Below are 144,179 nucleotides of genomic sequence, written 5' to 3'. Positions count from 1 at the left end.
CTCACTTGCACATTAAAAATTTGCACCTCACCTGCTGCTTAAGCGGGATTCGAACCCCCTGGAGGCTCCAGAGTGATAACCAGCGCCATCTTGGGTGTGGGGTTGAGCTGTCCACCAGTGAGCGCCATTTTCTTTTACGCTCTAGTGGTTGGCTGGCTGCTTTCGCCCGCCTATTTAGACAAGGCAATACAAGCGCGCCAAGCACGCACAAGCCGGAGGCGCGCCAGAGGCAAGCCCGTCTGCGCCCGTCCGCGCCCCGGACGCGCCTAGCACTAGCCATGCTGCCCGACCTCTTAGAGAACAAGGAAGGACAGCATACTCAAGGGAACAGCTGCTGGAAATAGGTAATAGGGAAGTTAGGAGGCAAAATCACATTTACCTAAAATAGGTCAGGCCAACAAGCCCCTGAACTGTGGGATGATTAATTGTAGATCCCTTGTTAAGCACCATCTGGAAGTTTGCTGTATGATTGAAGATATGGATCTGGATATTCTCTTTCTAACGGAGACCTGGACCAGCCTTGATTCCTCCGTAGAAATAGGATTTGCCTGCCCGGGGGATATAAAGTCTTTCATAAACCCAGGCTTGTGGGGAGGGGAGGAGGGGTAGGGGTTATTTTTAAGGAGGACTGGAATTTTGCGCCGCTAGAGATTGACGAAGTAAAAGGAATTGAAAAAGGTGGGCTTCTCGGTGCAAGAGGCCAAAGGTAGGCTGCTTACTGGAATGATTTGTTACAGACCCCCTGGGCAGGATACGCACTTCCCGGCACTTTTGGATACCATCACTAACCTGAGCCTTACTCACTCTAGATTGGTGAGAATGGGTGATTTCAATTTATGGGATAATGGCAGCCTGGACAGCCACCTGAGAGACTTGAGGAACTCTTGTCTGAACCTCAACTTACATCAATTGGTTCAGCAACCCACTCATCAAGGGGGGCACGTGTTGGATCTCCTGTTAGCCTTAGAGACCGAGACAGAGGTGATAGAAGTATTGCCACAAATCTGAACGGATCACTATCTGGTCCATTTTAGGATCAGGGTCCCCAGCTCTAGGAACAATGATATCTGCCCAGTAGCATAGAGAAGAGGAAGAGAATGGGCTAAACTGGGAAGGAACAACTCACAGCCTTTCACAAATGTAAATCTCTTCTCCCCTTCCACGGCTGTAGAGGAGAACTATGACACTTTCTGTAATCACATAGCCAGTACCCTGGACCCAGTAATCCCTGTAAAAAGCCTGAAAAATAGGAAAAAAGCTGCAGCTCCCTGGTACAATGAGGAATTAAAACTACTACGCTCGACATGTAAGAAAGCTGAGAGGAAATAGAGGAAGACCTATTCGGTACGAGATAGGAAAGCCCTGAAATCTGTATTAGCCATGTATAAAAAGGCCATTATTCAGTCCAGATCAAATTTTTATGCTAACTCCATCCTACTAGCTTCTAACAGCACTAAAGCTCTGTTTCAAATTGTCAAGGAACTTTCTTGCCCAACAGACGCAAGCAAGAAGGTAGCTGCCTCCAAAGAACTGTGCGAGGAGATTGCTGCTCACTTTAAAGATAAACTTGTTAAAATTGTTGGAGATCTTCACCCTAATAATACTAGTGATCTGGACAACTCTGCCCGGAGGCCATATGAAGTGGTCCGGGCGAACACCTCCTTGGACAAATTTCCCGCCCTCACGGCCGATTCTTTTAACAACTTGGCCAACAGTGTATCCTCTGTCTCCCCACTTGATCCTCATCCACACAAAATCTGGAAGACTGTTAGCCAAGGAACTTTTCCTTGTTTGCAACAGATTTGTAGCCAATCCCAGGGAAGCTGGAACTGTTCCAGAGGCATGGAAGCTAGCAGTAGTAACACCTTTGTTAAAAAAAAACCTCATTAGACACCAAGCCACCAGCAAATTTCAGACCCATCTCCCTTTTGCCTTATCCAATTAAAATCCTGGAAAAGGTAGTCAGCAAAAGCCTCTCTTGCTACCTGGAGGATAACCATCTGCTGAATAGGGACCAATTTGGGTTTCGCCCAGGTCACAGCACAGAGACTGCCCTGGCGACCGTAAGGGACAATCTGCGAAAGCGAGCTGACAATGGGAGTGACACCATTTTGGTGTTACTCGATATGTCAGCCGCATTTGATACGGTGAGCCATGCAATACTGTTGGGAAGGCTGGAGAGTATAAGGGTGTCAGGGCAGGCCTTAAAATTGTTAAGGTCCTACCTATTAGGAAGACAACAGATGGTGACTCTGACACCTTTTACCTCCAGTACATCTCTAGTGCAATATGGGGTACCGCAGGGCTCTGCGATCAGCCCTGTTCTGTTTAACATCTACTTACAGCCCCTGTTCCCCATAATTTACTCTTTTGGGATTGACCTGGTTAATTATGCCGATGAAACTCTGTTGGTGTTCTCCCTTGAGGGGAGACAAGCAGTATCGATGGATACATTCCAGCAGTGTATGCGGCAGATGGCTGGATGGCTTAGGAGTAATTCTTTACAATTTAATGGAGGGAAGACAGAGGTACTCTATTGCCCTACGGCTAGACTGTCCCAACAGTTACCCCTGGAGTTCAGGCTTACACCGGAGGAGGAATCTTTGGCTCCAGCTAAAACGGTGCGCAATCTAGGAGTCCTGGTGGACAGTAGCCTTCAAATGGAATCGCAGGCCAACAAAACTGTGGGGATTTGCCTTTCCCTGATGCGTATGCTACGTCAGATCCTTCCACTACTCCCTAAAAATGCACTCGCCCTTGTAGTGAGGAATATAGTGCTTAGTAGGTTGGACTACTGCAACTCCCTGTACTTGGGAGCGCCGCAATACATCTTTCAGGGGTTGCAGGGAGTCCAGTCCATGGCGGCAAAGATGGTGCTAAACAGACAACGCAGATCGTCCACAATGCTGGCTTTGAGAGACCTCCATTGGTTGCCCATCAAGGAAAGGGGACACTTCAAATCACTTTGTATTGTATTCAAAGCTGCGCACAACCTAGGTCCTGTCCCTCTACAAGGGAAATTTACCTGGTATAACACCAAAAGGCAGCTCCGATCCTCTAGCACAGGCCTGCTGGCGACCACCAGATTTAGGCGTTCTATGATGGGGGGGAGGGCCTTCAGTGTGGCAGCCACCCAATTATGGAATGGGCTGCCGCAGAACATCAGACAAGCTAACTCCCTGATTGAGTTTAGAAAGAGCTGGAAAACCTGGCTCTTCCCCAGGACTGACCTCTAAGCCTGCCCCTACTGTTGATCAGGTCTGTGTTTAGGTCGCCCTTTTTAAGTCTGAGTGCCAGGATACCCGTAGGGTGGCAGATGCGCTATATAAAAGCTTAATTCAATTTAATTCATACTTAATACCACTAACTATAACTGAGGAATTTCAATGGTTTTGTACAAGTGAAATGTCCAGCTAACTATAACACCCCTGAAACCTATTTTTTTTCAGTGAATTTCCAAGGTTTTTTTAATGATAATTCCTAACCATAACCTGCCTGAAACCTATGTTTTTTTCAGTGAATTCCTAAGGTTTTTTAAATGATAATTCCTAACTATAACCTACCTGAAACCTATATTTTCTTCAGTGAATTTCAAAGTTTTTTAAATGCTAATTTCTAACTACAATATCCCTAAAACCTATAGTGTTTGTTAGGTAAAATTAAAAACATGTGTATACTTTTTATAGTAAAAACAAACTCAACAGTAGTGTTTTATAACTTATAATTATACCTCCTGGTTTTATGGTATTTCTTTTTTGGACATTTCCATCTGTATTTATCCATATTTTCTTTTTTAAATAATGGTATGTGTATTTACCCATATATATTTCGGGTTTTGTAAAAAAATTAATCTGAAATTAGAATATTTCCACATTTATTTTACTGATAAATATGCACTCATGGCTGAAAGACTGACCGTTTTCACTCAAAAACACTCTTAGATGATTAACTATACACAACCTTCATATTAAAATGTGCACGTTTTCTTATACGAGGATATATATTGCTCTTTAAGGCTCTTAACTAAAAGTATTTCATTGTTTTTACTCTTTCACTTTTAGAATGACAGACCTATTGGCCTACTACTCATCATTGACCTCATTTACAAACGCTCAAAAAATAACCAAATTTCCGTATTTATGCACACTTTAAAATAAATACAGAGAGGAAAATAAATACTTTTCTGTCTGTATTTAGCTGTAAAAATTAGTAAAAACATATATCAAGGAGCCCTACTTATAATTTAAGAATATTTTCAACTTAATTAGCAGTAATTAACATATAAGTGTGGTAAAAGTATGACAACGCACCTATAATACCTGACTTTCAAGAACAGCGTTCATAGTTCGGTTCCAAAATCCATCAGCATCTTAGCCCACCACTATCTCACTCTAGGTAACACCTTGCTTAATCTTCCCAACGCCTAAGCGCTGGCACACCTTTCTGGGGGTAGCTTTATGCTTTACAAATGCTGGCATTTTTTTAATTAAAATGCATAGTTATAACAAATATTAATACGTTTTTTTTTCTTCTATTGCAAACAATATATTTTTTTATATCTTCTATTTAGATGTTTTTAATCATGACAATGCAAAGGACACAGTTTACAGAGTAACACTTTTTAAACTCTCCAACGTATCTAGATAAGGACCTTTTACATGTTACTATGGAAATCGAAACATTTACAGCTTCACCGTTTGTAACTTCTCCCAACATGTGCACAAGTAAAACAGTTAAAACGTGAGCAAGTGTGAACTGTAAAACTGACAACTACATAGACGGAGCCGAATCTTCCTTCCATAGACTACCAAACAACCAAAAATTATATAAATCACACCTATTGTGCGATTAGTTTCATTTTCGCGAGTTATTTCTTTGTCGCCAATCTGTGATGTAGGTTCCGTTTTCTAGCATCGGCGTCTTGTTTTCCGTCAACAAACATATTTCGGAGTTGTAAGTTGTTTCATTATGGCATAGTAGATAGTTATAATTTGTGGCTATTTGTCAATATTTAAACATGTATATCTAGAAAAAGTGTTATTGCATGTTTTTCCCTTTTTCTCTGTTACGCCAGCAGCTTTTTTTCAGAAACAGATTACAACAAACATTGCTCCTTTTGTGGCTCCTTTCAGCTTATATATTGTGACTTTCTATATAATAATATTTACACTCTACTTCGCTTCAGAGGTGTTGGTGACCCGTCGGCGCAAACCCTAAACATTTACAATCAAAGTTACCACCTTCCAGTTGTTAGTGTGTTTTACCCTAGGGATTATTTACTGTTAATATATATATTATAATATTAACAGTTATGCTAATCTCAGTGGATTTTATGACCTGTCGTCACAAAGAGTAAAGATATATAAGCAACGTCACCAGCTACTGGTTTTTATTTTAGTCTGTTCCCCCCTTTTGATCATATACTGTGAATATATAAATTAAAATTTTCACAGTCATGATCTCAGGATTTTATGACTCATCGCCACGAAGATCAAACTTTTTGACCTCCCGGCGAAAAGAATCTCAGAAAATAATTACGCTATTTCGTTATGGATGGTTCTGTTAAATAGATAACTTTATTTTCCTTTTCTTTTTACTGTAACAATGGTATCAATCGTTATATTATAATGGATTGTCCTATTGTTACAGAAGAAGTATAGGAGATTTTTCTGCGCCATCTGTAATACAGCTTAGGAAACATTAGAAAGTACTTGATCAGATATTTTTTTCAAGGAGCATATTTTACGAAATTGCAGAATAAAAATACAGCTTCCATACATACTTTGTTACTTTAAATATTTGATAAACCCTACATTTCTGTATGTTATTTTCTAATTTCTATTCTTCTCATTTGCGGTTCCTATTCACCTTCTCCATAAAGAATATCTAGGACCAGTTCTGTATATTATATTAGTACTATCCTATATATTCTTAATTGAGTATATGATTTGTTAGCGGAACAGTGTGCGACGTCTAAGCACTATGACAGAACGTTCCTGAATTGTACAGAATACAAATTTGAAAAATGATAATACACACATTTGTATGTAATTTGAAGTCACTTGTATTTAACTGTTTTTTACTTGTTCTCCTGACCTCAGATAATGTAGTGCGGGAGTGTTTGTTTTAGCACTTCTATTCTACTTTACCTAAAAGTAAATGATGCCCACTTACATTATCAAAAATATGGGGCAAAACTTTTACAAACTGTAGCAGAAAAAGGAGGGTATGGCTATGCTTAACTGATATTTTATGAAATTGCATTTTTAATTTTCACCCCTTTCATATATACAGCGTCAGTTTCTGAAGAAAGTTTATTTGTATTTGCTAAATAAAAACTGTTTCAAACATAGACTGAAATTTTTGCTGCACAACCACACCTCCCCATCAGAAAAGTAAACATTATATTATAAGTAAATAGTTCTCCTGGGAAGTTTCCCATCCGCAAACTTGATAAAAAAACACCGTAAGACACTGTCATTTTTCGGCTGTGATTTGTACACCACACAGCAATTATTTAAATGGCTCTTAAAACATATACAACAATTTTTACCTTCATAATCCCTGTCCACCACCTTGTGACCACTTTACAGAGTTAATAGTGTGCCTAACGTCCCCTCTACTACTTTTTTTTCCCATATTCCTTTGGAAGTGAGTCACAAAATGACAACAGTGAACCGTTTTCACCCAATAAGGAGAAAACTTGTGCTTGAAACACTTAAGCCAATAAAATGTTGATGTTGTTCCGCAGAGGAGGAAGGAATGACTGCCAAAACTTCTACTTTTAATGCTTCATAGCCAATGAACATTAAGCTTCGTAAGGTCCCGCTTGGAACACTTTACCCAATGAAATGTCCCTAATACTCCTCCAAGAGGGAAGAAATCGCTGATAATACTTCTACTTTCAACAGTTTACAGCCAATCAACATTAAGATTGGGAAAGTCCTCCTTGGAGCACGTCAGCAAATCAGATGTCCCTTCTACTCCGCAGAGCAGACGTTAATGGTTGGCAACACTTCTACTTCCAATAGTTTGCAACCAACCAAAATAAAGCTCAGGAAAGTCCTCCTTACAACATGTAAGCCAATTAGATGTCCTTGCTACTTTCCGGAGCAGAAGTGAATTGCAGAAAACACTTCTACTTACAATAGTTCACACGCAATGAACATTAAGCTTGTTGTTGGAACACCTTAGCCAATTAAATGTTACATTTTTCCACACACACATACAGAACACGCCGTCGTGCATATTATTACATTTCCTGTAACAAAGTGAGACTATCCATAACAAAAGTGAACACTGCCTAATAAATAAACATTATTATTATTATTATTATTATTATTATTATTATTGAATTTTGTACCGCGCACGGTTACCATGAGGCATCCCAGCGCTTATAGAAACCAAGAGCAGGCTACTAATAAAAAACAGAGAAGCTACAGTTATTCTGGGAACAGATACGTTTTCAGATGTTTCTGGAATCTGAGTAGGTTTGGTTCGGACCGCAGCGAGAATGGGAGGGAGTTCCAGGCGAGCGCTGTATGGATAGAAAAACTCCTGCCCCCTGAGCGGGCTCTCCTGATTCTCTTAGTCTGAAGGAAATGTTTATTGTCAGAGCGTAAGGCTCTTGTAGACTTATAAGGGCGAATCATGTCCTTCAGAATAGCTGGTCCTTTCCCCTGTATGCTCTTGTGAGCGATGCACAGGGCCTTAAAGGTAACTCTCTCTTTAACAGGGAGCCAATGGAGTGCTTTTAAAGCAGGCCTGGCTGACTGCCTGGCCGGAACATTCCGCAGCAGCCTTGCTGCTGCGTTCTGCACTTGTTGCAGGATCTTAAATGTTGACTCTGGTGCTCCAAGAAAGAGCGCGTTACTGTAGTCCAGGCGTGAGATGATTAATCCTTGGACTAACAGCTTCCGGGAGAGTTCTGGTAACAGGGGGAGAACCTTACAGGCCGACCGGAGCATTCCATAACAAACGCCCGCGATCTTCTTGGCGTGTGTCCTAAAGGACAAGTCCGGCTCCAGCCAGACCCCCAGGCTCTTGATCTCTTTTTTTGGGTCAGGCGGGGTGCCCATGCAGTTTGGCCAGCTGCTTGGCGAGAGGGCAAAACTTGAATGACCCAAGATCATCAGCTCAGTTTTTGAGCCATTCAGTTTGAGCGATGACCTGGACATCCAATCAAACACATCTCTCAAGCAAGCATGGAGTGTCTCAGGCTGTTTCTCCAGCTGTGTAAGACTCACCACTAGCTGGGTGTCATCCGCATAGCTTATGGTCTTAAAGCCAAACGGAGACACCACACCCTCCAGGGGTGCCATATACACGTTAAATAACGTGGGGCTAAGGGATGAGCCCTGTGGCACCCCGCAGTGGAGTGGGAGGGGAGGGGATTTTGCATTTCCTTCCCAAACCTCGAAGGTACGCCCCTCCAAAAAGGAGGCCAACCATTCCAGGGCCACTCCTGTGACACCCGACTCAGCTAGACGTTGTATCAGCACCCCATGGTTGACGGTATCGAAGGCCGCACTGAGGTCCAGGAGGATCACTGCCACTGATCCCCCTGCATCCAAAGTGTTTCTGGCCTCCTCTACCACTGCTAGCAGAGCCGTGTCCGTACCATGGCCTGGTCGAAATCCCGTCTGGGAGTCCCTCAACCGGCCATTCTCCTCAAGAAAGTTTGATAACCGATGGTTCGCCAGCCTCTCGGCAATCTTACTCACTCCTGGTAGTAAGGAGATGGGCCTGAAATTGGCCAAGTTCTGCGGGTCCAAGCCCGGCTTCTTCAGAAGCGCTTTGACAACCGCACTTTTCCAGTCAGGCGGCACTGTCCCCTGAGTGAACGAGAGATTGATCAGATCGGTCAGGGGCTCTCCTATCGCCAGGGCGGCCTGCTTAAGGTACCGCATCGGGACAGGGTCCCGAGGTGAGCCACTTTTCATGCTCCCGAGGACCTTCAGTACTTCACCTGTAGATACAGGGCAAAATGACGTCAGTCGATTTTCCGACATGCTGAAGTCCTCAGAAGGGGGCGATGTTCCCAAGACCGAGGGGAGAGAACTAATAATAATGTCGATTTTGTTTTTGAAGTAGGTGGCTAATTCCAGACATTTTTCCTGTGGTCTATCATAGACAGGAGTAGGCTCAGGTGGTTTAAGAAGCTCCTTCATCACTAAGAAAGCTTCCCTGGATGAGGACGCAGCATGGTTTACTCTCTCCCCATAGAAGGAGGCCTTAGCAGTACGTATAGCACGTTTGTATATTCTAAGTTCGATGCGATATTTTTCCCTGCTATCTATCTCCGGGCACCTTCTCCATAATCTCTCCGCGCGTTTGCAGTTCTGTCTCAAGGTTCTGAGCTCTGGGGTATACCAAGGGGCAGACCCCATTCTCTTGTCCCTAATGAGCATCTTCTTGAGGGGAAGCACATGGTCCAGTGCATTGGTCAACCAGTTCCTCACTATAACATCTGCAGTCACCGGGTCACAGCCCTTCTCAGGCTGAGTGTCCTCCAGACGGGCATTCCAAGTGTCTACCGGGAGCCTTGACCATGCCCTATCTATTCTAAATTCCCTGAGTGGGAGCGTGTCATCACACTTAATCTCCCAGTTAGCCATGATCAGTGAGTGGTCAGACCAAGGAAGAGCGAGGGGAGGCATGGCGGATATACCCGTCATGTTCGAAAAGATGGGGTCAAGAAGATGACCTTTGACATGGGTGGCCCCAGTATTTATCAGTTTCATCTGCAGGGCGCTCAGCTCGCTCGACAAATTGGTAGCCCTAGGGTCAATTTCTTCATCGAAATGGCAATTGAGATCTCCTAGCAAGATGAAGTTGGATGCGGCCGCAGCCAGCAGAGTAGTAGTTTCCATTAGTGACGATGTAAAATCACCCATGTTTCCAGGGGGCCGGTAGACTAGGAGGCCTGTCAACGTGTAGGTAGGGGAAAATTGAAGCGAGAATTGGCAGCTCTCACAGTCCTTGACCCCTGCCTCACGTGCCTTACAACTCAGTGACTCCCTGTATAAAATGGCCAGACCCCCCCCTCTCCCTGTGCCTCTGTCAAGATGGTAGATCAGATATCCCGGCGCCAGCGCTATCACCGCATCCGGACCCGAGGTGTCAGATAGCCAAGTCTCAGTGAGAAACAAGGCATCAACCTTGTGGTCCAGTAGTAGGGAGTTAATCTCTGTAGCGTGGCAGGGGAGTGATCTGCAGTTAAGCAGGGCAAGCCGACACAAGGTAGTGGGGATGGCATCTTCTACATCCAGGTGGCAAACTCTACATCCCCTAAAGCGCTTTCCGTCTTTGGCAACATAGCAGCATTTGTCGTATTTCGGTGTTCGGTAGGATAGGAGCTCATCCTTCGTATACCTGATCGTGATGGAGTGCTGGGGACTCACATCGGGCATAGCTACTGGCCCCGGACCCGGTTGGGCCCAGACGGGCACAGACGGGCTTAACTCTGGCGAAACTCCGGCGCTATTCCGGCGCGTCCGCTGCTCGCGTCCGCTGCGCGGAGCCATAAGGGACTATTTATATAGGGCGACTAGACCGCTCGGCGAATGTGCCCCCACCTAAGATGGCCGCCAAAACTGGATCGAGCCCGGGGCCGGTCTAAACCCAGCACCCAGGGATCGGGGACAGATGGAAATGATTTATCTGCCTAACGAGGGTAGGAGCGTTTCAGAAAAACAATTTTAAAAGTGATTTTAAAAGTCCGTTTTTTTTCGTCCTAAAAAGTAGTTCTAAATGCAGGGGGGATCGGACACAAGGGATAAATCAAGTGCAATTCTTTATCAAATAAAAGCAGCAGCCTCTCAGTAGTTCTTAATCCCCGGTCTGGTCACTAAGCCCTCCTTTTATAGGGCGACTAGACCGCTCGGCGAATGTGCCCCCACCTAAGATGGCCGCCAAAACTGGATCGAGCCCGGGGCCGGTCTAAACCCAGCACCCAGGGATCGGGGACAGATGGAAATGATTTATCTGCCTAACGAGGGTAGGAGCGTTTCAGAAAAACAATTTTAAAAGTGATTTTAAAAGTCCGTTTTTTTCGTCCTAAAAAGTAGTTCAAAATGCAGGGGGGATCGGACACAAGGGATAAATCAAGTGCAATTCTTTATCAAATAAAAGCAGCAACTGAGCGCTCGACTAGCAGCCTCTCAGTAGTTCTTAATCTTAATATTCCACATTATGTTAAAGAAAAGCCGCTATAAGCCGCATTGTTGTTTTCCTGATATAATTTACACAGCCTACTGCACCTTCCTCCCAACATGAGTGAAGCCCCAGGAATATGGGGGCCCCAGCGAACCCCGCTATTATTTTTATTATATTTTCCACTGACTTCTTCTATGACTGACGGTTCCTATGGAAAACTTTTAAAACCCCAGCACAGTAGCAGCTTCGATTAGCAACATAGTGTGGTGAACTTATAACCTCCGTGCTCACTTAAGTGTTCCATGAACTGCTACTATGGTAACAGGCAGTAAGCAGTTTAGGGGTAGGGTTGAAAGGTACTGGCTGTTCAGAGACCGTTATATTCACCCAGGATCCTCTACATGACAGAAAGCAAAGCAAAGTAAGACAGAACACTGTGTAGCAGATTTACAAGCCCCTTGAGCCACTTTCGCGTCACTTTTCCCATCTTAAAAATGATGCAACAGTAACACAATGAAGTTGTAAATCTGCCCCTATGAACATTACGAGCAAAAGAAGTGCACAACTCTTTCAATTCTTTATCGAACACAATTAGACAGTGTTGCTTAACGATTCACAATGTACTTCAATAAATACTTTGTGCCTATTTAAGCGGGAGATGAGATTGTTGACATTACAAAACTTAGTGGCATATTTCCAAAGACGTAGTTAAAATTGTCACCGCTTTAATGGCTGCAACCTACAACAAAAACGCCAAAAATGGTCTTCAAAATCCTTTGTTATCTTACCGGAAGATTTTCTCAACATTGGTGTTTGCTATGCAACAGTGAGAGCCACCCCCAGAGCTATAAAATAAATGGTTGGATTGGGCTCCAAGGTCCCCCTGCAAAATAAGAAGTGAAAGTGCCTCAACGACACCCCTTAAGCCCCCAGAACCACCACCCCTTTGTGTATTGTGGGAGGGAGGCTGTGTGGCCCTCGCCTGGAGCCCTCGAGGGCCCTGGGGACCTCCACTCCCCAGGGCCGGCTCCTTCAGTGTCCCGGGTTGCCTACCACGGGAACATTACTGTTTGCTATGAGAGGGTGGGATGGACACCCCGGGACACTGCAAGAGCCAGTCCTTCCTCAATACATAAAGCCCCTGGGAGTGGTGGTCCCTGGGTCTTTGGAGACCTTGCAGCCCCCCAACCATTTGTTTTGTAGCCCGGGGGGTGATGGGGCCCTTAGTGCTCTAGGAGGGGGGCCACACAGTCCCCCTCCCACAATACATAAAACCCCAGGGGTGGTGGTCCCTGCGGCTTTGAGGACCTTGGACCCCTCCCCCCATCATTTTTTTTTTAGCTCTGGAGGGGGACGATCCCTGGGGCTGGGGGGCCCCTCTGGGCCCCCCATACAATTTTATCATTTTACCCCTGGTATTTAGCCCACCGGGGGCCTAATTATAAAAAAAGCTCTGTTTTATTTTATTTTCATTTTTTTACGGCAGAGTGCGAGCACCCTACACGCAACTGCCGGGTCTTCTTAAAAAAAAAAAATTGTGGGCCCTGCGAGTCCTTCTGGGACCCCCTAAGCAGGTCTAGGGGGTAAAAGTATTTCTACCCTGCCCCCTTTCTTTGTTTTGCACACATATTCCACTGACCTCTTCAGCCTCGCTTCTACCAAGGCACAAAATGGCTGCCTACAGTTCCTGGTTTTGAATGTTGACAACCACTTTACAGCCACTTAGCATTCAGCACGTGATCGGAAGAGTGCGCTTATAATACACTCAAAGTCCACTGATAGTCTGCGGATCCCCTGCGCCCATAGATATATAAATGCTTTTGACTGTAATTTTCTCAGGAACTACTGAACAGATTGACACCATTTCAGCAAAAGGCACAAGTCTGAACGGAGGACTACATCTTTGCCAAATTTAGCGTAATTCAGTTCAGCAATTTGGGCTGTAGCTGTGGCTAAAGGTCCTACGGGAAATTGAATGGGGAAAATGCTTCTTAAGACCCCCCTTTTCCTCGGCCACCGCTTCACGAATCATCCTGAAACTTTCAGGTTAGGAGCAGACCAGAGCTGGCCAAAAGTTTAGAAAATTTCGCAAGGATTCATCAATCGGCGCCAAAGTTATTGGGAATAGAATGTTGCGGATTTCCTATGGATAATTTGTCCTAATAATAACTACCTACTGGCAACCGCCAGTAGGTTATATATATATATATATATATATTCCGTATCCAATTTCTTCTTCTTAACGAAGAAAACCGCACACCAAGGTCAGCAAAATATGTTATTTATTTTCCGTTTCAGTGCAGTGTCCACACCCAACCACCACCAACGCGTTTCAACCCCCACAGGTCTTGCTCACGGCATGTGAGTCCTTTCTTTGTGTTCATATTTATAGTCCACCCATATTTGCCTATTAGGAGGCATTATGGGATTTGTAGTTCAATTCACATTTTTCACCTTAGAAAGGTCTGTTTCTTTGTTCAAAGGGCGATGATTCTTCGAATGTTTGTTTCTTTATGTGACTCAGTGTCAGATATTCGCCGAGTAAGGTGATTCCGAGTAATTGAGCTTTTCTGTTGGCATCCCGATTGCGAGGTCTGAAATAAAAATTTTACGATTTTGCATTATTATTGTGCTTGATGTACTTCATTTATTTCTTTGTTGTGTCACATTTATTTTAATGTCTATTGATAAGTATCTTTCGCAATTTTTTTAAAAATTCCAAATTTCTTGATTTTTTCATTCTTGATTTTTTCATTTTTTCATCTTTATACCCAGTCCAGGGCTCAGTGCCCAAAAATTGTTTTTAATGTTTTCAGCCTCGTCGTTGGATTGTTTAGCCCAAATGTACATGTATGTCCTCGTCTGTGTTCAAACCGTGGGGAATCTTTGTGTTGAATCTCACAATCATTTTTGACTCAAGTCTCCTTAGTTTGAGGGTTCTGTCACCCCCTCTTTCATTTTTCGGGACAGTTACTAGTCTAAAGAATCTGATGTCTTTCCACGATTTCTCTGTCTGGCTTTTGAGGTGTTTGGCAATGGCATAATTCATGTCATCATTATGAATCACTCTTAGATGCTCCAGGATTCGTTTCTTTAAAGGGCAGATTGTACTCCCTATGTAGCGGAGTCCACAGTGGCATTCGATTACATATACCACATAACATGTATCACATGTTATTTTCTCCCTGTTTGAGAAGGGTTACCCCAAAAAGTCTTTTATTATTTGAGTGTTTTTTCCTATTTTACAGGCTTTGCATTTGTTGCAATGCACAAATCCTTTATTTTTGTCCTTTAGCCAGTTTGTTTTTCTTTGTGATGTCATGTGGCTTTTGACTAATTTGTCCTTCAGTGATGGAGCTTTCCTGTATGTAACATCCGGTCTTTCACCGATTTTATTTTTCAAATCTGGATCTTTTTGCAGGACATGCCAATATTTCTTTAGGATTGTCATGATCTGATAATTCTCTTTGCTGTAAGTTAGGATGAGTCTGATTTTATTATCCTCAATCTTTTTGTCATTTTTCTGTAATGTATCTATTCTGGGAACATTCCTAGCTTTTTCCTGCCCAATCTTTACATCCTGGGTGTTGTATCCTCTTTGTAGGAATCTCTGTTCAGTTTCATGAAAAGTTTTCTCCAAAACTTTTTCATCAGAGCAATTACGTTTCATTCTTATGAACTCGTCATAAGGAATGCTATTTTTCAGTTGTTTCGGATGGAAACTTTGTCCATGCAAAATTGAGTTGGTTGCTGTTGGTTTTCTATAAACCTTTGTTTTCATCTGGTTTTCCTCAATATAGATCGTAATGTCTAGGAATTGGACTTCTTTATTGCTGATGTTGTATGTAAATTTCAGTCCCTCTTCGTTTGTATTTAGAACAGCCATGTAATTTTCAAATTCACTTTTGCCTCCACTCCAAATGAGGAATAGGTCGTCAATAAATCGCAACCATAGTTCAGTCTTAGCAGTATATTCCTCATTGTTTTCTCTCCAAGCTATATGCTTTTCCCACCAACCCATGGAGAGGTTGGCATAGCTCAGAGAGAAAGACATTCCCATGATGCAGCCACAGATCTGTGTATAGATCTGGTTGTCAAATATGAATATATTGTTTCTTAAGCATAATGATATCATTTCTTCTAGCATCCTTGAATGGTTAAGTTGGTGTACATTATGTTGCCTTAGAAAGTATCTGATGGCATTCATTCCTACATCATGACTTATGGATGTGTAAAGTGATACCACATCGATAGTGGCGAGAAAAAAGTCTTCTTGGCAGCCCAAGTTGGATAAAATTCTCAAAAAATCACCCGTGTCCTGTATGTAGGAACTTAAGTTTGTCACAATAGGATTCAGGAAGGAGTCAACATAGGTAGAAACATTCTCGTAGAGGGCATTGCAGCTAGAAATGATAGGTCTCCCTGGAGGATTTATTAGTGTCTTATGTACTTTCGGAAGAAAGTATATTATGGGCAATACTGGACTTTCATTTCTGAGGAATGTTTTTTCTTCTCCTGATAGTAAACCATCTTGGTACCATTTCACAATTCTGGATTCAAGATCAAGAGTAAGATTGTTGATTGGGTTTGTTTGAAGTTTGATCTAATTTTTCTTTTCATCCAATTGCCTTTGTGCTTCCTTGATATAGTCTTTTCTGTTTAGAAGAACCGTGTTACCCCCCTTATCTGCCGGCTTTATTATCAGATTGGGGTTGTTCATTAGACCTGATAATGCTAGTGTTTCTGATTTATTCAAATTTTCTTTTTTCTTTTGGTTAGTTGTTTTCTTCATTACTTCTAAATCTGTTATGACCAGATCATGAAAGGTGTCTATTCTGTTTCCAGGACTCAATATCGGGGAGAATCTTGATTTTGCTTTGAATCCAGTAAATTGTGTCACATTTGTGTTTATTGCTAGTTCCTCTAGAACTTGAGAGTCTGTTGCCGTTTCCTCATCAGTATTTCCTGCCAAGTTCATCACTGTTCTCAGGATTGGTAGATCTTCGAAAGTCAAGTTAGTCTTTGATGGTTCCCTCTGTTTTCTGGTGGCACTGGTCGATTTGTTGAAGATCTTTGCCATCTTCAATTTTCTTATAAATTTGTAGATATCTATTCATGTCTCCACATGGTCATGGTGTTGTCCCGGACAGAAAGTGAGTCCTTAATAAGTATGGGCGGAAAATCCGTTCCGCTCGCGGATTTTGCGGATTTTCGGTAAATTCGCAATCCGCGAGATTCGCGAATTTCCCACAAAATCCGCAAATCCGCGAGCAGCGGATTTTATGACTTGCTCGCACTGTTCGCGTGAGTTCGCGGCTTCCCAGTTCAACTTCGCGCCCCGCGAATAAGCGCTAAATTGCAGAAATACGATCTTAGCAAAACTGAAACTACTTACCAGGTTCAAAATTTCAAGCTCATCATTAGTAGCCATTTCCTGTAGTGCTTCCTGAGGGGCCCCTCCAGAGTTCAGTTGCCTACTTACAACTATTATGTGACCCTGCTCTGACCCTCAGAATAGTTGCAAATATGCCACAAAGGTCCTGAATTACAGCTAAGGGAGACAAGCAGGAGCCAGGCTGGAAGTTCAAATCCAGTGACACATTAATCAGCCCCTAATTCATTATTGTCAGTTGGGGCAGGGCAGGTGTTGTAACTAATTTTGCAACAATGAAAGCACTTAGCAAGTGCAAAAGATCACTAATCAGGAAGCACTAAGGAAGCAGGTGCCAGCTAAAAAAATATTCTGTGACACATTAATCAGCCCCAAATTAATACAGGTCACTTGAGGCAGGGAAGGTGTGCTTTGCTTTGCCACAATAATGTACACTGGACAACCAGAGGGTGCTGTGATGAAACAGAGGGTGGCATGGGTGAGCCAGAGGGTGGCATGGGAAAACCAGAGAGTGGCAGTGGTGACAGAGGGTGGCAGTGATGAAGAAGAGTGTCCCAAACAGGCTGGACACGTAGAAACAACAAGTTCGCAAAACTTGCGACCCGACAGGTAAGTTCGCGTTTGCGAAATTGTACAAAAACCCTCGCGACCTGGCAGAAACCCGCGCGAACACAAAAAAAAAATCCGCAAATTCGCGAGAATTCGCGGTTTTTGCGGATTGCGAGTTCGCAAATCCGCAAAATTCGCGAACGCGAGATTCGCAAAATTCGCCCATGCTTAGTCCTTAATTTAACACTCTACGTTCATCAGTTGTTAATACATGATCCGAAAGATTGATTATCATATTCTGTTGTTGCCTTTTATATTTGTTTGGCTGTTTCTGACCAGTTACTTCTGCATGCGATTCCGCAATGGATATCCTTTTGATTGTTCCTTTTCCTCTTCGGGTTTTTCGTTTCCTTTTGAAGTCGACAGTGAGCCTCTTCCTTGGCCACGGCCCCTTCCTCTGACCCTCGGTGTCCTCTGGTCGATATACATGAGTTTCATTTCTTCTTAAAAAGAAGGCTTTCCTGTTTTTATCGGTCTATCTTCCTCACTCGGGTCAGATTCAGAGTGGCTTGTGCCAAAACTGAAATTCGCATTGGGCCCCTGTTTCCCCAATTGTTGTTTTAGTACATCAAATCTTCTGGCAAATGTCAGTATTGCTCCAGTTTCATAGTCTACCTCATCGCGTTTGAATTTCCTCTGTTTGCGTAACTCTACTTCATGCTCGTATTTATCTAGATTTTTTTCCATTTCCTTTCTCAGTTGTTTGGTTTGATCTTCTTGTTTAAGATCCAATATTAGCTTTTCAATGTTTCCAATTATTACATGTAACTCCTCAATATCCTTTTTCGCATACTTAATGATTATCAGTACCATGTTTTTGGAACATTGCATCGAATTTTCACCCCACTCTACTAGCATTTCAGGTTTTGTGTCTGGATGGCTCGGCAGAGTGAATATTCTCAGTCCCCTATGTATGCGTTCATATTCAATATATTTTTCCAAGGTAATTACTTCCCAACTTTTTGTTATTTCTTTCTTCTCATAGCTTTTTCCAATTGCACAAATTATTGTTTGAGATTCTTTGTCTCTGTTTGTACTTTAGGCGTTGCCCCTTCTTTACTCGTTGTCGGTGTGCCCTTTTGAAACATTGTTTCCGCCTTCTGTTGCCGTTTCACGGCTCTTGCTTCCATTGCTATTTCGTACGGTGAATTAATTGAAAAAGCAACCGTTTGCTGCTCACATACGGTGGTTGTTTTTCCAGTGTGTGCACTAGATATATGCTGTCTCCTTTAACGTTGCAACCTAATTTTAGATTGTTGTTAAGCTGCGACACTGATTTTTAAAAGAGGGTAATGCCGATGTCTCCTAACTGGACGGTGAGTCAGCTGTCCGGTGTCTTCCGACTCTGTTCCTCCGAATCACTCCACCCCGTTGGATTGTCGGCTTGCCTCCGTTTGTATCTGCGTGTTTCTCAGAGTGTTCGTCTACACGCTTGGACTTGGCAGCAACATGTTCCTTCGTTGTGAGGCGGATTCCGTGTTCCGTCTCAGTTTCTGGTAACAATTTACACGCATCGAATCTCCTGCCTCGTGTGTTTCAGTTGTGCACAGTTCCAATGAAATTCCAATGTCGGGCGCTTCCCCCTCCACAAGATTCCTTTTGGCGGTTGCCAGTAGGTAGTTATAGTTAGGACCCATTTTCCGTAAGAAATCCACAACATTCTATTTGGAATAACTTTGGCGCCGGTTGACGAATCTTCACGAAATTTTCAAAACTATGGCCAGCTCCGGGCCGCTCCTATCGAGAAAGTCTCGGGGTGATTCGTCAAGCAGGGGCTGAGAAAAAAAGAGTGGTCCTAAAACATGTTTTCCCCATGCAATTTTCCATAGCCCGAACTGCTGAATGGAATTACACCAAGTTTGGCAAAGAGATAGTCCTTAGTTCAGACTCGTGCCTTTTGCTTAACTGGTGTACTACTGGTGTACTACTGAAATGGTGTAAATCTGTTCAGTAGTTCCTGAGAAAATGACATTTAAAAGTACATATATATCTTTGGCCGCTTTTGATCTGTGCATCCTGAGCATCACCATAAGCGCACCGTCCCGATCGAGCGCTGAATGCTAATTGGATGTCAAGTGGTTGTCAACATTCAAAACCAGGAAGTGTTGGCAGCCATTTTGTACCTTGGTAGATTCGAGGCAGAAGAAGTTAGTGGAATAAGTGTGCAAAACGTATAAAGGGGGCAGGGTAGAAATACCCTGACCCTCTAGACCTGCTTAGGGGGTCCCACAAGGACTCCCAGGGCCCAAAAAAATAATATATTTTTTTAAAACAGCAAAGTGCGCACTGGGTATGCGGATCCTGCCATAAAAAATAAAAATAAAATGGAGCTTCTTTAATATTTAGCCCTTGGGGGGCCAAATCCCGGAGGCAAAATTATTAAAATGTATGGGGGCTCAGAGGGGCCTCCCAGCCCTGGGGATCGCCACCCCTGGGGCTACAAAATAAATGGTTGGGGAGGCTCCAAGGCACCCCCCAGCAAAATACATGGGTGGGGGCTCAAGGGCCCTCCAAGCCCCGGGGACCACCACCCTCCGGGGCTTTGCATATTGTTGGCCCCCCTCCTGGAGCCTTGTTGTGGCCCTGGGGACCGCCACCACCCAGGGCCGGCTCCTGCAGTGTCTCGGTGTTACCAGCCCTGGACACTGCTGTTTGCTATGGGAGGACAGGAGACAAGGCTCCCGCCTTCCCATAGCAAACTTGGTTTGGATTCAAACCAAAGTGCTTTTCCACACGGGGAGCTGCATGTTAGCAGCACCCCCTGTGGAAAAGCAATGCCGGCTCCCGAAGGACGCGGGGAGACAGCTGGGACCGTGGGGTCATTGGAGCTCCCCCCATGGTCCCCAACATTTTATAAAGGCCACGGGTATAATAGAAATTAGTGATAGGGGACATTTTTTTTATGGTAAAATTTGGAGTCACTCACGCAGCGCGGCGCTCAGCATGGCCCCCTTGTGGGCGCGCATTGGATGCACAACTCCTAACCTGTAGGGTGCGTAACTTCAGCGCGTTTGGTGCACGATTTCTACGCGTTGGGTGCGCGACTCCAAGCAAAAAAATATATATATTTTTCAGATATACATCAAGCTTATGTGTTTAGATCTTGGGTGGCTATAAAAAGAGCCCTTGTGTTTATTGATTTTGGTACCTACAAGTAAGTACCTATGCAGAGTCTAAAGTTCAAGAGGAAGACTCTATTACCCTCATCTGTAAAATGTACAGCATCTCTCCTATAGATGCCATCCATATTGAAACGCAGATTGTTGTGTTAAATGAACCCCATCTTATAATCTCTGAGAAAAGCAGAAAGAGATTTATTGACATGTTTCCTAGCTTTCTCAGTCTATGGACAAAATTAATTGGACCAGTTCCATTTCTGCCTTTGTCATATGTTAGAATAGACAAACGCAGATTGGGGGAAAAGTGACATAAATTCTGTAAAGGTGTCCTTTATAAGCATTTCAAGACCTATCCCAGTCAAAGTGCCTAAGTCATTGCCACCACAGTGCACAATTATGAGGTCAGGTTGTTGGAGATGCAAAAGGATTTAACCAACGGCATCAATTGGTGCCATGTTAAACCTCTCTTTGTCCATGCCTCTGTTTTCTGCGTACCTTTGGCTCTCGAAAATATAGCTGTGTCCCACAATCCACACTCTAAGCATCTTGGAGATAGGTCTGGATGCACTCAGATGGTCTCTGTATGTGAAATGGCAGTTTGAGAAGTGAGATTTTCTAACATGGTGGATGAGATGCTGTGAGAAGTTGGCCTGATATATGAGGTTTCCAATTCTGGAACCACCTTGTATCAGTCCAAACAATCCCTTATGGTGTCTGGTTGTAAGTCAACCTTATAGACAAGCTATCCTAATGGTAGCATGGACTAAGCAGCCTTAAAGGCTTAATTCTAAAGGTCGTGTTAAGCAAGCCGTTTTACCAATCACAATCCTGTAATAGCAAATGAAAGGACACCACACAAGTTATATATTATAAAAATAAATGTATTTATTACTAGAATAATCCTCTGTACTCTTTATGAGTGCAGAGGCACAAGCGTTTAAACAAAAGCACAGTTAAACATATGAAAATTGCTCAATTATGGATGAGGCCGGGGGGCCACGTAAACCATATATTAAAAAAGTGGTATAAGAGATACCAATCGAACAGTGGTTAGGCCTAGGGCCTAGGGAATTGCTGGGCGCAGTCGGGACTTGCAATGCTGAAGTCGGGAAAAGCCCGCGGGATTCGGGTGCAGCGCTTAAAGCATAAGCATGCACCAATGCAAAGTCAATGGTGCGTAAAAGTTATAAAGTTATAGTTTAAGGAGACTTCCGCTTAACCTAGCAAGATGAAACTTTAGACACATACACTAGAGGTGTGTACCAGTGTGGGAAAACCGGTGTTGATGATTTACCTCACCCACAGGAAGCGGGTGCACAGGTGCGAAGTAGTGTTGGGTTTTGTCACGCTGGTTGGTGGTGCTTGGAGCTGAAGATGCTGCAGGCTTCGTGAAGGAGAAGTGTCCGGTGTGATCCAAGGGTGGATCGGAGTTGTAGAGTACCTGAAAGCGGAGGGGACAGAGTCTGGGTCACTCAGCAGTGACCAGGGTGGAACCAGGACGGAACCAGGCAATGTCGGCGCAATCTGGTGGTTGTTAAGAAGCTTCTCTCTACTGCCACGTGGACTCTAGGGCATCTTCGACCTCCAAGAGTGGAACATGAGCTGTCCCACAAAGGCTCTCGCCGTCGGCGGTGTCGGCTTCAGGATTAAAGCAAACAACACTTGGCAAGAGCAATCCACGCAGGACTGGAAGATTGCTTCTCACTCGGACCAGGAGGGTCAGAGCGGGTGCTCCTTTTCAGAGGAGTGAGTGCAAGTCTGGAGCAACCAGAATCATCACAAGTTAGATTTCGTAGTCCGTCGGTATAGGGGCCACAAGCCAACGGGCAAGTGATGGGGCCAAAGCGTTGAGCCAAAAGAAGCAGAAGGGCCCCACGCAGCACTCCGTGAGTATAGAGGAGTGAGCTTCTGTGTAAAAGTGGCTTAGGGCTGGGGCTTCTCAAACCCTGATGTACTGCTTCGAGGGTCACTAGGGGGCTGCACAGTCAGCATCTCGTGGTCTTTCCAAGATGGCCGGCCCCACGCTTCCAGTCGCCTCCACGGGTCTCAGCTCTGCAGGGACGGTGGATCGGGCTGTTAGAAGGCAGGCACGCTTGGTCTTGTTGATCTCTGTTGCTCGAGTACCAGCGGGAACTGCAAAAAAGCAAACGTCGAGGTGCTGGAAGGTGCCTGTTTGCACAGGGTGGTCACTCCTTGGCCACAAGGGAGATTCTTCAGTCTTGTACGTTGAGTAGGATGTCAAAGGGTCCAGAGTTTTGTTTCATAAGTTTCAGTCAGGATAATCCGAGTGCTTTGGCACTGCTCCCATTCTTATACCAATCTAGGGGGCTGGATTACCTGCTAGGTCCCCTGCTATGGGTGGGACCCAGAAAGGGGGTGGTAACACCCCTTTCCCTTTGTCCAGGTTGCGCTGGGACTGGGGCTGGTGTGCCCCAGAACCGGTTTGACAGGATTATGCAAGGGGAAGCCTTGTGCTCCCCAGGCAGTGTCTGGTTTCTTTCAAACCTCCCTGCTACAATGCACTATCTCCTGTCTGGGGTGGTGTGACACCTCCCTGTGACAGGAAACCCTTTGTCCAGGCCTCCTCGGCTGAGTTTCGGTCAGCAGCAGGAGGTCAGAACCGTGTCTGTGGCAGAAGCATCCATTTTGTGGTGCTGAGGCTCCTTTTAAAATCAACCGCGTTTTAGCAAAGTAACATGTCGTCTCCCTCTAGAGGGGTGGAATGCTATCCCCGTTGACAGGAATGTCGAGGGGATAGTATTCCAAATCGTATGACACCATACACGACATGTTTTGATAAAGCCAAACCAAAGTTAACATATAACCGCGAGGATTATAATGCACTTAATAGTATATGGTATGGCATTATCCCGGAACAGCTTAGGGAATTGGTCCTGACAGCTGCAGACAGGCTCAGCTCATGCTAGAGCACCATCTCACATAAAACCAAGCACTCTGCCTCCATGATTGTCAAGGCCTGCCATAGGAGTGACTTATAGGTATATATGTGTCCAGATAGGTTTAGATATAGGCATACTGTATCTAAGCAAAGGGTTATTACACCACCTTGCCCCAGCTGAGTGATAAGCCAGTTGTGTCAATTTTGGATAGCCAGCCAGGGGTGGCAAAAGATATGCTGCATCCCCTGGTAGGCCTTGGATGCACCTATGCCCTGGGCACCTATAGTGCACTGTACAGGGGCTGATAAGGTGACCCAAGCCAATTTAGTTATGCACCTAGGGTACATGGAATCCATTTTACAGAGAGAGCAGACAGCCTGGGGCCCTGATTAGCAGGGAACCAGGCCAACTAAGTCAAAAACCAGCTAAACACAAGGCAAAAAAATCTGGGGTAACCATAGTCAGGTAGCCACCTTCCTACAGATGCAGTTTTGAAAAAAGAAAATAAATAATTGGGTGTTTGATATCCTTCTAGTCTGAAAAATAGGTTGCATGTTTCTGTTTTTTAAAAGCATGTTTCTTATTGGTTAAGAAAAACTCTTCAAAAGGAACATTACATAGATTAAGCTGATATTTTTGAAAAGTCACGCACATTTGCTATTTGGATTTGCAACATTGTGTGCTGAACTTGTGACCTATGTGCTCAGTTGAGTGTTCTATGAACTATTACTATGGTAACAGGCAGTGAGCAGATTGGGGTTAGGGTTCAAACATATGTCATTTGGAAAGGACTGAAATGTGTAACAAATAGAAATATGTGTTAGATTTTGAATTATTGTGGGAAGCAATGTAATTTGATATTTACATGTATATGTGTGCAGAATGAGAGGGAAAGCTTGCCATGTTTTGGTTTTGCTAAGAGCTGCACAGTACAGAGATTCTGTGTAAGAAAATATGGTGTGTGACTGACATACTTCTTAATCTATAAATCAATTTGAAAGGTAACTCATTCATTTGTGAGAGGTTGTATGTGGTGTGTTTGTTTTTTAATAAGATTAATGTGTTTCTCTTGGTAAAGTCCAGGGAGTAGTCTTGCTTGTTTAGATTCACTTTGTGAGACTGTGTTCTAAAATATGTGGAATGTGTGCAGTCTTCTCACCTGTTCCAGACTTTTAAATATTTTTTACTATAGTGCAAGGGATACTGGTATTTGTCGGGAATCACACTGTGAGTCAGTGTGCATTTGGGATAATTGTTAGAGAAGCATTTGGTTTCTTCATGTGTTTGCAGACGCATATGTGCTTAAAAACCTTTCTTGTTGTCAAGTTTTGATAGAATTATAAAATAGTGATTGCTTATGTATTTTCAAAATGAGTTAGGCTTCAACAGTAAAAACAGTAAAATGAATTATGTGGAATGTGTACAGTCACCTTAGTTTTTGTAGGTCAGTGAATGCGTTTTGATAAAGACCAAGAGATAGTCTTGCTTGTCTTGAATCACACTGTGAGTCTGTTTACATTTGGGAACTGTTGTGAGAGAAGCCTGTGGGTACTTCATGTGCTTGCAGATATATAACTAGTTAAAAACCTATCCTGTTGCCAAGTTTCGGTACAGTTTGAAAGCAATCATTGCTTATATATTTGCAAATGAGTAAGGCTTCCTTAGTACAGTGCAGTTCTAAAATATATGGATTGTGTGCAGTCATCTCACCTGTTCCAGACTAGTAATTTTTTTTGCTAAAGTGCAAGGGATACTGTTATTTGTCTAGAATCACACTGTGAGTCAGTGTGCATTTGGCAAAATTGTGAGAGAAGCATTTGGTTGCTTGATGTGTTTGCAGACACATAAGTGCTTAAAAACCTTTCTTGTTGTTAAGTTTTATTAGAATTAGGAAATAGTAATTGCTTATGTATTTGCAAAATGAGTTAGGCTTTAACACTAAAATGCAGTAATGAAATATGTGGAATGTGTGCTGTCACCTTAGTTTTTGTAGATCAGTCAATGTGTTTTGATAAAGTCCAAGGGATAGTCTTGGTTGTCTAGAATCACACTGTGAGTCTGTGTACATTTGGGAACTGTTGTGAAAGAAGCCCGTGGGTACTTCATGTGCTTGCAGATATATAACTAGTTAAAAACCTATCTTGTTGTCAAGTTTTAGTAGAATTTTAAAGCAATCATTTCTTATGTATTTTAAAATGTGTCAGGTTTGTACTCTCAAATGCAGTAATGAAATATGTGAAATGTGTGCAGTCATCTTAACTCTTCTAGAATAGTGAATAGTGTTGCTTCTCTAAAATCACACTGTGAGTGTGTGTTCATTTGTAAAGCATTGTGAGAGAAGCATTTGGTAACTTTATGTGTGGTTGTCTTACTACAATCAATGCAGCGATTCAGAGCCTCAGCACATGTACTGCTTCATACTCCCATGGAATATGCTTGTAGTAGTCTAACCACCTTCACACTTGTGTTTCAGGCATACATTTCTCTAGTTAGTATCCATACACTCCAACAAACACCCTGTGATTGTTTTTGCAATCCCATAGTGACTCTTCCTGTACCATGTACTAATCCATTCACTAAAGGAAAAATTAACCAATTATGAATTCACTAAGTGTCTCTGCTTATAGATCTGTAATCATTCAGTCAGTTTGTATGTACTCATGCAGTGAGCCAGGCTTTAGGGCAAGGAGTGCTTCAACATCCTATGCAGTATGTATGTAGTGGTCTAACCACCTTCACATTTGTGTTTCAGGCCTACAATTCCCCAGTCAGTATCCATACACTCCAGCAAACACCCTGTGACGGCTCTTGCAATTCTGAAGTGACTCTTTCAGTACTATGTACTAATCCTTTCACTAAAGTAAACCTCAACCAATTATGAATTCACCCAGTGTCTCTCCTTACAGTACTGTATTTATTCAGTCACTATGTATGTACTCAAGCAGTGAGCCAGGCTTTAGGGCACAGAGTGCTTCTAACTCCTATGCACTATGCATGTAGTATTGTAACCACGTTCACACTTGTGTTTCAGGCCTACAATTCCCCAGTCAGTATCCATACACTCCAGAAACCACCCTGTGACTGCTCTTGCAATGCCTTAGTGACTCTTTCAGTACCATGAACTAATCCATTCAGTAAAGTAAAACTCAACCAATTATGAATTCACCCAGTGTCTCTTCTTATAGTACTGTAATAATTCAGTCAGTATGCATGTACTAATACAGTGAGACAGGCTTTAGGGCATGGAGTGCTTCTAACTCCTATGGACTATGCATGTAGTAGTCTAACCACCTTCACACTAGTGTTTCAGGCCTACAATTCCTCAGTTAGTATCCATACACTCCAACAAACACCCTTTGACTGCTCTTGCAATCCCATAGTGACTCTTTCAGTACCATGCACTAATCCATTCACTAAAGTAAAACTCAACCAATTATGAAGTCACCCAGTGTCTCTCCTTATAGTACTGTACAGTACTGTATTTATTCAGTCACTATGTATGTACTCAAGCAGTGAGCCAGGCTTTAGGGCACGGAGTGCTTCTAACTCCTATGGACTATGCATGTAGTAGTCTAACCACCTTCACACTCGTGTTTCAGGCCTACAATTCCTCAGTCAGTATCCATACACTCCAGCAAACACCCTGTGACTGCTCTTGCAATGCCATAGGGCTGTTTCAGTACCATGTACTAATCCATTCACTAAAGTAAAACTTAACCAATTATGAATTCACCCAGTGTCTCTTATAGTGCTGTAATCATTCAGTCAGTATGCATGTACTCATGCAGTGAGCAAGGCTTTAGTGCACGGAGAGCTTCAAACTCCTATGGACTATGCATGTAGTAGTCTAACACTTGTGTTTCAGGCCTACAATTCACCAGTTAGTATCCATACACTCCAGCAAACACCCTGTGGCTGTTCTTGCAATCCTAAAGTGACTCTTTCAGTATCATTTACTAATCCATTCACTAATGTAAAACTCAACCAATTATGAATTCACCCATTGTCTCTTCCTATATTACTTTAATCATTCACTCAGTATGCATGTACCCATGCAGTGATCCAGGCTTTAAGGCACAAAGTACATCAAACTCTTATGCAGTATGCATGTAGTGGTGTAACCACCTTCACACTTGTATTTAAGGTCTACAATTCATCAGTCAGTATCTATATAGAATGTGTTTGCATAATAATAGAACAGTATAATTTATCAAGTTATTAATATACATTTATTTATGTTTCTTTTTTTTAGATATTGTTTATCATCATTAAAATAAATGTATCATGCCTGAAAAATCAAGAAAGAGAAAAAGAGAACTAAGGGACAGTTACTTGAAGAAAACTCAACAAGTATTGGATGACCAACATAATGTGGCTAAAAAGGCAAAAGGTTCTGGTAAGACCACTAAGGAAATTATTAAAAATCGTACCAGGCCCAGAAAGAATATTCAGAATGTTGAAACCACTGAAAATGTTCCAACCAGAAAAAAATAGTCAAAATAATGGGAATGGAAAAAAGCCAATGTACAGTCAAAGGATACAACATATGGTCAAAGAAGAGAGATCAGTGTAAAGAAATATGCAAAAAATTATTTTATAATAGAGTAGTACATAATTTGCTGAAAGATATGAAGAAATAAAAAAGAGAGCACAGTTTTATATAAAGAAGAAGCGTATTGAATCTATTGTTTAAAAGGCTTTTGAAGTAAAGAGGAAATTATTATTTTAGTTTTAAATAGAATTCGATAACTAGATAAACCAATCCATTTAATGAAGGCCAAAAGTAAGAGGAAAAGAGTAATTAATAGAACTAATTTTTTAATTGTTTTTCGGAGGAAATGGAAACACGGTTCAAGTTCAGAGTCTTTCTTTAATGAAGAGAGTTAATTTCAGATCAATGATTTGTTGCATGCAGTTGACACCAGTGGTCAAGCTTATGAGGTTAGAAATGGTTGTCCAATTGAGAAAGAGAAAAGGGTTCCCAGAAATGCAGAAGAAGTAATTGCTGATGAAGTTCTAGGGAGATGTCCTAAATCCCCGGTGTACACTTGGGATTGCAGTAGTATTTTTAGTGTACAACAAGAATATATTGATCTTTTATGCAATTTCTTATGAGCATTTACTAAAAAACGTGTTAAACAAAAGATTCAGATGTTGCAAGGACTAGACCCTTGCAGAGTAAGAAAAAATACTGGTTTGCAAGGTCATTTTCTGGCTTGCCTTTCTAGAAAAATATGTCAAAATGTTTTTCACCATTTCAGGATGTTGGCAGTACATCATACTCAAATGCGGAAGTTAGTCAGAAGATTGTATTAGGCAAAAAGTCCAGCACTAAAGTTAAATGAGTTGAACAATGATCTTTTGCGTAGGTCAGTATCAGATGTGAAGAAGATTTGTGATGAAATTAAGTTTTGTTACTTTGGTCCTGAACAAGAGAGGGCAGAAATTAAGACATTAATATAAGAAAATGTTGAAGAGAATGTGGAACATACTATTAAAAAAAAATGATCATGATCAAATTTCAAAGTTTAAGGCGATTTCAGGTGAAAGGCTACATTTTTCTTGTATTTGTTGTCAGCGAATTCACAATAAAAATAAGACTAGGAGTGTTGATCTGTATTTAAAAAGTGAAAGAGAAAATAATGATATGTGGAAGGAATTTGCAACTTATTTGTTGGTAGAAAATTGTTTTGATTTGGGTTCTGATCAGCGTATTTGTAAATATTGTTATAACAAATTACATGAGAATAAAATGCCCGCTAGAGCTGTCCATAATAATTTAGAGTTGGTTGCTATTCCTCCAGAACTGATGGATTCAAATACCTATGAGTCTATTCTCATTCAATGTGTGTACCCCTTTCAGCCTATTGTTGTATGTAGCCTAAAACAGGTAAATTACCTCCTTCAGATTTATAAAAAGGATTAAAAGGAAGAGTTGTGTATTTACAGTTAGATTTAAAGAAAAATATTGAAACTATTGGTGTAGAGAGTGTAGAAAGTGAACAACTAGTTATTCTAGTTAATGGTGTGCCTACTAAGAGTAAGAAAATCTGGCAGGAGTTATTTGATGTTAGGAAAGTACAGAAGGCAACTTTGTATTTGATAAAAAACAACAGGTAATATAAAAATGTTAATATGGGAGAAGATGAAATACTTTTAGCAGAAGATACTGAAACGTCAAGTGGACAAATTGAAAAAGTTGACATATCAAGAAGTGAAGAAGTCTATGAACATTACAGTGTACATCCACTTCATTCAAAAGAAGTGATGGAGAACACTATTGAGTTGTTCCAAATGAAAAAGCAAAGGGAAGTCCCATTAGTGTGTGAGAAGAGAGTTAGGAAGCTCGTTGCTTTCCGCAGTTGTTTCCGACACGAAAAGGTGGACGATATGATGAACGTCCAGTGCATATTCCTGCATCTGAATATCGGACAACAAGATTATATCCAGAAGGTCCAATATTTCGACAATGTATTTCATATATATTTCATCTTTTGTTTCAAAGTGACTTGTCTGGACTTTCATATGCAGTTAATCACATTTTGAAAACAGGAGTACATCTGCAAAATGTTTCTGCAAAGGATTTTATGGATAAAGTGCATCAGAGAGATGATTATTTAGAATCTCAGCTGATTAATCTGATGGCATGTCAGCGTGGCAATAATGAATATTGGTACCGTCGTCATTGAGAACTTAAATGTATGTTACGGAACTTAGGAACTCCTACATGGTTTCTTACCCTAAGCTGTGCTGAGTACGCTTGGGATTATTTACTTGAATTTCTTCGAGAGGCAAATTCAAATATAAAAAATATTGAATACAAGACACCTGGAGAATTGTGCTCTTTGGATCCTGTTAATGTATGCAGGTATTTCAAACATAGATTTGAAGCTATGATGTCTTTTATCTGCATTAAAAAAATACTCCTCTTGGAGAAGTTGTGGATTTCTTTTGGAGAAAGGACTATCAAGTAAGAAGTGCTCCTCATATACATATGCTGTTATGGATCCAGGACGCCCCCTAATTTGGAACAGATTCGGATGATACTGTTTTGTCTTTTATTGAAGAATATGCCACATGTGCTGTACCCAAGAGCACAGAAGAAAACAACTTAAGAGAACAAGTCTTACGATTCCAAAGCCAAGGATGTGGAAAATACTGTAGACGAAAGTACAAGTCTAAGGATAAGTTCTATACCAAATGTCGTATTGCATTTCCAAGTCCTGTAATATCCAAAAGAAGAGTGAACAGTTTTATGTCAGCTATGCGACATACCATCACAAGAAAGTCTCCAAAAAATATTTACAATTTAAGAAGAAGCAAAGACTTAAAATACATAAATGACTACAATCTAGTTATTCTGTCCATGTGGAATGCTAACATGGATATTCAGTACGTTGCGGACAATTCCATTGCTGTTGCTTGATATGTAACGTCCTACATTACAAAATCAGAAAAGACGGAATTGAAAGAAATGTGGTAAGAGTTTTCTCATGAGAAAACTCTAAGTAAGAAATATACAGTTTCAGTTTGAAGATGTTATCCCATCGAGAAATCGGAGCATATGAATGTTCATATTTGTTATCATCTGCAAGTTTATACTCCAAATCTAGAAGAATAATTTGGGTGAGTCTAGGTCTTGCAGCAATGCCAAATCAGGTACTAAAACCTGTTCAAGAATTGAATATTTAGCAGAAAAAGATCCAGAAAGTACAGTTATTTTGAAAACGAATATGTTGGATTCATATCACCCAAACAGAAGTCATCATCTTGAGAACATGTGTCTCTATGAAGTGCTGCAAAACTACACTTTTAAACAGAATACTACAGAGAACATCAATGATGGAAAATATGGAGTGATTGGTTCCGAAGGATATTTGGTGAAACAAACGAAAGGAAATTTGATTAATCACAGGAAGCTGAGTTGCAACACTGCTGATAAAAGAGAATTTTACAATTTAGCTCTTTTGCAACTGTTCAAACCCGGAACGTTCAGAATTGGAATTACTTGGAGAATTCCAGAGCTATGAAGATTCCTTCAATGCTTGTAAAGATACCATAGAATGCACTGTTTTTGCAAATTATGTGAAAATGTTGAACAATGAAATTGATCAAGAAGCTACTATTACAGCTGAGATTGCTAGAGATAGTTCTCAAGACTGTCAAAGATCCACTAGGACAACCAATTGTTGAAAATGAAGCACCAAGCGCCATGAATGAAGTTGAAACAGCAATGCATCAAGCTCAAGAAGGTGTAACGGACTTAGCAAAGTTGGAAGAACAACTAAATGTTGTACAGAAAGAAATATATCAGCAAGTGAGACAACAGATTGACCATGGATTTCTTCATGAAAAGACAGAATGCACATGCACATCATTTCAACCTATCTGAATGTATGTGAGTGGACAAGCTGGAACAGGAAAACGTTTCTTAATTAAAGTAATCACCAGTTATCTACAGAAAACAACTGAGTCACATTTGTCATGTGTTGCAACTGCTCCAACTGGTTTGGCAGCACACAACATTAAATGAATTACATTACATTGTTTATTGATGCTACCTGTGGAGCATGAAAAGAAATGAGAATATCACAAGCTATCTGGAGAAGCTTGTTGTGAAGTTTCAAGAGTGCTGAAGAAAATGAAACTTCTGATTATTGATGAGGTAAGCATGGTCTCAAACTTAATGCTTGCTTTTGTGCATTTAAGAATGCAGTAAATTCTTAAAACAGAGTATGACATGTTATTTGAAGGAAAACATGTCATAGTTTCGGAGATCTACTGCAACTTACTCCCGTAAAAGGACAATCAGTATTTAAAACACTTGTCCATGAACACACAAGAAAGTATCTGGGTAGTGTTGGAAACGTTAACATTTGGTCATATTTTGAATACAAAGAACTCATTACAAATATGCGACAGGCAAATGATGTTGATTATGGAACTATTTTTCAAGCTATAAGAATTGGAGTACTGACAGAACATGGCAAACAAGTTTTGCATTGTCGGTTACTTTCCAATTTGTTTCCAAATGAAAATATAGTTCTTGAGAAAATATATATGAAAATTGCAGAAAACAAATCTGTAATCTGCTTAATGCCAACACTGCGTGAGTGTTCTATATTCAACGAGGAACTTTTGAAGCTGGAAAATGAAGAAATAATAAAAAAGGAAGCCATTGATAAAATAGAGCATGAAGGAATTACTATTATTTTGACAGAAAAATTAAAGACAAAATTGTATTCTTTAGAAAAATCGATATCTAAAACTTCTGTTTTAGAAAAGATTTTATATGCATGTAGAAACTGTCGGGTAATTTTAAGGCATAATTTGGATGTAGAAAAAGGTTTAGTTAATGGAACAATGGGCAAAGTTCTGGATTTTGTTAATTATTGGAATAAAGATGGTATTGAATTTTTTAAAATTTAAAAATGTAATTTGATCAGATTGGAAAAGTGAAACAAATTGGTCTTTGTTTAGTTAGTTTTTTTGCTTGTTAAAGATTTATATGTCCGTAGGAAACAGTTTCCAGTTTCTCTGGTATATGCAGTGACTATTCATAAATCTCAAGGTTTAAGTGTAGAGAGTGCTTTGATGAACATTGGAAGTACCGTGTTTAAAGAGGGTATGGCATATGCTGCTTTGTCCCGAGTCAGAACTTGATCAGGTTTGTTTTTGATTGATTTTGATGACACAAAGGTTACTGCAGATGCAAACTGTGTAAAAGAGTATAATAGGTTAAGAAGAGCTTATGCTACCAATTTAGGTCAATATCTTGTATTTGAAAAGAGTGTAGCAGGTCAAAAAAGAAGGTATGAGAATATTTGTAGTGAAGGTATAGGAAAAAAACAAGATAATGTTGTCATTGCATACAAAAAGAAAAAGGACACTGTTGAAGAGCTTGTTGGTTATCAGTTTGAAAATAGTTCAGGTGTCAACTGCTATGCTAATGTAGTGGTCAATGTTATTTATTTTCTTGAAGGTTTGCAACAGCAAATTATGAAGAATCAGGAAAAAATATTTTGTTACTTGTTGCATTCCATGTATGAAAAATTGAGAACTGATATAAGTAAATTGCAAAGCGTTTGTGATGTTCATAATCTTTTGGATGTATGTTCTGGGCAGAATATCCAACAAGATGCTCAGAAATTTCTAATGTATATGCTTACCGTATTGGAAAATGAAAGAATAGAAATTGAAAATCTTTTTGGCATTTGTTATAAATGGGAGGGAAACATCCTTTACCACGGAACTTTTACCACGCAGTGCTTTTACAATGCAGGTTTTACAACGAAAACCATTACAACGCATTGCACTGGGGGGCGCTCTAGGATAAGTAATAGTTTAATTTACTATCCAACACCTTCCCTACTATCCACGGGGACTGGAGTTTCAATAGTAAATTAAAATATTCACTATCCAGCACCCCCCAAAGCAATGCGTTGTAATGGCTTGCGTTGTAAAACTTGCATTGTAACAGCATGCGGTGTTAAAGCATGCGTTGTAACAACGTACATCCTAAATGGGAACATCATTGTGAAAATTGTATGTATACATGAAGCACTAACATAGACAATGAAAGATTTATATATTTGACATTACCAGACTGTAAATCAGTGTATTTCAATAAACTAGTTAAAGCAGGAAATCAAAATATGGAGTGTAGCCAATGCAAATCAGAAATGTTATCAACATTATTTATACAAACATATGGACAATATATAATTTTAATGATGCAACATTGTATAGCTGATGGGAGAAAATTGGACACTTTAATAAAACATTTTGTAGCAAATCAACTATCAATATCAGGAAGGACTTTTGTAGCAGTAGCAATAATTTTCCATGATGGTCCTTGGACAACATCTGGACATTACAGTGCCTATCTAAAATGTGAAAAAGTCTAGACACTTTGTAATGATGCTCAGTTGGTTTTTAAACAACGTTTTCCATGCAAATTACCAAATTCCTACCTAATATTTTTCAAGCCAAAGTTTTAGGAACATAATTCGGCCTCTGAAGAATTTATTAATATGTATTAATACATTTACTATTGGACAATTTCAATATAAAGGATTTCAATAATACCATTTGGCCTTGATGAAAGGTGTTTCTTTGAATTATGGACTTTTTATTGCACATTGTCCCAGCGTATAGTTTTAAGAAACAACATTTACAGTGTTTATAAATTTAAGTTATAACATTTTCTTAGCAGTAAGCATTTTATATATGTGTGATTCGTCTTAATGAATAAATGTTCCTAACACGCAAATAAGGTTAAAAAATGATTGGCAGAAAATAGAATATACCCAAAGAACTAGGGATGAGCCCAGCGTGGAGAACCCGCATAAAATCTGTATTTGTTCATGGAATGTTCATGGCTTTAATAATATGGGGCAAGACCACGAAACAGTGACATTTCTGGAACAACATGATTTAATATTACTCCAAGAAACTTGGAATTTGAGCCCAGTTTCAATCCCTGGATATATGGAGCTCCATACCCTAGCAGTGAGATTGTCAACCTTCGGGCACCCGAGAGGAGGCTTAACAACATATATTGCACAAAAGTACGGATGGCAAGTGGAAGAAATAGATACTGGGGTAAATTGGCTGCAAGCCACAAAACTCACAGGGAAATTTGTTTTAAACCCACTCAATCATAATTTATTAGTGATTAATGTCTACGTTCACCCTGATAAAAAAATTGAAGAAAAAATCACTACATTAATGACCCTGATCCAAGCGCTACAAAAATCACACAAACTGTATTCTTTGATCTTCGCTGGTGATTTTAATAGCAATTTAGTAAAGGGCAATCATATAAGCCAAGAACTGGGAAGTCTGGGTCTGACAATTCTGAATGGAAACGCAAATGGGGATAGACCTGCAGCCGTAACTTTTTTAAGTGGCAAAAGGCAATCGACAATAGATTATGTGATAATCAGCAGCAACCTGGTTCGAAGTAGGTCAACGTATAGAAAGTGATCGTTTCCCACTAACCACAAAAATTTTAATTTTTATTGACTAAGCACAAAAAACAAATGCCTTGATGCAGTATACCGAAAAGTTTAATGTACGGAAACTGAAATGGGTTGGAAAGGACATAAACCTAATATTGGAAACATTTAAAGAACATCTGCTTTCAACAAAAACTCAATACAAAGAAGATCTGATAAAGATTTGGGAACACTTAGGCGACATTTTAATTCATAAATTTCCTGTTACAAATCATAGTAAAGGAAGAATTGCTACTGGGAAGAAGCCGTTGTTTAATCTGAGTCTACAAGAAGAAAAAAGGAAGATTCAATGTGAAGTTCACAGGCAAGCCATAGCGGCGAAAAAGGGGACGAAAGCAGATAAGGTAAAATTAAGGGCCCTAAGAAAAAACTACAAAAAGATGCTGGGTAAAGCAAACAAAATATATCAAGAAGGAATTTGGACAAAACTGTTACTGGCGAGTAAAAACCCAAACGGTCGGACATTTTGGGGTATTATTAATAATCTGACAAAGGGCAACCAACTTAGACAAGAGGCAGGAATTGGAGAAGACACCTGGTTCCAGTATGTACAAAAAATGTTTAGTGGCAGAGAGAATGACAAAAAAGGCACATTAATGAGGAGTGTGAAATATGTGCCAAAAACATGGAGTTTGCTGAAATGTTGCGAAAAAAAGAAGAAAACTTACAGGAAGATACTAGCAAGGCATGGCAGGATAAAGAAACTTTGTCCAAAGAAGACATTTGTAGCGTTCGAGTTAACACTTCAGAGCCCAATTATTCGAACGAAAAAACAAAACATACAGCATCAGTTTCAGACATCCTTATAAACACCGAACAGCGAAAGAGGATAATAAAACGCCTAAAAAAAGAGGGCGCGGCAGACCCAAATGGGCTGTCAAATGCCCTCTTTAAGCACTCACCTTATTTTCGGGGCAGAATACCTAACACCCCTTTTTAATCAGATCTATAGCCAAAATAAAATGCCTAAGTCCTGGAAAGGGAATATCATCCACCCGATCTTTAAGCAGGGTGATCATAATGAGCCGGGTAATTACAGGCTGATATCATTGATCGACGTGGAGGCAAAATTATATGGATCATGTTTACAGATGCATCTTCAAGATTGGATGGAGGAAACAAACATAATTCCAACGTTCTAAACGGGTTTCAGGCCAGGGACAGGCACATTAACAAATCTGACATCTTTAGCACCCCTAATAGAAAAAGCAGAAAAAAAGAAGACCAGACTGTTCGCATGCTTTATAGATCTGAAAGCAGCTTTTGACAGGGTGAATCGAAACCGTATATGGAAAAAATTAAGATCATGGGGGCTGCCGAAGAAAATACTGGAGGCAATAAGAAGTTTATACAGCGAAACATGGGCAAGAGTAAAACTGGGTGATGGTCGCAGCGTTACTGCTGAAATTAGTACGCAACAGGGTTTAAAACAAGGCTGCGTCCTGGCCCCCAGTTTAATAAAACCTATGTATGGCAGACATGGCTAAACACATGCAGGTAGAGGAAGGTCATCCACCGAACTTGGCAAATAGTCCAATCCCTTTTCTACAATATGCAGACGATATTGGGGTGCTGAGCCAAATGCCTATAGGTCTTCAAAGAATGATCAACTACCTTATTACCTATTTAGAGCGTGAAAACTTGGATCTGAACAAGGAGAAAACTAAGGTGGTACGTTTAGTAGACCCCAAAAAATCGAACTTTAAATGGTACGCAAAAGGTTCACCAATAAAGGAGGAAAAGTCTTATAAATACTTAGGTCTTAAGTTGGGGCGAGGATTGACCCACAAAGAACAGAAATTGGACCTAAAGGCGAAAACACATTCCTTGATCTATGCGTACAGGCTATTGTATAAAAAATTGGATTGCCCAAATTACAGGCATCTTTAAAAGGTGATGGCTTCACAAACTTTACCCATTCTGTCATATGCTCTGGTTTCCTGGTGTGGAAAAGAGGCTGGGCTGTTAAACAACCTTCAAACAAAGGTATACAAAGCAGTTTTTAACCTTCAAAAATCAGCCTCGCCAGTGCAGGTTCAATTGAAATTCGGGCTGCGGAACTAAAAGTTCCGGGGCATGAATAGTTTTGTGAAACTGTGCCATAAATTACGCCTGTCAGCACAAGGTTCACTAGACAGCCTGTGTTGGAAAGAAATTGAAAATCAGATGAAGCAAACCACCGTAAATGGTTGGGGAGCTTTTCTGAGCAAATCTTATAGGGAGTTAGAACTTCAATCAACATGGGATACCATCCCAGACAGAGCAAGCTTTGACAACATAACAAATAACGCTGCCAAATGGAAGTCCTTTTTGGAAGATAAATTAGTAATCTCCAAGCGCCGACATGGGTGGACAGTGATTAATTCATATTCCTCGATAAAACCACAGGCATACTTAGAAAGTCATTTTAGCATAATGCTAAAAAAGAGATATATAGAATATCGGCTGGGCTTACATCTTTCTAAAGATTTACAACCAACTTGGAAAGGTGCGTATACTGATCTTCACTGTCGCATATGCGGATATCAAAAAGAATCACTGCCCCATCTTCTATGCGTGCGCCCGGCTCCTATGGATCTAAGGAGATGGCTTTTAAAGGACATTTCTAATAAACTGAACATTCGCACATGCAGGCAAGCTGTATTTGCGATGGCTGGAGGGAACGTCTCCTATGTTGGCTTGCAGGGGTTCAAATACGTGAGAAAAGTACCATCCCTCCTACGACAAGCCGAACTTGAGGAACCAAGAAAAGAAGGAAAATAGTATCCTTAAAGTAACAGATAAATTTAGCAAGATTGTAAAATATGTTAATAATGGGCTAAAATGAACTACTCAATGAAGATGGCCAGCTCGAAATGTTTATGTACTATTCGCCAAATTATTTATCACTGTATAAAATAAAACCTCCCCCACGTTTTTCATGAATACAGCATACTATAATGGACAAGGCAACAAGATGATAATTTTATGAAATGTGTTTTATAAATTGTTTGAATTTTATGGACCATTTTTCTATTACGATTTGTAAGGATTTTAAATAATGAAAAACAATCAAATTTGACTTGACTTCTATTATATGGTATTTTATTTAGGATGGATTCATGTTTTTTTAAACAATCTTATTGATTGTTTTTTTTGCCCGCTGTTATGTGATGAGTACGATTGAAATCACTGTTTCTAGTGAAATTCAATATATTTTGAGAACAGCAAAAAAGGCAACAAAAATAGTTTGTTTAATGTTAAAATTATGCTGTGCTGTTAAAAATATATTAATATATATTATTACAATTTTTCTTTTCTTTCACAGATCCTAATTCAAAAATATGCATTTTATCGCAATTTAGAATATAAAAAACAACTGAATAAAATGTGTTGTGTTTTTTATGTCTATTACTGTGGAAGGTAAGTTTAACTAAGTATTAAAATGCACAATGGCCTGTGTTTGCACACAGGTGAAGAAAGGGGAGATGAATGGAGTAGATATGTGTGGAAAGATACTCTGTGGGCATTTTAAGTTACAGGATAAAGTTAACATGAAAAATGACTGTCAGTGGGGGCCAACTAACCCACCACATATGTGCAAAAAGTGCCAGAGAATTGCATTGCAGACAGGTATAAAATAAGACACGGCTTCAGAGCACCTCTCTGCAACACATCTGTATGGAATTCAATAAAGAGATATGGTGGGCTAGTAGGGCACAGGGAAATTCAGGATTTTGCAAATGTCACATCAGGCTCCAATCCCTTCCCTTCACTAATCTATAAACCTGTCCTAAGGGTTTGCCAAAATGTATGTACTTATAAATGTATCTTGCTCTCTGTTTGCAGTACTGAAATTATTCTACTTATTGCTCATATAGTTAAGGATTGGCCTAGCCATTAACCCTAGTATAAATTAATGTATTTATATACTATGCATGCATATCATACTTATAGCACAAGACACTCTTTCATATGTACAAAGAGAGGAAAAGGCAATCTGTGTACATGTTCTTCTCCATGTAAATACAACCTCATCATACATACCACTTTGCATTGAAAGGGCGTTCAATGGGTGTTGCTGTGCGTATTTCCACAGAACTCTCATAGAACTAGAAACATGTCCAGATTGATCAGAAATCATAAATCTGGACATGTGTGTGAATGCTGCACCATCCACCAATTGGCATAGCAAGGCACAACAAGGAGAATTGTTTTAATTTCTCCTTATTTTTTCTCTTTCAATATATGCTGCCTTGCACATCACACATTGAAAGAGAAAAATGCTTTCACTGATTGTTTTTGTGCAGGAAGGTGTGTCTTCCTGCACAAAAACAAACTCCACATGACACAGATACCCTTGTACCATGGTGCAAGGGTACCTGTGTCACCACATGGCTGCTGTTTAAGCAGTAGTGCAGAGGGAAGCAGAGACTTGCAACATATTTATGTACATATGTTGGATCCCTGTGCTTCAGAAGACGGCTGAAATGCCAGAAACCGGTCCCCGGTAGCTTGTCTCCTTTCTGGTGAAGAATTGGCTTGATAGTTTAGTCTGCCCTGTTCCCATGATGCACTGGGCCAGGGACAGACTGATTTGCATATAGCCAGGTTCTGAGCTGGGATGGTGCAGTGAGATAAATAACGGTGATGGATCAAGCCCTGATCTTTGGACTGGGTAAGAGTGGTCTGCTTAATTCAGATACTCTGTTCATCACCACCCCCTTTTCTGAATCAGAAGTACCACAGCACACTGTAGCTAAAGAGTTTACAGTGTTGTGCTGCTGCTTTTGCTTATAGTTCTGCACTTATACATTCACCATACACCACAAATGCATTATTTCAGTCAATTATGCACTACGCATACATTCATTTAACTTTCACACACTAGCATACAAATTTTTCTCTTTTTTTAACCAGAATAAGTAGTGCTGAAAATAACTTTTTTTTTTGTTGTTTTATATATTTTTTTCATTTTTTGAAATTTTTAAATAAAAAAAAGTTAACGGGACGGACAAAACAAAGAACGTTAGGTCAAAAAAAAGAAAAACTCTAACAGTGGTGGTTTTCCAGTGCCCTACAAACCAAATCAACTGATTGCTCCCCATAACAAAGCAACCTATTGCATTTTAGGCAATGGATTTTGGCATTAGCAGGTTGGGGCTGTATGTCCAAACCGAATGTTGAAGTGGACGCCCCAGAAGTGATTGCAACTTGCGGTGCTCGTGGTACACTCTGTTGGAGTGCAAACTTTGTAGATGTTTAATCATACTGGTAGTTCCACAGGAATATTTCTTGTTGGGGACTCCTCTAGATAGAACTGCCTTGCAAATTTTGCAGGTTACCTTTGTGGCATTCACTTTTTTCAGTCCCTCTGGATATGTAAAAATAATACAGACTATTGATTCGTATTTTTTGGGGCGTGTGCTCACAATCTGAAGATGGTTGTTGAGAAGCCATTTTGCAAAGATACAGCGCAACCAGGTCTGGAATTCACAAAAAAACTGAAGTTCCTATTAGTAGAGGTCTTCTCCCAAGGAAGGTATAAGAAGAGTGATTGAAATGGGTGGGGTCCTTCAATACTTAGAATAGGAAGTGTTATGAACCAATCAAATCTTTTTCTTTCTGGTCACACGGCCTCCGCGCAGGGTGCGCGCACGCAGCTTGCACCCAGTGCGACTTCGCGAAATTGCATTTAAAAGTAATATAACTTTATTAAAAGTTAAAGAATATTATTTTTTTGACTAGCTCAGAAAACGTCTTGTCTTAATATTTATATTAAATATATATATATATGTTTTTGGACATTAAATCATTTCGCGGGAGTCGCACACCCACCACATCCAACACGCATATGAAGTCATGCGGTACCATGCTACTGTCACAGAGCGTAATATGTACATGTCGCATATACGTAACAAGTCGCGTACCAGTTGCATAGCAATCGCGCAGGAAAATTCATACCCGTCACTCACCCTATGTGGATCCTACACAACAATCCTAAAATGGTGGCTAGGTTCTACGCAGTGATCGAGGAAGGTGCGCTTTGAGTGTGCGACTGCCCAAAAAAATTGAAAAAACCATAAAGAAAATAATATAAATATATTTAAAAGACTATAAAATAATTTTAAAAAACTTAAGTATTTTTAATTTTTAAAAAATTTATTTTTATTAAATGTGTAATGTAATTTAAAAAATAATATATCTAAAAATAAATAGATTATACAATTGTAGTAAAACAAAATGAAAAAAATGTAACAATAAATATATTTTAAAATTATCATCGAAAAAACCTTTGAAATTCACTGAAAAAACATAGGTTTCAGGCCTGTTATAGTTAGGAATTATCATTTAAAAAACCTTTGAAATTCACTGAAAAAACCATAGATTTCAGACATGTTATAGTTAGGGATTAGCATTTAAAAAACCTTAGAAATTTACTGAAAAAAACATAGGTTTTAGGGGTGTTATAGTTAGCTGGACATTTCACTCGTACAAAACCATTAAAATTTCTCTGTTATAGTTAGTTGTACTAACTATAACTCGCGCACCCACAATCAACTGCTGATGATATCACATATTACATCATTCATGACATGGTCAGTGACATCACTGATGACATCACTGATGACATCATCCATGTGACAATCAGATACACCTCATCATACAGTAGTATAGCCTTTCAACACTCATTATAAAATATGGAGTACCATATTTGAAACCATTGACACACCAATACAAGTTTTTAAATACCCACTCAGGGATTCCTAGATCGACACACACATCTAAACACTTACCTATAGATTCACTCATAAATGCTAACAAAGATCAATAGAACATTATTAAATATACTTATACACCTACATCGACATTACACACCAGCACACATCCTATTCACTTATGCAGTTATCCTACTCACTTATGCAAACAATTGATCATACTTACATTTACTAAGCTACACACTTATACAAACACCACTTTATTTATTCACATAGATAGTATCTCATACTTAGGGGGTCATTAGGATGACGGGCGGACTAGGTCCGCCCGTCATCCTGTTGGTATGCGGGACCGCCCGCCATAAGAATGGGGATCCCGTGGGGGGTATTAGGATGTGCCTGCCACAGTGGCGGGCACATCCTGTATTTTTAGCATTTGCATAATCAAAGCGGCAGGCACCGCGCGGTGCCTGCCGCTTTGTAAATGCACATGAAGTGGGGTACCACAGGTACCCCCTGTGTGCACCCCCCACCTCTCCTTCACTCTGGGGGCCCGCAGGGGGCCCCCAGAGTGAAGACCACATGCCTTTCCGTGGCGGCATCGCCGCCGCGGAAAAGGCACCTGCAAACAACTATCATAATAGGGGTGGCGGTGTCTAATAGACGCCGCCAATAATAACAATTAGAGAGAGAGGGAAAAACAGGGACACTCTCATTCCCCCAGGTCAGTCTATGGTAAACAACAAAAGAGTGTTAAGCAAAATATATGTATAAGCACAGGGACAGAGAAGGAATCAACCTAAATAATTCACACTGGAATTCATTAGGGATTTCTTTTGGAAGCGCGCACGAGTTATAGTTAGTACAACTAACTATAACGGAGGAATTGCAATGGTTTTATACAAGTGAAATGTCCAGCTAAATATATAACCCCTAAAACCTATGGTTTTTTCAGTGAATTTCTAATGTTTTTAACTAATACTTCCTAACTATAACAGGCCTGAAACCTATAGTTTTTTCAGTGAATTTATATATATATATCCTGCATCTCCAAATACTAGCTGAGTTTGAACTACGCCAGGTGCTCTGCAGAGGTCTGGCAGATATCTTCAGGTTCATTGGACAAGAATAAAAACATGCATCCAAACCTGTTATTCGCAATCCTCAATCATGTATTCACCTCAAGGAGCAATGTGACATAGTGATTTTATTTTTTAGGTATTGTAGCCGGAATAACTCTGTCAACACATACTGACATTCATATTTAAACTTCGCGAACACTTGGAGCAACATTAGTAAAAATTTCTCACAGAAGGGTACGTAATGGATCAAGATCGGTTGCAACAGAATTTTCTCTCCGTTATCTCTTCACATAAGTCTCTGTAATCTGTTACTGATAAAAGGAGTAAGGGATCCCAAGCTCAATAACATAATAAATAAATTTGGTGCATCAAATCTAATTTGTTTCTAATTTAAGTCCAGGTTATCAGGAAGAGTTCTTAATTTAATTCAAATGAAAACTGTATCTTATTACTTGTAGTGATGAGTGACATTGCTTTTCACTGGGCTGCAATGTGTTTGAAAAGTGAATACAAATTGTGAGCCGAATATTTATTTTATGTTCCACAGGTCTTTCCCCATGCCTCACGGCATCCAAACTTGCATCACCCTAGAGCTTTCAAATTATTTTGGTTTACCATGGAAACTACACCACTCCATAACCACATAATTTCTCATACTGTGTACCTTGACACTAAATACGGCGGAATATCATAGACTCAAGAAAACAGAAAAGACTTATTGAAATACCATGATCATATTAAATAAATATCCCCTTTTCAAGGGAACATGCATTCATGTATAAAACTCTTCTACACTTCCAATCTAACTGAAGGTGGAGAATTGTAAAACATTTTTAACAGGTGGCTGTAATTTGCCAAACTAAGTTGGGGAGAGTATGTAGCCTTGCGGCTAGAGCTGTTCCACCTAAGACCTGGGGAATCAGTTTCAAGTCTTGGCAAGGATGCTCAACATACTGTGATTCTGGACAGATCACATATTCTCCCTGTGCCTAACAAAAAATGAATGTGTTCATCTGTAAAGAAACTGGTGCTCATTTAAAGTGCTCTGATACCCAATGTCTTAGGACTAGTTTGTCGCTATATAAGACTCTCTAAAAAATCAAAGCTGTATGCTTACATCTAGCACCATTAGCAAAGAAGAATAACTGGCGAGTCAACAATTACAACTAAACTACATGAATATTTTTTATTTAAATAGCATCTTTCACTTTAAATTGTACAAAATGCCTGTGTAAAAGGATAGAAAAGGATTCCTAGACAGCAGATTTCAATTTGCCACAGAGGAAATCCGGCATGGGAGTTCTCTTGGTATGCATGCATTGCAATGTTGTCTAGTTACTATAGAAGGTCACTCATGAATTGTGCAGATTGGTTAAACAAACTTGCGTGATGGCGAGTTTGGAGAGAGCAAATCTAGAGTGGGTAGCAGATTTTGACTATCTAGGTCTTCGATTATTCGGTTCCAGCTCACAGAACAGCTAGACCACCAAGAGCAGCTGCCACACTGAGTCTCACAAAAAAATACTTTCTTTCACCCGATGTCGCCCCTGTTGGAAATTTGGAGAGCTAAAGCAGGTGTTGCTGCCACCTAAGGTTCTGAACTTTGGGGCTATAGTAATATAGAGGCCTTGGGGGTTAATGAAAATACGTTTTTTGAGAGGCACACTAAAACTCCTCCAAAGTACACTCCTGGTCTTCTTTAAATTTGATTTTAATATCAAACCAATCACTTCCAAAGTTTGACTGAAGACTACTCTGTATTGGTTAAGACTATGGTTGACTCCTGAACTGGAACCCTATAGGAATGGGTTAATAATAATAATAATAAAACCACTTATAGAGCGCATGGTTACACAAGAAACAGTGTGTCCCCGCGCTAAGAAGTGCTGCTGCTCCCTGAAGAGGCCGAGGACCGGGGATAGAATACGACCCAGAAATCAGAGTCAGTTATTCCCTTGGAAAAAGGTAGGTTTATAGTTTAGATCTGAATAGTATTTCTGAAGGCTCCATGCGCAGGTTGAGGGGGAGATTGTTCCAGTGTTTGCTCGCAAGATAGCGGAAGGAGCTGCCTCCCATCATGCTCCTGCGTACACGAGGGATTTGAAACAGCATTTCTCCCGAAGAGCTAAGGTCTCGGGTGGGGCGATGTATAGTCAGGAGGTTGCGCAAATACCTTGGCCCTTTACCCTGGGCAATACGGTGTGCAAAGCAAAGAGCTTTAAACTTTATGCGCTCCTCAATAGGGAGCCAGTGAAGTTTTTGTAATGCTGTTTTGCCGGATGCCCTGCGCGGGAGATTAAGTACCATGGGGCGGCGGCATTTTGGATGCCTTGTAATTGGTGTAAACCTTTCCTACTCAGTCCTAGGAGGAGGGCGTTGCCGTAGTCAAGATGAGGAGTCACTAGGGCATGAACAAGGGTCTTCCTGGCACTGATGGGAAGTAGATCAAGAACTTTACGGAGTGTTTTTAATATTCCAAAACATTTGCCCGTAATTTTGCTGATCTGTTGTTTGAAGGAGAGTTCCGCATCCAACCATATCCCGAGATTTTTAATGGAAAGTGCTGGGCGAGGAACTACTCCGAGGTCTGAGGGCCACCAGGCCTGTGACCAAGCCGAGGTGGACTTGCCAACCATCAATAGCTCAGTTTTATCGCTATTGAGGCGAAGGCAGTTGTTATTCATCCAGTCAGCTACCGATCGCATACAGTTGGTAAAATTGATGGCATCCTCAGCCTGATTACTGGAGAGATTGATTATTAGTTGGGTATCGTCAGCATATGTGACGATATCCACACCAAAAGTTTCCACCAATTGGGCTAGGGGTTCCATATATAAATTAAATAGCGTAGGGCTCAAACTAGAGCCCTGTGGGACCCCATGTCTCAGCTTGCGAAGAGACGAGGTGTGAAGAGGGCAGTGCACTTGAAAACTCCTGTTTTCCAGAAAGGATCCTATCCACTCCAGGGCTGGTCCTGCTACTCCCAGATCAGAGAGGCGAGACAGCAGCGTTGAGTGCAGCACGGTGTCAGATGCTGCACTTAGATCTAACAAGACCAACGCTGCTGTCTGCCCCCCATCTGCAAGTTGTCTCAAACATTCTGTGGAGAAGAGAACCGCCGATTCGGTAGAGTGGCCTGCTCTAAATCCTGACTGAGTGGAGTGGAGAAGGGAGTTTTCCTCAACAAATTTCATTAGTTGGCTATTTACTATCTTCTCCACCACTTTTCCACAGAAGGGGAGGAGGGAGATAGGGCGGAGATTCTGTGTCTGGGAGATCTGTATATTCGCTTTTTTTTTCAGGGGTATTACTTGTGCCATCTTCCATGCGTCAGGCACATGGCATTCCTGGAAGGACAAGGTAATAAGGTGTTCAATTTGTTCAATCATACAGTCAATGACTTCCTTGCAGCGATTTGGGGCAATCACATCCAGAGGGGAGCCAGACTGAATGATGTTAATGATAGTGAGCAGGTCAGCTCTCTCAGGGACGAAGAATTGAGTCAGATGGATCTTAGTGGCAGAGGCACTTCTTGCTTCCACCTCTCTAGAAGATGAATTACCTAAAAAGGTGGCATGTATTAAATCTACTTTTTTTATGAAAAAGTCAGCGATATCATTGCATAGTTCATTGGTAAAAATATCTTGGGCCTCAAGTCTGGATGGAGTCGTAAGCTCTTTGTAAATCACAAAGAGTTCTTTTGTTGGGTTTTTTGCAGATTCAATACGACCTTTGGAGTGTGTGCCTTTGGCTGTTCTAACAAGTTTGTGATAGATTTTTAGTTCTTTCTTGTAGTTCAGCGTCTCCACTGGATTATAGTTTTTTCCGCCAACTCCGCTCGGTCTTTTTACATTTGGCTTTGGCTTCTTTAAGTTCTTTAGAGAACCAAGGGGCAGTTTTCCCTTTCCTGACGGGGGGTTTATGAGTCCATGGTGCTACTGTGTCAAGAGCCCTAGACATCCATTTCTCATTGTTATCCCACGCTTTGAGCAGGTTGTCACTGGTAGGGGGTGGGTCATTAAGAAGAGCCATTTTGAAGTTTTCCTGCGTAAATTTCTTCCAGTTTCTAAATTTCGTGGGACCGGGTTTGTTCCTGTTATCGTCCTGTGGGCCAGTCTCCACCTTGAGAGGGATGACAAAGTGGTCTGACCAGATAATTTGCAATGGTGTGGCAATTTTGATTCCTTCCCAGTTGGCGAATACGGGGTCGAGAAGATGGCCATGTTGATGTGTCGGGGCAGTGGATTGGAGTTGGAGTGACTGAGACTTCAGAGCCTCCACCACATCCTGTGCCTCATTACAGTTGGGATTGTCAAAATGCAAATTGAAATCCCCTAAAACTAGGAATTTTTTATGGCGGAGGGTGTAATGAGTTGTCCGCTCTGTCAATTGCTTGCAGAACTGTGAGGTTTTGCCCGGAGGCCGATAGAGAAGGATACCACTGATAGTGTTTTTAGGATTGAGTTTTAGTGTGAAGAAACCACTTTCACAATTGGGCAGTGAGATCTTTTCTAGGGTGCAGTGTAGATTACTTCTATAGATTATTGCCAAACCCCCACCTATTTGACTTTCTCTATCGATTCTAAGTAGACTGTAGCCAACCGGGACAGCTTCCAAAATTTTGGGAGTAGAGGTATCATCTAACCAAGTTTCAGTGAGTAGAAGTGCATCGAGATCTCCCTCAAGGACCAAATCATGTATCTCTAGTTTATGCTTTTTGAGGGAACGGCAGTTAAGCAATGTCAACTTTAATTTAGTTAGAGTTACCTGATCCTTCCTCCCTCCCCCCGTGGAATAATTGCAGGCGGCACAACATGGCAGTGGGGAGTCCATTTCCATGGTTACAGAGTAGTCTTAGTTTGCCTAGGAGCATTGTGGTATTGACTCTGCGGAAGCATTTTAAACAGATCCTCCATACATTGGGAATGGCTGACTGTTCGAAACACCCTCGGCCCTTTATCTCTTACACCATTAAAAGGGTAAAATTGTTTTTTTGGGACTGTGAATGGTTGATAATACTTCAATCCACAAACCATGGCAGAGTGGCCTAGTACCTTTTAAATTAAAAGTGTGGGTCAAAATTTGAAACATTTCTTGAGGAGATTGACCCGCCATTTACTGGATCACTGTATATAAGATTTAGGTTGGGAACTCTAATACCAGCATTTTCTACTAGTAAAAGTAGAGGCTGCTCAGAGAGTAGTGCACTTTACCCAACCTGCAGGGAAACTGCTTAAACGGACAATCTTTTGTTTTTGCCCTACATACAAGAGGCAACACAGGCACTGTATTGTGGCCTGATGTAGATACCTGGGAATACGCCACTATAAGCTGGCCTTGAGGGTCTGTCTGTAGGTCAGATACTGGGCAATGTATTTTTATTTCTGTTGCCAAATTTCTTGAATTGAGTTTTTTAAGTAAGTAGTAGTTGATACTGATGTGCACAAGTATTTATCTACTACTTGGGCGAATAGCAAGCCAAATCTCTGTTAAGCTAACAGTATTATCTAATAATGCACTTTTGTACCCTTTACTGATTCATCATTAAGGTAGAATTACTCTTGTCATGGTTTCTAGGCACCTTGGGGCCCATTAGGATGTCTGGCGCCAGACATCCTTGCCCGCCGCCACCCATTTCCCCACGCCATATTACTATGGCGGGGGGACTGCGGCGGATGGAAAGACCGTCCGCCACTTTTCGACCGGGCGGAAAAGGTTTAATATGGTGGCGGTGTCAATCAGACACCGCCTACCATATTACAATGGGCCAAAACAGATGCCTTTCCGTGGTGGCAATGCTGCCACGGAAAGGCAGGCGGTCTTCACTTCAGGGGCCCCCTGTGGGCTCCCATGGTGAAGGCGAGGTGGGGGGTGCACATGGGGGGTACCTGTGGTACCCCCATGCATTTGCATATGCAGTGCGGCAGGCGTCGCGCGATGCCTGCCGCTTTGTGTATACAAATGCAGACTTGCATTTTTAGCATTGTGGCTGGTAGTGCTGAGAGCACCGCACGCCACAATGTTAAAAATACTGGATGCGCCCCCCACTGTGGCGGGCGCATCCTAATACCCCCCACGGGACCCCTGCCCTTATGGCGTGCGGTCCCATTATCCGATAGGATGGCAGGCGGAATAAGTCCGCTCGTCATCCTAATTACTCCCCAGGTCTTTATTTTTTATTTTTTAAGTATAATTTTATTTTTATGGAACCAATATTTTGATATATGATTCCACCTTATTTTAATTCCTTTTACAATTTGATATGTAGTCTTACATTTTGAATATGGTTGGCAACCAGAACATTTTCTTTTTAAATAACTACGGTATTCGAGACTGTTGCTGTGAATTGTTAAATGAGTATTTCATTGTTGTTATACTCTTGCTGCTTTCAAGGTTCCTGACCAAAATAAAGTATTTAATGAATTTAATGGAATAGTGCAATTTTTGGTTTTTGGCATTCAGATAATCAGATTTAAATCCAGTTCAAATCCACAGTATTGCCAAACCAACTGCTATCAGGTCATCATCAAAAAAAAAAACCATGAAAGTCATACAAACATCAATAAAAAACTTCACCATAATACAAGTTCACAATACAGTACAGCCAGGGTAATCTAATTTACATGGGACCCGATGCCAAGATTAGTCACAGCTTGACTTACGCCTAACAGCAACCTGTAAAAAATTAAGCGTATACAAAACGGTGTCATTGGAGTGGAGTTGTAAAAAGATAAGAGCTGGTCTGACCCTCCTAAAACAATCCTTTTTTAGAATGGGGATAATAAATGACTTTCTAAGAGCAGCATAAAAACTACAAAACATTAACAAGTGCATCATTTCCTGTGGAGACTGACCGTCGCAGCCACAGAGCATGAGCACTGCCCTCTATGTGCACAATGTGGTTCTGTCATGAGATAATGAAAAAGATCAAGCCGAAATCTAGTCAATAAAAAGCGATCATGAATGCTTTTAAGTCCTAAAAGATATGGGGGCATATTATCGAGCCAATTATAGCCGCTTTAGTGGCCTTTTTCTGCTATAAAGCAGCGATAATGGCATTGCACTAATAGAAAGGACACGTTACCGCATGTTTCCTTTACTAAGGGCTGCATTGCACAAGGAAATTTTTGAAAATTTGCTAAAGAAAAGTGCAATTTTTATGGAACTTTTTAAAATCGTTAAATATTTTTGAACTTGACTTGGAAAACGTACTCCGTTTAGATAAGACATCCTTAAAGATTGTTATTAAAAAATCTATATACATGATCTCATGCAAAAGAGATCAGCAATCATGTAATATGAATGGAAGACTTGATTGCATCTCAGGGAGCTATATTGTTAAAAAACCTCAGCCATACGTTTTTTGGAATGTGCATCATAGAGCACGTTGAGTGCTCCTTTTATTGAGACTGAACATTCTTCCACTAAGGATTGTGACAGGGGCCTGGGAAGATATCCCCAAAACTGAAAGATTTTGTAATCTATGTAATGGTGGTGTACAAGATCTTAATCATGTTCTAATTATATGTCCGGCACTCCATTTTGTCCGTCGCAAATACTTAAGGCTTGGTTTTCTTCAGTATAATATCTCTACGGCAGTACAGGCTCGCAATTTCCTTATGTTTCCTCCATTTGAATTAATGTGTTATAAAATATTTTGTTTTTTTAAAGAATTTTTAAATGTCTATTGAAAATGGTATGGGTTGTAAGAAGTTCGGGATCTCTAAGGAATGTCATTTTTAAGGTGACTTATTCCGAAGCACTATAGACACTTTAAAAGACCCGTAAGAGTAATATCCTAATCATGCCTACACTACTTCTACTGTACCTGTAATAATGATGTTTGATTCTGTTTGATGTTTTTTATGATGTATTTTAAACACTCTTTCTTTTCTTTTGATGCGCTTGTACTTTAGTAAGTACTGTTGGAAATTATTCATGGTTCTCTCTTTTTAATGGTCTCCTCTAAAGCAAATCAAATATTGACATTCTGGGACTCTTGAAATTGTTTTTTCTGGTGATAAGTGTACCTGTTCTGTTAAAATCAAGGTTAATGCCATATCATGCCCCTTATCGTGACACTATAGATTAGTAATAATTGCTATATAAGTAAGGAAAATTGTGGGTAAAAAATTCTTCGTTCTTTTTGTAATGGTGTTTTTGATATTAACTTCTTTGTACTAGTAAGTGTAACTCTGAGAATGATTCTTAACTAACATGTTGTGTATAAGCTGTTTTTATTCTGTATTTTATGTGGAATTCCTTGGAATTCCAAATCATAAATAAATAAAACTTGGCATGTTTCCTTGCCTTAACGCCCGGTGCCCTATCGCCTCACCTCGCATTGCTAATGAGATGCAAGGTTGCGTGCCCCTCACAACTTCAGCATAAAATATCAGTAACGGTGCTTTGCTGTATTTACAACAAAGCCCCGTCCGGTTTAGCGCTGATTTGTTTCACGCTAACTGGGCCTTAACGCTGGAATTTAATGTCTGTTAAATTCCAGAATAAGGCATACCTTACATGGGGGGTGGATTGTGTGGCTAAGACCACAGGCCTTATCATCAAGGATTTTGCAGTTTTCCTTGGAACATTGCTGGAAACCAGCGTTGTTCCATGGAAAACAGTGATATCCCCTTTATCGCTGGGACTTTTATCGCCTCTGTGATACGTGTTGTTAATAACGCGCTAACCGGGCGAAAAATTCTACCGATAGACGGCGATTAATAAAAAAGCGATAAGCGCACTTTACGATATTTATCGCCGTCTATTGCTAATGTGCCCCATGGTTTGGTGGTTGGTACAGTTTTTAAGACAATGTAGCTATGCGCGCTGGGCCGACACAGCTCTATTTCCTCTCTGTCGCAGCAGCTCTTTCTAATAAAACTCTCTGCTGTCAGGTCATATTCAGGTGAACTAAGTCATCTTGATCCAAAGAAAACCCAAATACCCCAGTGCACCAGATGCAGACATACCTCGACTTTTCTATCCATGGAGAAAAGAGCAAACGCTTAAGGTTAAGAGAATTGCAATTATGCTTACAAAGCAACTCCCAAAGTGTGCAGCCCTTATTTGAATGTACATTCTTTCTGTCTCATATATATAAAACCACCAGAACTGATGGTGGGGGAGGCATTAAGGAAGAAGGCCCATGAAAACATGCATCTGCAGTAAGTGGTGTAATAGCAAGGAAAATGCCATGAGCTCAATAAAGTAGGCAATTGCTCGTTATCGGCACTGCTGCGTCATTGGAAACGTGCTATGTAGCATAGCAGAATCGAACAAAGGCCTATTGCCTTTAACCACTGAAAGCTTTGGCCGCATTATCTTTCTAGAATGTGCATATATAATAACGCACTCCAACAAATGGAAAGGAAATGTCTCCGGCAAAATATAAAATGGCGATAAATTATGTCCACATGATTAATTCACAGAAACTCTCCATCACGCACAGTGGACATGCGCCCATCTCCTCTCTCCTGCCCTTGGAGATTTTAATGCTAAACGTATGTGCATATTTTTCATGGCCACTGGTATTTGAATTGGAACCGGCTCCCATGCAGAACATGAAACAGTTCAAACTGCATAATGCGGACTAAATTATAAATTCTCCAGTGGCCCAGAGTAGCAAGGGCCATAATAATGAGTGTGTTTAAGTGGTTTACGAATAATTTCTCCCCTTTCATTCTAATGCCTTAACCTGCTGCTTTTATGTTTTTGTTTTCTTGGGGATTGTCTCATACAATCATAATACCAATGTAGTGTTATGAAAATAAAAACTGTATCAATTTGTAATACTCTGAGACATCAAGAAAGAGTCAGAAATGCAGCAATCTGAGGGTCTGAAAGTCAATTTAGTCTACCGGGTCAAATGGATTGGAAAATGGGTTTATATTTCTCAGTGTATTTAAAGATGTAATAATCCCTCTGAGCTGTCTATCAAACTAGGCAATGACTATATCTATGAAATTCCATTTTACGTTGGTTTGAATAAAACATATAAGCTTTCTAGATTGGATTTAGTGCACATGCAAAGCAGTTATGTGTGCAGTTGCAAGTGCTATTAATGTGCCTTTAATATCTACGTTTTCTAATGGCAAAGATAAGTCGGGTGTTCCATTGCTTTCAAATAACGTTTTGCAAATAAATGACTCAAATCTGGGAAATACCTTTCCTTCGCAAAAAACTCACAAAAGATCAACGGCTGAGGTGCATTGACAGCCACACTTTGTTATTTTTTAATTTGACCCATTGCTTTATGGTACCTTTAAACGTAGATGCAGGTAATTGCCTGCAGATACTATAAACAGTGTCTGGAAATATGCCACATTTTCTGCGTAGTATTGCATCGTTAATGCTTGCATAAGGGGGCCTGTACCTTAGGTATGCAGTCTAGACCTGCAGGTTTTGGGCATATAATAGTGAATGCAGGGTGTGCATGAAGGTCATGTCTTATGCCCAGTAGTGAAAAGGCCTTCCCACAGGCCAGGACCTACCTGGAGTTAGGAGTTACCTTCAGTTAGGCTCTCTGAACAGTATCCATGCCTTTGGTGTGCCAAACACCCAGTACTTGTGTCTGCATAATGATCATTGCGAAAACAATAATTGATGGACAGAATGCAGAACAATGTCATAGATTCACCCCAGTACATTGTTCTGCATTCTGTCCATCAATTGTTGTTTTTGCATTTGTCACCCCGAGTGGGATGGGTATGCTCAGACGTGAGTCCTGTGCTCTCCATGCCAATGGAATCAAGCTATGCTGGCTGATGAGAGCTGAAAGCCCGAAACCGGTCCTAGGATGCTTGTTTTCAGTCCAGGGAGGACCTGGCTTGGCAGTTCAGGCTGGACTGTTCCCATGGGGGCACTGGGTCAAGACTGATTTACATAAGGCTCAATTCAAACTGGAATGTCATGGTGAGCAAAAAATCGATGGATTTAGGCCCAGATCTCTGTACTGGGTTGAATGTATGACATTGTTCTGCATTCTGTCCTTCAACTGTTGATTTTACATTTGTCACCCCTAGTGGGACAGGTATGCTCAGACCTGAGTCCCGTGCTCTCCAGGCCCTGGAATCAAGCTATCCTGGCTGATGAGGGCTGAAAGCCCGAAACCGGTCCTAGGATGCTTGTTTCCAGTCCAGGGAGGACCTGGCTTGGCAGTTCGGGCTGGACTGTTCCCATGGGGGCACAGGATCAAGACTGATTTGCATATGGCTGGGTTCAAACTGGAATTGCATGGTGAGCAAGAAAACAATGGATTTAGGCCCAGATCTCTGTACTTGGGTGAATGTATGAAATTGTTCTGCATTCTGTCTGTTAGACCTGGCACCATTGGCGTGGGTCTCCCTTCCATTTTTGCTGTTGCCTCATGTATTTTTGCTGATGTTAGATGCTTTGGGCACTGTGCCACTGCTGTCCAGTGCCACAGTGCAAGTGCTCCCTATTGTAAATTGATGTATTAACCAGAGATCCCATTTCTAACATTGATGGTCACCAGTGAGGATTCTGGGCGTGCATTTTACTCATGTACAGGGATTGGTGAACAGTACGTAGTGAGTGCAGACCATAACGCAACCACATACTTTTTGGTAGATTCCTTTTTGGATTTTCTATTTTTGAAAGGTGCCTGATTCAGTTGTAGTGGAGAGAGCAGAATCCGTAGCCTTTACTGATTGTGAATGAGACGAAGAGAGGCTGGAACGCTACAAAGCAAGATACCTGAAATTCAAGGTTTCCACTGTTGGGTGCACCAAGAAGGAAGAGTTCTACAAGGCGCTGAGGCCCTGGGTAGAAGCAAGGAAAACCCCTGACATTGAGCAGGGGGATGACCATGCAGATGTACAACAGGAAGAGCCATTGAGCCCAGGAGGAAGGAAGGTACCTTCCCCCATAGTTAGCAGTGATTCTGGCAGGAGTCTGTCTCCGGAGGAGTTGGAGGACAGAGAGAGGTCCAGGAAGCATGAAATGGAGATGACCAAGTTCAAGGTGAATAGGCAACTGGAGATAGAAAATAGGAGATTGGATATAGAGGAAAAGAAAATACAGTTTGAGCATGAAAAGGTTTTGAGGGAGTTGGAGTTTAAAACCAAGAGTTTAAAGGTTACTCCCTCTGGTGGCAGCATACTGCCAGTGCCTGTGGAAGCTAGAGTGTAAATTCCCAAATATGTGGTGAAAGAGTTTTATAAAAATGATGATATTGGTCAGTGGTTCAGAGCCTATGAGGTAGCCATGTCTTCCCACCGGGTCCCTGAGAGATATTTGGGATCGGGTTGTGGGGAAGTTTCCTTGGTGAGGGGCGGGACACACTGTTAGACTTGCCTTCTGAAGTCCACAATTCATACAGCCACATGAAGGATGCATTAATGTCTAGGTATGGTTTGACTCCTGAACTCTATAGACAGAGGTTCAGGAAGTGCAAGAAATTAGAAAACAGTACCTAGGTTGAATATGTCACTTTCTTTTGCAGAGCATTGGATGGTTGGGTAAAGGGCAGCAAGGTTAATGATTTTCAAGGTCTCTTTGATTTGATTGCATGGGAGCACTTGTTTGATAATTGTTTTCCAGAGCTGCCCCAGCACCTGATTGATAGTAAGCTGACTAACCCTAGGAAGCTTGCTGAGGAGGCGGACCGTTGGTTTAGCACCTGGGTCCACAAGGGTCACATGGGAGACTCAGCTAAAGGTGGGCAGGGTCCCGAGCAGAAGAGTGGGGGGGACAAAGGTAAACAAAAGGAGTTCCACGAAGGGCCCCAATGTAGTCCCCAAGGAAACCAAGGGAAAGGTTCCCAGCCTCACCCTGAGAGAAAGCAATGGGTTCTGAAATGTTACAAGTGTGGTGACCTGGGTCATAAGACGATCAACCCCAGGTGCCGCCTGTTTGGTAAACCAGCACCCACTGGTGCTCCGCCCCGGCAGATGGCTAGTGTAGCCTTGGGGGAGGAGATTGATGTCCAAGGTGGGTGGGGTCCCGCACAAATTACCCTTGTCTTTTTAGGAGACTGTGAGGTGGTCCCAGAAACTCAGCTGCCCAGGAACACTAAGAAATATGGGCAGTGGGTGACCATCAATGGCCAAAGGATGGAAGCTCTAAGAGATACAGGAGCCAGTGTGACAGCTGTCCGGTGTCACCTGGTGTCTCAAGAGCAGATTGTCCCTAATGCATTTTGCTGAGTTGTTGCCTCCGACAACACAGAAAGCTGTTGTCCAATGGCTCAGGTTCACTTTTAGTGGGGGGGGGGGGTCTCTGGCACTCTTCAGGTAGCTGTGAGGCCCACCATGCCTGTTGACTGTTTGTTGGTGAACGATATAGAGAGCTCACCTTGGGAGAAGGTGGAGAAGAGTACTCACTTGAAGATTGTGAGTCTGCCTGACTGGGTGTGCATGACAACCCGGTCAATGGCAGCCAGTAGGGGTGCTCAACAGGAGCTGGAGCCTGAGAGGGACGCCCAGGAACCTGCCTAAGAGAGAAGTGGCAGGGGGCATGGGAAACTGGCCCAGAAGATCCCACGGCCCAGGAGGAGGTAGACCCTGAGGGGGATGCCCTGGAGCCTACCGGGGAACAAGTAGCTGAACTGGGGGACCTGCCTGGGTTGACCCATTGGCAGCAAGAAGGAAGCCCCTCCATGGAAGAATTCTGCCGGGTGCAGAGAGAATGCCCTTCTCTTGAGGGCTTGCTGCAACAGGCTGTAAGCCAGGCAGCAGGTGATAAGTCAAGATCACATTGGATCTACTTGGAGAATGGTCTTCTGGATAGTGAGCCTAAGGTTGCTGAACCTGGGTCAGCCAGTGTGCTGGTGGTACCCCAGAAGTTCAGAGCCTTCCTACTGGGGCTGGCTCATGATGTGCCATTAGCAGGACATTTGGGGCAGAACAAGACCTTTGAAAGGCTTGTCACCCACTTTCATTGGCCTCAAATGCGCAAGAGTTCAGACACTCATTGCAGGACTTGTCAGGCAAGTGGAAAGAGTGGGAGGAAGCACAAGGCTCCTCTCCAGCCATTCCTTATGGTCAGTACCCCCTTTGAGCGGGTGCGGATTGACATTGTGGGGCCACTGGACCCCAAGAGAGCCATGGGCATCAGGTTCATCCTGGTCTTGGTGGACCATGCCACCCGGTACCCAGAAGCCATACCACTGATGACAGTGACGCCCCCATGGTGGGACGGAAACTGATGGGAATTTTCTCACAAGTAGGATTCCCTCACGAGGTAGTGTCTGACTGGGGGACCAACTTAATTTCTAAGTATCTGAAGTCCCTGTGGCAAGAGTGTGGTGTAACTTACAAGTTCACCACTCCTTAACACCCCCAAGGAAATGGGTTTGACAGCTTACCTGTGAAGCACAAGTCTTACAGGGTAACTGACAGGGTGAGGGCTTGCATCAAAGAGGAAGTCTCAAAGATGCTTGCGCTAGGGGTGATTGAGTCCACTAGCAGCCCTTGGGCCAGCCCAGTGGTCTTGGTCCTGAAGGCTGCAGCGCCAGATGCCACACCCGAACTCCGGTTCTGTGTGGAGTACAGAGGGCTCAATTCAGTTACGAAGACTGACGCACACCCCATCCCCAGAGCTGATGAGCTGATTGATCGGCTAGGGGCTGCACGGTACCTCAGCACGTTTGACTTAACGTCTGGGTACTGGCAGATCGCCTTGACTGCTGGGGCAAAGGAGAGGTCAGCATTCTCCACACCAAGTGGGCATTTCCAGTTCCGTGTTATGCCCTTTGGGATGAAGAATGCCCCTGCCACCTTTCAGAGGTTGGTCAACCTGGTAATGGTTGGACTGGATGAGTTCAGTGCCGCCTTCCTGGATGACATTGCAGTGTTCAGTGCCAGTTGGAAGGAACATCTGCGCCACCTCTGGGAAGTGTTGTTGGCGCTGCGGAAGGCAGGCCTCACGATCAAGGGGAGTAAGTGCCAGATCGGTAGGGTTCTGTGGTGTACTTGGGACACCAAGTTCGGAGCGGCCAGGTGGCGCCCCCACAACCCAAGATTGAAACCATCCTGGCTTGGGAACCACCCAAAACCCAGAAAGAGGTGAGCGCCTTTTTAGGACTCACAGGGTATTACAGGAGGTTTGTCAAGGGGTGTGGCAACATTGTTGCCCCCTTGACAGAGCTGACTTCCAGGAAGCAGCCCAGGGAGGTGGTCTGGACTTACACCTGTCAGAAAGCTTTTGAGGCCCTTAAAGCTGCCATGTGCACGGCGCCCGTGCTCATGGCACCCAACTTCTCATGAGAGTTTTTCATTCAAACTGATGCTTCGGAGCATGGTGTGGGGACTGTTTTGTCACAGATGAATGAGAAAGGCCTAGATCAACCTGTAGCCCCATCAGTAGGAGGTTACTTCCACAGAAACAGAGGTGGAGTGCTATTGAGCATGAGGCATGTGCTGTGGTCTGGGCACTGAAGAAGCTGAGACCATACCTGTTTGGGACTCACTTCCGGGTTCAGTCAGGCCACAGGCCCCTGAGATGGTTCTGCATTCTGTCCATCTACTGTTGTTTTTGCATGCATAATGATCATGGCATGGGTTGCTGCTGTGATTCAACTTCTTTACATATGGCATGGGCCTTCAATCATGCCTTACATCCTGTATCTTTCCCTCAAGACCCAAGGCTCAAGGTCTGTGACCCTAATTTGAAGAGGGCATGTTGCACTATGGAAAGCTAAAACACTATTCCTATCAGTAGTTCCCAAAATACAAGGCCTGCAGTCATGACTCGTAGGTATTGGATGTGGACAAGTCCTTCAGCCACGCTTCTAGCCAGTACCTTCATCCTGATTTCCCAAAAGGTAGGGCAAAAGTTGTTCCCTGTCGGCCTAGACACAGGGCATGGCCTTTTGCCATAAAATACCCAGTTCCCGGGATGTCAGAAGTGACTTAGACTTGCTAAATGCCATGCTCTGCACCGTGAATCCTTGTATTTAGTTCCAGAATGGCATGTCCAAGAGCTGTGTCCTGTGGCTTCTTTGTAAGGGGCACAGAGATTGGTCAGTTATTCCCTGTGAACATTGCACATAACCCACAGTGTGATCTCCTCTCCCAGCAAAGTTATGCCAGGTCATTGAGTCTATTAAAACAGACATGATGCACCCTTTAGCTGCGCGACAAATGAGAAGACTTTTATCAAACCTAATGCGGATTCTAAACAATATAGATGGTGCCATCACTACTGGGGCCTTTTTTTGTAGTCACGTATTCATACTGGCTCCTGTTAGCAAGCAAAGGATACAAGCCAGTGTCCATGGGAACGAAGAGGAATTCCCTACACCTACAGGAAACAGAAACAAGAATGTGATAGGGAACACACTCCCGACGACTGTCCCCTAAAAGTATGGGGGAAAAACCCAAGGAGTGTCCACCACTATCCCCATACGAGGGGTTAGGTAACAAGGCAGGTGTAGTTCGGGTTGTGTGATCCAGGCTGTAAAAATAAAAACAGGACATGCACTGATATACTAAACACTATGTACTAGATTGATCAAAACATTGACATGCGTTGTTATGCCCCACAGGTCACTTACCCCAATGAAGTCCACGGGATAGCTTAAGTTGAGTTCTTGCTGAAGGGTATGGCCTGAGGAACAGGATACCAGGCCGGAAAGACTTGAACTCGTGAAAGGACACACACGCACCATACACACCGTAAAATAACAATACAAAAGGGGGAAAGGACTCGAGGTGCACTGGCTGGCTCTACGGGGGACCAAGAGCGGAGCAGCTACACTCTCAGGAGGAGAGACACCCGCCCCGGGAAACGGATCCGGGCGGAACGCTCTCTCTCAGAGGGGGAACACGGACTGCAAAATAAGCCCAAACTGAATGAAAATGGAGCAGAGGCTCTGCTAATGAAACTCTGTATAACAGAGCGACTTTAAGGTTCTTGGGAAGGGGTTACAGGGACACAGTCTCTGGCCGAGGAAAAATGCCCATCCAGATGAAATGGAGATTGCAGGGCGGGGCACCAGAGACTGCTCCGAATGGAGAGAAGCCACCAGACGGGAGAATATAGGAAGCGGTGAGGTAATACTTGCTAAAAAGACGGAGGGCAGCGTATTACCAAAAAGGATTCAAGGTTTAGAAGCAGAGAGACGCCAGGAACAAAACAGCGAGTGCTGAGAAAGTGCACCTCTCGTAACCAGGAAGTAGTAGGGGGCGTGGTACCGGGACAGTAAGCCAAGCAATGGCTACATGCCGACGCACCATTTTACGTGCCCCAGGGAGCGTTTGCAAATTACTATCTGCTGTGGAAATCCTGCCATAGGGCTTGTGTGTAAGGACATAAGGGGAACCTGAGGGTAAGAACGCATGTCAATGTCTTCCAGTGCGCCTGAGCCTCGAATTCCTAACAGGCTCCCATGTAAGTAGGTATAGTGCTTCCGTGGATTTATGCACACTCTACAGGCATGTGTGTTTAATCATGTGGTTAACAGTAGCGTAGCTAGGCAGGGCTCCACCCCGGTTAGCACTGTTTTTTGGGGCAGCCACCACCCGGCCCTGAGAACCAGTCGTCTGTTGGCGGACCCCTTCCCCCCGTGGAAACAAGTCATTAATTGGCCACCACCTCCCGAAACAAGTCACCTGTCGGATGACAACCCCCCCCACTGCTCTTACGTGCACCTGGGCAGCAAACTTAGGGTCTGCTCCAGGTGCCAGTATATCTAGCTATGCCACTGGGGGTAACAGGTGCAAATTTTTGGGGATCCATTCAGTCTTTCATCCGCAGAAGGGAATAAAAATGAAATCAACTTAGGTAGATTACAGTATCTACAAAGGACCGCAGCAGCGGAGAAAGAGTGTTCTGGCTGAAGAGAGCTTCAGAAGGTGTTTAAACACACCTCCAGCCACCTAATATGGATGCTATTGAATGTACGATCCACTAACACAAAGCATAAATCAGATCTATGACCTGCTACAGATTTCCAACGTGTCCTCCTTTCCATCACTGAAACATGGCTGGGTAAATATGAAGGTCCGATAAACAAAAGAAGGGGGTTCCCCGTGGGTAGCTTCAGGATATGGGCAGGTCGTAGGGGGAAGAAACCAATTAGAATAGAAAGAAAGGACACCCTGCCTCAGGATATAAAGGCCCTAACTAGAGGGTCCAACAAATATATATGAAGGGGTGATTAACCTAGGAGCTGACACTACACATAACAATCACATGGTCAAACCAAATAGACTCTACAGATCATGTTAGAAATATATATATTTTTATTTTTTTGGGATAACAAGGATATAAAAGGTAAATATAACTTTCGTATCACAAATACATTTAGATCATAAAAAAGACATACATAGATATGGGGGCAACAACGAAAGGGAAGATAGATCTACATTAAGCCCTACCCAGTACCAGCCACACTTCAAACACACTATCTCACTTACTTCAATCTCTTCTCACTCTATCTCATCTTATACCATTCACCATTCATTCTTCCATTCATTCTTCTAATCCTGGCGAGTACAACACATAGGTGGGTAATGTGTTGTATGGATCGGGGTGTTGGTCCAAGTAGATGATTTTAACTACGGGTCCTGATGTAGTTAGGACATGATCTGTAGAGTCTAGTTAGGGCCTTTATATCCTGAGGCAGGGTGTCCTTTCTTTCTATTCTAATTAAATATGAGGGTCCTACACGACAAAACACAATACCCAACAGATACATCACCCTCTACATAAATCGAAGTACTATTAAGGCTGGTGGAGGGCTAAAGGTAGTCCATAAAAGAACCCTGACAACATCTGATTTTAAGGGCTTTACTTTTCCGGAAAGGGAAACAATTAGTTCACTGCTCACCAGTGCTTAATTTGAGCCAGTGCTTTCCAGTGCTCAGCACCAGCACCTAATTGCCAGCACCGGGGCCTATGGCAGTCTGCCACATGGTGGCACAATCTGGCTAATTTAGGTATGAGCACAACTACAGCCATTTATTAGTTCAATTTACATTTACTGTGAGTAACACCTGCATCACAAGCAATTCTTATAGCTTTGGGGGCCTCGAATAGTATGAATTGTCACACTTGTAAGAGTGTGATTGCTAGTAAATGTGTTTGTACTTTCATTGGCAGCTGGCAGGGGCAGTCTGTGGTGCAAGCTGCAGTTGCCTCCTGACGAGAGCCCCGGCACTTATTCTTTTACAAATTAAGCACTGCTGCTCACCATCTGCAACCTTCTTCGACTCACTTCTCTTTAGCTATTAATCACCCTCATACAATGCTGCTTTCGTAGACACCCTCCTGGACTCAGCAGATGACCTTGTTGTATATTGCAAGAACCTGTGTATATTACGAGACTTCAACATCTGGTTTGACTAACCAGCACCGTGTCAGACCTCCTGCCATCCATCCAACATTGAAGCACTCTGCTCCATCTATTGATCTGTGGTCTTAATCAATTGGCCACACTGTTCACACAATGTTTGCCACAATTAGCTTATTGTCAGTCACTGCACACACCCCACCCCGTGCAACAATCATCACGTTGTTTTTTCATTGAACATTCCCATATCTATTAAACTTCCTGCAAGTGATAATAGAGCCATATCTATCAGACCTTTGAAGAACTTGATGTGAACACTTTCCAAGACTCCCTCTCCTCCTCCTCCTAACACTGTGACATGGAGATGACAGTGAAATAATCCCACCAGGGGCAACCGGGGGCTTTTGATATGGTCCCATTGAAAACCATAGCTTGAGACCCGATAGGTGAGCCGCCATAAAACTGTGGAACGTGAAACCAAATCCCTCAAAAGACTGTGATGGAAAACGCTGAAAGTCAGTGATAAAATGAGGCTCGAAAGACAATACAAAATCTACAGAAACTCCATAAAAGTTCAGGTCACGCTACACATAATGATTTAAGAAGGCTACAACAAACAAGCTTTTCAAATGAGATACTAAATTCTGTAATTCTACCTAGACTTTAAAAAATGTAAAATATTCTCAGGAAATCTGTGATTGCAGGTAAATCAATTAGTCTAATAAGCTGCTAACCTTGAATCTTACGGATTGTCAAAAATCAGTCAAACCTCTCCCTAAGCCTTCCTTGCTAAACATGGCTACCTTGAACTCACGACCCATACCTTGCTCATTGATCAGTGTAACAAAAAAAAATCACTGATCTGTTTAAGACATAAACATTCCTGGCTCTCCACAGCATTGGCTCCTCCTATGGCGGAGGAGCGTTGCCCCCAGCAAGCAGCTGCAAAAATAGAAAAATAAAATGCTAATAAACCAGGAGTATTACCATTTTATTTTTCTCTCAGGGCTGAGTCTTGCAGTGGAGCCATCACGAGGGGTGGGGGGCAGTCACGGAGGGAAAGTGGTGATCACTGTGGTCACTGCGCATGACAGTTTGAACACCATATTGGGTTGGACAAAGCATCATGCGCACTGAAGCTCTCTCCAACCCCAGCTGCATTGCTGCGTTGGAGACAGCAGTCACAGACTCCCAGTCTCCCTGGGAGTGTACATCAAGGGCACTTAGGCCAATTCTGACACTGCTCATGAATGAGAGCAGAGTCAGGATTGGCTGCAGGGGATTCTAGGAGTCTGTGCTGGTGAGGAGAAGGTAAATAGTGGCAATGAGGCGGTGCAACAAAACAGGCATGTAAGTTATTTTATTAATTTTTATTTGTATTTTGTTGTAGTAGTCAGTCTCCCCCTGCCTTGCCACTCGGCGCAGACACCAGCCGATATGCCAAAGGAAGTTTAGTTGCTAAACATTTTCAAATCAATCCTACTTGAGCCCATTGCTACACAGGGTACAGAACTGCAACTAGCCGTGATCTCATCCTAAACAGTCACAAACCCATTATAAATGCCCTCAAAGCATTCGGTTGGTTGGGAGTGACCAGAAAAAATGTCTTTCAAAGCCCATACATGGCACATCTGGTGATCTATGGACTCGGACCTAGCATCACCCAATTTAAAATCAGTCTTTGCACTTGAAGAAAAAACCTCGCATTCATAACACCCCAACTGCTGATAAATCCTACTTATAATAAAACCTGCATAGGAGGTAGTTCCTTCACAATGCACAAACAAACAAACAAAATAGGAGCTATCAAAGACCATTTAAAATTCGGAAGAGCCATTCAGTCTTGGTTGTCCCCTAAACTGACCTTAAAGTACATCGAAGGACTGACCACTACCGGGGCTTCACATTTAACAGTATTATTTAACACTTGTAGATGACGCCACTACCAACACCCTTCTTTAATACATGCACATCAGATTCTGAAACATTGACCGCTTGTCTGCAAAAAATGCTCGACAAAGTGCTATAAAACAATAGCACTACACTAGGTACAAAATGCTTCAATAAAGTTCAGTACATACACTCTCATTATTCTCTTTGACTTCACTGGTATCAATGCATTCACCCTGAGACCCCAATTCTACACACATATCTTACATTTGCAGGCAAGTCGGAAAAGAGGCACAGCTGTTCACTCTGTGGTCTTGGGGTTCACTGAAACAGTCATGGGCTCCGAAGTCAAGCTACTGCTTCTTTATTCTTAGGCACCACCCTCTAGTACAGGGGTCTCCAAACTGGTCCTGGAGGGGCGGATCCATGCCAGATTTTTTGGATATCCCCATTGATATACATGTAGTAATTTAAAAAATCTGGCATGGATCCGGCCCTCCAGGACTGGTTTGGAGACCCCTGCTCTAGTATGTTGCAGCATTTATGTTTCACACAATTCTTCGGGTTTAGTACTGCGTGATGCATAATGCTTGGGGACTTGTATAGTGGTAATTATTCTAACTCGGCTGCTTTGCACAATGGCCCTGACACCCATATGACGTTCAGATGCAACACATTAATTATGCATTTTTTCCATGGGATGAATTCCTTGATGTATATAATTCGTGCAAGAAATTAAAAAAAATACAGGAGCAAAGCGAAAAAATGTGTCTTTGTCGTGAACAGAAAGCCAGCAAACACCAGTAAAACTAACTGAACATTTCACCGTAACCCAAAAACTCTGAACATTCTTTCATTCATACCTTGCGTATCTTTCCTTTTAACTCATTCACCTAACTCTGCTGCCATTACAGGGTTAAAATAACTAATTTTTCTCTGCACATTACAAGGTTTGTGCCTTCCTTCAGTCTGCTTAGGAAATGTAGGGGCATATTATCAAGGCGGGCAATAAGAGATTATCGCCGCTTTAGAGGCCATTTTCAGCCACTAACCGGCGATAATTCTATCGCCCTATTAGCAAGCTGTCGCTAACAGCAGTTAGCGACAGCTTGCAGGCGATAGCGAGCAGTTTGGGGCCTGCTTTGCATGTCAGCGATATTTATCACTAATGAAATGCAAAGTGGGTGTACCCAACCTGTTAGCGAATAAAGGCAGTCGTAACATCGCTATCGCCTATTATCAACGCAAGCCTAGCGATGGAAATATTTGCGCTTAGCGCGAATATCTCCAAAACCTAATGCCTTCTCAGACCATTTCCTAGCCTGTATATCCAATGGGAGGTGGATATTCAGGCTAAGTCCCTGTTAGCGATGATGCCTGAATATTGCTGGATTTACAGCGATATTCACGCATTTCGCCGCTATCGCCGGAAATGTTATCGCTTCAGAGATAAACGTTGCTAATAGCACGTTATCTCTGCGATAAAATCCGGCGATGCTCGGCAATAAAAATAATGTCGCTAAGCCTACATAGCGATAAATATCGCTAGTTGTTGATAATATGCCCCATAGTTCCTGAGTCACCGAGATTGTAATACTATATTCTATATCACATATCTGTAATGACAGTCATCAAGAGATGTGATGCATTGTACTATGTAAAGTGTATCTGTTTGTTCAGTATTGAGACAAAGAAAAAACAATAAAAAACAGATTAAAACAAAAAAATTAAGTTATAAAAAAACAACATTCAAACAATGCAATATCTTGAACTTAACAAAAATGTTCTACTTCCACATGAAAATATTTCTTTTGTTTTTGTTTCAGCTGAGCTAAACTTTTAAAATTCCTAACTGAGAATTTAGTTCTGCACTATTGCATCCCGAATAAAAATGAATTCAACCTAAAAAAAGAGCATGGTGTGGTAGCACACTGTCATTTACATGCAGACAATTTTCTAATGGAAATAGATACTACATTTCCACAGACATGCAGCTGTACTGATAAAACAATATAGCCCATAGAAGCTATTCTGAAATAGGGTTTCAGCAAATATGTATCATTTACACATCACCGATCAAAGTGTCTTGATTTGCTATATTTTTTCCATGACACTTCAGAATTACAAAAAATGTGTTTCATTGTCTTTATCGAATTGCTGGTATAGTTTGATATATATTTAATATTTAAATATTGTTGTGTGTTAATAAATTGGCATCCTACAGCTTATCATTTCCTTTCACACTCCATATACCCCAGTAAGATTGTCACATAGTTCAGTTTACAAAAGCCTCTCGTTTTGCAGTCAAAGAAAAGTAAACACCAATCGCCATGTTAAAAGAATAAGCAGCAATTTCTCAGAATAAATGGCCTGGGATTTGGTTTCTATTTTTTAATGTACTGGAAATGAGACAAGATAAAAACTATCTTCATTACTCATTCACCTTCTGAGGATTATTTTAGGGGTGCTACAGCACCCCCCACCGCATCTTTAGGTCAGTTTCTATGCAAGTATGTGCTTAGGTGTCCCTTAAAAATCAGATTAACTACCTAGATATAGGAAGGTTGTAGTTTCAAACCCAATAGTTGAATAGCTAAATACACTTTCTGGACCGGTGGCACTGTTTGAAAAAAACATATTCAAGTTTACATTAACACCTCTAATCTGACTTTTGAACTAACTGTACAGCAACTCTTAGCATAACAGTCACTGGCGTATGGTCTCCTATAGTGCAATGTATGTTCTCCCATGTTTTCAGTCTGTACTTGGTGGGATCAGTTTGCAGGCTTTCTGCTATAAAAAGTCTAAATATGTAACTTGATTACTGCGACAAGGCTGGTCTAGTGCAAGGACCGGGTGCCCTTAGGCCATTAAGATTTTCCCCCAAATCTCGGAAATCGGATATTTCCTGCAGCCTCTCTTTTCCTATTGCTTCAAAACTAAATGTTCACTGTGGGCCCATTGAGGTACATCATCTTTCCAATGGTCCATTGGTGGTGCCTGGTCCGCCTTCCAGTGCATAGCAATTCCCCTCTTCACGAGAATGAGGACCAAGCCTAAAAAACTACTACTTGCCTATTTTTTCTTTAGGTTTGGATATAATTCCTAACAAGCCTAGCTTTGGGGCACAGCAGATCTCCTTCCTCAATGCTTCACTGAGTACCTCCAGGGCTCTCCTCCAAAACTCTATGATTATCCCACGCTAATATACCATGTGCATGAAATCAGCATCAACTTGATTGCAACTTGGGCATTTTTGAATGGTATCTCTAACCATGAATTTCATTTGTTTGACTGTTAGGCCCTCCCCGTCTCACTCCGAGTCCATCCTTCATGAACCATTTTTAGGAAAGCTATCAAGACCAGGCTTTTCTTGCAAGGCTAAAGTTAGTTATGTACCTCCATCTTCTATCCAGCGCCAAGACGCCTCAGCATAAGAGCGCTTTACAATTCCCTTCAGTCAGTCAGTCAATCAGGTAAGTCACATGGAGATAATCAAACTGGAGACGCTGCGCCCTTTGTTTTTGCCTGCCTGCCTGCACCGGGGATTCCGACAAGGACTCGAAGCCCCAGAGAGCTGTGGGGTCGTGAGGACACTGCCCTGCCTCTTCTCCACACCGGGCAGCAGTGATAAGCACCTTGCGCCTCCTGCTTCGCGGAGACGCTGCGTCCTTTGTTTTTGCCTGCCTGCCTACACCGGGGATTCCGACAAGGACTCGAAGGCCCAGAGAGCTGCGGGGGTCCTGAGGAGACCGCCCCGCCTCTTCTTCACACGGAAGTATTTCAAGAAGACTAGTTCTCCACTGCGCGGATGCGCGCAGACGTTCGCCGGGGGAAGCCCGGGACAAGGGCGGGCCCGTCTGAGCCCGTCCGAGCACGACTGAGGACGGGACGGGGCCACCCCCTTTTAATCCACCATTAACACGCCAAAGAAGGTCAGTGAATTATTGCTTGACTTCTAAGATTCCTGTCTGCATTCCTGCTCTTGTGAGCATTTGTACTGAGGCATCTCCTTATAGGCAGATATGGATACAGGGGAGGAAATCCCTATCTGGAGGAACAATTGTGGGTACACTGGATCAATTTTTAACCAGGGCATCTAAATTGCTCACACATGAAATCAAATTGACCGAAAATAGGTTATCTTTGAAACCAGTTTTTCATAAACGGTCATCAATGGGTGGGTTAGCTCTGGCGCTGTCACCAGTGCCCTCACAAACGACAGACATTGTGTCCACAGGACTTGGCCATGAAGGAGAGGGTACGCAGCCACTGACAGTACCTAACAGTGTGTCCAGCGTCCCAGTGATTACGAACACTGTTGCAAATGGTCTACCCATCCCCCAACCATCCATGAGATCCCGGGAGCAGCGAAACCGAGATTGACAACCCGGTCTGCTTCCAGCGCTAAACTGGGGGCCACCCACTTGGCACCAGACCCTGCAGTTAAAAGAAAGCGCGGTGGTGCAGCAACCAAGAATAAGAAGGCAAAAATCCAATCGTATAAGAACCGGTAGTCAGACCAACCACTAAGGGTTACATCTAGCCCGGAGTCATCCCAGTTACGTGCGCATAGACCTATGATAACACCAGGCACTGGAGAAATGGTTCCAACTGATTTAGGGGAAGACTTCTGGGTTAAACTAGAACTTATTTTCACTGAGACCTGTCTGCCCATATAGGAGAGATTGAACTCCATAGAAGATAGACTTACCCACCTGGAATCATTGTTTACTCCTGTACAGGTTGAGGGTGGTACATGGGTTGAATGTGGGTCGGGAAATATGGAAGGGCCCACTAGGTCAACTAATGAGGTCTGCAATCCTGTAACATCGCAGGCTCGAAATGCTACATTGGAATTACCTGCTATAAATGCACCATAACCCCTAAACCAAAATCAATTAGGGAGTAGTGATACGTGTAATGGTGCTAAAACATCCAAAAGAGCGGAGCAGGGGGGATAGAGGTGTAGGAAGAAATTACAACCCTGTAAATACAGTAAATATCCCTGATGAATCTAATGTGCTCCCACATTTAGACCTCCCCCCAGAGTCCATACCATATGTGGTTGTCTTAGTAGGGGTCCCAGAATTGAAACAAGGAAAAAAGGAAGCCTACAGTGACCTTAAAAATAAATGTATCCACTGACTGAGACAAAATAGGCCCCTTCCAAACCAGGTTTCAGGTGAAATCCTCTTTGCCAGACATGTGGTCTGGGTAGGTTCATGGGCGAAAAAAATCCAGGGTGATAGTGTTGTCATTAACTTCAGGGACAGAAGGGCTGTAGAGCACATTTGTAATTGGGCGATTGGAAGTTCTGCAACACAAATACAATCTCTTCCCCTGACCTACTTCTACCCGGTTGCATCTACCTTCCCAAATTCTGACATTGTCTCAAGAAGGCATCCCGTGGTGGCTGGGGACCACCTCTGCTATTATGCACAGGTGGGGAACGATATTGGGATGGGGACCCAGAATTGTATGGCAGATCTGGCTATGTTCGATCACAACAATCGATTCAGCATTTTGGACTTTGTAGATTGACGGTTGAGGTGTAGCCCGAAAAAGACCTGTCAGTTGCGTTAGCAAGGAGACTGACGAAGTCCCCTGGGGCCCAGCAGGAGTGGACTGACCTGATACACATTATGGTTTGCAGGGCAGCGAGAGCAGTGGGGTGGCAACTAGAAGTAGGAGTAGTGACAGGTGGAGAAATAGGAGTAACTACGTAAGAGAAACAGATGGAGCGTTGTTTCCAGCAATGCAGGAGGATCTAGGTAGCACGGGAACGAATATGGAGATGGGAAGGCGCAGTGATACAGCCCAAATGGAGGAGGGAATCGTAGTGCCAGCAAATTTCGAGATGGGGGAGGGACATGGGGGTAGACTGCGAGAGGCAAAGGGAAATATCCAAATCCTCTCATGGAACCTGGCGGGGATCAAAAATAAATTATTGTGTCCTGCTTGGGATATGTTCGTAGGAAAACATGGCATCTGTTTAATGCAGGAGACTTGGGCTCTAGAAAATAACAAAAGAACTGGCTATGCAACATTTGATATACTGGCCACGAAGAAGGGCAGGGGTAGACCATTGGGAGGCCTTAGTATTTGGGTGGGTACGCACTTGAGTGCAACAGCAGAGCATCTGCCCACAAATTCAATGGACATACAATGCGTCCTTTTAACCTTGCCCTGCAATAAAATAATCGCCCTAATTAACATTTACTCAAGGTTGACACAAAGCGGACAAGAGTCTAAAACTGTTGAAAAACTGAGTGACTATATATCAACTCTTGATCGCGAGATCATATTAATAATTGGGGGTGATTGCAACTGCCAGTATGAACCTCTTAACAATCTGAGTTCAGAGGGTGAAGAGGATAGCGAGAACCAGCATTGGATTATCTTGGAACCGCGAGTTGCACCTGTTAGAGCGTGGACGCCGTTGGTTCTCCAAATCAATTCCTTCACACTTTCTTTTTCTTTAAGGGCCTGTAATGGGAGACTAAAATAGTATAGACCTGGCTTACCCACTTTTGATAGAGAAGGGCATACTTCGACCTTAGATTATATAATGGTCGAATGTAGGTCCTGGGACAGGGTCCTTGATTTCCAGATTGTTAGGCGGAGAGACAGTGATCATAATGCTCTAGTCCTTACACTCAAGCTAGGAAGCTGGGGCCTGTTGAACCACCTAGAAGTGCCCTCACTAGTACAGCAACCTCTCCTGCTGCATAACAACAGGCGTAGGGTAAAATGGCCCCACATACAAGATTCCCCAGAAAAGTTGGCATGTATTTACCAGCAGGTTGTGCCACACCTTATGGAAATAGCTGAGGTGGGGCAAATAGGCCAACAAGCAGGGCAGGACACCAGGCCGCTAAAAATTCATAGTCAATTGACTGCTAAGCTCATGGAGGCTTTCTATCCGGAAGCCAGCACCAAGGTAAAACCTCTCCCAGCACATCCCTGGTATAACTCATCTTGTCGTAGGAGCAAAAGTGAGTTATTAAAAGCCATTAAGGCCAGGGATAGGACAGGTATTAAGGAACTTAGGCACCAATATAAGCGGGCTATTCTATCCGCAAAGAAGGATTGGCATGCCAAGAACTGGGAGGAATTGAGAACTGCTCTCCAGAATAAGGATTTGAAATCCTTCTGGGCAATAGTTAATGGCGGTGGTAGGGAGTCCAAAGCAGCAATTGCACCAAATATAGCGCCAACTGTATGGGAGGCACACTTTGGATCATTGTGTGCTTGCTCAGGTGAGGATGCAGTGGCATTTTCAGCTTCGCGCCCCACCCACAAGTATCGACTGGGTGGGGAACAGGAAATCACTCTTGTCGAAGTTGAATCTGCTATTGCTAAGTTAGTGCCAAACAAGGCGCCTGGCCTGGATAGGCTGCCAGGGGACCTATTTAGGTCACAACCAAAAATATGGGCCCCCTATCTTTGTGTTCTCTATAATTCCATCTTGAGGGGAATGGACCTGCTGGATACCAGGCGTGGTGCAGAAATAGTTCCCATCTACAAAAAAGGTTGCCCCCTACTACCGTCAAACTATTGGCCCATTAGCCTAATAGATAACACCCAGAAGATGATGGGTCGAATCATCCTGGAAAGAGTTCAGGCCTGGATTGAGGAAAATGAGATCTTGACTACTCTCCAGGCTGGCTTCAGGGCAGGTACGTCAACGACTGACCAGCTATTCAGACTCCAGGTCCTATACTGGAGAGCAGTGAGTGTAGAGGGTGGCAGCCTCTACCTCATCTTCGTTGACCTGAGGTCTGCATTTGACCTGATGCCCAGGGGTAAACTGTGGAAAGTGCTTTTGGACCTAGAAATCCCATCCAATCTTCTTAATGCGCTAATTAGGCTCCATACAGAAACTTATGCCCAGGTGAGGTGTGGGAAGCAAGGAGATTTGTCCAAACACTTCCCGGTAAGAAAGGGTGTGCGCCAGGGGTGTGTTCTGGCTCCCACCCTCTTTAGCATATGTATAAAGGGTCTTGTAGACCATCTATTAGGCCTAAAGGACATTCATGCCCCAAGGCTAGTCTCAGGACGGGTACCCGCATTGATGTTCGCGGACGACACTCTGTTGTTGTCCAAGACATCAATGGGGATCCAGCGCATCTTGGACGGTTTTGCTAATTTCTGTGCACTGAGAGGATTGGAAATCAATTTGGCAAAAAACGAATTTATGATTTTCAACCTCCCTAGCAAGACCCGACAAAATCCAGTATTAGATGGTATTCCTCTGGAGCAGGTAAAAACCTTTGAGTACCTGGGTATTACCCTTGAAGAACATCTGGAATGGGTTACTCAGGTATCTAAGGCAGCCCTTAAAATTACACAAAAAGCAGGAGGGATATCTAAAATGCATAGACGTTCTGAGTACAAGCCTGCTGCCCCTGTTATAGAAATCTATAAAGTCCAGATTAGAGCGGCCTCATGTATGGGGCAGAGTTATGGAGACACCATAAGCTTACCAGTCTCACTAAGATGGAACACACATTCATGAGGAATTTGTTGGGGCTGCCTGTAAGTACTCCCCTAGTATCCCCTAGACTAGACCTGGGGCTGCTACCCATCGAGGAGGAAGCAGCGCTAAGGCCGCTCACATTGTGGAGATGACTATGGACGGTCCCAGAATTAACCTCCTACAAGAACGAGTTTAGAGATGTGTGGGCCGAAATTAGAACAAATGAAATCCCCTGGCTAACCCATATCAAGAAATATAGCAGCAGGATTAGCCTGCCTGAGCTGTGGGTAACACCAGAAGTAGCTTCCCCTGCACTATCTAGGGCTAACCTAGTGTACCGCTGTAGGCATCACAACTTAACCCTTCTACATATGAGTTCTACAGTGGTCAAGCTGATATCCCAGTTCCTCCAAGTTAAAGTGGATTATAAATTGGAAGAGTTTCTTGACGTGATCAACCCAGCGATGTCAAGGAAATTGTACATGCAATTCAGGATGGGTAGTTTGCCACTTAAATCATTTAACAGCAAATGGGACACAAATAAAAATATTGAGTGCCCAGCATGCAACCACCATCTAGAAGATGAAATTCATGTCCTTTTCTTTTGCCCCAAATCCCAAGCTGCACGTAGAAGTTGGGTGAAACCAATTTGTAGGCACCTCGGATTCAGGGAATGTTCCCTGGCCTTTAGAGTATTAAAATTCGATACATACCCCCCCCATTGTCTTCGCAGTCTCCCGCTTTTTTAATGCAATGTGGCATAAGCGACGAAATTCCCTTATGAAATGATTAGTTGATTTAATTGCCACAATCAAATGCAATTTGTAGCTTCTCAATAACTATTTTGCATGGTTTAATAAGCTTTTAATATAGGAAATGTTTTAGAAAAATTTAAATTAATAGTAAGTAATAATGTGTTTGTTGTTCGATAGTTTTAATCTATTTATTCTTGTATTGTAATATCTGTATGTATTTTATCATGTGCTTTTATTTATTTTATTTTATTATTTTATTTTGCGATTTCTAAAGCGCCTGGTGACCCGTAGGCATCCCCGCGCTATTCAACCTGTAAAGATCCAGAGGAGGGAAGAGGGAGTGCCCTATTTGGGGAACAGGAGGGTTTTGAGTTTCCTGCGGAACACCATGTGGGAGGGTTCCAGGCGTAGACTGAGAGGGAGTGAGTTCCACGCTGTGGAGGCTTTGACCGAAAAGCGGCGACCGCCGGTACGAGCCTTCCTGAATTTGGGCACCGTAGCAAGGTGTTCGGCGTCGGAGCGAAGGGGCCTTGAGGCTTTATATGGGGTGACCATATTTTTAAGCGCGGCAGGGCCAGCTCCATTGATAAGCTTGTGGGTAGTACATAGGGCCTTGAACTCTACTCTCTGGCGGACCGGTAGCCAGTGTAGGGCTTTGAGGGCGGGCTTGGCCGACACTCTAGAGGGGAGGTTCATAATGAGCCTGGCCGCCGCATTCTGGGTGCGTTGGAGTTTGGCTAGGGTATATTCGGGAGCCCCCAGATAGATGGCATTGCTGTAATCGAGCCGGGCCAAGACCAGACCCTGGACAAGTAGCTTCCTGGATGGAAGGGGAAGAAGAGGCAGGATCTTGCGTACGGACCGCAAGAGACCGAAGCAGGTGCCTGCTGTCTTGGCTGCCTGTGTTTTCATGGTAAGGTCAGGTTCCAACCAAACTCCTAGGGTTTTGATTTCATTTCTAGGAGAGGGGATTTCACCGAAGGTGTCGGGCCAAGATGTAGGAGGAAAGGTCGTCCCTTTATTGCCCAGGAGCATGATCTCGGTCTTTGCGCCGTTCAGCTTCAAGGCCGAGTCACACATCCAGGTATGGATGTCCTGGAGGCAGTGCAGCAAGCTGTCAGGATGGTTATCAAGGTGGGATAGGGATACGACAAGTTGGGTGTCGTCAGCGTAGTTAATTATTTTTATACCGTAGGGGGCCACTACGTCTTCCAGGGGAGCCATACAGACATTAAACAGGGTGGGGCTGAGAGACGACCCCTGGGGAACTCCATTCTTCAGAGGAAGAGGTTCGGACCGGGAGTTGCCGTCCCACACCTGGAAGGATCGATGGGAGAGAAAGGATTCGATCCACGCTCGCGCCGTACCCACAATTCCTGCCTTGGCCAGGCGATGTAGTAGGACACGGTGGTCCACCGTATCAAAGGCGGCGCTAAGATCCAGGAGGATCACTGCCACTGATCCCCCTGAGTCTAAGATACACCTTGCCTCCTCGATGACAGAGAGGAGTGCGGTGTCCGTGCCATGGCCGGGTCGAAACCCAGTTTGGGAATGGCGCAGGATGTTGTTTGTCTCGAGAAATTGGGATAGTTGCGAGTTGACTAGTTTTTCAGCCATCTTACTGATACAAGGGAGCAGTGATATCGGTCTATAATTGGACATGTCGTCCGGGTTCAGTTGGGGCTTTTTCAGCTGAGCCTTCACAACTGCGTTCTTCCAGTTGGTGGGTACCGTTCCACCAGCGAGGGAGGAGTTGATGAGGTCCCTGATGATCGGGGCTATGGTGGGGGATACCTTTTTTAGGAATCTAGCCGGGGCTGGGTCAAGGGGGGAACCGCTTCTCATTTTCTCAAGGGTGGACGTCACCTCGGTGAGGGAAACTGCTCTAAAAGTCTCCAGCTGGGGGCTATTGTTTTCGACCGCTGTGGCCGGAATTGGGGGGGGGCTGACGGTAGGAAGGGAGTCCAGTTTTCGCAGGATTTTATCCTCGAAATAATTAGCCAGATCCTTGCTTCTGTCTGGGGGGGGGGAGTGAGTGGGGGGTGCTGTTGGGATGTTTAGTAGTTCTTTGACTATCTGATAGGATTCTTTGGCTGAGTTGGTCGCAGTTTTTATTCTGTTATCGTAAAACGTAGATTTAGCTAATTTCAAGGCTGTTTTGTAGTGTCTTACCGTGTTGTGATAGATGTCCTTGTTGCTGTGGAGCCAATCTTTCCTCCATGCTCTCTCCGCCTTTTTGCACACTTTACAGAGCGCTCTAAGTTCCAAGTTATACCAGGGTGCATGGCCCTCGGTCTTATTTTTCACCTCCCGATTTTTGATGGGGATGAGGCTGTCGAGGGAGGAGGAAATCCAATCTCTGAACTGGATGTCTGCCATGGTGGGGTCGGCTGCAAGGCTGGGGATAGTAGCGTCAAGCGCCAAGGCCCAATTGTCCGTCGAAAGTCTGGCCCAGGATCTATCCTTGGTGAAAGTTGGGGGGTTGTAGGGTTTTTTAAAGGCCCCTGGGAGATGGGTCGCGACCAGGAAGTGGTCCGTCCACGGGAGGGGGAGGGAATTGGTGAACTGGAGGGAAGGGATGTTCGAGAATACAGGGTCAAGCAGATGTCCTTTCGCATGCGTGGCTCCTGAGTTAGTCAAGGAAAAGCCGAGGGCGCCCAGTTCACTGATTAGGTCAGACGGGCCTGTGTCTGTTAGATCATCGAAATGGATGTTAAGGTCGCCTGTAATCAGGAAGTTGGATGTTAAGTGGGCCAGGGAAGAAACGGATTCTAAAAAGGCGGCTGAGAAGGGGCCGAAATGTCCAGGGGGTCTGTAGACCAGAAGGCCTGACAAGGAGTAGGTCGGTGAGAGCGTCAGCATGAAATGACAGCTCTCCGACTCCTTGATCTGGGTCTCAGTAGATCGACAGGTGAAGTAGTCTCGGTAGATGATGGCTATACCACCACCTCGACCTAGAGGGCGGGGTTGGGACATGATGAGAAAGCCCGGGGGAAGGGCCGAGACTATGTCGGAATTAGAATGACCGGTGATCCAGGTTTCGGTTAGGAAGAGTATATCCAGATCGTGATCGACAATTAGGTGATTTATGAGAAGGGCATGCTTGGGAAGTGATCTACAGTTGAGTGTCGCTAATTTGAGGCAGGGGAGTGGAGCGGTCATCCTGGGAAGGAGTAGGTTTCCAGGCTTACAGATGTTACAGGTAGTAAAGGGGACGTTTGGGTCATGTATGGCATGACAGGTGATGTTTTTCGCAGGTCTGAGACTGAGGAGATCTCTCCGAGAGTAAGGTCTCCTAATGGCGGTAGATTCCGGCATGGGGGCTGGCCCTAGGCCCGGTCGTGCGCGGACGGGCGCAGACGGGCTTGCCTTAGGCGCGCCTTTGGCGCGCAAACGGCGCTCCCGCTGCGCTCGTCCGCTGCGCTGGAATGGCCGGCACATTTGTAGTGTGTATTAGGGGCGTGGCCTCGCAGGGGGCGTGGCTTCGCCTTTGACCGCGCGGGCGGTGTGGGATTCCCCCTCTAACAGCCGGGACTTGCTGTATGTGGAGGGTCTGGCAGGGCAGGCAGAGCGCGTGAGAGTGGCGCTTTTGCTCAGGTGAGCTTCGTGAATTAATGCAAGTTCTTGGTTTTAAAAACAACACGAGAATGAAGGTGACAGGTTTAAAAAGGAAAATGCAGCATGCTAGTGCCTCCGGCTTTCCGCTTCAGAGGGAAATTTAACAGAAATGGATTCGTTGCGCTTTCCAAGCGTTTAAATAGTCTGGTGGGCGTGGCCTCGCAGGGGGCGTGGCTTCGCCTTTGACCGCGCGGGCGGTGTGGGATTCCCCCTCTAACAGCGGGGACTTGCTGTATGTGGAGGGTCTGGCAGGGAAGGCAGAGCGCGTGAGAGTGGCGCTTTTGCTCAGGTGAGCTTCGTGAATTAATGCAAGTTCCTGGTTTTAAAAACAACACGAGAATGAAGGTGACAGGTTTAAAAAGGAAAATGCAGCGTGCTAGTGCCTCCGGCTTTCCGCCTCAGAGGGAAATTTAACAGAAATGGATTTGTTGCGCTTTCCAAGCGTTTAAATAGTCTGGTGGGCGTGGCCTCGCAGGGGGCGTGGCTTCGCCTTTGACCGCGCGGGCGGTGTGGGATTCCCCCTCTAACAGCGGGGACTTGCTGTATGTGGAGGGTCTGGCAGGGCAGGCAGAGCGCGTGAGAGTGGCGCTTTTGCTCAGGTGAGCTTCGTGAATTAATGCAAGTTCCTGGTTTTAAAAACAACACGAGAATGAAGGTGACAGGTTTAAAAAGGAAAATGCAGCGTGCTAGTGCCTCCGGCTTTCCGCCCCAGAGGGAAATTTAACAGAAATGGATTTGTTGCGCTTTCCAAGCGTTTAAATAGTCTGGTGGGCGTGGCCTCGCAGGGGGCGTGGCTTCGCCTTTGACCGCGCGGGCGGTGTGGGATTCCCCCTCTAACAGCGGGGACTTGCTGTATGTGGAGGGTCTGGCAGGGCAGGCAGAGCGCGTGAGAGTGGCGCTTTTGCTCAGGTGAGCTTCGTGAATTAATGCAAGTTCCTGGTTTTAAAAACAACACGAGAATGAAGGTGACAGGTTTAAAAAGGAAAATGCAGCGTGCTAGTGCCTTCGGCTTTCCGCCTCAGAGGGAAATTTAACAGAAATGGATTCGTTGCGCTTTCCAAGCGTTTAAATAGTCTGGTGGGCGTGGCCTCGCAGGGGGCGTGGCTTCGCCTTTGACCGCGCGGGCGGTGTGGGATTCCCCCTCTAACAGCGGGGACTTGCTGTATGTGGAGGGTCTGGCAGGGCAGGCAGAGCGCGTGAGAGTGGCGCTTTTGCTCAGGTGAGCTTCGTGAATTAATGCAAGTTCCTGGTTTTAAAAACAACACGAGAATGAAGGTGACAGGTTTAAAAAGGAAAATGCAGCGTGCTAGTGCCTCCGGCTTTCCGCCTCAGAGGGAAATTTAACAGAAATGGATTTGTTGCGCTTTCCAAGCGTTTAAATAGTCTGGTGGGCGTGGCCTCGCAGGGGGCGTGGCTTCGCCTTTGACCACGCGGGCGGTGTGGGATTCCCCCTCTAACAGCGGGGACTTGCTGTATGTGGAGGGTCTGGCAGGGCAGGCAGAGCGCGTGAGAGTGGCGCTTTTGCTCAGGTGAGCTTCGTGAATTAATGCAAGTTCCTGGTTTTAAAAACAACACGAGAATGAAGGTGACAGGTTTAAAAAGGAAAATGCAGCGTGCTAGTGCCTCCGGCTTTCCGCCTCAGAGGGAAATTTAACAGAAAATGTATGGCCCTTGGTGGCCGAAATAAAGGTATTGTTTGATTGATTGAATCAAACTGTATATATTTAAGTCTAGCATTTCAAGAGGCCTACTGGATGCTTTCCATGTCTCTTTCCTATTCTTTTTATGTGAATGCCTATTGATAAGGGCTTGCCATTTGGCCTCAAGGGGCTGAATGTCCTCTCCAAGCATATACATCAGTGACATATAAAACCAAGAGACTCTTCTCCTGCCACCTCCCAAAGTGAAAATGAGCTGTATGGGTTCATGCCTTTGGGGCTCATCACCTCAAGTGCCCCAGGCTTCCTTCACAATTCCCTCTAACGTACCACAAATGAGGAACTCAGCGGGGAAAGTCCTAACTCTTCTGTCATCTCCTCAAAGGGGAGGCACTTTGCCATCCCTATGACAGTCCTTCATATGTTTGGGTCTCATTCACAAAGCTAAAATATGTACTTTTGTGTGTGTTTACGATTGTTTGCGATTCGCAAGTTTATGAGTAAGTAAGCAAGTAATACATTTATTGTTTTTGATTAATTAAAACCATTAAAAAAATACACTCTGATAAAACATTTTTGGTTAGTTAGCCTTTAAAAGAGCACCGACTGGTGCTCTTTTAAAATTCTTATATATTATAAAAATGCAGGAATGTTCGAGTAGAGCAGAGTTCTCAGTGTGACAATCTTTTTTCTGAGCCTCCGGAGTCTATGCACAGATTATAGTTCGGAAAGATTTACGTTTTTTGTTGTTTTTGTACTTACACAGGATGCCACCGTGTGTTGCTTGGATGCTACTAGTGTCAAGAACTTGACTTGCTTCCCATTTAACTGCGAGTCTCTTCGGTTAAAGAAGGCAAGCACTGCTTGTCTCCAGGTCCGTATGCCTCATTCATTAAAGTGCCTTTTTAGGAGATCTGCCCTTTCCTCTTTTAGCTTAATGCATGAGCATATTAAATGTTTGATATCTTTATTTCCAACTCAGCATAACCAGCATAATTTCCCACAATTTTCTCTCAGTTACAGTGAAAGATGTGGTATAGCTTGAAGGATTCCTAACCTGTATTTTAAAAAGGATTCTTTTGACTTCCTGGAATACCTCAAATGGAAGTATGCATTTGGCCCAAATAGTCTGTAGCTGCTCAGAGTCATCCATGCATGGCTCCTATGTGATAAGGTGGCCGTATCTCCTATGAAGGAAAGACTCTTGATAACCTTATTTACAATATCCATGAAGTGCAAGTACGTTGTTGGAATTTCCCATAAGTAGGCTAGTCCTGGGATGGCCAGTGATTCCTCCAAGTAGGCTTTGGCCGGTGAGATGGATGTATTTCTCAGTTTCTGCCAGAGCTGGTGGTTCAGTGTGTTCCTGGGAGAATTCTTGATTTTTGTGCCAGCACTTGATGTACCAGCCTCGCCTTGCGAGGAGTTGCTTCGTTAGTCTAAAGTCGAGTAGGATCTGTGCTGGAGCAGTATATGACGGGAGGTTTAGCATAACTCTGTATGCCTTTGCCAAGGTGGTATCCAGCAGTTAGGCGTCCCTGTTTACGGGTAGTATATGTACATATGTGGAGTCACTGCACATAAAAATACCTATTTTTTATGAGCGGAGACTGCGCACTCATAAAGATGGGACTTGCGAATCCCTTTGTGAATAGCAAACAATTATAAACTTACACAACAGTGTAAGTTTACCTTTGGGAATCAGGGCCTTGTGCCCATCCCCTCCCACTCTTGAAGGGCATTCAGCTGTGCAAAGACCCATGCCTGTACCAGTTCCCAGAGCAGGATTGTAGGAGAGGATACAGGAGTATCTATAGTTTTTTAAATACACCTGTTCCATTATTTAATTGCTAGTCTCCTCAACCGCGGGACCTGCACTCTACCCCTATTGCTGTTTAATATAAAGGGAACAGGTCCCGTACTGGGTTGTTGCTTCCCATTGCTGTCAATTTAGAGAGGTTCTGCCCCTCAATCCATCTCAACAACCATTGCAGCTTAAAGGCTAAATAATAGGCTTCAAAGACTGGCGTTACAATCCTTCCTCTTTCCACATGGGTCATAAGGATGGTCAAGGTTACTCTCTGCCACCCTGCTCCCTATATAAAATCGCAAAGAAGCATTTCAAGATTATGAAACCGACTAGGTTTGACCCAGAGAATAAGGTTAATGAAATATTACAACAACCTGGGTAGCATGATCACCCTGAAGTACACTATGCAAGCCATTACAGACAGCAGCAGCATTCAATTCCTCACTGATCCGCAAAGTTCATATTGCACCTCCAAATTAGAAATTACCTTGCATAAGATTCTCATCTGAGTGGTATATCCTCACCCAAAAGTATCAAAATGTGCTTTCTCACCACTCAATATTCCTATGCCTTATCGTTGCGGGTTCCTTTACCCTATGAGGATCTATCAGAAATCCACAAGTCTTTTCCAAGTTAGGGTGGAGGCCGGAGAGCTGTCTCAGCTCCTCCAATGGGGGAAGCATCTTTCTAAGGTCAGTCTGACCATCTCTAAAGTAAATTAATATGACATCTGTATTTTAGGAGATGGAATTGACACCAACAACCAGCTTTATTATCCTTGGTCTTTGCTCAATCCTAACTATCCCTGTGAAGGGCTCCACCGCCCATGCAAATAGAACCAGGGATAGTGGACATCTCTGTCTCATACCGCAAGTGCTTTCATAGGCTTCAGATGTTATTCATCCTGTTTTAATGTCTTTATACGGGGCACCATGTTTGCATATAGCAAATGAATCCAATGGGACAATGTTAGAAATGGGGTCTCTAGTTGGCAGTTATATGCACCCTTATTCTATTTAGGAGAAAGGGACTACATGCCCAAGATAACCCCTGCTCACCCTAGTGGTAGCTTGGAACAAGCAGTTAAACTTATCTCAAAGGCAATGTGTAAAGCATTTGTTCAAAACACTTTCATTAACACAGTGAAAACACTACAAATGGACACACAACACCAATTTAGAAACATAACCAATCTTTATCTGAATTAAACAAGACCAAAAGTAAAAAAAAACATACACAAGTAAAGAAATGATTTTTTCAAGAATAACCAAATATACAGTTCCTTGAACTTGATAGCGCCAACTGGGGCTATTACGACATTGTAAGCAAGACAAATCAGGTCTGTCGTGCGGCATCAGGAAGACCCGCAAATGAAAATGAACCTGATGATGAGGTGTTGGTGGGTGTCGGTTCTGGAAGTCGGTGCAGAAGTCGGTGATACCTTAAAGTCGCAAACATTGCTGATCATTCTCTGTGATGTCGAAGTCAGGAGAGCTGGCATCGGCAGGCGTCAGAGTTGCAATGTCGTTGCGGTCAATATGTGCGCTCCTCATGAGCGATGACCATGGCTTCGGTGCAGGCTTTGGTGCGGCATCCATGCAGAAGCACTGTATTCAGTAGACCCGGGGCTTGTGGTGTGAGATGGGCAATGTGTTGTGCTCTTCAAGAGTGGTGCCCTCAGCCACGGTGCAGGCAGCGGAGTCAATGATGACTTGAAGCGTCATTTTCAGTGAGGTCGGGGCTGTGATGTCATCATGGTTGATGCGTTGTGCTTGTCACAAGCAGTGACCATGGCTTCAGTGCAGGCAGTACCTTTAATGATGTCGTCAGGGTAGTTTTTCTGGATTTACACTATAACCACTCAGTTCCAAGGGCCCAGGCCTGGTTTTGGAACCACTTGAGCAATGTAGAACTCACAGCAGAAGAGTTCAAGTGCCAGCAACAAAATGTGGAAGAAGTTTTTGATCTCCCTGAAACTTCCAACAGGAGGTAAGCACACACAAGCCCTTGGAGAACCTTGTTAAGCAGGATGAAGAAAGCAAAGTCCAGGCCTTTCACTGTTCAAGACAGAAGCAGCAAGCAGCAGGCCAGCACACAATATCAACCAGCAGAGAGGGAGTTCCCCTCCTACAGCTTCTCCAGCTCTTCTTGTCAGAATCTCCTTTTTGCCCATAAGTGTTCTCAAGCTATGGTGTTACAGCTCCAGTACTTCTACCAGTTTCTGCCTTTGAAGTAGATAAAGTCTTTGTAGTGTACAAGACCCTGTCTTTCCCAGACCTAGCTATGGACCCACTGCGGAGGGGGAGAGACAGCTTTGTGTGAGGACAGCCACAGTCCTATTCAGGTGTTAGTGACAACTCCCCCCAACACTCTAGCTCAGGAAGACCCATCAGCCTGGTGATATGCCATCAGGATATGCAGGGCACACCCGAGTCAGTTCCCTTTGTGCAACTGTCTAGAGTGGATGCACAAACAGCCCAACTGTCATTCGAAACCGGACGTGGATTTCACAGGCAGGCAGAGGCACAAAATGGTCTAGCAAAAATTTCCCACCCCCTAATAGTGGCATTTTTAAACACCATCCTCATTAAAAGATGTATTTTTAAAAATGTGAGTTTAGGGACCCCTAACTCCAAATCTCTATCTCTTCCTAATTGGTAGTTATACTTGTAAGAGGTTACAAAACAGTTCCAATGATAACGTATGGGAGAGATAGTCCTTGCAAAAGTGAAAAAGGAAATTAGCAGTATTTCATTATCAGGACATGTCAAACTCACTAGTACATGTCCTACCTTTCACCAACACAGCACCCCGCCCATTAGGCTACCTTGGGCCTACCTTGCATGTAAAAAAGGGGTTTGGGTCTGTCAGGTGGGAGCACTTACCAAGTAAATATGGCAGTTTAAAACTGTACACACAGACACTGCGGTGTCATGTTCTGAGACATAATTGCAGGGCTACTTATGTGGGTGCACAACCTGTGCTGCAGGCCCACTAGTAACATTTGATTTACAGGCCCTGGGCATGCACAGTACATTTTTCTAGGGACTTACCAGTAAATAAAATATGCTAATCATGGATAACCAATCACAAATCACAATTTGCACAGCAAGCACTTGCACTTTAGTCTTAATCAGAATTGATTAACAGTGATAAAGTGCCCAGGGTTCTAAAACCAGCAAAAATCAAATGCAGCACACAGTCAAAATCAGGGTGTCAGAAGGGATAGGACAGGGGAAAAATACACCAAAGATGCCAAGTCTAACAGACAATCTCTTCCCATATTTATTTTCCTGAGGACCACTTGTATGGACTGTTAGCTGAGCATGTCCAAAGCCTTCTCAAGGTCATTGGACATGACCGTTGCAGCATAACTGTTCTCCATAGGAGTTTCCTCTAATATTCGTAACAAACACCTGAAATTAGTTGCTGTTTATGCCCATTGTGAATTTAAAATTATCTGGGTGGAGCACCACAAGCAGGAGATGATTCACTTACAACTGGCTCACTATTTTTTAGTTCAAGTTGAGCCTAGACAGGGCCCTATTGGATGCCAGTTCTAAGAGGTCTTGATGTGGTTTTGGTAAGAATATCACAAAGGCCTCCATCAATGCCTGTGGCAATTCTCCTACCTACTTAGCTGCACTGTTCACCTTAGCCAGATACAGCTCAAAGATGTTTATATAGGCACTGTAAAATTTAGATGGAAGGCATCGCAGACATTCCATAAGGGTGCCATATATTTTTCATTGCGGCCCAAGTAAGTCCCTGCGGCTGGGGTCTTTGATCACCTCACTGTGCATGCATCTCAGGGAAGTTTCCAAAAGATCAAATTCCCTTCCCATGGTCCTGTGTAAACCCACCATATCATCAATACAAGAACCTTGCACCACTGTTGTGAAACCCTCTCATTCCCGTAATGGTGATGAAACTGTGCCCTTATTGTTATCTAAATAATTACTATTTTTTTAGTGGAGCCCTTCGTTGAATGTGCTGCCATGCATCATTGTGCTCTGTAGTCTCCAAGTGGGCACAGTGAGTAGGAGTGTTGCACACTGAACTTGCATATGTAAAGGGATGTGATTTGATATGGTCCACCGTAGATACTCTGCATGTGTTGTCATCAAGGGCACCACTCGTGAGGCCAGGAATTTATCAAAACAGACATGTATGTATTCCCTGGTCCTTGCCATCTAGGCTCCAATCCTGCCACCATTTCATGAATGAGGGTGCCACTTTGGCCACTGGCGTAATAGGTGGGAGGGGGAGAGTAGTCAAGTGCCACATCTAGGGCACAGTTGACTTTTCCAAATATGAGTGGTATAATTGTTCTCACGGCCAGCTACACGAAAGTGTGTTGAAAAAGGCTGACGATCTGCAGCCCAACATGACATGGTGCTATTCTGCAGTACGAAGGAATCATCGGCTGATCCTGGGAACTGGGTACAGACGTTTTAGATGTACATATCCTGTAAACAGACAACTTGCACATTGAGAGAAGGGCAGTGCTTCCTGTTAAGGTACACTTGTACCCTGGCTTGCGGTGGCACGAAAGCAACATGAGTGACATCAGTGGCTCTAACCACATGTGCGATGCAACCATATCCATAGAAATGCCCCTTCACATTGGCTAAATCCTCATGTCTGGACAACTGATGTAGCTGTCAATGTGTTTCATCATGTCTTGTAGTACACCACTGAACATTGGTCATGATAAACCACCAGATATAGTACAGTGTCCTGGAAGGAATCTGTGGCCAGAAAATGCAATACCATCATAAGTCTCACAATAGGTAGAATAAATGTGTGATTAGTGTTTTGAGGAAGGGGGTCAGGCTACAAACGAGGGAATAAATCCTGTATTGTTTGCCTATTTAAATGAAACTTCTTCTTGATGACATGTCTTTCTTCAATAGTCTGAAGGTCTGGAAATGGGCGATAGAATGAAGGCTGTCTTCTCCCCCTCACCCAGGGTTCCTTTGTGTGGAGTGGAGATAATGTTGAAGATTGATCAAAGTGTCCAGAGTAACATATATGTAGAGCTAGACAAAAGTAATGTGACAAAACATAACTGGTTCAGAAAACATTGCACAAAATTCACATAACAATTGTCTACTGTACAACATCCACCAAATAATTCCCATTGTGGCCTTAAGATGTGCTTGTAACATTCATGTGCACATTATACATTCAGAAATGTTATATTTTCACAATAAGGATGAATTTAGGAAATTTTAGGTAAAAAAGATCAACACCTGTGTACAGTGCACAGCACACATTTGTCTTCATGCACAGTAATGCAGAACACAGATGCTTTGTATTCTGCAAATTGCATGGCAATGGAGTAGTCCAAATGTAAACATGTTAGCCTTCACTTGGATTGGTGGTGATGCACTTAACAGTCACCAGTGCTGTAGTTGCAACTGCTAAAATTGGCGGAATCTCGACCTCGCATATAAAATATTTGGAACGTACCGGCACCGCCTGAAGTTGACCGTGTGATGAGTGGCTTAATCTACGGTAGACACAGCCATAGACTAATGCTGGTGATTGTGATGATTGTGGTCCAATGGCTGGGTACGTACTCGCTGGTGACTGTATACTTGGTGTACATGAAAGCAGCGGTTTGAAAAATAACTCACTTGCTTCCTGATACTGCTGCTATCTGGCAGCAATCATGGTAGGCCAAGCAGGTGACAGGGCCCATTCCTTCTCTCCAGAGGATCTTGAGACCCTAGTTGAAGAGACCCTTTCCCTGGATGGCCAGCTCTTTGTCTCACCAGAGGGCAGGTAACTATCTCTCATGCATTGTTTACCCCGTTAAACTTCATCTTTTCCATTCCCATAGGTTACTATGGGCCAGATGCATCAAAGGGTTTTGCCCATTTTGTGTCTATGGGAAAATGTGTTGATGCATATGGCCCAATGTACCTCTGAGTCCCAGAGTGAAATCAGACTATTTTTTTTTATGCTGTGGTCTCCACATAGGACAATCATGTACTGGATTGTGGGGCACTGTACTTTGTGGGGTTAACATCATACTTGTGATGTGTGATAAGCCCTGTATCCTACTTTTGTTGCATGCACATGTCTCTGCATGTAAGCATTTCCTGGTACCTGGGATATGTTTGCTATTCAGATCATGGTACATGTGTGGGCTTTCCAGCATAAGCTTTGTTTGTATGCTGTAAGAAGCAGTTGAGGATTATGTTAGCTATGTATGCAGTCCCACATATTACTCAGCCCACATCAGGCTTTGCCAAACTGCTTGCTGCGAGCTAGCTCACAGGCCCCTTCAGAGTAACACACAACTTTGGGGTCACATATGTGAAGGTCAAAAAATCGACTTTTATGTATTGAATTGGTGGAAATGTGATGTTCACGTGGGATTAGTATGCTCAGCCTGCAGAGGTCAAGGCCTGGTAATGAGTTTTGCCCATTATGGGCCATGGCTCAGGATGGGGCAGAGTTACTGTGGCAATACAAATGCTGCACAGAGTAATCTCCCTGTAGACTTGCACATCCTTGGATTTTCCCAAAATGAGTTTTCTGAACCAATAGTAGACCTGATTGCTTTTACATGAACTACATTTAGAAAGATGACTGAGGAAACCCCAGCCTCATAATTTTTTCCATTTACCAACATTGTCAATGTGTGTCATTTAGTTATGATAGGCTTCTTACTCCCACAGGTATGTTGCCACTTTTCCATAAGCCATGCTTGCACTGTAGAGGACTATTGACATGTGACACATTAACAGTGTAGATAGTTGGTTACTTTTTAAGAGATTTTGCTTTGTTAGCTTTGTTACATTCAATCCGATCATATAAGAAATAGAATGGTATGTTGATTGGCATCCCTGTACAGTGCCACATATAGCAAAACCTGTGTCCTGTGATGGCAGTACATACCACACAAACTCAATCAGATGCAGTATGATATCCATATGAGTAGTTTACATATCCACACATTTCCAGAGAGGATGCTCTCAGTGACTCATATGCCAGCCTTTTTACTGTGACCTTAGTCTTAAGATGTAGTCTTTACTATGGTACCTGGCTCTATAGACCAAAAGCATCAAGTCAATGGACTTGGCTGGAAAGGTGTCTGTACAGTCATGTACAAGTTCAGTTCATAAACGTTGTTCATTTTTGTGGGTAAACCATAAAAGTCACATGCTCAAAAAAGTACAAGATATTTAAAATACATAAAACTAACCGAAAGCAGCTGGGCCACATACCATTCATAAAAGAAACATTGTCAATTTTCACCTGCAACAGTGCAAGTTTCCTATTTAGGATACAGCACTAGACCTCAGCTGTAGGACAATCATTTTTAAAAAGTGCATACTGCCATATGTTAGTGCAACATTTTCCTGGTTATCAGCAAAGTGTACACAGGGCATGTAAACATTTGGTAAAGCGCATAATAGCCTTTCAAAGTAACGGGCAGGTTTCAATTGAAAGTAGTTCATTTTCCTATGGTTAAATGACTTTCAGATGAAATTTGGGGTGCAGCCATTACATACTTCCTTAAAAACTGTCATTCTAAAAGTGCAATAGTGCTTTTTTCACAGTCTCAGAGGGTAAAACACAAAACAACATTTCCGACTGCCCTTCTTAAGCGGATTGCATCAGAAATAAATCTATAGATTATTTTGCAAGTATATTCTGATTGGAGTAGTCAGAAAAAAGTGCTGGCCTACATTTTCTAATGTTCAGAACCCTCAATAGTGGTAAAATGAATTGCCTGCGTGGTTTATTGTATAACTCGCAGAAGAAAAAAAAGTGCAACCTACTCAGGCTTGAATTACAGTCACAGGAGCGTGGATCCAGATGGGCGTTATGATATGTGTGGCTAGGATATGAGACCAAAAAGTGGGCAATGCCAAATCTGAATCTAGTAAGGTAAAAGTTTTCAAAATGACTAAAAGGATACAAAAGACATGGCTCAATTCCTTCAGTAGCTATCAGAGGTAAATAGTCAACTACCTACTTTTTACTGCGCTACATATATTCTCTGCCTTCACTTAAAATATTTAGGAAACCTTTTCTTAATTCGTATTTCATGACAGAGGTAATTAGCTGAGGGTTTATATAGAGATCATGCCTTCCTATACGAGTCAGCTGAGTCTTCACATAGCTAAGCCATAGTATTTTGTGTGCAGGGTCAAAGTTTAGACAATCTTGAATTATTTCCCGGTTGAGGGGCGTTTTTTTGCTTACCCAGATCGAACGCCATAACATGATTCAGGCACTTTGTATACGCCTGCCAGAGGGTTAGCCCCAGTTCCGGATGACAACTAATAGACGACAGGCTGGGGCAAACACTAATCTTCTAAGGAATATATTTTCCGATCTATGTAGGATGGACGAGTTACAGAATCCCTCCTCACCAGCTCCATGCAGAATCACTGCACAGCATCGGGCAGTGTAGATGTTAATGAGGGGCTCGGTTGGTCTACAGCCGAGTTTCCTGGAGAACCTGAATAGGGCCTCGCGGGTTCTAACGCAGCTCGTCTTCTTAACCCCTATGAGGTGGGCCCAATAACCTTTATGATCAAATGGGATACCTAGGAAGCAGAAAATTGACACCTTGGATAATTTTTCATTATTAATTAAACAGGGTCTCATTTTGCGATGGACTTTCATCACCACCATGACCTGTGACTTAGCGGTGTTAGTCTGCAGACCCAACTCGCTCATAAAATCATTGAATCGGTTGAGAAGGGTCTGCAGGCCCACACCTGTTCTTGAGATCAGTACACAGTCATCTGCATATAATAATGCAGGGAGATTTCTCCGCCGTACCCGTGGCACATCAATCACCCCTTCATTCTAGAAACTCTCCAAATCATTTACATATAAGCAATACAGGAAAGGGGCTAACACACACCCCTGCCAGACGTCACTGTTCATTTTAATCTGGGCTGATATTTCTCCATCTGCCTCATATCTTACTCTGCCCATAACATCCTGATGCATTTCTGCTAAAAAGTGGACTGGAGGAGCATCTATGCCCATACCTAACATATGTTGCCATAATTTCCCTCTCATCACACAATCAATTTTTGCCAAAGTATATTTGCTGATTACCAGATGAACGTTAAGGCATTACTCCACCGTGCCCAGGCCCCTTCTAAAATCATATTGGCTGTCCGAGAACTTCCCTTTTTTTGCTATCCAGTTTTCAAGTCAAGTCAAGTCAAAAATCTTTATTAAGGTTGAAGAAAACCATAAAATATTCACGTCATTATTAAAAAAACAAAGGGAAACAGTTTAGAGCCCAGAGGTTTCAAATCACGCCCACTTTCACATTCATTATTCCTTGAAAAAAAGATCCTTTGTTGGCAATTGCGGTATTATAACAATAAATAGTCATTAGTTAAAAACAAGAGAAAGCATTTGCCATTCGTTAGAATTACTACAATCGAATGGTTTGCAATAAATATAAAATTTTAAAACATACTTAATATAAACAGTATTACTTCCTTTTCCTATACAAAATATAAATAATTCTTACACCAATTCTTGTCCCCTTCGCCCAATTTCCAGCTACTATATTACATCAAATACACTAGGCTATGTCTCTATGTTCTCAGAGTCTAAGACCCCGTCTCCTTCGCACTATCTCCACAGAGAAAAGATATCTACTTATACTAAAGACAATGGGTTGAGTAGTCTCACTTCTGAGAACTCTTTCGGCATCACAAAGATGCCTAAAGCCCAGAAGGCGACAAATCGGTTTTATCCATTTCGTCCTTAAGTGAGTGTAGGCCGAACACAAAAATAGTGTATGCGCCTCGTCCTCTCTTGTTCCCATACTGCACAAGTCACATTTTGCCAGGACTTCCTTCCCTACATTATCCACATTACGCTCCCATTTAACAGTGTTAGCCTTAATTTGCAGTATACCATAGCGAAATTGTAAATACAGTGACTTTGCTAAGGACGGTAAAATCTCATCCATAAAGCCTTCAAAACTGCTCACTGTTTTAACACTAAGGAACTCAAGGGGTAGGGCACCTGCCCTCCGGTTCCGTATCGTTGAGCTAACGTGGTAGTCCCAGTATCTTTCTTTTAGCAACTTTTTGCATCCCAGGGTCAGGCAATCGGGCTCAGCCCAAAAGTGGTATAGCCTGAGCTTTGTAAACCAATTCTGAATGTGGTTCAACCATATTAGCCGAGTCGTATTTTTTATTTTCATGACTTCCTTTAGGGCATCTCTGTAGTCTGCTAGTTCATCTGTTGCCCAGAGACGTACCCAACATAGCAAAGTTCGCAAAATGGCATTATCGTCAGTGCGATGTATGTTCAGATCCATTTTAATTGGAAGTAAGGTGGGACGCCACTCTGCACTGACCTTGCTCACGAGGAGACTTTGTTCGTTTTTCTTGGGACCAGTTCCACAGCTCGCCGGACCCGCTGCGCGGGTCCCGCTTCGCGGTTTGGAGGAGTCTGCATCGGACCTGGGGCAGAGGCTTCGTTGCTGGTAGAGCCAATGGCTGGACTAGCAGCAGGGCTCCGAGCGGTGCCGCAGGGACTCCATCTCCCAGGAGTCCCTGCACAATCAAATCACCAGCACCTGGCCTGCTCTCCCTGCTTGCCACGCCCCCTGACCAAGGTGATGTAAAAAGCCCTGTGTTCGTGATTATCGTGGGACGCCACTCTGCACTTACCTTGCTCACGAGGAGACTTTGTTTGTTTTTCCTGTGACCAGTTCCACAGCTCGCCGGACCCGCTGCGCGGGTCCCACTTCGCGGTTTGGAGGAGTCTGCATCGGACCTGGGGCAGGGGCTTCGTGGCTGGTAGAGCCAAAGGCTGGACTAGCAGCAGGGCTGCGAGCGGTGCCGCAGGGACTCCATCTCCCAGGAGTCCCTGCACAATCAAATCACCAGCACCTGGCCCACTCTCCCTGCTTGCCACGCCCCCTGACCATCTCCTTTCCTTTATAGCAGGCGTAGCTGCCCGCTGCGCGGGAGCGTCCCGGGAGAAGCCCGGGACAAGGGAGGGGCCGTCTGCGGCCGTCAGAGGCCGGTTGAGGCTGGGCTGGGCCATTCCCCTTGGTTTTATTTCAACGGAGATCTCTTTGTTTTTCTTGTCTTTGTTCTAACCTAAGTCACGGCTAAGTGACTTAAGTTTGCCCGAGTCCAGCATTGAATTAGATTCTCTTGCAAATATCCTAGAGGAAAATAACTCCTTTACACTGCCAGGTAGTGTTGATCTAGTTGAAATTCCCACTTGCATATCTTCTCCCAATGGCTCTCCGGTTTGTCTGGTAGTTGACTCACCGCCTCTAAAAAAAAGAGCCACTGGCAAAAGGAAAAGAAGGGGGGGCGGTCCGCAAAGTAAAAGAGCTAAAAGGTCTAAACCTATAAAAAAGGGGAATAAGCCTGTGGGTGATGGGATTTGTACAGAGCCTGATAACACACTTCCCTCTCCATTACTTCCCCCAGCTGTGCATGGCGATGGGTCTCTGGTGGGGCAGGTTGAACACCTGCTTCGTTCTTTTTTACTCCCTATTATTGAGAGGCTGAGACTAGTCACTGCGACTTTGGATAAACTGGACATCGCAGTTAAGGACAACTCTCAAATGTTACACTCCCTGACTGATGGAAAAAGCAAGGGCAAAACTCCTTCTGCTAATCCAGAACAGGTGGTCGCTAGAGGTAACCAAGCACCCTCTACCTGCAAATCCCCCCTGCATAATGGAAATAAACCAGTGGTACTTAGGGGTATTAGTACAGTCAAGTCAGGTGTTAAAAAATCATGCCCAGAGGCATCCAGTGCCCCGCAGGGGGCATCGCAATCTCATCAGGAAGTTTGGCTAGAACCTGAAAGACTTGCTTCTGGGTATTTGGCTCCTAACAATTCTGATTTAGTTATAGGTTACCAATTTACACTTAACTTACCCCCTCAAAGTACACCCCTAGTGGTGGTTACGACTAATGTCCCCCCTCTTCGAACTGGCTTAACTGAGGGGTTCTACCAACTGAAGTCTAAGGTCTCCCATTGGTTCGCAAAGAATCTAGAAGAGGGCCATGAAATAGGACGTGACATACTCATGGTCTGTAGAGTAGGATGGGTGGGTCGCTCAAGGAAGACCAGAGAGGGTGACTGCATAGTCATTAACTTTAACAACCCGAGTACAGTTGCTAGAATACTAGGGGAGATAGATCAGCACTCATTAGCGAGGGGGCAGGGTATTGAAGTAATGCCCCTTGGGTTCTTCTACAGACCAGGTACTCAGGGAAAACCCTTCCATAGGTTCCCCTCACTGAGGAATTTTCCAAATCAAACTCACCTTATGGGAAGACATAGATTGCGACCTATACCTCACTTGAAACCATCTGGTCGTTGGCATGGGGGAGACTCCAGATATAGAGGTGGAGTTGAAATATCAAATAGATTCAATGTCCTCTCGGGGCTTAATGAATGCGACTGACTTGTTCGTAATCAAGTCAACAGCATCTCAGAGCACATCACTAACCCCCCACATGATCATCATTCCAAGGGGGTGGTACCAACTATGGGGAATTCTAGGCTAGTAGAGTACACTGATAATAATACAGTCTCTGATGTACCCCCGCTAGGAACTCCCAAGGAACCGGTAATAAATTATATGGAAGGTGTAGGAAGCTTAGTTTCCTGGAACATAGCTGGGATCCGCCCCAAGCTGGAGTCTCAAGAATGGGTAGATTTTGTAAATTGATTTGATGTGTGTATGTTCCAGGAGACTTGGATGTGTGAGCCCTGTTTTCTCCAAGGGTATCTGAACTATTCGATCCAGGCAACTAAAGGTCAAAAGGGTCGTCCGAAGGGTGGCCTGATTATATGGGTACGTCAATGTCTGCCCTTTTCTATCAATGTGGTTGAGACTGGTAGTAATGATATCCAACTTATAAAAGTGAGTATGGGCTTATCTGGGAGTCTGGACATATACAATGTATTTGCCAGGGGTTCCAACGGGGGGAAATCAGTGGTTCTTGCGGCTCTGGACTCCCTAATTGAGACATACTCCATGAATAATAACACCATTATTGCTGGAGATTTTAACCGTACGTTTGAACCCCTGGACATTTGTGATGGTCTAGTCGGGATGGACGAGGATATACTATGGGGTGTTCCCAAATTAAATCTAGACCCAATTAAACGTTGGCCTGAGGATATTATATGTTTGAATGTCATTTGCCTGGAAAGGGGCCTTAGGGCATTAAATGGGCGAACAATGAGTGACATAAGTGGGGCATGCACTTTCGATAATGGTAGAAATAGGAGTGATAGATTATGTTCTGTGCAGCCTTCAACTATGGATGGGAGTTGATGATATGGAAGTAAAGCATAGGATAGAAAGTGACCACGACCTTCTGTGTGTAACACACAAATGGTGGCGGTCCTCAACAGGGAAGCCCGCTACAGAGTGGGTTGGTGTTCCCCTGCCCGTATCCTCCAACGACATGCGACGGCTAAAATGGCCCAAGGTTTTGGCTAATCAACAGTCTATGGCTAGTATAGACATGGAGGTGGACAAGGCGATAATTGCCCTAGAGCAAACAAAAACAGTCGTTCCAGGGTCTCAAGAAATTACTGCTATACATGATAATCTTTTTGTGCTATTAGATCCCATTTCCAGAAACCGGGTAGGAAAATCAATAAGGTACCTCCCAGTTCTGTGAGGTGGTATAACGCTCAGTGTAGGAAAGCCAGGCTAGCTTTGGGAATAGCTATTAAAAGTAGAGATCAAGTGGCTATCCGTTGTGCAAGAAGGACTTACAAGGACTGTATAGCCTCTGCTAAAAGAACATGAGATGAGAGGCATTGGAATGAACTAAGGGAGGCAAGTAAGATTAAAGACTCTAGACTCTTCTGGAGCATTGTTAAATGGGGTAGTGGCGGTTTACCCAATTGCCCAGATAATAACGTTGGTGAGGAGGACTGGGTCAATTATTTCAAGCCACAATATGCCGATAGCCACCCCGGCTCTGAGATGGAAGATTTCACGGCTGTTTATCCCAAAGGTAATTTATTTAGCCATGGTGAAGTGTTGTTGGCCCTAAGTGCAATATCAAGAGGAAGAGCTCCCGGCTTGGATGGGATCCCGGTGGATCTTTTCATTAATGATAAGGAACGCTGGGGCAAATATATACTGCTTTTGATTATGCTGTTGCCAAGGGTGCAATTGTTCCGACATCCTGGAAGGATGCAATCATTATCCCTGTACATAAGAAAGGCGATCGGGGCTTGCCGGGTAATTACAGACCCATAAGCTTGATAGCTACCATTCAAAAGGTGGTGGGGAGGATGGTGGTGAACAGGCTTATGGCCTGGGTTGATGAAAAAAATGCATTATCCCCTTACCAGGCTGGGTTCCGGAAGGCCACTAGTACGGTGGACCAGGTGTTCCGCTTTACTCTGCTACGGTGGCGAACTGTGGTGCTGGGCGGGGGCAGCCTGTATGCCGCTTTTGTGGACTTGCAGGCTGCCTTCGATCGGGTTTCCAGGTCAAAGCTGTGGTCAGTGCTGTGGAAACTGGGTCTACCGGAGGATTTACTGATCCTGGTTATGAGTTTGCATGAGGCGAATTTTGCAAGGATACAGTGGGGCGGTCAAGGGGAGGTCACTGCGGATTTTCTGGTCGAGCGGGGAGTTCGGCAGGGGTGTGCCATGGCCCCCCTGCTTTTTTCCTTGTTTATCAATGGAGTAGTAGCTAGAATGCTGTCTGCTAATTTAGACGCCCCCTCGTTGGCGCCGGCGGACATCAAGGTCCCAATATTAATGTTCGCCGACGATACTCTTATTATATCAAAGACTCCGAGTGGCCTGCAGTGTGCCCTCAACATCTTTGAGGAATTTTGTGGGGAGCATGGTCTTGAAGTCAATGTGGCCAGAACCAAGTTATTGGTTTTTAATCCTCACCGTAATTTCCGATCTCGGCTAACTATGAACCAGCGCCCCCTAGAGGTAGTCAAAGCTTTTACCTACCTTGGTATTTACATAACTAATGATCTCAAATTGTCCCAGCATATTGATCTAGCGACATTAAGGCATAGACAATTAGCTGGAGCCCTCGGGGCTGAACATAGAAAATCAAAAACCAAACCAATCATGCCAGCCCTACAGGTTTATGAGGCAAAAGCCCTTGGCTCAGCACTATACGGGGCTGAGTTGTGGGGATTTGGAAAACTTGATTCATTACAGAGGTCCGAAAATAAGTTTCTTAGGACAATAACAGGCCTTCCCAAAAGTACCACTCTTCTCCCCCTTAGATATGAGCTGGGCAGAAAGGCAGTGGTTGATTTGGCAAAGCTTCGCCCGATATTGTATTGGAGACGACTCTGGACCGCTCCAGAACTTAAGCACTATGCTGAAGGTTTTTTGGCGTTAATTAAAGGGGATGTTTTTCATAAAATCAAATGGCTAAAAGACCTTAGATCTTTGTTATGCTTGCTGGGTCTCCAAACCCTTTGGGATAATCCATCAGGCGCACTATTCCCTAGTAAAATTACTGTAAAGGAGTTGTATTGGGACTATGTGGCTGAGCGGGAATGGAGAAATACTGACTCTAGATCTATGACAGGATGGTATCTGGAATCTAAAATTTCTCCTGACCATGAACTTTAATGGGACATAATAACAAACCCATGGGATAGGAAGCTTCTATGTCAATTGAGGATAAGTACTCTTCCACTCAGGTCACTTACTGGCGGGTGGTGGGGTTCATCAAATACTTCCTGCCCGCTTGTGGATCTGAAAAGGAGACTATTGGGCACTTTTTATTCGCCTGTCAAGCCTATGCCATCCCTAGGCAAATTTGGTTAAAACCTGCATGTAAAAATTTAAGTACCAACAGTAGTATCGTAGCTTTGAGAATTATTTGTACTAGCTCTTGTTTGCCATTGGCTATAGCAGTAGCGAAATTTCTGGGGTGGGCTTGGTCTATTAGGAATAAATTGATAGCCGAGTAACTGTTTACAGTGGGTTGGTTTTATTAAAGCTACTTGACGTCGTTCGTATTTTATATTGTATGTAAATATGTATATGTTTTTTATCTAAAGTTCTTGCTTTTATTTGTTCGAGGCTACCATTTAATACTGTTTTAATATTTTGTATGAAGTGTGCTTTTATGAGAAATGCTCGAATAAAGCCTCTTTGAACTTGAACTTGGAAGTAAGGGTGTGCACCGTGGGATGGCTAATATTTGTCTGAAAAAAATATCTTCATGTGTCATAAAGGTGAATTTAGCTGTGTGGCCCCATATTTCAGCCCCATAAAGTGAAGCAGATTGGGCTTTGAATTTATATAGCTCTAGTGAAGGAGTCACAGCTTTACAGTAACTGTTCTTGTGTCTCTTGGCAATTGGGACTAGATTTTGAACAAGCAGAGTTTTACTTCTAACCACTTGAGATTTCCAGTTTATTTTGGTGTCTAGAGTAATACCCAAATAATTAAAACTATGCACATACTCGATCATTTCATTATTAACTGATAGTGTTCTTTTAAAATTTCTATGAAGGTTAACCACCATGTACTTGGTTTTAGACGAGTTAATTTCCAAACCTTTTTCATCACAATAGCACCAAAAGGCATCAAGTAAATTTTGCAATCCTCGAGGTGTCTGTGAGATTAAAATAGTGTCATCTGCAAATAACAATGCCGGCACATGTTCAGTGCCCAACTTGGGAGAGTCATGCTCGCAGCCCAAGAGGGTGTCCGGTATGTCATGACATACAAGGAGAATAGTGTGGGTGCCAGCACACATCCGTGCCTCACACCTCTCCTCATGTCAATGCGCTCAGTCAATTCTCCATTTGGTCCCCATCTCACCCTGGCGTAATTAGCCTCGTGGAGATTCATAATCTGTTTTAAAATATTCCCAGGGACCCTTGGTCTCTTAATCTCGACCACAGGGCACCTCTGGGCACAAGGTCAAAAGCCGCCCTGAGGTCGACAAAGGCCACATACAAATGTGCCTTCTTTATATTGATGTACTTCCAAATGACACATAAAAATCTGAACACTTGATCGACAGTGCTAATTTTCCCTCTAAAACCAGCCTGGTACTTGGTTAGAATACTAGTTTCTTCCATTCAAGCACTTAGCCTAATTAATACTTGACGTGCAAAGACCTTCTGAAGGACATCGAGCAGGCTAATAGGTCTGTAATGGGCCGGGTTCATTCTGTCTCCCTTTTTAAAACTAGTTACAATTTTGGCGCCCGCCATGTCTCTGGAATTGGCGCGCCCCTTGCAATGTTATTGCAAACACAATTTATATACGGAGCCCATAGCATGTTTTCGTGTTTTCACAGGTCCCCCGGTATCCTATCCGGCCCAGGTGCTTTCCAGGATTTGGTTGCCTTAATGGCTACAATAGTTTCTGCCATGCTAAAGGTCAAAGGTATCTCATTTGGGACCGGCCCTATTTCATGATTGTCCAGTATGGGCTCATTTCCAATCGGGAGGTATAGTGTTGAGAAGTGTGAGGTCCAGACTTTGGCTTAAAGAAACGTGTCCCAGGCGGGGGTTCCATCTCTGGTGCCCCTAGCTATCATTCCCCCTAAGGATACCTGATCGTTTGCTTTACATGCTTCAAGCAAATCGGACCAAACTTTTCCATCCCAGCTTTTTTTTCCCCTTTGCAAGTGTTCCCTTATACAGTCTCCTTTTCTCTCTAAGCATTGGCACATCGTTGCATTTTGTAGCCGCTATTAATTCCTTTTTAGCATGGCGGCTAGCCTTATCATACCAAACATCCCCTTTGGCTAAATTTCGCTGGCCTATTTTCATTGGCTTGGTTGCTTTAGTTAGTATTTCCCCCAGTCCCAGAGTCATTTTTTCGTGGATCCTTGTAATAGAGATCTCATATACTGGGACATTCTCGAAAGGGGACAAAAGACCAACATACAGATCGTAGATTCTTTTTAAAGTGTTCTCATTCCCCAATTCCACTGGCCACTTCAGTGCTCTGTGATTATTAGACAACAGTGGGTCAATGTTGGTCTGCTGGCTAAGACATCCTCCCATATGGGGTAAATCATTATATAGTCCAAATGGCTACTACAGGTACCCCGCTTAAAAGTTGGTCTGCTTGGACTATCAGAAGGAAGGCGCCTGTTACCGGCTCGCAATCCGTGAGCCGCAGTCAAACACAAAATCTAAGCTGCGGCCTTTGAGCAAGCTACTGATGTTTCAGTTTCAATTCCAGGGATATTATTGGCATTATCCTCCTGATCAAAGATACTTTCTAAACCAATGATAGGTTCAAATTTTCTATTGAAATCTCCCCCGATATTAAACAAAGTTTTATGGTCACAGTTCGAGATAATATTATCTAAATGCTCGATGTCCTCTACCTCTTTATTTGCCGCAGACGGCCTACTATATACATTTAGGATGCAAACTTCTCTTTTATTAGCTCCCCTGAACCTTATTCCTAGAATATCTGGGCTATTAGAATCAATTTGCCTAAGATCTAGCCCTAGTGTAATTTTTGTCCAAATTGCTAGGCCTCCTGAGGGTCTTCCTTTGTTTGCATTGGTAGTGGGCACATTCAAAGATCGAAATCCAATTTTATAAAGGGGTTCAGCAGCCCAAGTTTCTTGAAATAATATAATGTCACCACTTTCAATGTATTCTTGCCACAAAGGGTCACTCAGATTCTTTTTTAGACCAGCAATATTCCAGGACCTCAATTTAATGATGGAAGTACTCTGTAGGTCCAGAATTCCACCTTCTGCATTTGTGTTCCTAAGCGGTGCTTTTGTCATGGGTTCATAGTTAGAGCTCAATTCAGACCTAGCCAGGGGATCGCCTTTGTTTTTATTGACCTGATTTGCTCTTTCCCGGTCAGGTGTATTAGTAACTTCTCGTAGAGGTGGGGCCACTTTTTTAATCTCCCCACCTCTGCCAGTAGATAATTTGCTATTCAAAGTTTGAACAGCAGCTTTATCGCTCAACTTAGGGTCCTTCTCTCTCTTGCTGGTGGTCTAGAGACCTGCTGAGGGCAAGGAAACCAAGGTACATCCGTTTGCTGTCTTTGAATAATCGTTTTATTATTGTCGCCCACAAGAGAACCCTCCTTTACAAATAACAAGCTTACGTCTTGATCTCCCAGTCAATCAACACCTTCCATCCCATACAGCTCTGTAAAACGATTAAAAATTGAGACACCAAAGTTATTCTCAAAAGTTCCCATTGCCCTTCTTTCTTGAATTTCTAGGAGGTTTTGGGCCGATCGAGGGGCTGATGGTGGATGATAAAAATAGCTTAAATCAAACGTGCTATTCCCACTTTTGTCCCTTGGATGGTATTGGTCGCAGATGCAGCTGACTACACGTCTGTCCCTAAAATTTGCAATGACGGAGTCCCCAGGTATGCCCTTTGGCCTTTGCCCCACCCAACCTACTCTACGTGCAAACAGAACTTCCCCATTGATATATTTTGGGAGTGGTCTATTCTCGTTTAACCAGAATGTTACCTTGTTCTTAAGCTCAGGGTAGGTTTCAGTTTGACCATTTTTTAACTCTGGAACTTCCGTTAATACAACGACATGTGGGGCCTAGTCGGGTGGTAGGTTGACAGTTTTTAGGCAGGAATTTTTCTGCAACATTATATCAGTGTTGTTAGTGTCTTTTTCCATGGCGGGGGTTTCCTTAGGCAAGCTTTTTGTGTTTTTTTAGCCTTGCCTATCCAGTTTTCAATGAGGTCAAGATAAACCCAACCCATAAACTTGCATGTGGTGTCAATCAGTGATATTGAGCGGTAACATTTGGGGCTCGTCCTATCTCCCTTTTTAAAAATGGGGACCAATATTGCTGTTGACTAGGATTCTGTGGGACCTGTAACTGTAACACAACATAAAATGTTGGTTAAAATTAGGAAGCAAAGGTCAGGCTTTGTCAGGAAGAGATCAGCTGGTATAACGGTGGTACTGGCAGCCTTATTTTTCTTTGTCAAGCCTAAGGCCTTTGTAACTTCTTGGATTGTTGGTGGATCTAATTTTCTCACAGCCCCTTTTATGTAGTTGCCACATTCTATAGTGCCAGTTGGGTCCCCCCCATTATTATAAATTGCATGAAAATAATCAATCCACGTGTTTTAGGGGAGTGTGACATTGGTGGTGCTATTATGGTTGTCTTTCAAAGAAGGGAGAATGGATGGTCTTCCAAAATAGACTACTATCCTTGGTGGCACTGGCTTCATACAGCCTGTCCCATGCTTTCTTCCTGACAGTCTCCCTGCGATCTACTAGAGTCTTTTTATACTTGTGTCTACAAGCTCTTACCCGTACTAAATATCTGGGCTTTTGTTTTTAAGCTTTGACGAGCTAGTTATGGCTCCTTGTACAACCATTATTGAACCATTTAAACTGTTTTCAGGCCTTAGGCCTTGTGTCACGTTTTAAAATGTCATTTAAAGTTATAGAGATGTCTTTGAACGCTTCTAGCATGGTTTTTGGGTTTAGTTCATCTTCAAGACAAGTCAAGAATTGTGACCTATTTTTTTCAAAAAGTTTTCCCAAGACCACCTCGGGGTTCCTAGATGCCCATTTGCACATGAGTCCCTTATTTCTACGATGGAATAAGGAAGACACTACTGGGGGCAGATTCTTAGTTTCTGTTTCAAAGTGAATTGCTAGAGGAAAGTGGTAGCTAAAAAGTGTTTTTAAAAGTGAAAAATGTACCCACTTGTACTTAGAATAGTCACAAAGAGCAATAAAATCAATGAGGCTGCGCCGACCGCAACTAGTATGTGTAATCTTCTCCTGCCAAGCCCCCGAAGTCAAGTCTATAGTTAAAAAAAGAGAAAATTTAGATAAAATAGAGTTCAAAACATTGCCACAGGAAGTGTGTTCAAAAAGGCTTTGGCCCTCAGAGGAGTCTTCCATGTGGGTACATACAAAAACCTGTGATGATGTACAAAGACTGCAATTAAAATCCCTGCCCCATAGTATTATGAAATCGGTGTTCAGCTCCATAATGTGTTTACTTAATAATGTTTCAAGGCTAGCCGCTATTTCTGTATTAAAAGGAATAAAATTGTTATGATAGAAATTTACAAATATGAGTTTGACATTTAGTTCATATGTGACATTAATGAATTGAAATTGCAGAGAGTCCAAGTTAGAGAAGCATATTTTGTTGCCCAGAGTTGTAATTAGAGTGAGCAATCCACCCCAGTCATGTCCTCCACACCAGCGGACAGCTGGTGTGTCGATAGATATAAAGCCATCTATATATATTGTCTCGCTGGCCCGCATTTCTTGAAGACAGATAATGTCGTAGCCTTTTATAAAATCTAACCAGTAAAAATTTTTCAACTTGGACGCAAGCTCAGCAACATTCCAAAACAGGCAACTGAACTTTCTGCCTTCCTGCGTAATGAGACCAGTCTCTCTGACTGCTGGACTGTTGGTACAACTGGGTGATGCCTGTGTAACCTTATCTTTTCTTGATGTATTTATATTATTTGTGACCATACAGGGGGGAGCCAGAGGCAAGGGAGTAGCCATATGTGCCTGTGTTGTTGCCTTACCAGCCTTGTTAGCACAATGTTCAACCTGAGTAGTCCCCTGTATATGTAGTCAACAATTTGCTCAAGGGGTGGAAAGCGGTTGTAAGTAAGAATGGCAAGTAGCTCCTGGACATCCAAAATTAACAGAAGGCAACTGCAGGAGGATTTACTTAATGGGCCTATAGAAGTATCCCAAGGGTACTGCCTCAATCCCTCCTCCCGTCGGGCGCTGTCGGATGCTCTATCCAGAAGACATCCTACCATGGGCTTGTTTCTAAAGTTCACCACAATACGATCACCAGGAGTCACTTTTGGATGATGGCCTACCCAGGACATGCGTTGAACATTATTTATACTCCCATAGAGCTTCTCGCAGCTAAAACAGTCTATAGATTTTTGAAGCCAGTGGACAACCTTATTTTTTAATTGGCACTGCTCTTTGGCGAGGGGGGAAGGAGGAACGATTTTCAAAACTATCACTAGCGGTGTTGCCTCCGGGGGTTGTTGCAAAATTCTTTGAGGTACTCTTGTACATACCACTTGTTGATTTCCAATGGCTGGATGTTTTTGGGATGGAAAGTCATGTACAAGTAGTTTCCCCTTCAAAAGGTCACAATGATGTGTTTCGTGTCATAGGATCTCACATCACAGCACATGTAGGATGGCCCCAGGATGGTGCACAGACAAAATATCGACTACAAAATATCGAATGGACAAAATATCGAGTTAAAAATATCGACAACAATAAAATATCGATTACAAAAATATCGTTGGTCAAAATATCGTATAAATTAATGATAAAAAAATATTGAGTACAAAAATATCGACTCAAAAAAATCGATAATATGTAGAAAAAAGGTTACATTTTTTTTTTTTTTATTAATAGTAATATAAATTGTAGTTAATGTTTAGGAGCGGGATGTTGGGTTAATAGGGGATAAGAGTGGGGAGTAATTTAATAATAATTAATTAATTAATACATGTTTGTAAATATTTTTAATTAATAATTAATTGGTAATTAATTAATATTAATTAGTTAATTAATTAATATAATTTTGTTCATATTTTAAATTAGTAATTAGTTGGTAATTAAATAATAATAATTAGTTAATTACATTAATTAGAGTAATTTATTTATATATATAATTTTTAGTTATTGTTAATTAATTAATTGGGAAAAAAGAATATTAATTATTAAATTAAATTAATTACAGCTAATGTGCTAATATATTTACTTTATTGTTATTGTTGATTAATAATTATTTGGTAATTAAATAATATTAAATAATTTTGGGTAAAGGAGTATTTTTAGGGTTCAGGGTCAGTTTTGGGTTTTTGGGTAAAGGGGTATTTTTAGGGTTCAGGGTCAGTTTTCAGTTTTTGGGTAAAGGGGTATTTTTAGGGTTCAGGGTCAGTTTTCAGTTTTTGGGTAAAGGGGTATTTTTAGGGTTCAGGGTCAGTGTTCAGTTTTTGGGTAAAGGGGTATTTTTAGGGTTCAGGGTCAGTTTTCAGTTTTTGGGTAAAGGGGTATTTTTAGGGTTCTGGGTCCGTTTTCAGTTTTTGACTAAAGGGGTATTTTTAGGGTTCAGGGTCAGTTTTCAGTTTTTGACTAAAGGGGTATTTTTAGGGTTCAGGGTCAGTTTTCAGTTCTTGGGTAAAGGGGTATTTTTAGGGTTCAGGGTCAGTTTTCAGTTCTTGGGTAAAGGGGTATTTTTTGGGTTCAGGGTCAGTTTTCAGTTTTTGGGTAAAGGGGTATTTTTAGGGTTCAGGGTCAGTTTGGGGTTTTTGGGTAAAGGGGTATTTTTAGGGTTCAGGGTCAGTTTTCAGTTCTTGGGTAAAGGGGTATTTTTTGGGTTCAGGGTCAGTTTTCCCTACTGTTGCACCCACTGGAGTGGGAATAGTAACTTTAACCCCTACGCTATCCAATGCTTTCCCTACACTTGCACTCTTTGGAGTGGGAATAGTATTTTTTACACTTCTGGTATCGTATGGTAATATAATAGTATCTTATTTAATTATAGTATGTTACTATATATATATGTTTTAACAAATAAGATTGTAAAAAATTATTTTTATTATTTTCATTTATTATTTAATTATTATAAGTTAATTTAAGTATTTTTAAGTATATTTTAGTAATTAAATTTGAATATTAATTTAAATTAACACTGTTTTTAATAAAGTCGATATTTTTTACAACTATATTATTGTAAACGATATTTTGTACTCAATATTTTTGTACTTACCTGTTTGTAGATACAAACTCGATATTTTGACTGTCGATATTTTGTCCACGATATTTTTGCAAGTCGATATTTTGTCCCTCGATATTATTTCAGTGATCCCCCAGGATACATGATGCTAGTGGGCTGGCTTAGTCAGTTTAGGCAATGACCAGGGTTGAGGATTTTCAGCAGAAGACTACAAAAGTGTGTACTTATGTTTTTGTAGTGCTTAGTATGTGATATTTACACATGTATTGTATTGACTTTTGATCAATGCTTGTGCCTGGTGTATACAAAATATGTATCAACCAAACAGATATCCAAAATTTGCAGTTACAATCAGTTTCTTCCTCTATTGCATCCCTACAAGTCAACACCCATCAGAATAAAGCCATTTGGAGAGCCATTACCTGGATGGTGTTGACCCTGGGAGTCTTTAACTGGTGCAGCCTCCATTGCAGGAAGAGGTAGGAGGACCTGAGTCACTGAACCAGGAAGATAGTGGAGGTCCATCTGGGGAAGGGCTCAGAACATGGTCAGGCCATGCACCGGACCCTGACTCCCCTATTGGCCCGCATACTGGCGGTAGCCTACCCAGAGCTTTATGGAGATTTGAGGACCCAACAGCAGCTACAAGGGGGTGAGTCCTGGCCGGAGTCATACATGCTACATTGCCAACTTTGTGTATTACAGGCCAGAATTTCACCATCACTACTGGGGTTGACCCATGTGTGACGCAGAGGAAGAGTTATTGTTTGTGTAGTCTGATAGTAGGTGCATGCTGATGTGCTGTGCCTATTGTCTTTATGACCTGGAACACAGCAGAGTCCAGTCCGCTACCAATGTGCTGTCTTAAGCAGACACCTGGCTGAGAAGAACTGATAGTTCATCTCATGTTCTTTGATGTTCTGGGTGACAATTGCACCTAACTAACCACTTGTCCTCCTTGTGTAAGGAGTGATATTCCCTCACCACTGTTGCTCATGTTATGGTGGCCTATTTATATGCGACATGGGTATACAGTGCACTCTTTTTGCATTGACTGTACAACACTTTCCATTTCTAACGTGTCATTCAACAGTGATATGTGTTTGCACACATCACTAGTGTCATCAGCATTAGTGTCTACATGTTGCACAGCGTACAGTCCAGGAAGGTGCAGTCGGCACTGTGATGGTGGCAGTCTGCATGTTAGGTTCTTCTATGAGCCTAAAAGCAGCCACCGTCAGACCACCACAGAACCGCCTGCCAGACCAGGATTTAACTCCTAAAATGGCGGTTGGTCGCACCACAGCTTTGGTGGTCCTACAGCGGATCGCACATTACCGCCCCTGCTGTAGGACCACCAAAGTCATAATCATGCCCTTAATCTATTGTCACTTTGCTGACAAAATCAGAGTTGAGGTAGAAGAAGGATTGATGAAAGTTCCTAAGAAATCAATGTTATTCTTGATAAAATCAATTTAAAGGGAGATGAGATACATCAGTCTGCATGATCATTCCATAAATGATTCTTTAAAATGATAACCTCCCTTTGACAATGCAATGATTTTGCTCTGTTCGTTCTCTCTGTTTTTTTGCAATAATCTTCATATGAAGTTCTTAAATTCAGAGTGTTAATGTATTTAATATTAATATATGACACATTAAAATTTGTCATATTGCTCCACCTACACCAGAGACTCATAGGCCCTCATTTCTAGATGGAAGCTGATACTGATTCAGACCTGCTTGTGTCGATTTCAGGGTTACGGCTTTGGTGCAAATTGCCACCAAGGATTTTCAGGTATGATTTTCCCTCTTATTTATTTCTTCTTTATATTGGTTTTTAAACATCACATCCAAATGGTGTACATTGGGCAAGATTAAGCATAATTGCATTACAGACAACGTTAGCAGCCCTTATACTCAAGAATTATAATGTTGTGGGCATGGAGTACAAATTAAAACCATACAAGCTAGAACCATATGACAATCCAAATCAAATAACAATCCAGTTTGAAATTTTGCATCCCTCCCATTAAAAGAGTTGCTATCTATGTACGCCAACAGAACCTATTAGGGGTGGGCGTCAAATTCCGTTCCGCTCGCAGAAATTGCGATAATTTGACATGTTCGCGTTCCGCGGAGAGCGTGAAATTGTCAAAATTTCCGCAATCCGCATCTTATCAGAAATTTTTGTCTTGCTCGAGCTGTAAAAAAATACATTCTTGCATGCGCGAAATCGCCTTACCTGAATCCCCGTGTTCGCCGACAAGTTTTCCAGATCAGGTCGCGTTCTCCACGAGATGTTGGATTGTGGAAGCCATTTGCGTTATCTCGCTAGAGTTCACACCAGCATTAACGTCATTTGTCGCGCAATCATGTCATTCGTCACACAATCATGTCTTTCTTCTTGCGATTATACAACGTGAGAGTATGGCATGATTGAGATCTCGAACATTCTCCACTGCGAGCGAGAGCATGAGGAAGCAGGCACGTCATATCGAACGCGACAAGGAGCGAGAGACCCCGAACACGTCATATCCAACATGACAGGGAGCGGGAGAACATGATCACGTCATTTTGGACGCACCATCGACATTCTGCAGAAGTAATGTGAAGCTCGAGAACTCAAATATGTAACATTTTCAATTTGGAGAAGAATATTCAGCTCTAGCAGCATGAAACCTTCTGTAAATGATGATTTGGATGAAAAAACTCCTCAGATTGACATTTGGCTGTCCTTTTTTGTGCAAGGAGTCCTTTTTTAAAAAGGTTGGGAGAGGGAGGAAGTGCCATAGAATCTCCAACTTCCTGTTCCTGTCCAGCAGGCTCCTCCCCGTGCTTTGTCCATCTCCTGCTCATTCTGCCTTTGGATTTTGAGCTGGAAAGATCACTCTTTTTGTCTGCTGCATTATTGCAATTGGATTTGAGGATTTTTGAATTGGATATTTTACAAGTAAGTGGTTGTGTCTGTTTGATTGGGGGCATTGCAGTTGGAACTACAATTTAATTTTGGTAACTATCATTCCTTTTTTTTTTTAATGTTGTGGGTAGTAGTAGACAGTAGTAGGCCCGAGCTAGTCATGTCCTCAGGGGTGTGTGCATGATGAAGCAACTGTTCCTTTGATGTTTTTTTATTATATTTCTTTTTCAAGCATCATTTAGGGCCTGGATGGCATTGGATAGAGTTGGGAAATTTGTTTTTTGGGGTAGGCTTTCTGTTGTTGGGCCTGGCCTTGTGGCTGGTGGCCATTTAGAAGCCTAGGCCTGCAAGCTTGTGTGGCCTTGTCTGCCAACAGGCTTGCTTTCATCCAGTAGGCTTAGAGCAGGTAGCCACAACTTTATTAATCAAGTGTTTCTGTGTGGTCTGTTGAATTTAGACATTCATTTAGGGCATGGATGGCATTGGATTGAGTTGGCAAGTGTGTTTTTTGGTGGTGGGCTTTCTGATGTTGTTGGGCCTGGCCATGTGGCTGGTGGCCATTTTGAAGCCTAGGCTTGCAAACTTGTCTGGCCTTGTCTGCCAACAGGCCTGCTTTCATCCAGTAGGCTCAGAGCAGGTAGCCACGGGTAGCTACAGCTTTATTAATCAAGTGTTTCTGTGTGGTCTGTTGAATTTAGACATCATTTAGGGCATGGATGGCATTGGATAGAGTTGAGAAGTGTGTTTTTTTTGGGGTGGGCTTTCTGATGTTGTTGGGCCTGACCATGAGGCTGGTGGCCATTTAGAAGCCTAGGCCTGCAAGCCTGTCTGGCCTTGCCTGCTAGCAGGTCTGCTTTCATCCAGTAGGCTCAGAGCAGGTAGCCACAGCTTTATTAATCAAGTGTTTCTGTGTGGTCTGTTAAATCTAGAAATTCCTTTAGGGCATGGATGGCATTGGATTGAGTTGGCAAGTGTGTTGTTTTTTGATGGTGGGCTTTCTGATGTTGTTAGGCCTGGCCATGAGGCTGGTGGCCATTTAGAAGCCTAGGCCTGCAGGCCTGTCTGGCCTTGCCTGCTAGCAGGTCTGCTTTCATCCAGTAGGCTCAGAGCAGGTAGCAACAGGTAGCTACAGCTTTATTGATCAAGTTTTTCTGTGTGGTCTGTTGAATTTAGACATCATTTAGGGCATGGATGGCATTGGATTGAGTTGGCAAGTGTGTTTTTATGGGGTGGGTTTTCTGATGTTGGGCCTGGCCATGTGGCTGGTGGCCATTTTGAAGCCTAGGCCTACAAGCTTGTCTTGCTTTGTCTGCCAACAAACCTGCTTTCATCCAGTAAGCTCAGAGCAGGTAGCCACAGCTTTATTGATTAAGTGTTTCTGTGTGGTCTGTTGAATTTAGACATTCATGTAGGGCAGGGATGGCACTGGATTGAGTTGGCAAGTGTATTGTTGTTTGGTGGTGGACTTTCTGATGTTGTTGGGCTTGGCCATGTGGCTGGTGGCCATTTTGAAGCCTAGGCCTCAAGCTTGTCTGGCCTTGTCTGCCAACAGGCTTGCTTTCATCCAGTAGGCTTAGAGCAGGTCGCCACAGCTTTATTAATCAAGTGTTTCTGTGTGGTCTGTTGAATTTAGACATTCATTTAGGGCATGGATGGCATTGGATTGAGTTGGCAAGTTTGTTTTTTGGTGGTGGGCTTTCTGATGTTGTTGGGCCGGGCCATGTGGCTGGTGGCCATTTTGAAGCCTAGGCCTGCAAACTTGTCTGGCCTTGTCTGCCAACAGGCCTGCTTTCATCCAGTAGGCTCAGAGCAGGTAGCCACGGGTAGCTACAGCTTTATTAATCAAGTGTTTCTGTGTGGTCTGTTGAATTTAGACATCATTTAGGGCATGGATGGCATTGGATAGAGTTGGGAAGTGTGTTTTTTTTGGGGTGGGGTTTCTGATGTTGTTGGGCCTGGCCATGTAGCTGGTGGCCGCTTTGAAGCCTAGGCCTGCAAGTTTGTCTGGCCTTGTCTGCTGACAGGCCTGCTTTCATCCAGTAAGCTCAGAGCAGGTAGCCACAGCTTTATTAATCAAGTGTTTCTGTGTGGTCTGTTGAATTTAGAAATTCATTTAGGGCATGGATGGCATTGGATTGAGTTGGCAAGTGTGTTGTTTTTTGGCGGTGGGCTTTCTGATGTTGTTAGGCCTGGCCATGAGGCTGGTGGCCATTTAGAAGCCTAGGCCTGCAAGCCTGTCTGGCCTTGTCTGCTAGCAGGTCTGCTTTCATCCAGTAGGCTCAGAGAAGATAGCAACAGGTAGCTACAGCTTTATTAATTAAGTTTTTCTGTGTGGTCTGTTGAATTTAGACATCATTTAGGGCATAGATGGCATTGGGTTGAGTAGGCAAGTGTGTTTTTATGGGGTGGGCTTTCTGATGTTGGGCCTGGCCATGTGGCTGGTGGCCATTTTGAAGCCTAGGCCTGCAGGCTTGTCTGGCTTTGTCTGCCAACAGATCTGCTTTTATCCAGTAAGCTCAGAGCAGGTAGCCACAGCTTTATTGATTAAGTGTTTCTGTGTGGTCTGTTGAATTTAGACATTCATGTAGGGCAGGGATGGCACTGGATTGAGTTGGCAAGTGTATTGTTGTTTGGTGGTGGACTTTCTGATGTTGTTGGGCTTGGCCATGTGGCTGGTGGCCATTTTGAAGCCTAGGCCTCAAGCTGTCTTGCTTGCCTGCTTTCATCCAGTAGGCTCAGATCAGATAGCCACAGCTTTATTAATCAAGTTTTTCTGTGTGGTCTGTTGAACTTAGACATCATTTACAACATGGATGGCATTGGATTGAGTTGGCAAGTGTGTTTTTTGGGGGTTAACTTTCTGATGTTGGACATCTTAAAGACATGCCTTTGTTGTGTGTGTGTGGGGTGTGTTTGGTATGCAATGCACCCTGCAGACCTTTTTGGGGCCTGTGAATTTTTGTATTTGCATTTTGTTGCATTAAAAAGGCAGAGCATTGTGCTTTTATAGGCCTTTTGTCAGCTACTGGTGTTTCCCAGCCCCCCCCTGCTTGTTGCTTGTTATTTTTTGAGTGTCCATGTGGCTGGTGGACATTCTTTTAGTTGGGAGTTATTAGTGTCCCGCTTTTGCTATATAAGCCTGCATGGTTTTCCTATTGGCTTACTGCTTCCATCCACCCACCCCCTTTACCAGCAGCAGCTCCATGAATGATTTGATGCTCTAATAATTTAATGGCAAATAGGGTCTACCCCACTTCCATTACATTTTTAATTTGGTGGTTCTTATTCTCTTTCATATCCTTCCTGAGAGTGTAGTGTGTGTATACACAGTAGTATAACATAGCCCTTGTTGACAAAGTCTCAGAAATGGCTAGACTATATCTTTTGTGCAGTAGTAAGTAACTGAACCACAACAACAAATGCAACATTTCACTGATGTTCTTCTCCTGGCTTATATGCTTTTAGGTGCACAAAAAGCCAGAGGAGGAGGTGTCATCATCATCACAGGTTGTACTGCCAGCCAGACAAAAGTCCTGCAGTGCATCACGTACACGTGTGAACACAACTTGTTGTGCATCTGCGTCCTGCCTGACATCTGAAGAAGATGGCCCCAAAGAAAGGTACCAGGTCCAGTACCAAGAAAGTTGCTGGTGAGTAGAAGGAACAGAAAAAGGAAGTGCCATTAACTACAACTGGTGTGCCGGCCAATGTTTTTTTTGGGAGCAAAAAAGTTACGCCTGCAGCAGTGTTGTCCGTGAACCAAGCTGGGAGCAGCACCTCAGCACCAGCGGTCCAACCCCACCAACCTTGGCCCAAGCCCTTGAGTGTCGCAGAGGTAGCCAGCCTACTAACGAGCAGCGATGTTGAAATGTCATCATCGCAAAGTAGTACACAATCAACGCAGGCAACTCAGCAGATAAGTGTGCAACGCAGGCAACTCAGCAGATAAGTGTGCCGCAGCAACAACAACAACAGCAGCAGCTGCAACAATAACAGCAGCAGCAGCAGCTGCAACAACAACAGCAGCAGCAGCCGCAACAACAGCAGCAGCCGCAACAATAACAGCCGCAAGAACAACAGCAGCAGCCGCAAGAACAACAGCAGCAGCCGCAAGAACAGCTCGCAATAGTAGTTGTTGCTCCTGACCTAACGGCATTTCAGGAAATCGAGCTTCCTGCAAACGAAGTGGAGCAAACCATTGTTTCAGAAGATCTATTGTCTTCCAGACCACCAGCAAGGAAAAGGAGGCTTACTCCATCATCTTCTTCTTCAAGCCCTGCTTCTGATGACCCTGATGCCACTTGGCAGCCACCATCTCAGTCTGAGAGTGATGCACCCCACAAGACAATGCTCCTGAAAAGGAAGGTTCCCGAAAAACTTACAGTTATGGAGGTAGATGTAGAAGAGGGGGATGATGTTGATGAAGACGAGCCAGTCATCACGCACATCACTCCTACCCCAAAGGGGATGGAGACCAACATTCTCCCCCTATCCATAAAGGCTGCTACTGAGCGGGATGTAGCACGGATACCACCAACGCAGGTTACACCACCACAACCTCCAGCTGCCATATTTTCCAAGGCCCGGCAGGGACCTACATCCAGCTCAACCATCTCAGTAGATAGTAGTAGTAAAAGTCACAGTGTAGATGCACAGAGTCACATTCCAAGCACACCCTCCAGTTCATCTGGTATTGAAAGTGGCACATCCAGCAGTGCCAGAAAGTTCTAATTCCCCAGTTTGGCACTTCTTGTCTGTTAGCACCAAGGAGGAGAACGTTGCAATATGCTCAATTTGTCGCACAGGTGTTTGGCGCTGTAAGCTTGGTACAAACTATGGTACAGAAGGCCAAGCAAGTCATCTCAGAATACACCACACTATTGTGTGGTAGAATCACCTACTTCAGTTAAAAAAAGTAGAAAAACTCAACCCATTGAAGTTGGTCAGGAAGAATCAGGGGAGGATAATATTGTGCTGGAAGGTGAAGGAGAGGGAGGCATTTCTAGCCCTGTCCCCAGTAGTGTAGTGGTACCGCCCACATCCTCCTCAGTAACATCTGAGTGGCACCGTAGTAAGAGCCATACTCAGAGTCAGGCTGAGACACCAAGGTGACCAAGTACTGCAATGAGACAAACTGCGTTGTTGACCCTAAGAGGGTTAATGAAAACAACAGCACCACAAAGGAAAGTAATCAGCCTACCATTGAGAGCATGCTTAGGTTTGAGGGGCAGTTCCAACGCAACCACCCAATGGCACGGTTGTACAATGCAAAGCTCGCTAAAATGTTACCACTGGACCTTCTCCCTTTTTCATTTGTGGAAGAGGTGGGTTTCCTTGAATTTGTCTCAGCCATTTGCCCTAAATGGAAGGTTCCCAGCCGTTCCTATTTCGCAAGAATTGCTGTTCCGGCAATACATCATGATCTGCTGGAATTGGTTGGACAAGCTTTGCAGCAGAGTGCTGTTCAAAATATCCACCTGACAACAGACATGTGGACCAGTTGCCAAGCCACAGATTACATATGCATCACTGTGCACTGGGTCTCTTTTGTGGTGGTTAGAGATAAGCTACCTGAACGAGGTGCTGTTGAAACAGCTGAGATTTTTAAAGCTACTCGGAAACATGCAACTGTAGCCATGTTCGCCATGGGGTAAATCTCATACTGCTGTAAACATTTTGCAAGAGTTTTGCAGCAAGGTGTTTGAATGGCTGCGTCCAAGAGGGCTTAGTGGTTTTGTTGCCACAGATAATGGCAGTAATGTACTTAAGGCCATGGATTTGGTTCCTATTTCAGGGTTCCAAGTTTGGTGCACTGCATAAACATTATAGTTCAAGAGTTTCTGAAAAAAGAACTCATAGTCAGCAACTTACTGACCATTTGCCGAAGAATATGCACTCACATCAGCCATTCTTTTAAAGCTGGGAAGCAGCTGAGGATCATTCAACGTGAATATAGGCTGCCACGCAAAGCACTCATCAAGGAGGTGGCAACACATTGGAACTCAACTTATTACATGTCTGTTTGAGCAGTACAGGCCACTCAATGTATATGTTATGCAAATAGGGGATGCCACTGTGAAAGGCATGACCCTTCAGATGGAGCAATGGGCACTATTTAAATGCCTGACTGAGATGCTTTGTCCTTTTGACTCTTCACACGTGAAGTCAGCAAGGAGGACTGTACAATGGGCCAAGCTATCCCATTATTGCAAATGCTAGAGCATCAGCTGAACAAGGTGTTCAAATCATACAAAGGTGTAGAGGACAAAAAGGAAGCCTATGACTTGGTGGAGAGCTTAGCATGTCGCTTAGCTGAAAATACAAGGATTGAAAATAAAATTTTGTCATAAGAAAATTACATTTCCGCCACAATTCTGGATCCATGGGCAAAATTGGGCCTGAAGACCTTCTTTCCTTTTTCAGAGATTGATGTTGCACGCTACAAAACTTGGATAGCTGAGGCAGCGAGTAAGTTGGAAAATGAACGGCTGTTAATTAAAAGCCAGCAAGATCAACCCACAAAAAGTACTGCAGAAGGGCATGCAGCATCAAGTGCAACTTCGGAGGCTGAGGGCAGTGCATTTGGATCACAACACTCACCATCACTATCGACCACAGCAACAATAACTGGATCATTAGGCCCAGTAGAATCGTTAGACGATTGGTATTTACAGTTAAGCATTAATAAGTGCAGTGCTGATGCACAGAGAAAAGAGCCCAAAAGGTTAGCAGCAGCACCCTTGAACATTGAGCGGATGGTCCAGGCCTATCTGGACAACCCAACAGAAGTGTTCATTGATCAAAACCCATTGCAGTATTGGTATACGAAAAGGGCTGAATGGTCACTGCTCAGCAGTCTGGCGATAAGCTATCTGGCCTTCCCTGTCGCAAGGGTCTCTTCCAAACGTGTTTTCAGTGCTGCTGGTTCCATTGTAACAGTGAGGAGGACTCTCGCCCAAAAACGTGGAGAGGTTAACAATGATCAAAATGAATCAGCAATTCATACCACCGAATTACAAAATACATGTAGCAAGCGAGGAAGATGAGGACAGCGGCTCAGGTGACAGAAGTAGTGTGTCACATCATGATTACCTACTACTGGCTGAACCCTCAGAGTTTGAGGACGAGCTATACTTCCCTGACAATTAGGCTTGCACTTACTGTCTTCCTCCCTTTTTTTCCTTTATTTGGCTGTAGTTCCAGTTACTAACTTTGAATCACAACAAATCCATTATCACCGTCTTCTACTCTTCTTATTTCAATATACAAGTTTCAGGTGTCTGCATTTGACAGTACAGTCCTCCGAATCTATCTCCTCCGCTCCATCATACTGAATCTCCCACCTAAATCCATTGCCCTCATGATGATTGGATGATGGAAAAAATAAGAAAAAATAAAAACTTTCCTAGTCCCGCCAAAAGAATTGGAACATGATTACTACTATAGCTATCCTCCTTTCAGAGCCAGGAGAGACTGCCCATTAACTGAAAATGAGATGGAACAGGTAATGATTGATGCCATGCATTGGACGCAGAGTCGCAGACTGAGTGATTTTGTTGTTGTTTGTTGTGCATGAAGTTATGTCATTGTGCACTAATCATCTTTCTACAGTACATACTAAACGTAACTCAAGGGGAATTTTCCCCTTCTTGTAAATAAGAAATTTGTACTTCTATTGCAGCTTGATATATTGTTTTTGATTGAATACAGGAAGGGGACTCAATCTGCTCACTAAGTATGACGACAGCGCCGTCCATGATGAAGATGGTGAAAAAGACGGCCCGTTAACTTACGATGAGAAGGAACAGGTAATGAAAATGAATGGCATGCATTGGACACCTGACTGTGAGCGGTTGGTGTTTGTGTTTTTGTTGTTGTTTGTTGTGCATGAAGTTATGTCATTGTCCACCAATCATTTTTCCACAGTACACACTAAACGTAACTCAAGGTGAATTTTCCCCTTCTTGCAAATAAGAAATTTGTACTTCTACTGCAGCTTGATACATTGCTTTTGATTGAATACAGGAAGGGGACTCAATCTGCACACTGAGTATGACAACAGCACTGTCCATGATGATGATGGTGAAAAAGACGGCCTGTTAACTTTAGATGAGAAGGAACAGGTAATGAAAATGAATGGCATACATTGGATATTTGACTCTGAGCGATTGGTGTTTGTGTTTTTGTTGTTTGTTTGTTTCTGCATGAAGTGAAGTCAAAGTGTATTAGTAGTCTTAGTGTACACACTAAAGATTGACTCAAGTCAATAATAGTTCTACTCTTGTTGTGTAATAACAAAATGTTACTTCTACTGCAGGCCGATCTTCACAGTCAGTCAGTAGAAGTATCGGTGATGATTGATGGAATAATAACAAGTCAGGAGGACGTTTCATGAGTATCATAAAAGCCTAAAGGTAAACACGTCAACAACAACCACAGCAGACCCAAATGTCTTTGTAGAAGTGGAGTCGAGTGTAGTGTTGGGATGACAGGGGTGCTTTTAATTAACTAACTAAAATTGTAAAATGCTATGTTTGGAATGGATATTTGCAATGCCTTTGTCCAACTTTTTCAAAAAAAGCACTCTAAACTAAGGATGTGCTAAGCAATGTGCCGTCAGGCCTGTCACTGTGGGCCTGCTCTGTCCTGTTGTTGTTGAAGGTCAATGCTGGAAACAGACCAGATTAGAGATGATGCATACATGCCGCCTCGGAAAGTGTTCTTGTTGCACTACATCATAACTTGTGCATTTATTTAAACTTTGTTTCTTCATATCCCCTTTGTGTTTCCATCTACAATTACAGGCTGGGCCTTGCCCTATACTTGGGAAAACATTACAATGCACACTTACCTTACCAATAAATCTATGTTTTTTTCCAGGCGGGCAGTGACGACTGGCGACACCCAAGATTGATGGACGAGAGGACCAAGATGAATGCCGAGATGCAAATCCAGTCCACATTTTTAACCAGGATAACACAGTAACAGTATCAACTTTCTTCTTCTTTTAAATAATTTGATTAATTTTTTTGTCTACAATCTTTACAACAGTATGTTCTTGTTGTTATTATCATTAGGTTTGCTCTCTGTTTATGGTTCATCCCTACCAATATTTAAAAATTCTATTTGCTATCCGTAAAAGTATTAAGCGAGGAACAACAGAACAAGAAGTGTATGTAATCTGGGTCTCCTTATCAATCATCATCATGCATGCATTTCCTTTTTCTCCCTTAACATATTTATATAGATATGGTAGTCTTCAAAGATTGTTGTTTGTTTGTCCATTCATACTGTTTTTCACTGTCAAACCTTTCCCCAAACCCCCTTCCCATCCATTCAACAAACCCTAACCCTCTTCCCCCGGGCTGTGTGACTTATTGAGGTGTGACTAAATTAAATGTACACCAATAATTAATCACACGCTTGCTGGGGCGGATGTGGTGAAAGCAACAGTACTTTCAAGGCAAAGCGATGATCTTCTTCTGCTTGCCCACCCACGAGCAGTATTTTGTAGAGGTGATTTTTAACAAAGGAACATATACCTCAGCATTAACCCTTTCGATGCTGATGACGAGCTCAGCTCGTCATCACCCACGGGTGTCGTGTGCTGATGACGAGCTGAGCTCGTCATGGAAACAGCAAAATGGTAATTCCCAGCACAGGAGGGGGAAAACGCCTAGCAGCCAAGAGGTTAATTGCCGGGCCGGCATTGATTGGATTTGTTGTCATGATCATCCTCATACACAGCACTAACTGTTACGCTGTAGGCCTAGTCAAGTGACTCGACACAACTATAGTTTGTAACTCTGTCTAGTAGGCTATCCCCACCACCATTATGTTTTGTTGTAAAATATTTTAGCATATTGTTGTTGCTCAGTAAGTTCTGTACTGTGCTTCATTCTACTACTCCTCGAACAGTCTCTCAAAGGCGACTGACTGTCTCGTTTTCTTTTTTTGCAAATGCTGCTGCCTGGACAGTGTCTACTACTACTACTATACTACCACCACCACCCCAATCATGGAATGTTACAAAAAGGAAACCATCTTCACCATGCAGCCATCGCGGTGCCTAAGTTAAACATCAGCAAAGGTAAGAGAAGTTTAGGGGAGGCATAATTAATAATGGACATGTTTACAATGAATTCACACACCCCTTTGAGTCCAGATAAAGAATGTTTAGACTAGAAGAGAGAGACTGAAAGTACTGGTAGGACAACTCAATGGTTGCATCTATCTGTTTGTGTCTTACACGGTCAGCCAATTGTTTAAATCAAACACTGGCTATGGGCGTACCTGCACCAGCAAGGAAGCAGTGTGATGTAAAACAGTAACCCCACCTACAAAACATTAACAACATTGCTTGTATAGTATAAATATAGATGTAATGTACCCTAACAAAAATAAACTATGTAAAACCCACAAAAGCTGACCGACCCCCCTCCCTAACCCCAATCAATGTCCGTAAGAAACTTAAGTCCAAATCCCCAATGCCCAATTCCCACCCACCCAAACAAGAATTAAAAAAGGGGCAGAAGAGAGGGACTCTAAGATGAGTGGCGGGATTGGAGGACGACACGCATTTGCTCCTCTAAACGGGTGACACGGCGCTTGAGAGCGCGGCAGCTGGAGCAACAGTGCAGATGGTATTGTGGCAGCGGGCGGCCGCCAGACTGTGGGGCCATACTGCTGGAGGGCGGTTGCTGGGGCCCGGGGCACTGGAGGAGGCTCCAGTGCTACAGCAGTCTCCTCCTCCTCCTCTGCCAAGACCACCAGCCGCCGATATTCGCGCTGGATTGCCTCCAGCTTCTAGTGCCATTCCTTGGCGGCCAACTTCTTCCTATCAACTTTGGAAGGAGTAGCTGTATATCAAAAAGAAAAAACAAGACAAGACAATTGTAAAATATACTTTTAGAAAAACAGTAAGGCAAGTTAATTATACACATAGTGGCATGGTAGCACTATAAAGCACAGTACATAACATTTATTAAATCTCGCCCTTTCTTCTTCCTTCCACCTGTCTTTCACTTTTTAGTTGAACACCAGGTGATCTGATCTGACTTTTATTCTTCTCCATAAAATTTTCAAAGCGGAGTTGAAATCACAGATAGATGAGGCCATTGGTTACTCAATACTCCCGCCCCTATGCCAATTAAACTGTGTCTTCACTCTTCAAATGTTCACACGTTCATGCACCTAGTCCTGCAGCTCCCTGTGCTGTCCCAGGACTGAGGCCTACAAGCAGCTCTCCATCGTTTTTTTGCACTCCACACCACCCTAGGTCAAACAATGGCTATATACAAATCAGCCTTGACCCTGTGCCTCATGGGAACAGTCCAGCCCGAACTACCAAGCCATGTCTTTCCTAGACCGGAATCAAGCATCCAAGGACCGGTTTCTGGCTATCAGCCTACTTCAGCCTGGATAGCTTGACTCCATTGATGTGGAGAGCCTGGGACTCTCGTCTGAGCATACACAGCCCACTCGGGGTGAAAAATGCAAAAAATACAGTTGATGGACAGAATGTAGAACAATGTCTTACATTCACCCCAGTACAAAGATCTGGGCCTAAATCCATCGTTTTTTTGCACTCAACACCACCCTAGGTCAGACAATGGCTATATGCAAATCAGCCTTGACCCTGTGCCTCATGGGAACAGTCCAGCCCGAACTACCAAGCCATGTTTTTCCTAGACCAGAATCAAGCATCCAAGGACCGGTTTCTGGCTATCAGCCTGGATAGCTTGACTCCAGTGATGTGGAGAGCCTGGGACTCACGTCTGAGCATACACAGCCCACTCGGGGTGAAAATTGCAAAAAAAACACAGTTGATGGACAGAATGCAGAACAAAGTCTTACATTCACCCCAGTACAAAGATCTGGGCCTAAATCCATCGTTTTTTTGCACTCCACACCACCCTAGGTCAGACAATGGCTATATTTATTTATTTATTTATTTTATTCGATTTATATAGCGAGTTATAACCCAGGGGTCTCTAAGCGCTATATGCAAATCAGCCTTGACCCTGTGCCTCATGGGAACAGTCCAGCCCGAACTACCAAGTCATGTCTTTCCTAGACCGGAATCAAGCATCCAAGGACCGGTTTCTGGCTATTGACCTTCTTCAGCCTGGACAGCTTGACTCCAGTGATGTGGTGACCCTGGGACTCACGTCTGAGCATACCCAGCCCACTCGGGGTGAAAATTGCAAAAAACACAGTTGATGGACAGAATGCAGAACAATGTCTTACATTCACCCCAGTACAAAGATCTGGGCCTAAATCCATCGTTTTTTTGCACTCCACACCACCCTAGGTCAGACAATGGCTATATGCAAATCAGCCTTGACCCTGTGCCTCATGGGAACAGTCCAGCCCGAACTACCAAGCCATGTGTTTCCTAGACCGGAATCAAGCATCCAAGGACCGGTTTCTGGCTATCAGCCTTCTTCAGCCTGGAAAGCTTGACTCCAGTGATGTGGAGAGCCTGGGACTCACGTCTGAGCATACCCAGCCCACTCGGGGTGAAAAATGCAAAAAATTACAGTTGATGGACAGAATGCAGAACAATGTCTTACATTCACCCCAGTACAAAGATCTGGGCCTAAATACATCGTTTATTTGCACTCCACACCACCCTAGGTCAGGAAATGGCTATATGCAAATCAGCCTTGACCATGTGCGTCATGGGAACAGTCCAGCCCGAACTACCAAGCCATGTTTTTCCTAGACCGGAATCAAGCATCCAAGGACCGGTTTCTGGCTATCAGCCTTCTTCAGCCTGGATAGCTTGACTCCAGTGATGTGGAGAGCCTGGGACTCACGTCTGAGCATACCCAGCCCACTCTGGGTGAAAATTGCAAAAAACACAGTTGATGGACAGAATGCAGAACAATGTCTTAAATTCACCCCAGTACAAAGATCTGGGCCTAAATCCATCGTTTTTTTGCACTCCACACCACCCTAGGTCAGACAATGTCTATATGCAAATCAGCCTTGACCCTGTGCCTCATGGGAACAGTCCAGCCCGAACTACCAAGCCATGTCTTTCCTAGACCGGAATCAAGCATCCAAGGACCGGTTTCTGGCTATCATCCTTCTTCAGCCTGGATAGCTTGACTCCAGTGATGTGGAGAGCCTGGGACTTACCTCTGAGCATACCCAGCCCACTCAGGGTGAAAATTGCAAAAAACACAGTTGATGGACAGAATGCAGAACAATGTCTTACATTCACCCCAGTACAGAGATTTGGCCCTAAATCCATCGTCTTTTTGTACTCCACACCACACTAGGTCAGACAATGGCTATATGCAAATCAGCCTTGACCCTGTGCCTCATGGGAACAGTCCAGCCCGAACTACCAAGCCATGTCTTTCCTAGACCGGAATCAAGCATCCAAGGACCGGTTTCTGGCTATCAGCCTTCTTCAGCCTGGATAGCTTGACTCCAGTGATGTGGAGAGCCTGGGACTCACGTCTGAGCATACCCAGCCCACTCAGTGTGAAAATTGCAAAAAACACAGTTGATGAATAGAATGCAGAACAATGTCTTACATTCACCCCAGTACAAAGATCAGGGCCTAAATCCATCGTTTTTTTGCACTCCACACCACCCTAGGTCAGACAATGGCTATATGCAAATCAGCCTTGACCCTGTGCCTCATGGGAACAGTCCAGCCTGAACCACCAAGCCATGTCTTTCCTAGACCGGAATCAAGCATCCAAGGACCGGTTTCTGGCTATCAGCCTCCTTCAGCCTGGATAGCTTAACTCCAGTGATGTGGAGTGCCTGGGGCTCACATCTGAGCATACCCAGCCCACTCGGGGTGAAAATTGCAAAAAACACAGTTGCTGGACAGAATGCAGAACAATGTCTTACATTCACCCCAGTACAAAGATCTGGGCCTAAATCCATCGTTTCTTTGCACTCCACACCACCCTAGGTCAGACAACGGCTATATGCAAATCAGCCTTGACCCTGTGCCTCATGGGAACAGTCCAGCCCGAACTACCAAGCCATGTCTTTCCTAGACCGGAATCAAGCATCCAAGGACCGGTTTCTGGCTATCAGCTTTCTTCAGCCTTGATAGCTTGACTCCAATGATGTGGAGAGCCTGGGACTCACGTCAGAGCATACCCAGCCCACTCGGGGTGAAAAATGCAAAAAATACAGTTGATGGACAGAATGCAGAACAATGTATTACATTCACCCCAGTACAAAGATCTGGGCCTAAATCTATCGTTTTATTGCACTCCACACCACCCTAAGTCAGACAATGGATATATGCAAATCAGACTTGACCCTGTGCCTCATGGGAACAGTCCAGCCAGAACTACCAAGCCATGTCTTTCCTAGACCGGAATCAAGCATCCAAGGACCGGTTTCCCGGCTATCAGCCTTCTTCAGCCTGGATAGCTTGACGGACGGAATGCAGAATTGGACTGTTCCCATGAGACACAGGGTCAGACTGATTTGCATATGGCCATGTCTGAACTGGGGTGGTGTGGAGTGCACAAAAACGATGGATTTAGGCCCAGATCTCTGTACTGGGGTGAATGTATGACATTGTTGTGCATTCTGTCCATCAACTGTGGTTTTTGCATTTGTCACCCCGAGTGGCATGGGTATGCTCAGACGTGAGTCCCATGCACTCCACACCACTGGATTAGGGCAAGCCGGGCTGAAGACGGCTGGAATGCCAGAAACCGGTCCTCTAAAGCTTGTTTCCGGTCCAGGGAAGACATGGCTCGGCAGTTCGGGCTGGACTGTTCCCATGAGGCACAGGGTCAGACTGATTTGCATATGGCCATGTCTGAACTGGGGTGGTGTGGAGTACAAAAAAACGATGGATTTAGGCCCGGATCTCTGAACTGGGGTGAATGTATGACATTGTTCTGCATTCTGTCCATCAACTGTTGTTTTTGCATTTGTCACCACGAGTGGGATGGGCATGCTAAGACGTGAGTCCCATGCACTCCACACCACTGCATTCAAGCATGCCGGGCTGAAGACGTCTGGAATGCCAGAAACCGGTCCTCGGAAGCTTGTTTCTGGTCCAGGGAAGACATGGCTTGGCAGTTCGGGCTGGACTGTTCCCATGAGGCACAGGGTCAGACTGATTTGCATATGGCCATGTCTGAACTGGGGTGGTGTGGAGTGCAAAAAAACGATGGATTTAGGCCCAGATCTCTGTACTGGGGTGAATGTATGACATTGTTCTGCATTCTGTCCATCAACTGTGGTTTTTGCATTTGTCACCCCAAGTGGGATGGGTATGGTAAGACGTGAGTCCCTTGCACTCCACACCACTGGATTCAAGCAAGCTGGGCTGAAGACGGCTGGAATGCCAGAAACCGGTCCTCGGAAGCTTGTTTCCGGTCCAGGGTACACATGGCTCGGCAGTTCGGGCTGGACTGTTCCCATGAGGCACAGGGTCAGACTGATTTGCATATGGCCATGTCTGAACTGGGGTGGTGTGGAGTACAAAAAAACGATGGATTTAGGCCCGGATCTCTGAACTGGGGTGAATGTATGACATTGATCTGCATTCTGTCCATCAACTGTGGTTTTTGCATTTGTCACCTTGAGTGGGATGGGCATGCTCAGACGTGAGTCCCATGCACTCCACACCACTGCATTCAAGCATGCCGGGCTGAAGACGTCTGGAATGCCAGAAACCGGTCCTCGGAAGCTTGTTTCTGGTCCAGGGAAGACATGGCTTGGCAGTTCGGGCTGGACTATTCCCATGAGGCACAGGGTCAGACTGATTTGCATATGGCCATGTCTTAACTGGGTTGGTGTGGAGTGCAAAAAACGATGGATTTAGGCCCAGATCTCTGTACTGGGTGAATGTATGACATTGTTTTGCATTCTGTCCATCAACTGTGGTTTTTGCATTTGTCACCCCGAGTGGAATGGGTATGCTCAGACATGAGTCCCATGCACTCCACACCACTGGATTCAAGTAAGCCGGGCTGAAGACGGCTGGAATTCCAGAAACCGGTCCTCGGAAGCTTGTTTCCGGTCCAGGGAATACATGGCTCGGCAGTTCGGGCTGGACTGTTCCCATGAGGCACAGGGTCAGACTGATTTACATATGGCCATGTCTGAATTGAGGTGGTGTGGAGTGCACAAAAACGATGGATTTAGGCCCAGATCTCTGTACTGGGGTGTATGTATGACATTGTTCTGCATTCTGTCCATCAACTGTGGTTTTTGCATTTGTCACCCCGAGTGGGATGAGTATGCTCAGACGTGAGTCCCATGCACTCCACACCACTGGATTCAAGCAAGCCGGGCTGAAAATGGCTGGAATGCCAGAAACTGGTCCTCTGAAGCTTGTTTCTGGTCCAGGTAAGACATGGCCCGGCAGTTCGGGCAGGACTGTTCTCATGAGGCACAGGGTCAGACTGATTTGCATATGACCATGTCTGAACTGAGGTGGTGTGGAGTGCAAAAAAACGATGGATTTAGGCCCAGATCTCCGTACTGGGGTGAATGTATGACATTGTTCTGCATTCTGTTCATCAACTGTGGTTTTTGGATTATTAACTGGTGGCATCCACACACCGTACACTCCACCAACTTCTCCTGCTTCTTAAGGCATATGCATTGAGGAAGTACGCTGTATCATGCCTCTACACAATACCAGCATTAGAAGGTATGTGTATTTCAAAGATCATAATACTTTCACCCCTCAAAGGCCACCATCTCTGTGGCAGTGCTCCTGGTTTGTCTGGGCTACAATTCACACAGCATGCAGGTGGCATGAACATTGGAGGCTCGCACCCACTGTCACTCCTCAAGAATAAAAACTTTCCAGTCCACTAAATATTGCAATAGTTTTTTATCATATCATGCATTTGAATCTTATGCATAACAAAGTATTTTCAGAATACTCGTGAACTGGCACAGGACCTCCATTTGCAGAACATGACTTTAACAAGGATACAAATACCTCAAAACCTTACTGCATAATTAATAGTTTAATAACCAATTTCAAGTGTCATAGAAAGTGGGTATACTTTATATCAAAGTATTTATTAACAATCAACATTAAAAGAAGGTATCAAAATATCCTCATGTGAGATAGCATGATATCATACGTCTATTACATGTCACTATAAAAATTGAAATGAATGTTCAGGAAACAGTATTCACAGTATGCATGTTGTCATTCATATCTTCATATCATCATATGGAACTATACAACCTCATTTGCATCTTATGATACCTAACAGTATTGTACTAGAGTTGGATTTCTTCAATATCAATGGCATTGATTATACATTCTTATTCAACAACAGATGCTGTGTATTTTGGTAGCATGATTTAGTTTTTCCATGTATAACCAATAGGTTGGAATTTCAAGCATACCTCAAATGAGCTCCATCACTGTGGCTTATGTTGTTAAACTTTCCTTTTCATCTGTCTATGCATGTTTCGGCGACATAGTGCCTTCATCTGGAAAGCCACTTCAAATTCTTAGTCCTGTAGGTATCCATCCTAAAATGTCAGATCCTCAAAATCAATGGGCTCATGATGTAATAAAGAAGAATATGTTGATACAGCCACAGCAACACTTATACACACAGGAGAAACTGTGTCTACAGGGAGATTAGAAGGAATACGCGTTGAAATATAATTAAAGGTCATATGAGCCCATGGCTCCACGTTTCAAAATGTCTTTGCTCTGCATGGATGCTAAATAATTTGTTTCAGTTAATGGCTGGCATCTGAGTCGCTCAACAAAGATACATACACAGGATGGATTTTCCTGTACCAGGACAATTTTTTGCATAGTAGCAGGATTTACAACATGTACAATGCTATATGGACCAATAAACTTGGATGTAACTAAGAAACTTTGTTCAAATATAAATTATTTGCAAGTAATAACATTTTTCTCTCCCACTGTATATTTGAGTGCCTGAATTTATTTTCTATCAGGAAATAGCTTGCAGCTAACCTTGGCTTTTTCTAACGCCTCTTGTGTTCACTTTTGGATTTCCTGAATTAAACTAAATGTTCTTATACTGAAGTAATTGAATGAGACAACTGTACGTCTAATCGCAATATTCCAAGTTTGCATCAATACTAATAAAGCAAAAGTGATTTCCCTGTAGAATAATGTTCAGTATTGCTAAAGAGTGATTTTGCTAACAACCACACCTTACTCCAATCTTGCACTAAGGCTTGATATCTCAAGTACTGTTCAACAAATTGATACAACGGTTCTCTTTATCCATCTATCGGAGGATGGTAACTAGTATTAATCTGACTTCAATATTTAGTTGTTTACATAAATGAAGACCAGGATTTAGAGGTAAATTGAGAACCCCTACAAATTGTCAAAACATATGGTATTCCATTTGAACAAACATTATGATGTGCAAAATGCTGCGCTAACTCTTTAGAGGAGGTGATTCTGGGTAATGCAATGAAATTCCCCATCTTTGTGAAATGGTCAACAAATACAGAAAAATTACAGTGCAATTTTGATTTTTGGGAAGTTTTTTTTAGAAAGTCAACGAATATGTATGCCAAACCGAAAGTCGAACATGCAATGCTCACCTATGACTCCTAGGTTTAGTTTGTAAACTCTTAATTTGGGCCCACATAAAATATATCTTAATATACTGTTTACATTTACAAACAGACATGGCCACCAACAACACCTTTTAACCAGTGCTAATGTTTTAGCTATCACGGGCTATACAGTGGTTTTCTAATTATGAAGCCAACTCATACCTTGTTTCTTAAGTCATCTGAAGGTAAATAAAAAGCATCTCCTTGACACAATTCTTCAGTTTTCTCATTTCCATCTTTAATCTAATGTTTCTCTATCAATGGATTTTAACTGGATAATACTTTTGTTATAACGCCTCAATATTGATCACAGCTATATAAATATTATTTGAATTTTAATAGGCAAAATCAATGGAGACTCACTAACTACCTTTTTTTTGTTTTCAGGTTCAATTTTCCAGAATGAACCATCCACCTTATCATTGTTTGGGCAAAATGTATGGATTATCCCAAATAATAATCAGAAAAGAACAAGGTCTATCTAAGCTGTCCAGAAATCAGAGCTTTAGTTGATATTAAAAACTGTAGACTTTTGAGATATGTGCACATTTCTACAGTGTGTTTGGCTCATAATAAAGAATATCTTGATTCTACAAAAGACAACGTTTCTTTGTCTGTGATAGTAAAATTTGATTTTCCTGGGGAAAAGGTTTGGGAAAAATAGGTCACTAGATGCACCTGTTCAGTCACTGGCCTCCTTTGGGACGTAATACAAAGGTAGCTCCTTTACAGAGAAGTATAGTAATAGATCTGACTATTTCAGAGATTAATAAACATGTCATCTATTAAAAAAAAACAAGAAGAAAATGTTGCACAGCTTTTACAGAGAGTGGTATTAGTCATTCCATTAGTGCTGAATCCTTCTTCTTTTCTAGCTGAATAGACTGAGGATTGATTCCATATGACAAACAGGTATACTTATTTGGCAAACAGTTGGTGGGCTTATAGCTTTGCATCACTGCCTTAAAATGCTATGCATATGTCTGCAGGGGACGTGAGTAAATCAAGATGTCATCTAAATAATCTATTCAGAACACATCAAAAAAACCTCTTGGGGCTTCGTCAATAGAATATTGAAAGGCAGCTAGAGAGTTAGAGTCCAAATGACCTGATATTCAAATAATCCAAATTTTGGGTGAAATGCAGTTTTCTCTTTATTGTGTTCACAGACTCTGACTAAGTTATACACTGCACAGCGATTTTGTTCGATAAATTGTTGTGTGTGTTCATGCTGATCTTGGAAAACAGATATTATGTGCAATGGATGTATGATATTAATATAATCATCCTTAGTGCTCTATAATATATACATGTTCTTAGCCCACTTCCTGTTTTTGACACAAAAATGGAGAAGAAGCAGGAAACTGTGTTGGTCTGATCAATTTATTGGCAAAATTGACATTAACCTACTGTCTAAAATGCTCTGTCTAGTATGATATGAGTTCTCCAGGTGCCAAATCAATATTCAATATTAAAATCCTAGTTTCCATGTAGAGGATCAATTCAGGCTTTTTTTCCTATCGAGCATATAATAAAGATTCTGAAAAAAATCAAAATATTCACACAACCAATAACACAACATGTAATTATTCCTGTTAATGATAAGTGAATAGTGGGTATGAGATGGTTCACTAGGTATAAAACTAGTTTCCATACATTAATCAGAAACCAATTGTAATGCTCCCACTGCTCAAACAATACTGTGATTATGCATCTTCAACAATGGCATTTCCAAAATCATTTTAAACTGAGTTGAAACAATTAATTCAAAAATAATCTATTCATGACAACTTTCAAAACATATCAAATAATTCATATACCTCTGAACATGTACAGGCCCTGAAGACAACGTACAACCATCTACTGCCTCAATAGTCAAACCTTTTGAAGCATTGGATGCACAGTCAGTACTCCATAGTAACATGGCAATGTATCTTAGAGGATATGTCACTTTTTGCAGTCCTGTGTCAAAAGGAGCCTGCGTCTGAATCTCCTGCATCACTTAAGTATTAATGTATGCAAGGAAGGTGTTACATTGTAATTTCCACGGTAAAACGGACAAATGGACATTTACATATTTTTTTTTAAAGTGTCACATCGCTGGTTTGAGTCATGCAGAAGCCTAACAGCATTAACATTCCTGCCCCTGTGAAACCCACACAAAGGAAATGACACATTAATTTTGGTATAGAAAGAGAAGCCAGAGGGAGTAGTGTGGCAAGCACAATGACACCAAGGAGCTGCTCATTTTGCAGCTGGGAGTCGCAAGGAGATAACCACCACCATAACAAACACCACCGCTCACCACCACAAAGGCAGGACACGAGAAGGGAGAACATTTCTTGCCAGTGGACTACCATAATTAATCTCTGGGACGATTAGGTCATCACATATTACCAACTCAAGAGAGAGTTTATCATCTAACTGCTACACCAGACAGCATCAGGTCTCCATTCACGCACTACCAGGCCCCCCATCAACCCTCTCTAGGTGAAGCTCATGGCTGTATCACACATGCTAGCATCAGACTCATTCCAAATCACAACACAAGAGTGGCAGGAATCTCCCAGCCATCTTTTTTCATTTTTCTACCTTCCTTCCTGGATACAACCATCCGTCTAATTCCGCAGTACCTCCTCTTCCACAACACACAACAACTGTAGCTTGAGATCAAGCAAGGCTTCTATGCCATGAACGGTTTCCCACATGTGCTAGGTGTAATGGATTGCACACATGTGCAACTGGTTCACCCTACAGCAACATACCATTTCTCCAGGAACCAGAAGCACAACTACTCCATCAGTGTCCAGGACATTGTTGACCATCAGGGGATATTCACCAACTTGCTGGCCAAATACCCAGGGAGTGTTCATGATGCATTTATCTTCAGGTGCTCCATCATAAATGAATGCTTCCAGAATGGCCAAAATGGGAATGGCCTATTTATAGGTAAGCTAAACCCAAGTACCTTACAGACCCACTAATAGTCAGAATTGGATTACATAATACCCATCTCTGTATCTGTCAGAGCAGATCAGTCCGTAAGTATGAGAGGTGTGCCACATACATGCACTATTCATCATGCCACTTGTGTCAAGCAAACCCACAACTCACACATGTCAACACACCTAAAGTCATCAACATAGAATAATCTCCAAACTGGACAAGGCACCACAGTGCATTCAGAACACCAATGTCAACATGAATCTCCACCAGCTATGAGAATAAATATATGGCATGGGTACTCACAAAAATTTCCCCGGGGGAAGCAAAGTGCTACCTGTGGCGTGCCCGAGGGCGCACCGATGCCTAAAATTGGAGGGTCAGGTGATGAAATGTGAGCGTAGGGGGACACAAAGCAGACGAATGGTATAGACAACAAACCGAGCCTTCACATGTGCTCTGTCTGCTACCTATGCTCTATTCTCATGCATCAAGAATTAAAGTCAACGCAATAAATTATAATGTAACACATAGGAGGCAAACATACTCATCTGGTGGCTGAATTGAAAAATTAACCTGGTATCAGTCCTGGCTTCCCCACTTGATGAAATTGTGTGATCCTAGGCAATTTGTTAATTTCGCTTTGCCTCCTATTTCTTTCTTAACACATGGTAGCCCCATAAAATACATGAGTTCAGTAATAGGATATGTACATAACAAAACCTGCTCGAGTTTAATTTAATAAACTATAATGGTTTTCCATTTATATAACAGCCAAGGCTACACACAAGGTTCGCCGGACAAATTACTTCCCTCTTGCTTCACTAATAGAATTGTTTTCTGAATGAGGGCAGCATGAAAGTTTCCAGGATCGAGTTTGAAAACTATCACTGCTTCCAAATGCCTCTCCGTGCAGTGACAATCTGATCTACTAAGCTAAAACTCTCATGCATGTTAATGAAATACACTTGTTTGCAGAGAGCTTAAAACTAAAGGTATCTTTAAAACTAATGGTGTTCCTAAAGATAAGTTGTCTAGGGAACTTTCTTTTTTTCCTTATGGTTATTTTAGCTAATGCGTAAAATGTGTAAATAAAATATGCCAGTTAGTTTTGCAGCTTTCTGAATTTTCCTGCTCTTTTAAGAGAACAGCAGCTCAGTGCTGCTGTTCACCAGAGGGCCGCAATTAAAGGTCAGGAGGGCTGCATGTGCCCCCCTGGGCCGTACTTTGAATATCCCTGATGTAAGGCATACTCTTACATACCTTCCAATCCTACACATACATGTGAATGAAAAATGTATTATGGCTACTCATGTAGTATACAGCTTCACGTGACATCCGACTGTCCAATATGAGTTTCACCCACATTGTAATACATATGTGTGAAGCAGAGTGCACAGTGATCACTATTATGCTCAAAAATAGAGTGGAAGCCAGACAATAAATAGCAAAACAATCCATGTGACATGTGTGAACTGCACCACATGTATGACACAATTTCACATGGACAAGTAAGTGAACCATGAAAGGCCTGTGCCAAGGTTATGTAGGCACAGGCCTAGATCTGTTGATTACCATGGATGCAAGCCTGTGTCAATTTAAACCATGATGGTCATGTCACAACATACCTAGGGAGGATCAACTAGCCAATTATCAGATGTACAATATGCCACTTCACACATGCAGTTGGAGCACAAAACATAGAATGGCCAGGACCATCTCCAAATAGTCATCAGAGAAAGTTACAGGATCAACATGTAAGTCAGGAGGTAGAAGTGCACTATGCAGCGGCGGTTCCTCCTCTAGGGTGGAGGAGTGTCGCCTCACTGCTTTCTCGCACTGCGAGAAGAAAAAACATAAAAAGGTAATACCTTTTAAATATTACCCTTTTATGTTTGCTTTGCGAGCAGGTGGATGGGTGGGGCTGCTCTGGTTAGGGAGCAGGGCAGGGGGGAAGTGGCTTGCCTACTCCTGAGTGCGCAAAGACTGTTTGGTCGGCCCTCTCGGGCCGCCCAAATCAGTCACGAGCACTTTCCCCTTCTCCATGAAGGCTGCATTGCAGCATGCTTGGAGGACATACCCACTCCTCCAGCCCCTGACTGGGCGCGGTGTCACAGAGCTCAGACCAATCACAACTTTGCATTGCAGATTTGTGATTGGCTTAGGAGAGGGACCCTGGCTGCCTGCTTCTTCTTCCTGTCTGAATTACAGGCAGGAGAGCAGGAGCAGAGAAGACGCAGGACCCAGCTTCAAGGTAAGTTTTTATTTTACCTCTTGTTTTTTTTTCATTTCTCCCCCCCCCCCCCCCCTGCGTGGCATCACCCATGACACCCCTCCGCCCCCAGGGTGACCCCATCACCCCACCCACAAGTCATTACGGCCGCCACTTGTACTATTTCTCAACCCACGGCCAACATTTGCCATTACAGGAGTCGTGTACACCTTTGACCAATTCTATGAGTAACATATATTATGAAAAATCTTTGGAAATGTGAATGACCATTCAACTGCACATTACACACATGGGCTAGAATGTATCTTTAACAGTGACCCAAAGAATTAGCAGTTGTCCTGTCTTTTCCTATTGTAGGTGACCAAGGATATGGTCTCCAGCCATGGCCCTATATGTACACCGCCAGACCAAGCCTTAGAAGAACTACAACCAGGCCTTCTGCAAGACCCGAAATATTGACGAGCAAACCTTTAGTCTGCTCGAGGCCAGGTTCCTATGTCTTGCCATTTCAGGAGAGAGATTGCTGTACTCACCCCCAATGGTAGGCTAGAGCATACTTGTCTGTGTCGTCCTGAACAAAATATGTATGCTGACAAATGTCCTGTGGAATGGGGACCAGCAACAGCAGGACCTAATGGAGAAGGAAGAGGAGGAAATGAAGGAGGAGGAGGAGAAGAAGGAGGAGGAGGGTGGTGGAGACATCCAAAACTCAGTGGCTGGCAATAGGCGACGCACACACATGCAAAAGGTTTTCAGCTGAATCATATGTATAGTGATGGAGCTATAACTACTGTATCTTGAATGTTAAACTGGAAAATACATGTATGAATCTTATCTTGGTATTTCTGTTCATGTCACAGTCCCAGTAGACAGCTACACACCCACATATTGTCCTCTAGGCCAAAAACGTTTGTAATCATGTCATCAGACGTGTTGACACACAAGGGTCCATGCTGCACATCTATCAATTGCACATATACAGACATGCTATGTGAAACTATTTACTGCACTATGAACGCAAGGAGTCACACATATGCGCACTGTTAAAATACACATGTGGCACATCCAAGTCCTCAAGCATGTCATCAAAAACATTTTGAGCAGGAGAAGTGATGCTTTGGAGTGTTTACCTGCATTACAACAAACTATACTCTGTACAACACACAAGGGACTCGTTGTGCCATTTAAAAAAAAAGCATTGCACATTAAGCTAGCGATGTGTCAGTAAAAAATGAAGCTTTAGTCAGAACGGTGACGCTTTATTCTGAAAGCTGACACTCAGATGGGAAAGTAAACCCTTTCGGAAAAGAGACACATGAGTAGTATAGGTGACGCTTTGGTCGGAAAAGTGGTGCTTAAGTCAGAAAGGTGATGCTTTAGTAGGAAACAGCTGCTTTAGTAGTAAATGTGTAGCTTTAGTTGGAAAAGTCATGCTCGAGTAGGAAACATGACCCTCTAGTAGGAAAAGTGACACTTTAGTAGTAAACGTGCAGCTTCAGTAGGAAAAGTGACCCTATAGTATTAAATATGTGACGCTATAGTAGTAAACATGGCGCTCTAGTGGGAAAAGTGACGCTCTATTGGAAAAGTGGTGCTCTAGTAGGAAAACGTTATGCATCCAAGCAGAAAAATTATGCAATGGCTTAGCCATGCTGCAAAACAGGAAGTGTGAAGTACCTTTCACTTTTACTTGCAGTCTTTTTCTGTTTTGGCTGATGGTTGTGTTTGGTTTGAGCTCCTGTGATTTGGTGTGTGGCTTGGTATTGTTGGTGTCTCTGGTGTTCTGTAAGTTTATTGTCATTTGTGTATTGTTATTGTGCTTTGTAAAGTTTTGTCCACTGTATTGTTGAGTGTTTGTTCATTTAGTGGTTAATATTGTTAGGGAAAGGGTTAGTATTTGTATTTCTTGGTTATAGGGTTGGGGTGTGGGTAGGGGGGTGTCAGGAATTGCCAGATAAAAGAACCAGTCAGAGGAGGAGTTTGAAGGGCTGCTGTGGTTGCATGATTGGCTGTGGAGGTAGGGTGAGCAAAGGCTACCATATTAGTGAGAGACATGAGCTGTGTAGAAGATGCAATACACATGAGTCCGATCTTCAGTGTCCACCAGCTAAAGCACAGACAGGTTGATGTTGTCAGCTGAAAGGCAGATCTCCTTGATCACCTGCGAATTGAAGTTGGTGGGCTTACCGGTGAGTCCCTATATGCCAGGAGCTTGTAGACGGTTGATGTCTTTTGAGGCTTTTGCACAAATCTGTAAATAAAGTTCCTCAGGAAGGCCCAAATATTTATATGGGTCAGTATAGCACTATACTGGCTAACTCAGTTTAATGAACACAATATTACACAGGGGTGTGTCACAGAGGTAGTGCAGGGGAGGCCCATAGGATATACATGTGTGTAAATTATGGAAAATGTTAATTAATCCTGTATGAGCCTAACCAGGCCTTGAATTATCATTGTTCATTCACAGTGCACTGGCCAGATGTAAGGAGCATGGTGCTGGAGACAAACAAGCATGCAAACTGCTTGATGTGTGGAGCATTGTAAAGAACATGTATTGACCCGAGAATGTCCCAGCACTATCATAGTATGCAGAGTGTGGTCAGTCAAATTGGGCTGTTCATATAGCCACAAAGCTAGGCACACTTGCACCATGTAGCAAGCTATGCTGGTCTTGTACCTTGTTTGCACTCTGTGCACCCTATATATGTGATGCAACTGGTATTATCTGAATACACTGCAACATAGCTTACTTAGGTTCAGCATTAGGGCAATCCAATGTTGCCTAATGCTACAAGGACAACGTAACGACAATACCAGGCATTTGTGAAGTCCATGTAGTGTGCTTCATATGTACACAGTGTACATGTTCAGCATTCACAGAGCAATGTACCATCTTTTTTGTCTTGTCGCTGGACCAAACCTATACACCTGTGGCAAGGTGGTGACCTTCAGAGATCCCAATGCTACCAGTGAGTGTTTCTTTGCTCTCTAAGGATTGTATGTGTTTCCATAAATTGGCTGCAGTGAGATGTGTCGGAGTATGATCAGTCAGTGGAAATAAGGCTTACCTTACATGTAGATTCACAACAGAAGTAGGACAAAGTTGCATGTGCAAATGTCAGGACCAAATTGCTATGTGAAAATAATCCCAATGTATGCAGATGGAATTACCTGTACATGCAGGAATGCCTAAGATGATTGGAGTGCCACGTCGGGGAGAAACCGACAGAACCACCACGTGTCAGAATTTGTCTGCTATTGCAGAAAGGTGCATAAGGGACCATCTATATGCTTTGGGCACAGATAGACAAAGAAGGGTCAGAAACAAACTGCCCCCATTGATGAAAAAAACCCCAGGAATAAACTTAGCGCTATGCGACTTCAAATGTCTGCTCAGCGGTCCCATCGGAGAGTAGACAGACAGTATTTTATTGAGTCCATATGCCCAGAGTCACGCCGATCAGCATCGAGCATGACGGGCCGCATTTAACTAATTTAGATACCAGATATTGGCTTCCCTGAGGAAGATATTCCCTGACTACCCAGACGTAGGAGGATTGATGGCCGAAAGTATGCAGCCTGGGAAGCTACAACCAATTTCCTAAATAGAGTGAGAGATCAATGGGGAAAAGAGTCATGACAGCCCTGGATGAACACAAGTCCCCTGGTTGCCTTCTTTTACAACATCCTCACAAAAGGGACTACCCACTGAGATTCAAATTGGACTAGATGGCATAGTGGGGTTAGGCACCAAACCCTGGTGGGAGATACAAGCCCACATATTGCATTATTACCTGAAGAAATACAAGAAGGTCAGGGAAACACAGGAACAGGCCCAAAAACACACCACCAAATTGTTAATACGAGCAGTGGTTTGATATAGGTCTGACTGGCGCCACTTAGAAAATCTCACAGTTTATTATTTTAAGAAACGTATTCGACGGTGCTAAAAGGTAGAAGGAACCACTTTTATCCTTCCAAGTACGGCACAGGCCTTCCAAAAGCTACAACACTCCTTAGTACACGTAAATCACAATACTGCTATGTATACAAGTGTTTCCACCAATTCTTCCAATATAGTCACGAAGAGTTGTTATTCTTGGTACATCAAGTTCAAGTTTATTCCCGTTCACTGGAAACTTTTCATACAGCCGACACGTGTTTCGTCGTATATGGGAATGTAACCCACGACTTTCTCAAGGCTTTAAAGTTTAGAGCAAAAGAGCATAGACATATCGCCATATGTATGTATACTTAAAGTCGATATTTAAAGTTCAATCAAAAACATTGCTCATCATCACTTCTTATGTTAAAGAAGTAGCCCACACCGTGATAAAGTACCATAATCAATAAGTCAATAGATCAAAATAAGAACCCACATTGCACATCATCACTTCTTATGTAAAAGAAGTAGCCCACACAGTGATGAGGTACCATAATCAGTAAATCAGTAGTTACAATATTGAGAATTGAGAGTATTAAGAAGACATATGATGATCTCACTTAGATGTAACACAGAACGTACCTCTGTTAATCACAAAAGGTCTTTGAGACTGTTATGAGTTGGAGAGACCGGGTGATAAGATGATCTTATTCAGGCGTGACTTGGTAGTAAGTGAGGTTTTGTGATCAGTGCACAAAATCTATTCCTTTAGAACCCTGCACCAACACCACCGGTACTAAGTGGCCGTTTGTTTATCTTTTCTTAAAATGATTATATTCATTTTACACCCCCAGTTCATGCATTGCAAGTGATGTTAAAGATAATCTGTGTATATATGTGAAATACCTGTTTCCAGATCTGTTTTTTCTTCACTGTAAGGGTAGTAATTGAAAACAGTATAAGTAATTGGCACTCTCTATCGTTGTGATTTAAGTCAGGAATGATTATAACTGCTCACTTACGTAGTATGCAGTGATAATTCCAACCCGCATGGGGGTTCTACGGAGGTCTTCCATTATTATTATTCAATGTGTGTTGTCCGACCAGTTCAAGGCTTCAGTTTCTTCAGGATGACTGAAAGGAATATCATTATCAAAACTTTAATATCTTGAAATCGCATATTTAGGGTCTTGTGAGTGTTCACAGAGTTTCTAGAATTATTTCCGAGTATCTGTTAGTTCGCTTCACTTCAAAGCCGGCTCGAATATTATCTTACATTGTAAAAAATGTTCTATGTATTTTATATTCTTCATCACAGTCACCGGTTAATCCAGTTGATATATTATCGTTTGTGATTTTTATGTAAAGCACTCGGAGTTCTCTTCAAGTATTTTTATGTAAATATATTTCTATATCAGGGTAAGTTCACCCATAAGACCCATTATTGCTTGATATTTTAAATAAATTGCGGAGGCTCTGATTGGTATAACCTGCCGGACCCCTTTTCCCAGTTCCATATTCAAAATCCGTGGTTCAATTTAAGATTAAGGCAGTCTTATGATGCCTAAAATAACGCGTATTTAGTAGAATGTCTACCTTTCTCCAGTTTCATATTCAAAAACCGTGGTTCAATTTAAGAAGAAGGCAGTCTTGTGATGCCCAGAATAACGCGTATTTAGTAAAATGCATACCTTTCGCCAGTTTGGTCGTTCTCTAAGAAATCCACCCCATTCACGATCAGCGTGTCCGCTCGATTGGAGGTCTTCGTGCACGCCGCTTATTTATTTCAGAATACTTCCGTGTTTGTAGGGCATTGGTGATTGGTGTAGGAAAAACAAGTGACCTGGGTATAGACGTTAGTTAGGATGGTCCGATCCGTGGTGGCCATCTTATCATGTATTACAAATAGGGAGAGTATAAATACAGTCTGGCTATTTAATATCGTTCAGCTACCATATTATTTAATTTTGAGGTTTAAAATTCCGTCGATAGGAGTGTTATAAATGTCCTTTTAGTTATAAATTTATACGATCCACATTTGTTACTTCTTTTTTATCACTAAAAAACCTATTGGGTAATGCAAAAATTTAAGCTAAATTCTGTATGTTTATGCATCCAAATCTATTTTTAATTTGCTATTGTCTAAGGCAGTGGTATCATTCGCTAATTCAGATGGCCCTCTCATATACAGCTCTTGGTTGTACCTAAACATTTATAATTATAGTGGCTGCCATATCCGAAGTTCTTATTTGAAAGGTCATTCTAATGTGCCATTTGGTATGATATAAATTCAATTGGCTCTTATGTATATTGGACCCTAGTAAGGTTTAAATAGCCAGAATATCCATTGTAAAATTTTCATCAGTAAGTGGGTCTTGTTAGGACTGTGAGTGTCCCTGACGTGAGGGGAGGTGATAATGTCAGTGCACAATTCTTTCGGATGAATTTGGTGATTGGAGAAAAGCTGTTCTGATATCAATTCCTACGGCCAGGTCTGCGAATCAGTCTGTAGGGTATTCACATTATGAGTGAGAGAATAAAGTTCTCATGCAGTTCGTGATCTAGTAGTCTCTCCTTCATATAGGATCAGTACATGGTCATGTTACTAACATTCAAAACAAGCATAAATTATGTTTAGACAGTTTATGGATTCAATCATAAAGTTCTTTGTTGAAGCATTCTAACATTTACATGTATGGTTCATTCATAGGTTCTTATACATTTTGATGCAATACATGTAAATACCTTATGTATAGTGTATGTACCTTATTCCCCAGTTCCCCAGGAAGTAATGTAGCTCATGGTCAATGTTCAAGCCCTGTTCTACACTCTGCATCTTCATAATCCATAGGGCCTCTCTACGTCTTAGGGTCAGCTCCCTGTTACCAACCCTTGGGTGTCTTGGTGTATGTTCTATCCGAAAATATTCAAAGGATCGGTGCATCGTTTGTGCAGGACAGATTGACATATGGGCAGCAACCGGGTATCGCATGTCTCCTAGATTTACTGCCCTTATATGTTCATTGATCCTTTCCCTTAGTGTACGTATTGTACTGCCTATGTATTTTTTGCCACATTTGCAAACTAGAGCATAGATCACAAATTTGGTCATGCAGTTAATGTTGGTGTAGATCGGTATTGTTTTCCATATGGCCCCTCAAATTCCGTTACTTTTCTGCAGGCCCATTTACAAGCACTGCAGTTGCTGCAACTGTAGAAACCTGATATGTGTTTGTCCAGCCAAGTCCTTCCGGCTTTCTCAGTTGGATAGCTCGGGCTTAGTATATTTCTGAGGGTCATTCCTTTCCTATATGTGAGTGTGGGTCTCTCAGATATATGTTTTCTTAAGTAAGGTGTCTGTCTTCAAAAGATGCCAATGTTTGTTTAGACTTTTCATTAGTATCCCAGACCAGTTATTGTAGCCAGTCACTAATCGTATTGTGTCATCCTTTTTTCCGTCCTTCTGCTGTTCTTTCAAAGTATCTGCCCGTTTGACCTTGTCAATTCTCAATTCTGCCTTCCTCAAGATTTTCTTATTGTATCCACGATTCCCAAACCTATTGAGAACTCCTTTTTTATTTATCTCAAACTCTTCATCCCTACTACAGTTGCGTCGTGTCCGTATGAGTTCGCCATAAGGGATCGCTCTTATCTGATGTGCTGGGTGTGCACTTGATGCGTGAAGTAGTGAGTTACATGCTGTCGGTTTTCGATATAGTCTGCTATGAATTTCTTGGTTATGTATAAACAGTTCCACATCCAAGAATGGCATTTTTGTCTCGCTATACTCCATAGTGAATTTGATGTTGAGATCATTATCGTTCAGATATGTATAGAAGTCTTGTAGTTTATCAGAGGTGCCTGTCCAAATCATAATGCAGTCATCTATGTACCTGCCCCAAAATAAAATGGAGTCATTCAGTTCTGTGCCCGATGGGCCCCAGATCCTCATCTCCTCGAACCAACCCATAACTAGGTTCGCTTAGGAGGGTGAGAATCTGGAGCCCATGGCCACATCTTGTTTTTGTCTGTACCAATGGTCTTTGTATAAGAACACATTGTTGTCCAGTATGAGCTCTACCATTTCGACAATCATTTCAGTATGTAACCATGAGCTGGCAGTTCTTCTACTGAGCATTTTCTTGACCGCTGTTAGACCAATCTCTCTTTTGATACTAGTATATAGTGATACTACATCTAAGGTAACCATAAACATGGTATCCTCCCAGTTTAAGTCAGCCATAATGCCCAGTATGTGTTTCGTATCTCTTACGTACGATGGGAGATTCAACACTAATGGTTTCAAAAAGATATCTACGTATTCCGATATCCTCTCTGTAGGCCCACCAATACCTGATATAATTGGTCTGCCCGGAGGGAATGTGTTTGTCTTATGCACCTTAGGTAATGTGTATATGCATGGATACCTTGGGCGATCCACTCTCAAGTATGTCAGTTCGTTGTCATCTAGAAGACCTGATCCATGCCATTTCTTGAGATGTGTATTGACATAGTCAGTGAGGCTCCATATGGGATTACCTTGTAATTGTTCATAGCATTCTGGGTTGGTAAGTTGCGAAAGTATCTCCGTTTCATAATCACTGGTTCTCATAATTACCATATTGCCCCCCTTGTCTGCTTCTCTGATCGTTAACTCATTGTTGTCACTGAGTTTCTTGAGTACACTTCTTTCTTTCTGTGTCAGATTATCCCTCTGCATGTGTGATGCTGTTTCCCTGATATCATGTTTGTCTAGGTCCGCAGATACAAGTTTATGAAATAGGTCAATACTATTGCCTGCAGTTAGTGTTGGTGTTCATTTAGATTTGTCCTTGAGATTACTGGATATATTATAGTCCATATGTATATCAAGATCTCTCATTATCATATCTGTTGTGACAACCCCATCTTCACAATCAGTGATGGACATTAGTAGTCTAGTATTCTGAATATCCTCTATCGACTGTTCATTACAGATCAACAAACCCAGGTTCAGTTGCAGTTCTTTATTCAAGGTCTTATTTATATCAAAATGCTTTTTCAGTTTTAGACGTCGAATAAATTTGAAAAGATCCACTTTTATAGTGCACAAATCACCAACATCATTAGGGCAAAAACGCATCCCTTTTTGTAACACAGAAATCATATCTTCAGTAAGAACAACATCACTTAAATTCATCACAGAGACATTATCTACTTTTTCTGGTTCACATTCCATGACCTGGTTGTCATTCCAGGACGACCTGCATCTCTTCCCCCCTCTCCTGCCTCTCCTAGTTTTTCTGGTGGGGCCTGTCTGCGGTTCTCTCTGTTCCCAGTTTTTATTCTTCTTATTTCCAATAAAAAATTGTTAGTGTCACTGGTGGTGTTAGTGGCACCACCCATTTCTTCTTGTTCACTCCCGCTGGTGTGGGTTGTGTCAAGTGATGTCATGCTGGAGCTAGCAGATTTGTTCACTCCTATATTTTGAGGAGCATTTTTAGTAACAAGGTGGGCGTACTTTTTTGCAAAAGTGAATATTCTACCACTAGTGTAATCTCGCTGATCCCTTTTCAATTTCCTGCTCTTGCGTTCTTTAATGTCAGTAACATGACGTTGTAAGATGTCTTTCAAAATTAAGTAATTTTTGTAAGTTGCCTCTGGTAGGTTTAAGTCTTTAATCTCTAATTCTAGTTTTTCAATTTCCTTCTGGAGTTTTTAACCTTTCTTTCACAATTTATTATTAATATATTCATCAGTTTGTTAGAGTTACCCGTGAGCTCCTTCGCCCAGTCTAAAAGTAGGCCTGGCTCTAGGTCCTCGTAGGTGGGTATGATTTGAGACCTCAGGCCTCTGGGAACACGTTTAACCCTCAACAGTATTTGTTTTCCAGAAGGAAATTGAAAAACTAGAATTAGAGATTAAAGACTTAAACCTACCAGAGGCAACTGGCAAAAATTACTTAATTTTGAAAGACATCTTACAACGTCATGTTACTGACATTAAAGAACGCAAGAGCAGGAAATTGAAAAAGGATGAGCGAGATTACACTAGTGGTAGAATATTCACTTTTACAAAAAAGTATGACCACCTTGTTACTAAAAATGCTCCTCAAAATATAGGAGTGAACAAATCTGCTAGCTCCAGCATGACATCACTTGACACAACCCACACCAGCGGCAGTGAACAAGAAGAAATGGGTGGTGCCACTAACACCACCAGTGACACTAACAATTTTTTATTGGAAATAAGAAGAATAAAAACTGGGAACAGAGAGAACCGCAGACAGGCCCCACCAGAAAAACTAGGAGAAGCAGGAGAGGGGGGAAGAGATGCAGGTTGTCCTAGAATGATAACCAGGTCATGGAATGTGAACCAGAAAAAGTAGATAATGTCTCTGTGATGAATTTAAGTGATGTTGTTCTTACTGAAGATATGATTTCTGTGTTACAAAAAGGGATGAGTTTTTGCCCTAATGATGTTGGTGAATTGTGCACTATAAAAGTGGATCTTTTCAAATCTATTCGACGTCTAAAACTGAAAAAGCATTTTGATATAAATAAGACCTTGAATAAAGAACTGCAACCAAACCTGGGTTTGTTGATATGTAATGAACAGTCGATAGAGGATATTCAGAATACTAGACTACTAATGTCCATCACTGATTGTGAAGATGAGGTTGTCACAACAGATATGATAATGAGAGATCTTGATATACATATGGACTATAACATATCCAGTAATCTCAAAGACAAATCTAAATGGACACCAACACTAACAGCAGGCAATAGTATTGACCTATTTCATAAACTTGTATCTGCGGACCTAGACAAACATGATATCAGAGAAACAGCATCACACATGCAGAGGGATAATCTGACACAGAAAGAAAGAATTGCACTCAAGAAACTCAGTGACAACAATGAGTTAACGATCAGAGAAGCAGACAAGGGGGGCAATATGGTAATTATGAGAACCAGTGATTATGAAACGGAGATACTTTCGCAACTTACCAACCCAGAATGCTATGAACAATTACAAGGTAATCCCATATGGAGCTTCACTGACTATGTCAATACACATCTCAAGAAATGGCATGGATCAGGTCCTCTAGATGACAACGAACTGACATACTTGAGAGTGGATCATCCAAGGTATCCATGCATATACACATTACCTAAGGTGCATAAGACAAACACATTCCCTCTGGGCAGACCAATTATATCAGGTATTGGTGGGCCTACAGAGAGGATATCGGAATACGTAGATATCTTTTTGAAACCATTAGTGTTAAATCTCCCATCGTACATAAGAGATACAAAACACATACTGGGAATTATGGCTGACTTAAACTGGGAGGATACCATGTTTATGGTTACCTTAGATGTAGCATCACTATATACTAGTATCAAAAGAGAGATTGGTCTAACAGTGGTCAAGAAAATGCTCAATAGAAGAACTGCCAGCTCATGGTTACATACTGAAATGATTGTCGAAATGGTAGACCTCATACTGGACAACAATGTGTTCTTATACAAAGACCATTGGTACAGACAAAAACAAGGTGTGGCCATGGGCTCCAGATTCTCACCCTCGTATGCGAACCTAGTTATGGGTTGGTTCGAGGAGATGAGAATCTGGGGCCCATCGGGCACAGAATGGAATGACTCAATTTTATTTTGGGGCAGGTACATAGATGACTGCATTATGATTTGGACAGGCACCTCTGATAAACTACAAGACTTCTATACATATCTGAACGATAATGATCTCAACATCAAATTCACTATGGAGTATAGCAAGACAAAAATACCATTCTTGGATGTGGAACTGTTTATACATAACCAAGAAATTCATAGCAGACTATATCGAAAACCGACAGCATGTAACTCACTACTTCACTCATCAAGTGCACACTCAGCACATCAGATAAGAGCGATCCCTTATGGCGAACTCATACGGACACGACGCAACTGTAGTAGGGATGAAGAATTGAGATAAATAAAAAAGGAGTTCTCAATAGGTTTGGAAATCGTGGATACAACAAGAAAATCTTGAGGAAGGCAGAATTGAGAATTGACAAGGTGAAACGGGCAGATACTTTGAAAGAACAGCAGAAGGACGGAAAAAAGGATGACACAATAAGATTAGTGACTGGCTACAATAACTGGTCTGGGATATTAATGAAAAGTCTAAACAAACATTGCAATCTTTTGAAGACAGAGACCTTACTTAAGAAACATATATCTGAGAGACCCACACTCACATATAGGAAAGGAATGACACTCAGAAATATATAAGCCCGAGCTATCCAACTGAGAAAGCGGGAAGGACTTGGCTGGACAAACACACATCAGGTTTCTACAGTTGCAGCAACTGCAGTGCTTGTAAATGGGCCTGCAGAAAAGTAACGGAATTTGAGGGGCCATATGGAAAACAGTACCGTATCTACACCAACATTAACTGCATGACCAAATTTGTGATCTATGCTCTAGTCTGCAAATGTGGCAAAAAATACATAGGCATTACAATACGTACACTAAGGGAAAGGATCAATGAACATATAAGGGCAGTAAAACAAGGAGGCATGCGATACCCGGTTGCTGCCTATATGTCAATCTGTCCTGCACAAACGATGCACCGATCCTTTGAATATTTTGGGATAGAACATACACCAAGACACCCAAGGGGTGGTAACAGGGAGCTGACCCTAAGACGTAGAGAGGCCCTATGGATTATGAAGATGCGGAGTGTAAAACAGGGCTTGAACATTGACCATGAGCTACATTACTTCCTGGGGAATAAGGTACATACACTATACATAAGGTACTTACATGTATTGCATCAAAATGTATAAGAACCTATGAATGAACCATACATGTAAATGTTAGAATGCTTCAACAAAGAACTTTATGATTGAATCCATAAACTGTCTAAACATAATTTATGCTTGTTTTGAATGTTAGTAACATGACCATGTACTGATCCTATATGATGGAGAGACTACTAGATCACGAACTGCATGAGAACTTTATTCTCTCACTCATAATGTAAATACCCTACAGACTGATTCGCAGACCTGGCCGTAGGAATTGATATTAGAACAGCTTTTCTCCAATCACCAAATTCATCCGAAAGAATTGTGCACTGACATTATCACCTCCCCTCACATCAGGGACACTCACGGTCCTAACAAGACCCACTTATTGATGAAAATTTACAATGGATATTCTGGCTATTTAAACCTTACTAGGGTCTGATATACATAAGAGCCAATTGAATATATATCATACCAAATGGCACATTAGAATGACCTTTCAAATAAGAACTTCGGATATGGCCGCAACTATAATTATAAATGTTTAGGTACAACCAAGAGCTGTATATGAGAGGGCCATCAGAATTAGCGAATGATACCACTGCCTTAGACAATAGCAAATTAAAAATAGATTCGGAT

Source organism: Lissotriton vulgaris, chromosome 4_1 (assembly GCF_964263255.1).
Source record: "Lissotriton vulgaris chromosome 4_1, aLisVul1.2, whole genome shotgun sequence".
Taxonomy (NCBI): Eukaryota; Metazoa; Chordata; class Amphibia; order Caudata; family Salamandridae; genus Lissotriton; species Lissotriton vulgaris.
Note: the sequence above shows the minus strand (reverse complement) of the source record.